The 103014-nt window shown below is 33.4% G+C and overlaps 1 protein-coding gene and 1 long non-coding RNA gene across 7 annotated transcripts; one reads left to right on the forward strand and one right to left on the reverse strand.

Annotated features, from left to right (window-relative positions):
* The first annotated feature begins 893 nt into the window (after window positions 1-893).
* On the forward strand, window positions 894-74708 carry LOC143240036 (serine/threonine-protein kinase 26-like). 6 transcript variants are annotated; one of them, XM_076481815.1, is made up of 11 exons: window positions 922-1389; window positions 28370-28601; window positions 62388-62612; window positions 63865-64030; window positions 64609-64766; window positions 65274-65459; window positions 66881-67026; window positions 69462-69696; window positions 70359-70820; window positions 73231-73433; window positions 73996-74708. In XM_076481815.1, exons 2-11 carry the CDS (start codon window positions 28563-28565, stop codon window positions 74006-74008), a joined length of 1833 nt encoding a protein of 610 aa, XP_076337930.1. In that variant the 5' UTR covers window positions 922-1389; window positions 28370-28562; the 3' UTR covers window positions 74009-74708. The 6 variants fall into 6 exon arrangements, with proteins under 6 accessions (XP_076337929.1, XP_076337930.1, XP_076337933.1 ...); XM_076481814.1 differs by lacking the exon at window positions 28370-28601 and having other exon boundaries at window positions 894-1389; XM_076481818.1 differs by lacking the exons at window positions 922-1389; window positions 28370-28601 and adding an exon at window positions 12628-12669.
* LOC143240038 (uncharacterized) lies at window positions 42086-99395 on the reverse strand. The gene is made up of 3 exons (XR_013021529.1): window positions 99245-99395; window positions 45273-45370; window positions 42086-44116 (listed from the first exon to the last, which is right to left on the reverse strand). It is a non-coding gene; the product is annotated as an uncharacterized LOC143240038 (long non-coding RNA).
* Between the last annotated feature and the right edge of the window lie 3619 nt (window positions 99396-103014).

Here is a 103014-nt window from a genome sequence, read left to right on the forward strand (position 1 = left end):
AGAGGCAAGGCAGCTAGTCATCACCACCCACCGCCAACTCTTGGGCTACTCTTTTATCAACGAATAGTGGGATTGACCGTCACATTATAACGCCCCCACGGCTGGGAGATGAAGTTTTGTACTGCTAATTTCGGTTTGTGTTATGGTGAACGCTCATGCAGAAGCTGTAAAGCGAAACGTTAAGTTTATACTTAATTAGAACAACATTTTGGTGTTATAAGACCATCTTTGAATGCTGGTCAAAACCATGCTCATATTAAAATAACTTATTTAAAAAAAAGTGTTTTTCTCACATTTCACAACATTTGTCTTTCGGCTAAATTTACTATTGTTCTTATTCCCCAACAAGTGTAAAAGTGATTACTCTTGTGAAAGCTTGTAAAACCTATAATCATATATTCAAAGAACAATTAACAAACATATATGATTTTAAAAAAATTAGAACTTAATTCGAAACTTAAAAAACAATTTGCAAATCAATAATATAAAACATGTTTCAATGCACAACAGTATTTTTAATTATCGCCTTTGTTATTCGAGACTGTGCTTTCCTAGATTTGATGTCATGTTTTGTACATTCAAGTTAATCCTTTTGCAGAAGTAATTTAAGTTAATTAACCTTTAAGTACAAAATGCATGTTTACTACATGTTACAAGGTATTCAGTTACAAATTATTGTGTTTTGCTCGTTTATTATTATTATTCAGAATCTGACACTATTCTCTCATTTTATATAATGAATTCAATATTATTATTATTATCACGCATGTATCCAAATATTGAGAGTAAGACCTCAAAGTCTAACTGAAAATTATTTTACCAGAATACTTATTAATTGAAAATATAATATTACGCATTTCCTCACTCTGCGACTATATTTCCATCGGCAGATGGCAGAATTAGGAACCTCCGATTGTAAGTAATGTCTGCGACGCAAATGTTTCGAATGTGTATGCAATGTTGAGGCAAAAATGTTTTTTAAAAGTTTAGTAAAAAATAAAAATGGTACGCTTACGCATCTGGTTTGATGAAGTAAATCGTATCAAGTCTTAATAAATGTTAATTTACTGAATCTGTAGTTTTACCATTAATCTTTATTTTTATAACATAGATGTAGCCTTATCTTAGAAAGTCGGATACTGTTCGTGTTTCAACAGTTTCAAGTGATTGAAACTAAAAGAAATTTTGAAACTTGTTGCCTAACTCGTGCAATATTGACTATTGAATTAGGCTTAGAGCTAACGATAAAACTGCTGACGATATTACTGTTATTAGTATTAGTTACTGCAAGAAATACCCTCTGGTCCTTATAAGTTATTGCATTGAAGTTAGAATGAAAACCAAGTAATGGAAAAAGTGGTTGTAGGAATCAATATGGCATCGCAGGAGGTATGTTGAAAACACTTAATTTTTGATTAACTTTTATTTCTGTTGTGATCCTGGTTCAATATATAATTTGGATATTTATTTAACTACTGCTATAAAGATATTACTTTGGTTTGATATTTATTAGTAACAGATTAATTCAATGCAACTGTGTGAAAAATGTTATGTTGTTGAAGCAATAACTATTAAATGTCACTATGTTTGTGGAACTTAAGCACATTTTACCGTTTGAAACGGTGTGTGTGTGTGTTTTCTTATAGCAAAGCCATAACGGGCTGTCTGCTGAGTCCACTGAGGGGAATCAAACCCTGATTTTAGCATTGTAAATCTGTAGACTTACTGCTGTACTAGTGGGGGACTAGAAACTGTGAACAAGTAATTCATGAAATGAATTTTCTAGATCACCTGTAATTAGAAACATTCTATTCATTAGGAAGTAAAATAAATACACACATGATATCTAGTTGACAAATGTCAGTACCACCAATTGGTTTAGTGTTATTATCTTCCTAGATAGCTTGACCAGTATTTGAAAAAAAAAAAAAAAACTAAAACCCAATTCATTCATAAACTTTGTCAAAACAGTATTCCATCCAAAATAGTTGTAGTTATCACTATTGGTGCAAATTATGTTTTGAGTCAAGTGTTTCACAAGTCGTATTCAAATAAAAAAGAATATATATATATATTGATATTCAAAATGCATAACTTTAAATTGTAGACTTTATTTCTCATGACACTTGATTCTTTACTTTTAGGCCCAGCATGTTCAAGTGGTTAGGGTGCTCTACTTGTAATATGAGGGTTGCAGGTTTGAATCCATGTCACACCAAACATGCTCACCCTTTCAGCTGTGGGGTCAATATAATGTCATGGTCTGTCCCATTATTGGTTGGTAAAAGAGTAGCGCAAGAGTTGGTGGTGGGTGGTAATGACTAGCTGCCTTCTCTGTTGTCTTATGCTACTAGGAACAGCTAGCACAGATAGCTCTTGTGTGGCTTTGCATGAAATTCAAAACAAATCAAACAAACAAATTCTTTATTTTTAAATTATTAGATTCAATACTAATATATACGATAATTTCCCAAAATCAGTATGATCAAATTTTTAACTATTTTGAAGTCAAATTCTTTGTGGTATTTGGTTATTTTAAATTGAGGAAGAAAGTGTTTTTATAATTGTAGTCCATCTTGTTGACAACTTAATCCTTCAATTATTGTGTATCTCTATTAATTTAAAAAAATAACAGTAAATGATATTCAGTTATATTTATTTAATAAACCTTTTTATGCAAACTTTGTATCACTAAAATGTATGAAATTTTCATGAATTGAGTAATCATAGTTAATGTGTATTTTCACACCATGGAAGTAGAAAACTTGCATGGTGAAATAAGTAAACATGTACTTACATTTTGAACAGTTGCTTATGTTAGTGCATCATGCTATTGCAATAATTCGTTAGTAATAGGCTGATAATTAGATTGCAAGTCTTCAGTGTTGGGACATTTGTACATGCCATACAGTCTAAAGAATCAATTGAAGTTTACTACAAGACAGTTTTTCTTCTACATAATAATGTATATTATGCCATCTCATGACATTGGCCACTTGCATATTTTAATAATGAATATTTTCATATTAGTCATCATGTAATTACATAATATCTATTTTTTCAGCACTATAACAATATATTCAGTTATAAATGTCTTTCTCTCTGGTATTATTCTATTATCTCTTGTAAAATGAATTCAATCTGTTTAGGTAAGAGTAATATTCCGATACTTGGAGGTTGTACCACTTATTTCAGAATCAAGTTTGTGAAACTGTTGAGTACTAAATTTCAAACAGTCTTGTTTATTAATATTATGAGGCTTAAGATATATATATCTTTCTTGTTAAACTACTTATGGAAGTGTATGTTACTTGTTAGCCTAACTTTTGTTTTTCTTTGCATTTATTACTGTGATAACACTTGGCACATACATACTGAAGTATACCCTGGGTCTTCTTTGTCAAAAGTTTGAGTATTCTATATTGATTTATAATTAATAAAAATAATTTGTAATTTAAAATTAGATTCATAACCATTTTCAATGAAAAATTAAAATATTTTTATTTCAGTTGTTTTTATTTATTTTGTAATGTTTAATGAACTTCCAACACTTTGCTGTTGTAGACAGTTTTTCAAACTATATATATGGCCCGGCATAGCCAGGTGGTTGAGGCACTCGATCTGTAATCTGAAGGTCGTGATTTCAAAACCCTATCACACCAAGCATGCTTGCCCTTTCAGCTGTGGGGGCATTATAATGTGATGGTCAATCCCACTATTTGTTGGTAAAAGAGTTGGGAGTGGATGGTGATGACTAGCTGCCATCCCTGTTGTCTTACACTGCTAAATTAGGGATGGATAGCACAGATAGCCCTTGTGTAGCTTTGCAAAAAATTCAGAAACAAACAAACAAACTACATATAAGTTTTAACAGGTATTTTTGACAGTCCTAACAAGAGAATACAGCTGAGTAATAAGCTACGTGATTAGTTAAATTCATTAATTGACAACTCATGAGGCAAACTAAATAATTGCATTAAACTGATTATTCTCACATCAGACTTAGGTCGTTAGTATAATGAAACAGTAATAATTGAAAACATTAATTTTTATCAGTTGATTGTTTTTGCAACATTACTTAATTGAAATATGATTTTATTAGTCAGTTATTTTGCATATTAGTAATAAATGTGAATGATATTCGTAGGTGATCAACTGTATTGAATTGCTCACCTATGTATATTATATATATACATGTGTGGGGTTGTTGTTTGAGGCATTACAAACACTATTTACACTTTGATTGTTTTTTTAAAATTTTATTTACTGTCTTTCCATTCTTCATTTGTAAGTTTCATAATATCAATGAAAAATGTATTTTATTTGTAGACCATATATGTATATAACATTTACCAGAATATAATCCTTAGATTTCTAAAGAGAAAAGGAAGATTGTTTTAAGTTACATAATGTACAGTGCATCATAAACCTCTGTAAAGTCTATAATTTTAACAACAATCCCCCATCAAATTTCCAGACATAAATGTCTTTTGGATTTTTGCTACAGCTTGTAAAGTAAACTGGTGGAAGTAGTTTAAATTATTTTTCACAGCCATTATTGTTTATTGTAGAAATAAATGTATTTCTAAACTTTACTACATCTGTTAAAGTAGAACAAACTGAATGATATTATTTGTATGTTCAAAGACTGTAACTGATTCTGAAAATGTTCAACTAAAACTGGCAAAATATTGTTTCAGGCTTGCAAAATTTTGTATTGTTGTGTACATAGCTTCTGAGTTCAATGTCTAAATCAAACCATCAGTTAAATTCATGTTGGTCTAAATGTGTAGCAGTTTTTGACAGTAATATGTAAATGTGAAAATGTTAAGGGTCAGTTTTTTAGTTTCTTACCTTTTAAATGATTTCAAAAATTTTATGTGGAATAATCTATGTAATTATCAGTGACAAAATGGTTAAAATGATTGGCATGCTATGATGCACATGTCCCAAGATTGATTTTTAGGTATTTCTAAGAAGTCACAGTATATTAGCTATTTTACATTAAAAGTAACTAAATAAATTTTGTAAGTAATAGATTCATGCAACTATGAAAACAAGCAAAGTTTAATTCAAAATAGAAAGAATTGTAATGATAAAGAATATTTTGTTTTTTATCATTGAAGTTGCATCTTTTTAGTTAAAAGGGCTAAAACTGAACTTTTCTTCTTCCTATATAATTCGTCTAACATCACTGTGTGTAATTTTGCAGTGATGATGTCAGTTATTTTGGAGTAGCTATATAGGGGGTTCTGCAAACATTACCTTGCATTTATTTTGCTGTCACCTTTTTTAGGTTTTGTTTAGTGTGAAAATCATCTGCTGGTGATTGAACTGTGAATAAATCATGTTAAGTCTGAAGCATTAAATTGAAGATCTAGTTTCATGTTACTGGTTTAGTGACAGACAAACATTCAGTTCGAATAAAAAGTGTGCAATTATATTACTGGTAAGGTTGACTTGTTGATGTTCCACATTTCTTGTGATGGAGGAGGCTTGCATAATAATGGGAAATATGGACTTATCCAAATTTCTGGTTTAGAACCATATAAGTGAGACTTTCATGTAATTTTCATATTTTAAAGATGTCAGGTAAAAAGCTGTAGAGTGCTGTAATTGTAAGTAACTGTCTATGTTGTTTTCATTGTCACTTGGTATAAGCGACTTACACCTGAGTATTAAGACAAATGTAAAACCATATATATTACAGAATAGTTTACTGTAATTTAGTAAGATGTACAGTGTTGACAAGATAAATGTTCTGGTGAGTAAGTTATTCAAGTGAACAGAAAACTTTATACTCTTATAAGCTTGTGCAACTGAATCCTGGTTGGTTATTTGTAAAATATAACAGGTTTTCAATATTGGTATAATTGTTTGATAATTATGATTTAAAAAAAACTATATTTATAAAATAGGAAGTTGATGATGAAAGTTAATTTTTTTTTTTAAATGTTTCAGTTGTACAAGTTGTAGCTTGTTGTAAACTGTAAGTTGGACTATTATGAAACTAAAGTTTGGATAATTTACTAAACTGAATTGCCTTGTTCTTTATTTCTCATTGATAACTTGGAATTATCATTTGTGATGCTGATATAAATTCAGTGTTGCTATGTTATCAAGGACTAGTTTAGTAATTTTGATGGTTGGGATAAAAACATACATTTAGTAAGAAACAACTGATATATAGTACTTTATTGTGTTTGGCAACTCACTTTCTGAGTTTCTCTTTTTGTTTTTTTGTACTTCTGAGTTGATTTAGGTGTTCAGAGTGAAGTATGTGCCATAAGCCAAAGTCTTGAAACATTTGGCCATTTTCTTTCAATAATGCTTCAAGTTTAGCTAGTTAGTCACATTAGAAAATATTTTATTAATGAAATTTTAAGTAAGTTCATCTCCAATTAATTTAATTTTAACAATGCTGTTTCATGCTGATTTCACCCAGTCTTAGAATCATAATTCTACAAAGAATATGTATATGTTTTTATTATTATTATTATTATTTTAATTATTCTGTTATTACTGTAAATGCTGCCCTGTTGAACAGTAATAAAATTGTAATTGACATGTAAAGAAGAATGGTGAATTTTGTATATAGTGAAACAAAATTTCAAAACTATCCTAAAGGAAATCCTGTTACAGGAACTATCACATGTACTTGTATCTATTTGTAGGCGTGAAATGTGGCTTAGCAAAAACAATAACTTGCACCTAATTATTGAAAGGCACAAGCTGTAATTTATGGTAGCAAATACATGGAGTGTATTATTAAAGTTTTTATTGTTATTGGTACAAGTCTTGAAGAGTTGGATGCTGATGCTATACTGAACAATTTCAGTAGTCATATGTATGGTGATAAATTATCAGTACAGAATTTCCTAAGAAAGTGATCATGATTCATCATAGATTCAATTAATTGAATATGTGTAAAATGTGCCCTGTTTACATTTTTTTTGATACTAATGCAAAAGTACCACATTTATTTATTGATTTATCATGTTTTTAAAATCTGTTTCAAATATCTTTGAATATTACAAGAACAGAATGTGCAAAAATATATCCTAACATTGTAGAATTGTTAGGTGAAATGCCTGGCTTTTTTTTTTTTTTTTTTTTTTCAAATATGAGTATTCTATTATAGTATTTATTTGATTATTGAAAATGTTTACAGATTGAAGATTTTCTCATGCAACTGAGTCTAGCTTGTATGGCATAAATCACATTTGCTGTAACATTTTAGACAGGTAAAGGAAAACCTGACCTGAAACAAGATAGAAAGACCTTTTAAAACAGCTTTTGATTGTACCATGTGTATATCATCCTGGGCTCTGTTCTTTGCCAACTTTCAGTCTGTGAATTTTCTGTGTTTGTGAATCATTTAAATCCATTTTAAGGTTTTTTAAAGACAAATTTATAGGAAGAACTTGACAAACTAAATGTTTTCATTTATTTATAGATAGACAAATGAATGCATTTATAAAAGACTTTCAAATATGTTATCTGTAAATATAAAAAAATAAGATGTATTGTTTCTAATACTAAAGGTTTCTGTTTATTGTTAAAAATTGGTGACAATAATTTAGTAAAATATAAACATTGTGTATTTTGAGTATTATTTATCTTAACTACTAAGGAAGATATTTAATGTTAGAAGGTGTTTTATGAGAAACAAACATTTTCAGTTCTTTCATAAGAAAATGGAACCATCCAAAGGTAATGTAATTTTACTGTTGTACGAGAACACCAGAATTGGCAGTTGTTGTGAGATAAATAAGTTCTGAGATACTTAACTTTACAAATTTATTTCTCTCTCATTTGAAAATACAATAACATACATTATATCGTAACATACATTTTAAGGACAACAAGAGACCTCTTGCTCCATCTAGTCTGTCCAATCCACTAAACTATTAAAAATAATAGAATGTTTGAAATGAAATCCATCTGCAAGTGTTTTAAATTTTATGTTATTCAGTGCTCAAATAATCAATTTTTTGACCTAATTATTCATGGATGATTTATAAGATTTTCAGTTTTCAAACAGTAAAAATATTTATTAAAAATAGTAGTCTGTATAAAACTTGTTCCCACATTAATGGTTATATTTGTGTTACTATTGTTGTGTCCTGTTTAATGTAATAGAGAAGCAATGTTTTATACACAGATATTTTGTAAAACACAAAATGTATTTCTAGTTTATAGTGTAATTAAATATGCATTCATTATAATTTTATACACAGGAAAACAGTAAATTAAAAGATTTGAAATCAGACTTGCATCAGTATAATTTAATGAATACAAATTCTGTTTAAGAACAGCACTGGAGTGTTTATAAGAACATAAAACTTTTTAAAACATTTTTGTATATAAAAGTTTGTATGTAATAAAGTACAGTAGTTTTTAAGCTATAATTTATAGATTCCCCTTTTTATTATGCATTTTGAAACATTTAGTGTAAGACAAATACCAGTTTAGGCTTATCCATGAGTACATTTACTTATAAGTAGATATCCTCTGTTAGACTAATTGAAAACTAAATTTTTCAACAAAGTTTTCACTCTTTTCCCATCTCAGACATGACAAGTCTAACATTGAAAACTACCGAATAATAGATTCAGCAACAAATAAATAGATATTAAGGAATAAGGAAAAGTTCCTAATTCAAAACATAAAACCAAAGCTGAACAACCAATAAACTAACAACAACAGCTGAAACTGAAATAAACTTATCATGGTCAAAGAGTGAAAACTTCATCAAATAATTTTTTTTTCCAAATTTACAAATGCTTATGAAGTGTGTACTTTTAAGTAACCATTAAAAGTTTTAAAAATAGCATTTTGAATAATGTTCGTTTGATTTAAATTATGCTAATATATGGAACAACAAATCGTAGAAATACTGTGTACACTTTTGAAAAGATTCAAACTTTAGCTTTTCTTTTACCATTTTGTTTTACTCAAAATGTTTCAAGGATAGTCTGGAATTTACATATTGTAGAATGCAAATGTAATGAAATGATTGACATAATCTTAGAAACATGCAATTCATTCTAAAGAAAACTGGCATGCATGAATCAGTGAATTTAGGGAAATCAAATCATCATCTTCACGTACATTTGACTGATTTTCTATGAGATAGAGAGAAGGAAGTCATAATCATCATCTTGACATACATTTGACTGATTTTCTGTGAGGTAGAGAGAAAGAAATCATAATCTGGCTCACTGCTTCTCCATGAAGTAAAGAGATGTTTATAAAAAAAATGTCATGAAAAGAAGGAAACAGGTATGCCAGTATACTAATCTAATTGTTAATGCATTGCAAGAGAAAGGAAACATAAAACTGGCATTCTAATGATAATGTAGCATTGGATGTTTTTTGTTGGATTTTTGCAATTGTATATTGAATTTCTAAGAACTTGGTTTTAGTAAATCATTATCAGGAAAAGGATATATAATAAATAACACTGCACAACAAACTTTTTGCTTCTTGAATACTGTTGGGTGTTCCTTATAGATTTTTGGCTGCTGGTCGTGAAAATCACATCCAAATTTGCCCATCACATACCGTTTCATCAAAATCTTCAGTTTTGCTACAATGGAAAAACGATATCAGGGCAACTGGTATCCGTCAATGCTTGCTGACTACTGTTGAACACTGCAACGTGATGCACCGGACATTCAATACAAACGAACATCAAGAGCAAAACACTTTTAATTATGTTGAACTTAATATCGTATTAGAAACATAAATGCAGTTAAATACATTATTGCCAGTATACAGTTAACTGTCTATTTTTCAGAGTTCCTACGTGATGAAGCAAAACCAAAACTATTTGTGCATACCCTGCAGGTACCTGTCACAATCAGCAAAAACTTTTCAAAAAAAATTGTTGTGCAGTGTTAGCAGTCTAGTGAGAGTTGAATTTGGGATTGGCTTATTGCATGTTCACAAATACTTGTTGATTATTCAAGAACTTTACCATGTTTTTTTAGTAATTCAATTATGAATAGCTTTTTTTTTTTTAAATAGACGTTGCTTTTTAATCCTCAAGTCATTGAATTGTTTTTGTGTGATTTGTTGCTGGGGGTTCTCATTGCATCATATTAAGTAGTAGAATGTTTTTTCCTATTACAACTCTAGGAATAAAATACTGACCAAACAAACTGAGGAAAGTTCTAATTTTCTGTATAATATACACAGGAGACTGTATATTACACACAGTTTTAACTAGTTTTTAAAATGTTGTTGTGTGTCCCACAAACACTTTGGTGCATCATGTATTTAAAAAAATCATCAGAGTCCATATGAATTTCATCAGCAAATCTAGAGTTAGAGAAAGTGCTAAAAGAAAGTTTGCTGTATCAATACACTTTATCTTCCATGGCTTGGTGGTTAGGATACTTGACTTGTAATATGTGGGTTTGAATTCAGTCCCTTTAGTTCATTTACCACCATAATGTCATTTTTAGTTATTAGTTAGTTTGTTTTAGAGACTGTTTATGAATTGTATATCTTTAGAGGAAATTTTGTTTGTAAAATAGTTCTGACATAATTTTTAAATTACAATTCAAATAGTGTTGTGAAGTTCTAATATTATAATATTTAATTTTAACTTCAAGAATTCCACAGTATTAAAATTAATGGATATGCGGAATACTCATACTTGACTAGTATACCCTGCATAAAGGTAATATTGTATATTTGCATGTTAAAATTAATTGACAGAATATTCATACATAAGTGTAAACGTAACCTGTGTGTTTCTGTATGTAGTGAGGTACCATCTCCAATGATTCTAGGTGTTTGCATATTTTACCCAGTTTTGTAGGTGTAAATTTAGATTTATAAAAATCACTAGTGAAATCTTTATTATAATTTTCATAAGGTATACAAATATAAGTGTTATTTCTTTCTCTCTCTCTTTATTTTTTGTCTTTTCATGGTAACCATGGAACTTAGTGAAACTAGATCACTATATGGTCAGTTTGTTCACGTTGGGATAAGTGTGCCATCTTATAAAGTACACAAAGTATATGTTGAATGCTATCTTGATCAGGCTAGATTAGCAGCTGTGTAGAGGCTTTCTTTGTTATCTTTGTACAAGTCTGATCAGAAATCCTTTATGTGAGTTTTAGAAATAGAACTTAGAAGAAGATACATATGTATATAGTGTTAAGTTTTTTTTTCAAACTGAAATGTGGTTTCTCTCCAGCATAAAGACACCCTACTGAGAACTCTTTGAACTGAAAACAGGTTCTGTTGATTAAATGTGTTACTTTTAATGAATTGGATTTGAATTAGTTTACACAGTATCATATGTTTGCAGTTGGAGTTGCAGTACTTCTGATTTGTTTTATATATTTACCTTCTAGTAATATGTCACCTGTTTTTAGAACTATGCAACTTGCAAGATTGTAGGTCTGAATAGTGGCAGTGAAAAAAACCAAATATTTTATGTATATATATACATGTGTGTGTGTGTTGTACAACCCTTAAAAGCTGAAACAGCAGTAAACTTTTACATAAGTTGTGAAAAAATTACAATTACTCTTATAATAGACTATTATATTTTGTAAATTAGAATAATTCATGCCAACATGTTTATGAAAAACATTGCATACAGTTTGAGGACTCATGAGAAATTCATACATCCAGATATGTGATTCAAGTTATTTAATTCAAGTGACTACAGATTTTTTTTTTTTGTATAAATGTTTATTTATATATATTTTTGTTGGAGATTTTTACTCTTATCATTTAGCATCTGTTTTAAAATTGTATTTAAGGTTATGGTTTTACAATAACATGGATTTGCCATTTTAAAGACATTCTTAGTTCACAGTCTAGTTGTATAATTCGCATGTGTGTACCCCCCGCTAGTACAGCGGCAAGTCTTAGGATTTACAACGCTAAAATCAGAGGTTCGATCCTCCTCGCTGGACTCAGCATATAGCCTGATGTGGCTTTGCTATAAGAAAAACATGCACACGTGTGTGTGTGTGATGTATAATATGTAGTAACAAGACAAATATTTGTGTGTGATTTCTCCAAAAGGGAACCAAAGGTTGCCTGGAGAAGTGACCTATTTTAACTATTCGCACTACTATGCTGTATTGTCAGTCAGTCAGTAGACACAAAATGATGTCATATAGGGACGCTTAACATTGTAGTTTGTAGTGTCAATAAAAGATACATATGCAATAAATCACAGAAATAATCGTGCACTGTTGGATATAACACAGTATGATGTTTGAACTTCAAAGCAAGAAATAAAAATATTTTTCACTTTTAATTTTGTTTTTATTTACTTTTGAAACAGAATACCTTCAGTGACCCTGTACGTGTGTGTATAAATTCTAATCTCGTTAAGTTACTACCTCTGCTGATGACTCACTCCACAGCACAATGTAAACCTGACCAATATAGCTGCACTTTTTAAACATGAAGCTTCGCGTGAAGTAAGTTGTGGGCTAATAAGAAAATACATTTCATAAAATTCCTTCAGTTATTTTTCCTACCAATAGAATCAGATTCTCATCGTTTGCCGTATGTCTTTTTATTTGAGTGGGAAAAAATTAGGGGGGGGTATCAAAAATCATTCAACCGGTAGTCAATTCATCTATAATGCACGTGCAGTGAATGCCACTGATGAAGGAGAATAAGCAGGTAAATCGTTTACAACATGTACATAAATACTGAGGACCTCTGCAGCACCGTTTAGATAATCCTTATATTGATTGTAAAATATTCGGAATGAATGAGGAAAAAAAACACGTCCACAGACAAACAGAAGTAACAGCTAGTGAGACAGTTAATCACCAGACGAAACAGAAGTTAGAGATGGAAAAAGCTATGAAACTTTACAATCACTACTTGGTTTAATAGACTGATGTTCGTATTTTAAAATAACCACTAAAATTTAAGAGCAAGACAAAAGTTTTCGTTACAGAAATCTGTGTGTGACTTCAAAATTCATTGTTTTTTGTTGTTTTTTTTTTACATTTATGAAATGCAAAAAACAACATTTTTGTAAGATAATTATAGAATTTTGAAAATATCAGTTTCTATCGTTAGAAATAGATTTGGTGTAATTAATAAGTTTCCTTCTGTTTGGACAAGTTTTAAAATTTATGCAAGTTTTTTTTTGGTTTATTGCAAATGGCATTTAAATGTAAAACTTATATACTATAAAACAGAACATAAACGTAAAACTCTCGTACAGCGTTAGTAAGATGTTCTGATTCTTTATTTAAAGGTTCTTAAGTTATATTATAAGGTTTCCAAACGCTACTAAGTGCATTTGCAATGTACTGGTGTGAGTTAGGGTAGATCTTTTACCGTGACTAGTTGCTTATAAAGTAGTACATCGTCTCTCCACCTGACTAGACCACATCTACTTCGCAAGGTAAGTGACGTACACGTCTTTGGCGCGCGCAAACACATTTTTATGACGCTTCTTGTGTGTTGGTGATGTTAAGATTGTAACTGTGTATGGGAGAACCTTTATGAACAACAGTATTAACATGTGGCATCACTGGAGTACCGGAGTATTCCGGTTCATTGTTTCCTTTCATTGTTAATTTGTTTTATAAAGTGTTCTGTTCAGTTAGAGAGTTTTGTTATACTGCAGTGAGAAAATGCTGTCCTGAGAATGTGAAGTTAGTAACACAGGTTATTTCAGGTACTTCTGAATTATGTGGCTCTGCCGTAGGTGCTGCATGTATAAAGCTCGTGACACGCCTGCTTAAGAACATTTACGTTTAAACTTACTCCTACGAATGATTGTGAAAGCTATTTGGTTGACATTTTGTGATGCTTTCCGATTATTCTCTCGAGTACCATTATAAAAAAAAACAACAACTCAGTTTTATGAGAGAAACAAAACAAAAAACACTACGATAAGCGAGCCAATATGTTCACTTTGTTACCGTAATAAGTTCAAATTGATACACAAATTACCTATTAGTCTAAGAATCCTCGAACTTGGACAATCACCAGCGAATAAACTCGACGGTCGTTGACCGCCATTGTTGTGGCCTTGACCCGTGGAAAACTATCTCTGGACTGCTGCCCTGTTCTTCATTATCGAAATTGTTACGTGGGTAGAACCGTGAGGTAAAACACTACTCCCAGTTTTTACAGGGGCGATTGGAGGTTGGTTTGTTGTCTGTATCGGCGGACATTGAACGGGATATTATACTTTGATGTAGAAATTCAACCCTTCTGTTTCTTTTAATGTCGTTATCGCGTTCATTGATTGGTGGGTATAATGATTAATTCTAACCTATTTCGTGTAGATTACTAAACATTTGAAGAGGAAAAAATAGCAGAATTTTTGTTTTAAGAGTTGGACGAAATGATGTAGTATTATCGGACTGTTTTTGAAGAAGAAAACGGTTACTTTTATATCTAATGAAATCGCATTAAAATTTTATTATACGCTGAAGTACTGGTGAACTTTTGAAATTGAATTTGATCAAAAAAGTTGGACACTAATTATTGAATATACGTTTTAAATTAAACTTCTGTCCAGTTGTTTCGCATCAGCGGCTCCAGATATGGTAATACTAGTCGACTGTTTCCGACAGCGACATGTAACCGAACATCGATGCTCAGGCGATGACTTGACACGTGCCTACTGGTATTCAGCCATGTCTTCAGTTGTAAGTGTCATTTTATTTGTTTACTCGGGTGTGTGTGTGTGTTGCGTATTTTTACATTGTTTAGCAAATGGTTGCGCTGTTGAAAAGTTTGTTATTGAAGCTTTATTTAAAGTGAATTTAGGCATTAAATATTTTTGAAGCGTGACTTTTCTGTGGACCTCTCCTTCCATTTTCTTGATTTTGAGACGATGTTTTGGACTTCGTGTTGACGAAGGAACTCGAAACATTGTCCACAAAACACTCAGTCCTTATACTGAACTCAGTGTTCGATAATCAATTTTAGATAAATTAATATAAGACTGTGAACCTCCCAGCTCAAGGCTCAGGTTTAAAACACTCAAAACTTAGTTTCAATATTCGTGGTGGGCACAGAACGAATAGCCCATTGTGCAGCTTTGTGTTTAACAACTATAAACAGGCTGTAGCAGAAGATTAAATGATAATTGTTAATTTTTTCACCAGAGGTAAACTTGAAAAAATAATTTGTGACGTTAATCCGCTATATAATATCGAATAATGAATGGCATTACGTTATTCAAATAATAAAATAAATCCGGTTACTATACGGTAAAGTCGTTTCACTTAACACCCATAGAATTTAAATATTGGTTTCAGATTGTTCTAACACCTGTACAGCAGCAGTCAGTCAAGGTCGTGCTTTAGGTCAGGTGCAACATTAGCATTGTTACGCTAGTAAAGTATTAGAATAATAGTTTTAATGGAAAATTTGTTCAAAATATAAAATAGCTGTTTAAAATTGCAGTGAACTATTTTTTATGTTCTTACATTAAATATGAGCCCTATGTTTTAACTTATATTTGAAACTGTAGACTTTTAAGCATATTTACTTAGTATTCCAGAAGTTAGATTTTGAGTATGTCGTTTTTTTCTTCTGTTGGTCAGTAAAACAAGTGAAATAAAAGATCTATAATTTCGTTGTTTGACAACTTCAGTAGAGTCTAGATTTTGATGTATAAAACGAGCAGTTTGCACTTTAATTCCAATTTAATGCGTGTCAGTTTAAGTTAAATGTTTCATTATACTATATAAAGAATAAATAATTCTGTTAAAAACTTATTTTGTTAGAGTACTGTACACAATTACAATCACTTATTTTTAGTAAATCACAGAGCCGCTGTTTATTTCTAATTTTTAATAGTGTAGGACTATATTATTCTAACAGATTGAGATGTAACATATATATGCAGTTCTCCAAATCTGTTCACGGTGCAGGAATCTGTAGCACGTCGTCTTCCAAATTATGTGTGTAATAACAGTCTATTGTTCGTTGCTAAATCACGCACCATTACCTGTTTCTCTCACTGTAATTACTTAGCTGTGCTAACGTCAATGTTCTCATTATTTGTTTACAAAGTTTAGTATGTAGAAACGGGAAGTCTTATTTGGCTTAGTTGATTACAAGAGGATAGTATTTTGGTGTAATCACATGTCATTTACTTTCGTGATTTTGTCCTCCCACAATAACCTGCAATACTATAAAACTATAAACACTTGCCATATATCGTTGTCCCATATTGTACCTCATCCTTTCAACGAATAGAAGTAAACATCCAGCGTATATGTGAAACATCTCAAGAACCAGAGACAACAACAACAAAATAGAACGTGAAATGGCCATTCTCGTTTATAAACTGTTACAGTGACTTATTAGACCGAACTATTGGGTTGAGGAATAATTCGTGAGCGTTTTTTCAAGTTAAAAAAATATATTCATAAATGAAACGCTTTCGCAAAATATTTCATGTCATTTGGTAGATAATTTTTTGCTGTAATAGATGGTGTGTTTGATTTTCATATGTCTTTAATTTTTGCTTTCATTTTCAGCTCATTAAATGGAATGTCAAGTGGACAAAATCGAGCGTTTTCGACACCATCTGCTTTTCGAATTTAATTTCTTGCAATTTCGTTTACAACAATGCATACTATATACCTAGGTATTACATGAAATAAAGTATCATAATAAATGTTTTGGGTGTAATGTGTTCATGCATTGAAGTATTGTATGTAATGCTTGAATGAAATTATTTAAAAACGCTCACGAATTATTCCTCAACCTAATACTATCAACAAATAAATGTAATAAATATCCATTGCATTACCGTATGCGTTGGTAACAGGCTATTTTTAATCACTTACAGTAAATATTCAAGTAGTAAAGCAAGACCTCGATACTCCCAACCGTACAGGTGTAGATGCTAACTGTTCATATAGCGAAAATTATCTTAATATCTGTTCTTTCTTCTAATTGTGATACAAATGGCACCTGAGTGGTAGAATTCGTTATGGTAACGCATTGATTCGTGAAATATTCAAACTCATTAAGCTCTTGTAAGCTTCTTAGTTACAATATGTATAAAAATACGAACATGAAGTTTAAGATATTGTCAAAAACATTGTTCAATTCTGAGGAAAATGCACGTTGGATTTTTTTTTCAGAACTACTATGATCTCAATCCGTTATCCTCGTTTTTGTCTTTATAGTCAAATTGTTAATTTTAGGTCTGTTCAAGTATTTACGTTTTTAGTTTGTTTAATTTCTGATTGATATATACCTATTTGATCTGGGGAACTAATAAGGAAATTATTAGTATGCACTGCCAATGAAGCGTATGCCTTTTTCGCATATAGTTGTTATATTCTCAGTTACGCTGATTTCCACGAGGCAGGGTCTACAGAATAACGGGAGGTTCAACAGAAAATCTATAATGGAGCAAATTTTTTAAACTAGGTTAGAGACTTGGCACAGTGTGTAAGAAAATGAAAATTTTTTTATTCAGTTCACAAAAACAATAAAAAAAGAGTGCGTCTACTAGGGAAAGTTCTCTGTAATAGCTCTGAGAAAACTTTTTCTCGTATTATATCTGTTCTAAACTTGGAAAATACGGCATTATATACATAAAATAAGGCCACTCTTCCCAATTCGCGTTCATTCCCTATATAACTGTTGATAATTCTCATCGGAAAATGGAAGTTGTATCCTCTAAGGGGTTGTCTGACCCACTGATAAAAACCATAATGTTTGCTTTCACACAGTATATTTGGCTTTACAGAACTCTTTCTCTCAAGAAGGTGAATAACCAAGAACAACAAGTAACTAAGGTGAAAGAAATTTAGCTACTTTATTATTTCACCAACATTTTATGTTGAATTACAGATATATTTACATATGTGAATATTTTGAAAAATTTGTGTTAAATAAAGAATAGAAAACATTGGTATGCCAGCGTTTCACTTAATAACTGAAACAGGCAAGTTTCAGTGATGTATTTAAAAAGGGAGAAAAATAAATACTCTTCCGCCACTCAGGTTGTGTAATTCCTATCTTTATCACTTGAGTTTCTGACGCACAGCATAAATACAGACATGTTCATTATATATTTACCACTACACCTATAAAAAGCAAAAAAAAAAAAAAAACAGTCTGTAATGTATGTCTTTTCATTTACCGGTTTGTCGAGCGTATCCTTGTATTTAGCGTGCTTGATCCGTAACTTTGAGGCTCATGGTTCGTGGCCCGTTACCGCAGAAACGTGCTTCTCACTTTGGGTTAGTGAGTGCACCATAAAAACAATGCTGAAATCTATTTGGTTGGTTTACAGTTGGCGGCGAGTGCTGTTGACTACCTTCCTTCCCTCTGGGCCCTCGGCTCAAACTGAAGGATGGCCTTAAGTCACCTTTTGTGTATCTTCATGTGAAAGTTCTTAAACCAATTTACCTTGTATCTAAGAAATGACCGATAAAGACAAAACCGTTAAAATGGGTTTTTTTTAATTGTTTAACTTGAAGACATTTTGATGGTCTACTTATTTTGAATATAATTATGACAACGTGAACATTACTGTTCTGTAACACGCTTGTTGATGTCATGAGTGCGTCTTTTAAGTATGTTCTTTTCATATTCAGTGCTTCTGGAACATGAATGTGATAACCATATCTTTCTGTATAGGTTTTACTATTTGATTTGATAGTTTCAAGACTCAACTCTAAGGACTTAACTGTATTGTATATCTTTTTTTTTTCGAAGCTGTTTTGTTGTGGTGATGAACAATGTAAAATGTTTATGAAACACTTTAATTACAGAAACGAACTTTCAAGGCTATGTGTTGTATCTAACAGACCTTTGAGGTCTGCAAACGTACAGAGCTTAACGGAGTGGCGGTGGTACGAATATGAAGTTCTTTCAAAGAAAATTCAACACGTGTTGAAGCCACAAATGTTTCATTTTGTTTTTACAGCGTATAGAAATGAGCAAGTATAATGAAGCATAACTTTCATAAACCTTGCATTAAAGATAGACAGGCATGTATAGAAAGCAAGGGCGAGTTTGGGATATCCAGAATATTATACTTCAGAATACAAATATGTCGTTCTGTTGAAACTTTTAAATGACAGAACTCTCTTAGCGAATCTGGGAGATTGATGTGGGAAGCATAATGCTTACATTATAAAACTTCTACAGAAACATTTAACAAAACTTCGATAACGTTAAAGGTAAGGTAGATGTTTTTTTCGTCCTGATTGAACATCCATCTTTCTTTTTGCTGTGATTTAGTAACTGCGTTATCAGCAGATTCCGTCTGCAGTGTCATACAGTGTGATGTGAAAATCACCCGTCCCCAGTTGGGTCAGCAGAGAGTTTAAGGACTTGCAACGCCGAAGTCCGGAGTTCTGTACCCACAGTAGACAGAGCGCTGATAACTCATTGTGTAGCTTTGTATTAAAGCAAGCGAAAACGTGGCATGAAAGTTACATATTCATTTCTAAAAGCATGTATGTATTTCATTGTCTGTTTTTGTTAATTAAAAATGAACGTTATCATTTTGGAAAAAAAAAAATCCTCTGTTAAAACAAACATTAATTGGCAAAACCACGTTTTATACGTTCAGGAGATAATGTCAAGTACAACGTAAACAGTTTTAGTATAGTTTACACGGTTTCAGTTCATCATCATTGTTTATTATAATATTCAAAATCATTGTATAATAAACTAGACTTTCTTAGAAGTATTCAAACCCTTTCTCTCAAACAACTAACTACAAGCCTACAGATTTACAACGCTAAAATAATGGGTTCGATTTCCCTCGGTAGACACAGCAGATAACTTGGTGTGGTTTTGCTGTGAAACACATGTACACAACTGTAGTGCGTTATCCCCTCTAGGATTAGCAGGCTTGTAGAAATACTTGTCTACCACTGGTACGTTATTATACCATCTTGCAACAGAACAGCGAATACTGGTGAAATATGTGCGCGTTCCGTAATCAATCATGTTATTTTGGTTTTAGTCATTGTTACCGCATTATGGGTGGTCGGACATTTTCTATTATTGGTAAGAATAATACACAATAACTAGTTCACATTCATCAAACGTTTCAAAGTACGTATTTAAACATGCGAGTGCAAGGTATAAAACGTCCATCAAACCCATGTATAAGCATTGATGGAGTGGGAGGTTTTAGACTGTGTAATATGTATGCGTAATCGATTACATTAAAAGAATATTAACGTATTAAAAACGTGAACAAATAGACGTTGATGTAAAGTAACTAATATGTAAATTTGTTAACTGTAAGTTCTGCTGAATGGGTACGTACTTTTTTGATAGATATTTGTTTCAGTTTGTCTTTTAACCGAGGGCCTTGCGTGTCTAGCGTTATCAGAAGACCCATTTCTTGTCCTGTTAATGCCGTGAATGCATTATAGGAGTGACGATCAAATACTAATTTTCTAAATGTGAATGATTGGCACTTGTGTATTATCTATACCTTAGAAGATGATTAAAATGAACGTCTCGTGCTTACACAATTTTAAAGACTTAATTGAAGCCGTCAGTGACTTCCACTTTAAAAATGCACTGCATATACAGTATTTCGACGCCCTTTATATCACCTTCAGGAGTTATATGAAACATAGAATGTGAACGTGGGAGTATTTATGTTGGTTACAGGAACATAAAGTTTAGGTAAAGAATGATTGCAGAACATGTAAAAACCCAATAGAAAATTTCATTGGGAAGAAACTACAATGTTAGCTCAACATCACAACGCTACAGCTTTACATGTCAGAGAATTAGTAGAAATAATAAATTTTAAAAAAAAGTAATATTGAACAGTTGAAGGGTCATCAGTCAAAGCATTGATACTTGACGTAGTGTAATATAAAAGTTGTTTTAGGTATTATGTAAATATAAAAAGTAGTGTAATATCACGTGGCAGTAAAAGAAAAAAAAAAAGATACAAATTAGTATATCTTGTGAATAACTCCTGAAGGTGACGTAGAGGATGTAGAAACATGGAACACTAGTTTTAATTATATATTATTTTACCACTTTTCTGTTAAGAGTACGTCAAAAGTTGGCCGAGATGCTGTTGACTATCTGCCGTCCCTCTAGTGTTTTATTTCAAAGTAGGAACAATTGACGCAGATAGCTCTTGCGTAACCTTGTGCCTGCCCAAACAAATTATTAATATGTACAATGTTGGAGTTATGGAAAATAGGTTAATATATATAAGTAATAAACTGACTCTACTGGCAAACGTTGCAAATAACTCTCGGATACTTCTATTGTAGATGCGCCATCAGTGTGTACAAAATCGTGTAAGTTTTAACCATGCATACTGAAAATTCAGCGTTTTAGTGCATTTTTCGAGTATATCGATTAATATTTATTTATGTGGATTTGTGAGTATTGACATACTATCCATGTACTTTTTATTTGATATGATATTACTAGGTGTGTACTAATAGTTATCATACCGGCTGACGGACAGGAAGTCCTAAGTTCGAACCACTATATACTGCTAAACATGGTCACAGTATTAGCTATCGGCAGCGTTAAAACCTTAACAGTAAATTCCACTCTTTAGTTAAGAGTAGCCACGTAGACGACGAATGCTGTTGTCCTTCTGATCAGCGGTTCTAAATTAGAAATGTCCAAATCTCTCTCTGATCCGTATATCACATAGGGTCCAACATACCAAATACTTAAACCATTTACAAATATTTTACTTTGAAGAACTTGTACATTTAGGTAGGACACTCTGTATTAGTCATTTTATGTATAAAAATGTTATAATTCTCCAAAGTGTTCCTGTAAAATTATACTAAATGGCTCTGCTGAAATAGATTAATGGCATATGGTGACGCCCCCTGTAACGTACCAGCAACTCATTGTTTGCTTTTCATTTTAAGGTCTTACCACAGTAAAACTAAAATTCAATTCAACTAGTATTACAGAGAAATTAAATGCCATTTTGATCCAAGCCAGCTGGTATGAATAAGTTTGTTTTTCTTTGTAATGGATATCAAAATTACAGCGATAAAAAGACTATTTCACTACTGCTCCAGGACCGTTTTTAACAGGAAATATGTCAACTGTGAAATTTCGCAAAGAAATGTTTAAATTAAACAGTAATTGATTTGGTGATACGACATGAACGTTAAATCTTGTCTCAGGTTTCTTAACAACACTGCGGATTTTACCATCCTATTCTGATTTACCTTTCTCTAATTTTTCTAACCACACACAACCCCCTTGAATGTCGTTTAATTTTAACGTGGGAGGCATAATGCTTACATTACTTCTACAGAAATGGCCCGGCATGGCCAAGCGTGTTAAGGCGTGCGACTCGTAATCTGAGAGTCGCGGGTTCGCATCCCCGTCGCGCCAAACATGCTCGTCCTCCCAGCCGTGGGAGCGTTGTAATGTGACGGTCAATCCCACTATTCGTTGGTAAAAGAGTAGTCCAAGAGTTAGCGGCGGGTGGTGATGACTAGTTGCCTTCCCTCTAGTCTTACACTGCTAAATTAGGGACGGCTAGCACAGATAGCCCTTGAGTAGCTTTGTGCGAAATTCAAAATAAACCAAACCAAACTTCTACAGAAACTTTTAACAATTTGGCAGTTGCACAGTTTTCATACTTAGGCTTAGTTCCTTATTTGATTTTAGGGACGATAGGTTTACGTAAAAACTGTGAAGGATTTAGGTTGAAGCCCGCTACTAAACAAATCCGTCCTTTCAGCCATGGGAGCGTTATAATTCAACAATTAATTCCAGTATTCATTAGCAAGGAATATCCAAAGCGTTGGCTGTGGATGGTGTTAAGTAGTGACTTTTTTATAGTTTATTATTTGATACTTAGGAACAGTTAGTACAGGCAACCATCGAATAGCCTTGCGCGAAATTTAACAAAGAATATAGGTGCTTCGTCCTTAATAATATCTGAAGTAAAAAAATAGTGTGTTGAACAAACGTATTTTATTCACACGTTTTTTTAATTAATACACATGATGTGTAGCAGTATGTGTTTAGACCAGCACCCTTATATTCTAAATGATCCTAACAGCTGCAACCATAATCTCATATTCGCATCACCTTAACGCATGTTATTGAGAACAACCACACTGGTTGTAATGGTATATAATAAATGTTTTTGGTTTGAATAAGAACTTATTTTATAGCAAATGGGTTAAGTTGTACATTTATTAATGTTTATGTAACGTTACTACCAGATTCCATAGCAGTCAGTTCATAAAATATTAGTGGCCTGTTAGGGGAAATACTGCCATCTGCTGGTTACAAGTAATATCACTAACCAGCCAAATTTAATATCGTTAAAATTTAAACACATTATAACTGCGGTAGTATACCAACAATTTAATCTAAATTTTTAACCAAGGCCTAGAGGCTCATAGAAAGATGCTTTTTTTTTGTGTGCGTTTTGTTTTTGTTTGTCATATACAAAGTTATTGGTTATAGCCCCGTCATCTTTTGACCGATTTGAGATCTAATTACAGTTTTGAACTGAGGAGGTCAAACCCTTTCAATTGATGTATTTTACAACACCCAAGATCTCATAGATTAATTTACTGTAATCCCGCCTAAAAGAGGTTCGATTTGAAGATAAGTTGGTAAAAATTCTGATGACGAGTAATAAAATTGAATTGGGTATTTCTGGCGCACAAAAATATAGCTAATAAAAAAGGGAGGGAAAAAAAAGGTTTTGTAGATTAATTTACTCTAATTCTGCCTAAAAGAATTTCAAGTGCTTCAGCTGTTGAAAATTCCCTCATGTTTTATACAAATATTTAACGTTGGTAATCTTCAGTGGTTGTGCGTCTTACAAAACGCAGTTTCATGAGGTTAAGTTCAGTAATTAATTTTGATATTCGAATTTCTTTATAACTTGTAGTAAAAAATTAATAACTTTGTAAAAAAAAAAGTGTTGATCATCGTAAGAAAGCTTTACATTTTGAAGCTACTGCTGAACGGTTTCAGGAATATGAACTCCGTGTTCTAGTCCATGATAGATATCCCATTTTTAATGCTATAAAATTTAAAATAATCCGTTTTGTGTGATTTGCATTCAAACGCAGCAAAGTTCTTGATAAGTCTTGTAGCTGACATTCTCAACATCTGCTTTCCGCTAAAATCAGAGGTTTGATTCCCCTTGATGGACTCAGCAGATAACCTGATGTGGCTTTGCTGAAAGAAAACACACTCCTCAATATCTTTTGTTTTCCTTGAGGGGGGAGTCATATTTAGATGGAACGTCCCATTTATATTATTTGCATATTTCTTGATTATTTGTAATACGATGTTTTATTGTTGTTTTCTTTTTCGTTTCCTTTGTAAATCGTTAACATGGCGAGTACCAAGAGTGGCTTGATCTACTGAGCCAACTTTGTTCATGATTTCCCATTTATTTTATATAGACCAACGAGGTCTCACATACTCGATGAAGAAGAATTAGTGAGATAAGTAACCAAGTAATACGTCGTGGGATAAGCATAAACAACCAAGTTAGATTCCGTGGGATAACCTTCGAGGGTCAAGCTGCTGTCAAAAGCTTATCTACTTAGCTTTTCGTATACTATGAAATATGTTATTTTTATTATAATTTGCACTACTGGTGAATGTGCAAAAAAAAAGGTTAAAATTGATGTTTAGTAAATCAGAGCTATAAAGTAAAGATAAACGACTTCCATTGTGATGAATCAACACGGAAGATTCTGGTAATAACTCGTAAACTGTAAAAATAAGATGGTACTTCCAGACGTTTTTATATGTTTCAGTTCATTGTACAAAAACGTGGTCATTGTACAATGAACTGTACACGTATGAACATTAGTGCATTATTAGTTCAAGCTTAAGAGTAAGTTTATTTGGCAAGGAGTTTGTTGTTGTAATCGAAAGGTTGTTTTGAAATTCGTTATACGTTACTCATTACATGATTTTAGAACATCGTCACGGTTGGGTGTAAACTTGTTGTTTTCCATTGTCTGTTTATTTTATGAGGTGCCTTGTTCGAATTATATGCACTAGCCGATTACCTGTGGCGCCAGTGCATTACATCCGAGTGTGACGTATTCCTGACGTCATATCTGCACCTTGAGAATGGAGAAAAATAAAGTTTTCCGTGACGAGGAACGGGAAAATCGTGACCCCTATTGCAAGTCTGCATGCATACAGGATAAACATTTCACGAAGCTGGGGGTTGCACATGGCGTAATAAAAAGTTTGTTTCCAGTATGATATAAGCAAGAATTACATTATAGTATGTTATAAAGCCAGAAGTGGGATGAGAAGTCTATAAGTGATTTCCAGTTAGAGACTTGATGGTGCTATAACTGCTGTAGTAAATATTCAAATTAAAGAACAAACTCTTTTATCACTTAGTATAAATGAGATTTCATTCACGCATGTTTTAATCTAGCTTTTACAAGGTTGATGCTGAGAGAGGTTGTTCGAAATATATTTAACCCTAAATGTGTTGCAGTGACGTTTCAGAAAGAGCACCTTGTTCGTGTGGTAAGAAACCGTAATCTACCATTCCTTTATCAACTTTATGCTACCCCAAAAATATCTCTTGATCCCCTTATATCTTTTACATTTGTGATTAATAGCATTATTATCGTAATGTATTTATACAAAAACAACAACAAACCAAACACTAAATATTTTCCGAAATTTAGCGTGTTTTAGAGCAAAGACCCATTGCTGTACCCACCACATTGAATCGAATCACGGATTTTAGCGTTGTAAGTTCGTAGACTTACCGCTGTCCCATTGGGGGACTCCGAAATATAGTAAGTTCTTATGTTAAGTGGTCATCGTGTTGGTTTCTCTAGTGTACCATACTTCTAAATAAAGCTATAAACCACTGTTCAAATTTCAAGAAGGGGGGGTGTTACTAACAGGAAAAAAAAATATTGAAACTGCTGCTGTAAAGACATGTATGTGTGAGTAGATTTCAGGAGTTTCCCTTGTTAACTTTTTTCCTCTCTTTACTACATGAGTGGTGGCTATAAATATATCACTGCTCTATTTCTATTCCGAAAATATAATATACTCCATATAATCGCCAACAAGGCATCTCACTTTAAGCATGACGTACATGAGCATACAACAAGGTTATATCGTAAAAACGTGTAATTATATACATAGGTTCATGTAAGTGTATGTAATTCCTGTGTATTGCTTCAGGCTTTGTGTAAGTTTTCACAAATTATTCCTATGTAAGTTCACACAAGTTGCTCTGTATTATTATAGTCCTTATGAAACAGTATTTCGTTACAGTATAGCTTTGTTGTTGTCTATTACTGTAGTTTTTATGTAAATTTACACAAATTGCTATGTATTATTAGTCCCTGTGTAAGCTTACACTAGCTACTGATATTATTACAGTGTTTATGTGAGCTTACGTAAGTTGCTGCGTATTATTAGTATTTATGCAAGTTTAACAAATTGTTCTGTATTATTACAGTCCTTGCGCAATTTTACACAAATTGCTGTACATTATTACAGTCTTTATGTATTTTTACACAAATCGTAAGGAAAATTCAGACAATCTATAACGACACGTTTGTTGAACCTTTGCTACTTGGGAAAGTAAAGGTTATCGCTTTTCGATTTAGTCTGAAAGAACAGGCACCCTGTTTTCATTCTAAGTACCACTTTCTTTGTTTCCAAAGTTCCTCCTGGTTATTTTCGTTCTAGCAATTTGATTTTAGTGTCTTAAAAGAAATCTTCTTTTTTTGATTTTAAATGTGTCGTTTCGTAAGTTGCCTCTTGTTACTTGGTAAAGATAACTTAATAATATGAAGCGGTGTTGGTAATTCGAGGTGAAGAGCAACACTAGATAGTACTTGGTTCTTTCTAGTGGTACAATGCAATATCCAGTGAAATTAGAGCTGTTAGCTGCTGTCTTTTTGCACGTACCAATTACTTGTGTAAATAGAGTACATGTGCTAGTAGAACACACGAATAGTTAAGATTTTTGAACAGGAATACATTTTAGCTTATATTCAGTCGTAGCAACAGTCGATTCATGAATTATTGTGTATTGCAAGTAAATTGGAAATGTTGAATATTTCTATTGATTGTCTGTAAAATGTTTGTTTGTTCTAAAATGTTAATTCTAATTTGGTGACTAAACCAGCGACTCAGCAGATTTGTCTTCAGGCTTACGACACTAAAAGTCGAGTTTCGAAACCAATTGTAGGCATAGCAAATATATCCCATTATATAGCTTTGTGTTTAAAATAACCAACCTAAACACTATTGAAAATTATATTGGTCGTCCTACCTGTAGAGGAATGTAACATCATTCAATAATTTTCATAGGAATCGATTATATTAAGATTTGTTCGGTAAATATTTAAGGGAAAAGATGATAAAACCAATTTTAAGTAAGTAAACAGGTCAGCGTCCGTTGTCAAGGTGAGCAGTTACTCTGCTCACGAACGTAGAATGGCGTACTTAGTACTTAGGTTAAGATATTGATTTTAAAAAAAGTTGTGATTTTTGTAAGGAAACAAGAAGCACTCTGAGTTAAAAGTAACGGCCTTTCGAATCGGTTCTGAAATCTGAATCTTTATAGAAAACTTGTAATTTCATTAGATTAAAAGTCACTAGGTGGCGCGCCTGTGTGTGGAAAAGTGTTTAAACTTGGTAGTCAATAAAACTAGATTTATATTTATATTCTTTCATTCTACCTATTGGAAAACTACATTTGCCACAACACAACTTTAAATAAAGCAAATACATTTCTTAGAAACGCATCTTAAATGTACTATACACGTTCAGAAGTTTCAACACAGTTGTTTTTTAATACGATTCAGTTAAAATAGTGTTAAGTTTTCTTATTCATTAAAGATAATTTAATGAAACACGATTTTTTGTATCCGTTAGTTTTGTTCTTTATTCATTTATTTAAATCTTGTGACTACGAAATAAAAATTCGTCCAAGTATGAATCCAATACAATTATAATGCATCACATGTTACAAGGTTTATTAAAAACGTAATAAATGTAGAAAAAGTAGCAGAGTAAACGCCTTTATATTACTGATATGATATTTTCTTACAGTGGGTTCGAAATTGCGACGAAAAACAGGACAACATCTGGTTACTCAGAAGGAATATTACATTGAGTACTTAGAGTAAATTGAATCGCATCTTTCTATGTTGTTCACTAGAATATCAAAACTATGTGGCACGTGTGAATTTGTATAGAATGATTGGCTCCTGTAGAAAACGATTGTTGTGTAACCGTTCTATTATTCTATTAAAGTTATCTTTTTCATACTATTACGTAATTTTTATTATCAGAACTATTTAGCAAGTAGATAAAAATATTTGTGTTATAAATTGTGATTAACCGTGGTGTTGTATAATTTCAGTTGTTTGTATTGAATTTTCGCGCAAGTCTACGCGAGGAATATCTGCGGTAGCCGTCCAAGATTTAGCAGTGTAAGACAAGAGGGAAGGCAGCTAGCCATCACCACCCACTGCCAACACTTGAGCTACTCTTTTACCAACGAATAGTGGGATTTACCGTAAAATCATAACCCCCTCACGGCTGAAAGGGCAAGCATGTTTGGTGTGACGGGAGTACGAACCGGCGACCCTCAGGTTAGGAGTCAAGCGCCCGAACCATCTGGCCATGACGAATCGTATCATTTTAAATTTCCCTGCCAATGGTCAAACAGTAATCGTGAGGCTTATAAAGCTACAAATCAGATTTCGATACCTGCTGTTGGCAGAGCACAGATAGCCCATTGATCAGCTTTGTACTTAAAAACATTGTTGATACTCATCGTTGATGGGTCTTAAACTTCGTTATTAAACTAACAAATCAGCCATCATCGATTTTTTCTTCCTTATATCTATTTTATCAGAAAATATTGCATGTAAGCCATTAAAAATTGTCCGTCAGTCATCTGTAAATTCTTCTGAACATCAGACATCTGTTATAGTTTTATGTAGTATAACAGTAACATTTTCTTATAGCGAAGCTTTGGTATCAGTGTTCGTAGATGAAAGACCATACTGTTTGGGGTTTTAAGTTAAGAAAGATTAATAAACTCTATACATAACAAATGCAATTACGGTATATTTAATATCTGGAAAAATAATAATAATTGCACCACTCTTGGGTGGAGAGAGCGTGTGTGTACTCCATTTCTCAATCAAACAGCTTTTTCTTTTGATACACAATAACTCCCGTTGTCATCTAGAAAAAAAATAAAAAATAGAAAAAACAAAAACTTTGTTTTTTGTTGTTGTTACTATATAAATATGTTTGTATATTCTCGCGCGCTTTATGTGATACGTCAACCTGTAGTCGTCTCCTTCGCCTCTGGTTTTCTTTATTTATGGCGTGACATACGGATCTTAGTGATTCAGCCAATTCTTCCTTGCCAGTTTCTGTAACATCCGGGAAGTTATGCATCGCAACTTGTGGTTTGGATTCTTATACTTCAACATTTAATTTCTCACTTTATTTGTTATGATTAATTCGGAAGACATTGTTTTGGTACGTACAACCATCATGTTAATGTTGTTGTTTTTCTTGAAGGTTTTTCACAAAGGTTATTACTTTGTTGATATTGTATTCGCATTCCCTGATTTAAAATTTTGAAGCGATTAAAAATTCAGATACTTTTAGGACATTATGCATTCTATGATATATAATAATACATTTTTAAACATTTGAGGTTGCCGAGCCATGAATTCTAATGAAAATTTTCAGCAGTAACAGGGAATTTTGTATAGGAACTACGCATGCTCGTTAAAAATGCATTGGAATTAATAAATACAGATGTTTTTATACACGTATTCTTATTTTCACTGTGCCTACAACTGTTTAGCAGAATTAATAATTCCCTTTCTCTGATAAGCTTCAAGATTCAACCATAAGAAAACAATAGAATTACAAGTCGGAACCACTGTATTTGAAATTCTAACGTCTCTTTGTCAAGTATTAGCAAAGATCACATATTTCATTGTCCGGTATTGGCATTTGGTTTAAAGACTTTCAAAATAATACTAGCGAATACTAAAGATTTGTTCATAGATAAAACTGTTAAAAACGAGTTTCGTTAACTTGACCTAATATCAGTGGATACAATTGTATGAAATGTTTAATACATTAACGATACTTAAGTTTTAATGTGGCAAGTTCCCCTTTTAATTTAATACAAAGATAGTTGAGTTACATGCCAGTTATTTCCGTGAAATGAAGAACAAGCTTTAGATTTTCAAGAAAAGGATGTGGACGGAATAAGTGAGTTATGTGGAAAACAGAGAGAGAGTGACATTTCCGTCACAACAAGGTCGAGCTCTCCACAAACAGTGTTGCCAACTGTTTACTAAACCCTAAAATATAGCTGTTGCGCACGAAAGGCCTAATTGTGACGAAGGTAGATGAAGTTTTGCGCACTGACTTTAAGCAAAATGCTTTAAAAAGAAGCCAGAAATCTTAGAAATTAGTTCGGTAAGGCTTCTTGATCCTGGTGTGTGCACTAAGTAGCACCTTGTTTGTGCACGTAGAACCTACTACTAGATTTCAAAACAACCTCGTGTAGTTTTGGTATTAGGAAAAGAGACTTAATTAATTTTTTCAGTTTGCGATTTTTGTGGTGATTCAGCAGCGAATCGAGTCATTGGTGCCAGAGAGAAAGCTCTAGAATGTGACTATAAAAGAAAAGAAATGTGTAGAAACAAAAATACTGTCCCCAAGATTTGCAGCTACTATGTACCAGAGTCTACGGATTTGTTCTAGTCAGACGATGAGTAGGAAGAAACGTACCAGAATATGAATACATTTATACCAAAGCCTGCAGGTTTGTTTTCATGTGGGACAGTGGGTAGCATCATGACAGAATATGAATCCGTTTGATAGAATGTAGCTCGTATGAAACGGTTGAAAACAGACAGCAATGACGCCTGCAACCAATGGTTTATTAGAGTTCATTAGATGTAACTGTAAAACAGACTGCTTGAATCTGAGATGTTAGCTGTAAAAAGCTCCCCAACTCATCGAAGGTGTCAAAGCTCGGTCCAGCCAGAATGAAATTATATTAAAAATGACTAAATGCAGAAGAAATAATAGTTGTATGTGGTTGGTTTTTTGCGATATTGGAAAAATATTCACACCCCAATATGACGTATGCAGCTTAAGTTTAGTGGAGACAAACGTGGTTCTTCGTTTCACACTTCACTCAAATAATATTATTCATACTGTTACGTTTATACGCCGTTACCAGTTGTTCAGAATTTTTTTAAAGAAAAAGTAATGATTTCCATTCTGAACAGAGATGCCCAGTTTCAAGTACTTCATTTGTTTGTATATGAATCAGGGCTATTAAAAATAAAAACCTTTTATATCTTTAAATTAGTTAAAGGGTGTCGTATTAATAATCAGTTCATTTTTCTTTCTTCTGGATATTAGCTAAAACAACAAAATTTAATTTATTACCATAATGTGGAATCCAGTTTCTAATGGTACTTATATATTATTTAATAAACTCGTAAACTGACAGACTTCAAACTAGTTTGAGGCCTGGCATGGCCAAGCGTGTTAAGGCGTGTGACTCGTAATATGAGGGTCGCGGGTTTGCATCCCTGTCGCGCCAAAGATGCTCGCCCTCCCAGCCATGGGGGCGTTATAATGTTACGGTCAATCCCACTATTCGTTGGTAAAGAGTAGCCCAAGAGTTGACGGTGGGTGGTGATGACTAGCTGCCTTCCCTCTAGTTTTACACTGCTAAATTAAGGACGGCCAGCACAGATAGCCCTCGAGTAGCTTTGTGCGAAATTAAAAAAAACAAACAAACTAGTTTACAGTTTGTCCAAGGTTAGGCCTACAGTCATATCGGTTAAATGGAAATGTTTAGTTTTACATGATTGTTAAACAAAAGCATCTTTCGACCACAACTAAAGATGTTTTAGTTTATTGTGTTAAATATATTTTAATGTGTTGTAAAACACGTAAAATAAACTTGGTTTTAATCAAATCCGACAATTAATAGTGAAATTATGGTTTCTCGTAATTTTTCATTAAAAACAAAACAAGAAACATTTCCCCTTAAAGTGAGAATAATCCAGTATTTATTAGAACTTTCGGTAAAGTAAAAGGAGCGTTTAAACGAGCACAATGCATCAAGTTTTGTTACTATTGTATTTTTCTGGATATTATTAATATAAAAAGAAACACCTAATAAAAACTAAGAATCTGAATATATAAAAAAATAATCAAATTGGAATTTAACATAAAAATAATCGAATTAATCCCATCGTTGTCATATTGTGGCTCTTGTTACACCAAGAGTTCATGAAAATACGTCAAACGCTAACTGTACCATATATCCTACAGCCAATGCCGACGAGGCTTTTAGTATAATACCAAATCTCGTCAGGTCACCTGGAATACGACATCATTACTCTTTTAATGAAAAACAACTGTTAAGGTGTTATAATCAAGTTATTTATTATCAATGTTATTGAAATTATTTACAAACCATATTTTCGTTAGGCATTAACACACACTATTTTGTATTTGAATTGTTTTTACACTCGTTCACAAGAATTGGAAGTGAACCAGCAAGCTAATCCGGTACCAGTGCTGTTCAAACAACTACAGCGTAAACGGAAGAAAACTACAATGGTATATCTTAAGAACCCATCAGTAAAAGCTGAAGATAATACCGAATTGCCTCTAATTATCGTCCTTTCTGGTTTTTGTTTTATAAAGCTTACCTTGTGTGACAGCAAAAGTAATCGAACATGTAATTCACTTCTATTACCATAATTTTAATTTGAAATAAAAGTAAATCACACACACACTTATTAGGATTAAAATCAACATATTGCATGTGAAAAATCGAACCTGGAATTGCACAGAAACTGTAATTAGTGCCCTCCCTTACAGTTTGCAGCGCCCCAGTGGACGTTAAATAGGGGCATCATAGTATGTCAACCACCCTACATTCGTTATATCCAATATCGACGAGATATGTTTTGTTCTTGTCGTTCAAGTTTCGGTTTCTAACGTATGGTGTCGTGTGAGAATCGCTCACCAGTCATGATATTTCTAAGCCATATTTTTGTATGTCTTTTCCTTTTTGTTGTTACAGTAAATAATTGGGGTGTAATTTACCTTGGGATAAGTTATTGAAGTGATACTGTCGCAACGCTATGTCGTGATATCAACGGCAGCTGTGATGGCAGGTCTTTAGAAAAATCTTGTTGCTGTGCGACTTTTGTATCACCCTGTATTGTTTGGTAGTCATCAGATGTTGTTCGTATCATATAGAAATGATGCAAACATAGATATGTACATATATGAAATAAAAAGTGCCCCGTGTCTGTCGGCAAACCTAGGTGTTAAAAATGACTTCTATTACGTATTCAGGAAGTAACAAATTTTGGAAAGGCTTAAAGATAGTATCTGAATACGTTTGTACAAATGCTGTCTGTGTTTATTTTGGTATAGATAAAACAGTAGTGCATACGGTACCAATGATTTACGTGTTTAAAACTCAGAGAACAGTCATGGTTTTTGTGTTGCGAAGACTGTTACAAGTGCTTCACCTTTTTCTAATTTTTATTTAATCAAAATTGAAAAAGTTATGAGGACAGTTGGAAAGTGTTGACGAAAGTAATGGTGAAGATGTAAAAACTCAGGTCACTGCATAGTGTAATTTTCATGCCTCGTCAAACCACTTACAAAAAAAGTAATTTCTGTCACGTTGCTCTTTTAATCTCGATACCAGGCCACAAGCATCTGTTGCTCTTGAGTGGCTAGTTGAATTGGGGAATGACGTAACTGCCACCTGTTTGACGGCGTGACTAGTTCGTTAGTTTAGTTTAGCTCTGAGTCAACTTAAACTGTAACTAGCCAGCTAGTTGTTACGTTCAGTGAGGAACGTGTTTCGTTTTACTGTTATTAAAAGTGCATAGGGTTAGTCTTGTTTAGCAAGCATTACGAGTTTTGACAAAGAATAACGGGTACCTTATGATTCAACTATAATTCAGATAGAGGTGGTTTCCTTATTTAGATAATAACTTGTCGCCACTTTAATATGGCGTTCTGTTAGTAATACATCATCTTGCACAAGTACAGAAAAAATGCCGACCAAGTTCGAGGTACCGTCCCGAAGTCTTCACGTGGCAGGACCTGTATGGGGGTACCACCCTCAGTTCCTAAAGTGGAAGACGTGGGCACAGCCCGCCAGGCCTATACATACCCTGGTATGTATAAATTGTAGTATTTTAAACTGTGACTTAGGGTCCATAACCTCTCTAAGACATTTCTGTTGACAGAACCATCGTTTAAAATCAACCCGTGACTGATTTATCCCAGTCAATACAGTAACTTAGGGTTTTGTTTTGTGTGGGATAAAACTTAAAATTCGACAAAACATACAAAAACTAAATAAATGTTACTATAAGAAAACACACACTCGTCTACAGATTCATCTATCATTGCAGTAGTAACATTTAAAAACTACTTCTTTCTAAACAATCGGTTTAATCATTTTACTCAATATTCATGTCTGCCATAGCCTATCATTTTAAATATCAGTCGGGGATTCCTTAAATGGTATTTCCAACGGACTGTTTATCGTACCTGATGAGTCTTAGTATTGATTAAAGGCCTAGTTGGTGCTGGATATAACAGGTGTGGTTAACATTATTCACCTTTGCTTTCACTCATGGGTTCTTAGAATTACTTATTGTTTTAACTTTCATCAGTTGTTCTCATCAATAAAGAAAAATTCGAATACTGACAGCAACTTTATAAACTCGGAATAATTGTTTTTCAGTGATACAAAGCTACTAAGGCAACATATTTGAAACGGAAGGAACTGTCAATAATAGTAGTAGTAATTTCACGACACCTGATTTTTTGCGACATATTTTTCTTTTAAAAAAAAAAGATAATTTACTAATGATTAAAATAAATTATTTTCAAGGCGTATTCAAACAGTTAAATTTATGTTAGTGAAATGGATATTTTTAAACAATAAATGGATTATTATATGACCAACCAATATTTTTGTTAGAAGTGGCGAGTAAGGACGATTAAAACTGACTCTCATAAGTATTTTATAGACATAGAGGGAACTGAGAGGTATGTTTGTTTTATAGACATAGAGGGAACTGAGAGGTATGTTTGTTTTTATGCCTACTAGTCGTACGTGTGCCAACAGCTGTCAAGTGAATTAACATGCACTAAGATTGGAATTCAATAAATTTGGAGTATGCATGTGCAATACTTTTGCACGCAGTTGAACTGTTTTAGATTGCTGAAAAGTGTGAAGCAATAAACCAAAGCTTTGTTGTTGTATTAATCTATGAGATGAAAGTTTCCATATGCTAACCACCGACTTTTTTTCTTAGTGCCTCATTTCCCTACTGCTCCATATTACACGATGTTGAACTTACAGTACTAGATACCAAAAAAATACAATTAACTTTTGTTAAAATGATTATTATAATTGTCATAGGTGTTGTATTCTTGCTAGTGGTTTTTAGGTATGTTTGTTTTACATTATCAATACTGTATTGGGAAACATGCGTCATGAGGCTTTTTAAAACTACTAGGAAATGTTTTGAATACGTTTAGCTTAAAGCTCAGGTACGATGTAGTGAAATTGTGAAACGAACTTGTATTACAGCTGTAATATTACATCAAAACTGTGTTATTAAAGCTTATTAACCATTTGTAATTGATGCAAAAAATTCTACGCTTGACTAATCATGTGCTTATCGCAGTTGGCCTCCAAATTGTGGGAAATATTTCCTGTTGTAATGTCAGGTTTTCAACTGATTTATTTCTACTTGCAGGACCTTAACAGATGAAACACATGAAAGCTAATCTGTACTATAGTTACATCGATGTTTTGAAGGTTAACCCTGCACCATAGTAACATCGATGTTTTGAAGGTTAACCCTGCACCATAGTAACATCGATATTTGAAGAGTTAACCTTGTACCATAGGTTACATCGATATTTTGGAGATACATGTGGACAGTAATTAATAATGGACGGGGTGGGAGTGTCAGAAAGAGATTTAGCGGATGATAAATTAGACATACCATTTCCCAGTGGGTTAGAGATAAGTTAACAATTATAACGCTAAAATCCAGATTTCGATTCTCGACGATGGAAAAAGCGCGCAAATACCCATTGTGTAGCTTTGTACTTAAAATCAAAGACGCACTTCATTTTCTTAGATTTACTAACAACTTTTATTCATGAACCACTGAATAAATAAATTACCATTACGTCAAGGAGTCAGTACTGAAATTGTACGCCTATATCGTGCTAGTTTGTGCTACACATCCATGACATCATTGGTTTTCTAACAGTTATTGCCCAAATTATTTTTCATATAAAACTTGTTTTTTGTAAAGCAAGGAAGTATATCTATTTTGTCCTATTCTACATTTTCACTGGAACTATGCTATAAGTAAGGTCTGAAATACATTTGGCTAGGCCTGGCTTATTATTTATCGTGCTGGGTTGTGTACCAAAAGGACAAAAGATGATATCGCGCTATGCCATTAAACTCACGTTCCACATTTTCAAGCGAGGATTGCGTTATAACTACGACAGTCAGTCGTGCTGTATGTTAGGCATATATTCTAATAATAGGTCGTGAGTGCTGTTTACTTATTGGCCGAGTCAAAGGCTGTGTGTGTGTTTTCTTATAGCAAAGCCACATTGGTCTATCTGATCTGTCCATCAAGGGGAACGAATTTCTGATTGTAGCGTCATAAATCCGAAGATTTAACAGCTGTCCCACCGGGACTCCAAAGGAACTCTGGACGTTGTCTTTGGTCTTGCTTGACCTAGTAGTTATAGTGCTCGATTCGCAATCGAAACTCGTTGCCAAACATGCTTACCTTTGCAGTCATGTGGTCTTTATAATACACTGTTAATCCCACTGTTCGTTGGCAATGAATAGCACAAAGTTGGCGTTGCTGTCAAACTGTCTACCCTCCAATCTGTCAATAAAAATTATGGATGGTTGCTCATGTCGCCCTCGAGTAGCTCTGCATGAAAGTCAACAACCAAGCAAACTTTGTTTTCATTTAACCCACGTGTCACATAAAGCGCCATTCCGATTGAAAATACAAAATAGTTATGGTATTAAAGTTTTAGACATTAAGGACTGGTGTAGTGAAACAGAGAAAATACTCAAGTTTCTGTTTTCAATAATTAAACATTGAGCTCTTATCACACTTGTAAAAGATATCTATATATAATGTATACTTCGTAAAAATATTACTGTTCCTTTAACACGCTTCTTGATGACGATAAATCTACTTGAAATAAAAATTTATCTCAGAACGGCTGGTGTGGGTATTAATTCTTTTATTGATAAGGAGAGAACAACGTTTTGACCTTCCTGGGTCATTTTCAGGTTAAGAAAGAGAGGATTTGAATGTGACTGTTGCCGGACACACGTCTTTATTGATAAGGAGAGAACAACGTTTTGACCTTCTTGGGTCATTTTCAGGTTAAGAAAGAGAGGATTTGAATGTGACTGTTGCCGGACACACGTCTTAGAGACGAGAGTATAAACGGGTACGGGATTGTAGGGGGCGTTGCAGGTGGATGTTAGGGCATTAACTAGTATAGGTATAAAGGTGTTCCTTTATATTGGTTTAATTTTGGTTTTAGTTGCTGTATAAGTAGGGCTTCTTTGCTTTTGTGTTTGTTTATATTTGTTTCCTTACTTAATATCTGGGTGTTTTCTGTGGTTTTTTTTGAGTTGCAGTGTTCGAAAATGTGTGAAGGTGTTTTTTTGTGTTCTTTGAATTCAGTTTCCATTTTTCTGCTTGTTTCTCCAATATAGAAGTTGTGGCAGTTGTTGCATTGTATATTATAAATAATGTTGGTGTTGTGTTTGTCAGTGTAGTTTTTACACAGTATAGACTTTAGTTTTGTACCTGGTTTTGAGTACATTTGGTGTTTACTGGAATCTTGTGTTTTGTTAAGTTTTTTCCAAGTGTTGGTTATTTTTTCGCTGATATCGGGAACATATGGTATGCAGCAGTATAAGTTTTTGTAGTTTGTTGTATCTTGGGATTTATTGCTGTTTGTTTGTTGTTGGTCTGGGTGTGTGCATATAATTTTTTCCACGTTTTTTTGAAGAAATTTATTGATGTTGATGAAGTATTGTTTTATTTTATCGTTAATTTTATAGGGTGAACATAGTTTTGTGGCTGTGTTTGTTTGGTTTCTTAATATGTTGTTTTTGTTTTGTTTTGTTTTATGTGCTGAATCTAATAGAATGTGTAATCCAGTATCGGTGAACACTGCAAATCAAATAAATAAAACATAACCATAGAAAACACCCAGATACTAACTAGGGAAACAAATATAAACAAACGCAAAATCAAAGAAGCCCTCCTTACACAGCAACTAAAAACAAATTTAAACCAATACAAAGAAACACCTTTATACCTATATTAATTAATAACCTAACATCCACCTACAACGTCCCCTGCAATCTCGTACCTATTTATACTCTCGTTTCTAAGACGTGTGTCCGGCAACGGTTAGTTGCAAGCTCTCTGTCAACCTGAAGATGACCTAGGAAGGTCGAAACGTTTTCTGCTTATCAGTAAAAGTGTTAATACCCATACCAGCCGTTCTGAGATAATTTTTTGTTCCTTTAAGAAATGAGTGTTCTTGTACGAGAGCTTAAGTAATTACTGTGATTTATATATACTCAGTTTTGTGTATTTATCTTATTAACAGATTGGCGATTTTAGACGTAACCATTAGGAGTATATTATAATCAATAATTTTGTTTGTGTAACGTCATACTCAACAAATATAATGGAAATGTTTTAATCCCCGTAAAGTAATTTTTATGTAGGAGTGTGAAACTAAAGAAGAATCTAATGTTAACCACATTATTTGCGGTGCCGACGAGGCCCTTTGTCATAGATATTTCGAATATGCACATAGTAGCTATACCATTATTGTATCAAATCATAAAATAACACGATATCGTGTGTAGCACTTTGCGATAAGTTTTTCACTGTCCAAACCTTTTATTTTACTGAAAGAAAAAGGAAACGAACTTTCTAATTTCAACGTAAATTTAAATTAAACTAATATTTTATGAAATCTGAGAAAAATCAAATTAATCGCTGTAGAGGAACAGTCAATTGTGCAACTTCTGCTAACATTACAATATAACCTACAGCATGTGTGTTTTTTTGTCCTCGCGATTTAGTTTTGCGAAACTTTGTTGTTTTATATCTGATCAATAGTTTTTGGTTACTTAAAATTAAGTATACGTCAACAGAGTATATGTACCCTTCAATATAAATGTTCCATATTAGCGTATATTGTTCATTGTACTTTATCTTCCACGAACTTCCTGGTGTGCTTGGCACTTACAGGCTTGATTTATCACACCCGTGCCATGTTAAAGAGACAGTAATAATTATATAATGCAGAACAATGTCAATGTTAATTATAGAAAGGATTGTTAAAGAGACGTGAAAACACGGAAGGAAGTTTTGGTTTTTTACAGTGAACATGGCAACCCATTGACCAAAGCAATTGTTTCGTCTGTATTACAGGGCTGGAGGTATGCTCAGCAGTAGGCTTATTCTCTTGTTAAAGTTTAGTTATTGCAGGTCGTGACTGCTGTATGTGTCTATGTATACACGCACACACATCTCTTGGAAATTCGTGCGCTGTCCACTTCCGTGATTATTGCAAAGCAATCAAAATATTGCGTTATTAAAGGCATACAACACTTGGCTGGTGTAATGTGTATAATTATTACAAAGCAACCAATATATTACGTTAATAACAGCACACAACTCAACTGGTGAAATGTGTATAATTATTGTATCAATACCAAAGGTCTCATGTTAAAACACTGCTGTTTTTTTTATTTGTTAATCGCGTAATACACGTACATTTAACACACGTTTTATAGACGAACAAGTGTGCTAACAAACATATGATAAAATTAAAGTTGTGGATATAAATAGCCGAATCTATCAAATTAAGGGGATATTGAGTCGTGAACAAACTTTGATATGACAATTATGACATGTCAAGCTTCATTCTTCAGTGATTATATCTCAAATGTTACCTCGAAGCAGTGAACAATTACATCTTGTGTGCCCCAAAAACTCTTACGCCACTCTTGAGGTTTTTTTTTTTTTTTTTTGTATGAATAAGTCCTGTATATCTTATTCCATTGAGTTTAGTTATAATTAGCAGAAAGTACCATTCAATACAGTTTAAACCAGTACCGTGTGACTGACTGCAAGGTCAGTACTATTTTGTCAAACAGTAGTATACGGCTGGACCGTTTAACGATGCGGTTAGCGAGATTTGTGTTTATTATGTAGTTTTACATGTTTGGGGTATTTTGGTTTGAAATACTCCTAAGCACCTACAAAACAAGAACACTTAAATACAAACCCAGAATATTACTTATTTGTCATATCACAAGGTTTTCTTGTAGTTTTGTAGGCCAAACAAAAGTACATTTTCAAGAGTTCTCTTTTATCATTGATGAAGAATTACTAGGCAAATAAATTGCTTTGAATTCGTGACAAGGCGTGGTTCTCTGAAACCGGTCAAACCTACTGTTGAAGGACATGCCATCTCAGACAAGTTTATATATATGCCTTCAGTAATTGAAAACGATATAAAACATTCACGCAGTGACCGTTCGTTTTCAAGTAATTTATTTATGATATAAAAACTGTAAAATATAAGATGAAAGATTGACTCAATGTAATGTTTTCGTGGACAACTAGTGTTTGTAAGAAATTAACCTCGCTTTAAAGTGATCAAACATTCGTATTTAAGTACACTCGTGCTATTAGTTTTATAAAATTGTATTTTCTGTTTCAGTGGTTTTCTTAACAGTGAAAATTTAATGGAACTTTCTTGAACCCGATGTTAATTCATGCTGTGCATTTGTTTGTTCGCAAACTTCTCCCACAATTTTGGAGCTAGAAAAATTAAACTTGTTGGCGAACTCTGGGTAGCCTGGGAATAAGTAGTGTCTATCTGTATAGGCTAGAACGAGTCCAGAACGTCATTCATACAGATGAAGATTTTTGGGAAGGATTTCATAGTTCGTAAATCCTAATCTAGCATTATATATTTTGTAAATCCCCACCCACTTCCACCTGTCGAGGTGATGTGTTTTATATGTTTGAAACTTTGTTCATACTCCCATTCACAAGCTAGAGCATTTTGGTGTAGATAGCCTAGCTGCTTTGTGCCATGAAACACCAAACCAACCAACTAACCAAGCTAGAGAACCAAGCATGGCGCACTTTATCAGGTATCACCTACTAGTGTCTTCATTTAACGACTTTGTTTTTTTCAGGTTCGACCCCTTCTCCTTGGAATAGCTATAAAAGTAATTGGGGATATTAAAGGGACTTGATAAAGATGAACAAAGTTTTCATAATATCCCTGGCTGTTTCTGAACCCTATCGTGAATTAGGGTAAAGAAATTCGAAACAAACTACTTACCACGTTAAAGGGAAGTCGAGAAGTTTGATCAGTACATTGAGGTCTGTGAACGAAGGGAAGGGGTTTTGTTTAGGGTTTCTTTTATACTAGTTGTTATAACATGCCATCATTCTAATTGTTGAGTTAATCAGTTACAGTCGAAATGTTTATTGTATAATTATTTCACCAATACAAAACAGTTAGATCGATCTTGTCACAACAGTCTGTTTTTATTTGATACTTATGTGAGTTTTTGTACTCAGATCAGCTAAGTATTACTACAAGACGTAAGCAACAAGAAAAAAGTACTGTTATGAAGTTGGGCCTAGCACGACCTAGTTATTAACGTGTCGAACTGTGGATTTGAGGTATTGTGCTTCATGTCACGTTACCCCCCCTTCTCAATAAAAAAAAAAAAAAAGAGAGAGAGAGAAGCACAACTGATCCGCAATTTTTGATCTTGGCTGGGTTGTACAAGATACCATGAAATCTCACTTTTTGGTTTGACAAGAGTAGCCCAAAATTTGGCGGTGGATGGTGTTATCTAACTTTTTTTTTTTTCTAATCTGTCACATTAACATCAGGGACGACTAGCGTAGATAGCTCTCGAATATCTTTTATAGTTCGTTTTTCTCAGAATTATTACATAGTTATTTTTAAATCGATAATTACTCATAACAAGAGAACCGCAGAAAATTATAAAGCTGCTCTCGCTGTAAAACCTCTTGAGACAATACCGCATGTAGAAGACTTCATTAAACTATGCGTAATTAACCTCTACCCATCACGCTTACAACAGATGATGTGGTTAGTCTTCATGATAAATAAATTTGAAATGATTAACAACTGCCTATTGCACATTGAAACATGAATATAATCTGAGAGGAATAACCTATAAAAGTATCTGAATAGAAAATAAGGTGTTTTGTTTTTTAATTAATTCAATATTTTTTTAGAAACTGTTGCCCTTTTGAACTCTTTTCACCTAATAAACTATTATAACTGTCATTCCAAGAGCAAATACATGACTGTTCAGAGACGATATACCAATAACGTTTACAATATTGATACAATAAACATGCCAAAATACTACTATACATCTTAATATGTTTAGGAGTGATATATCAACAACGTTTAGAACATTGGTACAATAAACTACTACTATACAGCTTAACAAGCACATTTTGTATTGTATATACAGAAGCGCATGCCAGGATAATAATTAAATAACATCTTTTGTGTAGTTTTGTAATTATATGTCTTGCTTACTTTGTATTCGACTAGTGACCCAATTTATTTTAACAAGACATTTGTTAATTATGAAAGGGTATAAAAAAAACTTGATGTTCAGAGTTCCTCTTATGATTTACAGATTATTTTGAGCGCATTTTGCTTTTGTTAACTGTACAATATAACCAGCCTCGAGTTTTTCGATACTACTCGAAACCTGATTTCAAATGAAATTGGACAGCTTTATTTCAGTGGAGGAGGGGGGGGGTTGTTGTATGTGAAATGACGTTGTTGAATAGGCTTCGCAATATCGAAAGTTTACTCCGTCTTTTGGAAGTAATTTGTTTTAAAATCTCTTGATCATCTTACATAAAATATGTATATTTATGTCAGTAGTTCTAGTTTCGAATTTAAAATTATTTTTAATAAATTCAGCTTGAAACAAATACTAACATTATGGCGGCTTGGCAAAGAAAAAAGACATTAAGATATAGGACATATCAATACTACATTGTTTGTCAAAAGTTCGTACTAATGATTGCATTAACAGATGATCCACATTCTGTTTTATTCTAAATTGAAAATTCAATTTCATATACAAGTGTGGTATGTAAATAAATCACGAAGAATGTTACTATAGCATGATTTTGGTTTAAAAAGAGAGACAGAGAGGGAGGGAGAAGTATAAATGAATATATAATGTTAATCAGTGAAATTTAAGTTCCGCTAAGATAATTTTGATTCAACAGGTTGGTTACCACGAGAAAAAAAAAAAAAAAAAACCTGTATGAAACCCAGTGTGTGTGTCACGTCACGGTTGATTTCTCGAAGTAGGAAGAGTCATAAAAGCCAAAATACATTTATTCAAATAGAATAGTTCGATTACTGTCTGCCCATTACGATTTTTGACAGGGTGAAACCTTGTAAGTGTGGTGGTATAACAAGATTAAAGACATAGTGTGGGATCATCTAAGCTAGAGCCAAGTACATACAATTTATCATTAATCTTATTAAAGCTACCAGGAAATTGCCGTTTCTCTCGTTTAAAATCCTTGTTTCATCCTATTCACACTACCAGGAGATATGACCACTTGCGTTGTTTGAAATCCTTTTATCTTATTAACACTACCAGGATACATGCCTAGTTTCGTAAAGGCGTTGCTTCAGATTGGCTTGGGATGTTTCTTGGAGTCCACTTCTGTTCTGAAAGCTCTGCTACAGAAGGTTTTCCACTTCTGTGAAAAATAATGAAGTCTTCCTTATTTTGAAATGTTGTCCAAAGGCATTGGATTGGTTACCTTTATCTTGCTATATGGAACGGAATGTGAAATAAATGTCTAGGTATTAAGTTACTCTTGACTGTATTAAACTATCAAATGGCCGGAAAGTTGCTCTGAAAGAAAGATAGATATTAAGCATTAATACTCGGAACAGACGATCCCATAACACCGAAATGTTTTTATTTAATTAGACACGCAACGTTTCACTTTGCCGCTTCTTCAGGAGCATTAACTAGAACGCAAACCGAAACTGACATTACAAGCTTCAAATTGTTTGTACTGTCCGTTTCGGTTTTTGTTTTAGTGAACGCTTCTGAAGAAACTGTAAAGCGAAACGTTGTGCGTTTAATTAAATAAAAACATTTTGACGGTGTAAGGTTCTTTATTTCTGGTATTAATATGCCTTCTATATACCACTACAAAAATTAAAAACAAATATTAAACGTATTGCGCATAAAACTAAAGCTTGTACACCTAAGACCACATGCTTTACTGCATATAGTGTGTGTGTGTGTGTGTGTATCACATCGTTTTTATAAAGTGTAACTGTCTCAGGGGAAAACCAGAGCTGAAAAAATCCCGATTGAACATGGCAACTGTTGATACTGCAGACACAGGGACAAGCTGAAAGGATGAACTTCTTTGACGTCTGTAGCAACCTGAAAAAAAGCACTCTAAAACATCGCGTTCTGCATGGCTTTAAGTTTACACTGGTATTCTTAAGAGTTATCTTTCAATGTCCAACAGACTTAGCTGTACAATTGGACATGTATATATATTTTGCAAAGTAACATCCTTCCAAAAAGTGAAGTTAAAACTGAGTCTAGTGGCAGTTAACACGTTGTAACTTGCATTTTCAGTTATACCTTACTATATGATTTTTAACTGCTACAGTTTGGTCAAAGGTTTTTTGTTTCTTTTTTTTTTTGTCACGTCGATATTTTTGCTTATTTCTTTCAGACGTATCATAACATCTGTTTCAATAATTGTGAGTGAACCTACATTTCCTCATACCCAGGAATCTGGGGTACGTGGGGTGTGTCTCTTAAGATAGGAATAAAAAAAAAAGTCGCAAATGAGTAACCATTAAGTAACCCTTATTACAAGTTTGGTCTTAAATAACAAAAAAAAATTAACAAAAGGTTTAATATTCAGTATATTTTTACTGTCAATAAAAATAGATTGATCTACAGGCAAGCTTACGTGTATTAAATTAATGTACATTATAATTTATCCAAACAGTAAAGCCACTATAAGCCGAAAACTTACCCAAGCATGTTATGACTGCATTTACTTTCTTCAATGACTTTTATGTTTCCAGGAAGCTCGTTAGATATTCTTCAGTTTGGTTTTTATGGTTGTAAACTCTGACAAATAGATACAACAAATTGAGATGTGGCTAATAATATTTCTGACATTTGGTGCGCGGGCACTTTAATGATACAAGAGGTTTAACGTGTGCTTTGTAAGCGTAACATCAAGTTAAACCTGAATTGTTGAATTCGAGCTGACAAGACATGTAACGTGTTATTATTTTGAACCTAGTTTCCTTATTGTTAGTCTGTTTCCACTATAATGTTATCATAAAAGCATAATTATGCAAATATTTCTCAAACGTAGTTATTATTTTTGTATTTTCTTTAAAAAAATATATATAACTGGAAATATATTTTTCCCCTTTAATTTGGGTCTATTGCACATCTGAAAACTTTAACTGCTGTATCAGAGCAACTCATGCTAAAGTGGGCCAAATGCGGCTTAGTGTTTATCTTTCGGGACTAAATCAGAGGTTTGGTAGTTGGTGTCCCATTACTGTCAATTCAAAAATCCTTCATATGTGTTATAATAGTGACGGTCACATCCCATTATTCGGTCTGACAATAACAGGCCAGGAGTTGGGTCTAGCTGCTTTTGATCTAATTTATCAGTTTAAAAATAGGAATGGCCAACGCAGTGGCTTTGCGCGAAATTAAACAACAAAAAGACAGAAGAAAAGCGTGCCAAAGTGTTACCTTCTTTTCCAAAATATTGTATGGTTATATCAAGACTTAATACCAACATGAAACTATCATATAACTACAATTTAAAATCTAAAGTATTTATAACAGAACATTCAAAAAGGTATACAAGAGGAAGCCTAACGGTTTGATTTTGAAAAGAGCAGATAAATTGGTATTGGTATCGTATTAAAAAAAATTAAGAAATCTTGTCCTCGGGTAGGACAGCAGTAAGTTTTCGGCATTCGATTCCCCTTGGTGGATACAGCAGATAATCCGACGTGGCTTTGCTTTAAAAAAAAACGCAGGAAGAAATCTTATAATAGCATGACTGTTTTATCCATTTAAAAATCAATTGAAATCAATGTTATACTTTATGATTAAGACACTTGGGGTTCCTGTAGTGATTTTAAGTGGATATTCGGGATATTTATTCTCAGCTTTCAGGATTCAACTTGATAGCTTGAGGTATAGTTAAGAGCATAGAAGACAAAATAACTTCGTAGAAAAATTTAAACCTACAAGGTTTAAAAGCAACCGAGAAACTGTTGACTTCAGTAAAAACAAGCTTCTTTATGGTGTCATCTCTATCCTGTAGTTATAATTTAGATACAAGTGTATTCGTGTACCGCTACACCTCATTTCTAAAGTAATCTCCACACGTTATACACAGGTATGGTTACGCAAACTTTCTATAAATAAATACGTACAATACCAGTGCAGTATTCAAGGCTTACTGTTGAGCTACTGAAACAATTTTTTTTATACAGTAAAGAAATGTGGCGTTCGTTAGTATATCTGGATACATAATATAACGTGAATTTTGTGGTTTGTTTTGAATTTCGCGCAAAGCTACGCGAGGGCTTATTGCGCTAGCCATCCCTAATTTAGCAGTGTGAAACTAGAGGGAAGGCAGATAGACATCACCACCCACCGTCAATTCTTGGGCTACTCTTTTACCAACGTATAGTAGGACTAACCGTCACATGTATAACACCTCCATGGCTGAAAGGGCGAGCATGTTTGTTACGACGGAGATTTAAACCCGTGACCCTCAGACTACGACTGAAACGCCTTAACCACTTGGCCGTGCAGGGTAGGATTTTCGTAAAATTGAACCATCGCAGTTTTGATTAGCATTTTATCATGTTCTGCCTAATCTGAATGCAACCATTGGTACAGATGGGATGCCACTTGAAGCACTGTACTTTACGTCACAATTACTTTGAGAGTTCTTCAGTATGGGTTCAGCAATCTCCCTCTTATTGATATATAAGTATATTTTATGTTTTATTTACATCTAGTGTTGTTTACAAGTTATATGCATTACATGCTGAAATTAGTCACAAATAACATTTTAAATGTTTAAGTGTTCTGTTGCTTATTACAGTTTAAAATAGCATAAACTGAGATAAATTATAATTTAAATTTAGATGTTAAATATTTGTTTATGTAACCAATTTACGATACAAGATTGATACACATGGTTTCTTTTTTAATATAAATATATTTTGATATACAAACAATAGAACTTAAAATAACGGTTATTACAAATAACGGTCTATGTACAAATATTTTATAAACTTGTAAATAATAACGATCCTTCTTTCTGGTGTGGAACTGTTGTGATGTCTTATCTGAGCGGGTTAATTTCGAGTTGAGGTAAGTACAATTCACTTATCAGGGAGCTAGCTGGCTCTGCATTTTTCTCTGATTACAGACCGAGTTTTCACCACTGAAGTTGTATTATGTCTTTGGAAAAATACTGATGTCGTATGTGAACCCACTGAAGTTGAACGGTTTGTGATGTAAGATATTTACAAACGTTCATGGTCAAATATCTGAGGTTCCCTATTAATAAGCGTTAATTACAGTTCTAGTTTTTGAACAAACCAATAATATATGGTGTCTCGGCACGTTGTGTGAGGAGAGTTTCTAGAAATTTCAGCCTACCCAACAATACTGGCAGTACACTAGTATTTATGTACACAATATTGTTGATTTTTACACTCGAGGATCTTTTACAATTTTAGTGAATAGGCTGGAATTTTGCAATACAAATTTAGCAGTGCAAGCTACATGCGTTTCTAAATATATATTTAACTGAAACAAACAAACAAATATTAAAATAGATATGTAATAGTAAATCCGTCACATGTCTAGTAGGTGCTAAATGTGACACTTTTATAACAATCCCTAGCTTCAATTTAGCCTCAGAGTTCTTTTGTTCGTTATTGTAAATCTCAGGTTCTATTTGTTCGTGATACAACGATCTACATCTCTGGTCTGTTAGGTCGGAACTAAGGTTTCTTGTAATCTGTAAACCTAAACATCCCTTTGCGTTTCATATGTTGAATTAGATTAAACTTTGAGAAGCATTTGCCACTTTGTTGCTAACATTATGTAAAGTCACGGGAGTAACTAAGAGTTTTATCTGTATGTTAAGTTCTTATTTAAAGTATAATAATGTATATGTCAACCACGTGGTATCTGTTAAATATAGCGTCCAGTACTAGTAATGTGTATTGTAACAGTCAGTGGCCCTAAAAGGTTGAATGAAGCCTGAAGTGGGCTTAGTAACATTTTATCTAATGTCTAAAAATAAACTAATTATTCTTGTGACCACCTCTTTAATGGAGCTTGTCGTGAGTTATATACTTACATCATAAAAACTGGTGTGAGCTCGTACACTAGTTAAATAATAATCTAAGAGAATACCCAGATAATGATTCAGACCTTTTGATCGTTTTGAACAACTTGCTCTGTAATGTTAAGTATAAACCTAGAACGGCTGTGCAGTAAAACACCTGAATGTTACAGGTACAATTAAGAGTACGGGTACTGTTGATGTAGGTTGGATGTAGCAGAGAAGTAGGTCAGTTTGCATACACTTCTCTTTAAGGTATGTAGCCCTTGTCGTCAAGGTCTATTGAACGTGGTTATAAAGCGAAAAGATTCGGTACTTTGCATTAAAGCAATTAAATATATAAAGGATCTGTGTAAGTTACAAGAAGAACATGAAATGGTCCTGTTTAGAACCATATTTACGGAATGTTTTTGGCTTTTTTTCAAAAACGGATAAGTGATGTTGGAAAGTATTCAATACATGGAAACTTTATATTCTCTGTATAACATTAAAAATATACTTGCTTAATTGTTCAGTAGTTTATTGCTTTGAGCTCGGGATGGCCAGGTGGTTAAGGCACTCGACTCGTAATCCGAGGTTCACGGGTTCGAATCCCCGTCACACCAAACATGCTCGCCCTTTCAGACGTCACATTGTGACGGTAATTCCAACTATTCGTTGGTAAAAGTATGTGTTTGTGTCTGTTTTCTTATAGCAAAGCCACATCGAGCTATCTGCTGAGTCCACCAAGGTGAATCGAACCCCTGATTTAAATCTATAGACTTACCGCTGTACCAGCGGGGGACGTTGGTAAAAGAGTAGCCCAAGAGTTGGCAGTGGCTGGTGATGACAAGCTGCCTTCCTTCTAGTTTTACACTGCTAAATTAGGGACGGCTAACGCAGATAGCCCTCGTGTAGTTTTGCGCCAAATTCAAAAATCAAACCAAAACCAATTTATTGCTTTGAGAGTTTCTAGGTATTTAACACATACCATAATCCCAGTCTCTTGCATGTTAAACCTGAATATTTTCTTAATGAAATGATTTAGATATGGATTTTGTATGGAGGAAAAGTCGTTGTATCTGAGGAGAGTTGAAAGCAATCACCAGCTTGTATGTGCTAGTCAAGGGTATTTCGAGGATTGTGTGCATAGGGTGATTTTATGCTGTTGTGTTCTCTCATGACTATAACATTTGTTTATGAGAGTCTAGAACTAAACAACCTGTAATATATGTAACTTGTGAATTTGGAAACAGTTGTAAATGATAACTTTAGGTGAGAAATGTCTTGTAATCTTTCCTATTGTTGAAAAACCCCACCACATGAGGTTCAAATCACATTTTGTTAAATGATCTCTTAAGCCATCATGAGAATTATAAACATGCTTACGTATGTACAGTTGCAATCGAAATTAAGTTTCAACTAGTAAATGAGTTCTGAATTCCTGGTTTTCATTTCAACATTATTCAAACCCCTTCTTAATTTCTACAACTGTTTATATCTCCACCCCCTTTTTTGCGTATTTACCTTTTTATTTCCCATTGCTGTGTATCATACGGATATTAGGGTGGGAACTGTTGTATAACATCGATTCAAGTAACATTTCAATAAATTAATGAGTTTCATAAACGTAGTTGAAACAAGATGTACCGAGCTGTGTCCCATGGTTTGGGTTAATATAAGTGTCTATCTATTCCTGACGCCCACGGTTGAGACTGGTACGAGTGTCTGTATATTTCTGGCTCGTGTTTGGGATTAGTGCAGATGCCTGTATGCCGACAGTCTTCGATTAGTAATTTATGACACTTAACATAATGGACATACATATAAATAGAGACACAAGTCCCAGAATTCCCTTTTTTTTTTTTTGTTTTAATGAGACAGGTCTCCTCATGTAGACATATTGCTCTAAACATAGTTAGCTAGTTTGTTTTTCTGGTAATTATTGTGTATAGAGGTACCTTAGCTGGTTTCATTGCATACTGAAAAGGTAGCCATTTTTAAACAAAATTTGAGATCGGTCATCTGTGCAGAAGTGTTAGGAGAAGAGAGTATTTTGTCATTCTTTCCATTTTGTGAAGCAAATTCTTCCCATGCCATAACAGAATGGAAATTTCAACACTATGGTAATGCTTCACTGATCCCTGTTGGCAGTTGAATGAGGCAGGGTGGGAATACTTATCAACCTTTAGAATTCCCATCTACTTATACCAAGAGCATGTGATAAGAGTTCTGCTTGAATGAACATACTGATCAAACCTAGGGTCTGGAATAACTCCTGGTACCTCATGCAGTGTCTTTACAATATAGAAAGAAGCTAGCATATGGTATCAGTATAGGATAAAAGGAATGAATTTAAAAGCACTCCACAAATAAACGTTGGTAAAAAAAAAAAACGTTTAACTTTATATATAAAGTTGTTTGTTGTCATGTCACAGTCCAAAAAACGTAAAGCATTGTCAGTAGAGCAAGAAATTTTGCAAAAAACTTTGTGATGCTGGTTGGAGTCTCCTTCAAATTACTGCAGACATGAAATGCTCCCCAAACACTGCCAAGTACACCCTAGATCGTGAGACCTAGACAGGTAAATTGGAAAGGAAGGGGCAGAAAACTTTATGATACTGATGTGAAATATCTTCGTTTATGCAGCTTTCGGGACAGAAGGAAGAGTGACACTGATCTGAAATATGAGATTAACGACGATGTACCAAATGACAGAAAAGTGTCCAGATCTACAGTATCAAGACTACTTAACTAGATTGGAATATTTAAAGTGTCCAGATCTACAGTATGAAGACTACTTAACTAGATTGGAATATTTAAAGTGTCCAGATCTACAGTATCAAGACTACTTAACTAGATTGGAATATTTAAAGTGTCCAGATCTACAGTATCAAGACTACTTAACTAGATTGGAATATTTAAAGTGTCCAGATCTACAGTATCAAGACTACTTAACTAGATTGGAATATTTAAAGTGTCCAGATCTACAGTATCAAGACCACTTAACTAGATTGGAATATTTAAAGTGTCCAGATCTACAGTATCAAGACTACTTAACTAGATTGGAATATTTAAAGTGTCCAGATCTGCAGTATCAAGACTACTTAACTAGATTGGAATATTTAGTCATGTAGTAGTTAGAAAAAAAACATTTACTTCAATCTCCAAATATTGTCAAGAGAATGAAATTTGCTAAAAACTGAACTGTCGATGATTGGACAGGAATGTTATGGACGGATGAGTCCAAGTTTGAAATATATGGTTCAAAGCGTAGGTTGTACATCCGGTGGAATAAAGATGAAAGAGATACTTACCTTAATGCATAGCACCTACCATGAAGCATGGGGGAGGCAGTGTGATGGTTTGGGGGTGTTTTTCTGCTGAGGCGATAAGAAATATTTCCAAGATAGATGGAATAATAGACTAGCGCAAGTACTATAAGATAATGAACCGTTGTGGTATACCCAGTAGTTTGCGTATTATTGATAAATAATTCTATTACCAGGAAGGTAATGACCCCAAACACTCATCCAACCTACACAAAAATGACTTACCTGAGAAAGAAGCTGCTGGAGTCATTCAAATGATGCAATGTCACCCACCGAACCTTGATGTCAACTCTGTTGAGCTGATTTGGGATTTTAGAGATCAAAAACTTAACAAATCAAAAGTGATTCCCCAAAGAAACTATGGGGCGTATAAGAGACATTAGGAGTAAAATCCCAGAGGACACTCTGATTAAATAAGTTACTACAATGGTTGAAAGACCTTCTGCAGCTATTAAAGCAAAAGAGGAATACACAAAATATTAACTATTTGCTGAACTCAAGCACTTCCACTGAGTTTCTGTTGTACTAAATATGAAGATCAGTAAAATTTTGACGTTTTACCTGTGACTATCCTTAGTGTTCTTTGAAAATAGCCTGAAATATAATTAACTTTTTTTGGTTTGTTTTGAATTTTGCGCAAAGCTACTCAAGGGTTGTCTGCGCTAGCCGTCCCTAATTTAGCAGTGTAAGACTTGAGGGAAGGTAGCTAGTCATCACCACCCACCGCCAACTCTTGGGCTATTCTTTTACCAACGAATAGTGAAACTGACCTTCACATTATAACGCCCCCACGGCTGAAAGGGCGAACATGTTTAGTGCGACGGGGAATCGAACCCGCGACCCTCAGATTACTAGTCGAACGCCTTAACCCATCTGGCCATGCCAAACCCCAGAATATAGTCTTCATATGATTTGTTGTAAACTTCAGTTTCTTGCATCGCAGTAGACAATACATCAAGGTATATATAAATTATATCTGAAAGCGTGGGTTTAAAAAACGAATGTGGCTTATAAAAAGCCATGCAACTACCAATGGTGAGTGCCTTAACTAGCTGGCCTGCCGGGTTATTTTTTGACTTTGTCCTAATACGTTCGCACAACATATTTTCAAAGTAAAAAAATCTGTATCGTTCTTTTTTTTTTCATGCTCCACCTATAAACTTCCCGATGTGACATGCATTTTAGGTGTTTCAGATAACTTATGATAAGCTTAAGTAATTCAGCACTTCTGTGGTTCATATGTGAGCTAAAAATTTATGAAGTTTTACTAACTGAAACAGACTGCTTCGTGACACGATCTCTCTAGTAAAGTAAGGAAATTGAAAGATTCAGTTGAATAAATACACATGAGGTTTGTAATTAGGTCGTGACCATTTTTTTTAACCTGAAATTTAGATAATGTGAAGCTTGAAAGTAAAGAATACATTATTTTCTGTTGTGTCCGTCGTTTTATACAGAAGTTTTCTTTAGGCTTAGAGTTTTATAACCAGTACAACAGGTATATTTTGTGTGATAATGCCAAGTTATTACTGGTGCAGTTAAAAACTAACAAGTGTATTGTACGTTACTGTTGACTAGGAATATTTCACGTTAAAAGACTACGATAAAGTGTTTTCGTTTTCCAACAGAAACTGACATAAGAAAAACTAGCCAGAAATTCGGCCACAATATGTTAGGTGTAAACTTTTGCAAAATATTTCAGTATATAAGGCGGTTTTAATATATTGGCAAGTTTTAAGGCCTATTTCGAATTTATAAACGTGATTTTTACGCCACTGACTATTCTGTTTTACATCTCGTAAGTGAAATCTCGAGTAAAGTCTGGAGTGTTAACACACGTATATAGTTTTGTTGTTTGTTTTTTATAACAGAAACATTTTAATTAAGGTTAGTTTTCTTACAGCAGGTGTCGCGATGTGCTGTGGCGTTATGAATGCTTAGGCACGAAGTACTTGCACAAGTTTTAGGAATTACTCAAGTTAAAGCTTTTTGCGAAAGAGAATTTTTTATATTATATGAAATGTTATATGTATATGTAACATAAACTGTCCAGGTGAATTACTGGCGTGGTGTGACGCACGATGGATCCGAGAGTCCAGAGTTTGAGTCCCGTTGCAACAAATTTGTGCTTCGCAATTTGAGCCTCTGAGAGGGTTTTCGAGTAACGATAAAATTATTTGATTACGGTTGGCGGTGGTTGCTGATGGCTAATTACACCTCGTATCAATTCGAAGTTGGAGAGAGACAGTATTGATAGCACTTTTTTAGCTTTGCGAGACTATCGGAAACATTTATATAATATACACATTAAAGTATAAGCTGTTTCTCAGTGGCTTAGTAATTAGGTCTCTGGACTTGTAACTCTCTCTGATTTCGATACTCGTAGTGGGCATTGTGTAGCATTGTATTTTATGAACGAAACGCAAGTTATCCCGAGTGCTATCCAGGTTTTATACTAAGAACGTTTCATAATTTCATAACTGGCCTCGCTTAAAATGATAGAGACGTGTTTGATATTCATTAGGTAGTTTCAAAGACTTGCTCATCGACTTGTTAAAAGTTCAAAAAACGTGTGAAAAGCTACTCATTAATTGAAGCCCTAGGTAAAATAAATCCTGTAATTTCTCAAACACTCGTAGATTATTTCAATCTTGGCATAGAAATATTGATAAGAAACTGGATGCTATCAATATTAATTGACATGTAATGCGCGAGGTATATTCGGGGAAGAAAAAAAAAAACAGATTTTTTCTCTTCGTAATTTTCTCTTTCAGATGAAAGTATTTATGAGCCTGGCAAATATTTGAGCCAGCGCAATATGTTGTATAACCTACTGTTTGATGCGTACTTCAGTGTTGTATCTACCAATGGCGGCTCGTCAGAGGAGGAGAAGGAGGCCATGTCTCCTCGAAATCTTTGAACAGATAAATTATTGCAAAAACTGCATTTTTTCGAAGCAGAGCGCTCGAGAAGCTCCTTATCTCGCTCTACGTCTTTTATTGAGGTGATATCTCGTGGTGTAAGGCATAGAGCGGGAGTGCCTGTCAGTTTTAATACTGTACAGTTCCTCTATGCGCGACGGAAACAGCCGAGAGTAGCCGAGCATTCATACGGAGTTTAACAGGGATTTGAGGTCGGCCATACAGCTAATTGGAGCCATTCAAAATCTAGGTGTTAAAAACAATCAAGAAATAATTTTAGAGTTTACATAGCGTGGTCGAGGTGATAAAGGGCTTATATTAGTTAAATGTATATTTCAGTATCTTACAACAATATAAACAATTAAGAGAGTTGCATTAAATAATGTGAGATGATCTATCTTGATTTGGAGGTTCAGTTTTAGAGGTCGAACAATATTTGCCTTTTGTTACTAACGTGTTTGGAGCTATAATTCATGAATGACCGATTACTAAAAATTTGGAATTCACATATATAGAATAAATAAGATAGAACCTGTTTTACTGTTCTTTTTAAGGGGAGGTTAAAATATGCCTGCATCCTCCTCGGTATTAAGTGCGAGCAGACACCGGTATATACTAATGGTACTTATTTTCAACATAGTGCGTACGATACATATCTATCTATATATTGATGTCGCGATATATCAACGGTTTGTTAGAAAGTTTGACACTCTTGTCTTTAATTTATTATCTATATTACTAATAATGTCCTATTTAAATACTTCACACTTGACAGTGTTTTTTTCAAACCCTTAGGTTGACCAATTAAATGGCAGCTGGCGAGAGAAGTGAACATCAATATCTATTTATTTGTTACTTTTCATGTAATGTTTTTAATAAAATAAATATAACATGTACTCAATATTCGGCTTCCTTTAACTAAATTATTCATTTTTAATAAAAATTCTTTATTAGAAATTCTGAAAGCTTGTAAAATTTCGTGAACTGTTTAAATTGTATTGTATCGGACAATATATCCACACAGTCGTATCAAGGCTTCACGATACGAGTATCGTGTGGTCTTATCACGACACCTTTAGTACTTACCGACATCACCTTATGTGTTTTTTTCACAGTATGTTGTATCATCTTCCTAGTTGATAGTGATACGTTTATTGATGATGTATTTACCGTAATTGGATCGTTTTTTTCATCTTATGTATGTATACGCCTGTGATTTCTATCAGTCATTTCTCAGCAAATGTACGATTTAAATTTGTAAATAACCTTTTGAGGTGTTTATTTCACAATCTAATTTATGTTTCGAATTTTTTTTGTCACTATACTAAACATTTATGTGAAACAAACTGATTTGTTGAAATGAATATAAACAATGATGTACACAGCAGATCTAGCGATGTTTTGAAACGAGATATTAATTCGTAATTAACATGTGACCCATTTTAAACTAAGTTTTTTTTTTATTAATGTCGTCATATCCACCTGATCATGTTGTTGCTCAGTTTACGTTTTAAACTTTTGTTTTTTTCTTATTCACTCTCTCGGCTTTGATCGTAATTTTTTAGAGAAAGAGACGTCAAGTTTTCTTCTGTATGTATAACTATAAATCGCAAGAAAACGCAGTAAATGTTTAGATTGCTTGGAAATTTTGCCTATTTGAATGGCCTTCGTTTCTTTAGTCACGGGAATGTACAGAGTTGACGCCTGACTTTCTCTAATTAAAAAAGAAACCAGTCAAACATGCAGCCAAGCAAATAGTTTTCTCTTTGTGTTAACTTTCTCTCTTTATGTAGCCCCACCCTAAGTATTGTATCTACAGTTTTGGCCTGTAAGGTTGGCCACTTTGATGTGGCCTTTTTTTTTTTTTTTCTGGATACAGGAACTGCTGCATTCTCCTTGAGATTACACCTAAGTGGGTCAGTTCCAAAAGTAGTCATTGTAACAATTAATGATGAATCATTTCACAAGATTTGAATTACTTCTTTTTTAATTAGAAATTAATGGCATGGTTTAAATTTATATATCTAAATATATACATGTTTCATTCAGTGTACTCCCCCACCCCATAAAATATTAATATTAGTTTTATTCTAGTAGAAAGCTGTGACAGTGTGGTAGTTTCAGATTAAAGCAATTTCCTCCCAAGTATCAGACAAGTTAGCCCATGATGGTAGCAAATTCTCTTAGGAAATAAGGAGAGTTCTGTGATGGATAACTTAATTTTGCTCTCCTACTGTGTGTGTGTGTGAAATAGATATTGAACAATGTTTATAGAAGTTAAAGCAATTATTTATTTAACAGACACAAAGAAAAACAATGTACACACTGAAAGAAGAGTTACTTGTACTAGACTGTTCTTAGTTTCACAGCTTTCTCTCTCTGAAGAAAACCTTACATCAAATTAAACACTGTAAGCCTGAATGAAATTACAAGGTTATACAATGGTTCAAGTTTGCAGAACTGCTAAAGGAGCAAACAAAGTAACTGGTCCTCGTCATGTAGACTGAATTTCCAGTTATTTTTACCAGATAACTTAAAATGAACCTAACAACAAAAGAACGTTACTACAGTAATTTTATATGCATTTGGTCTTTTGTTTAAGTTCATATGTTATGACCTTTAATCTGTCCTTAACTAGCAGGTACTGTGATTGGAAACTTTTTTTCTATACTAGTTTGAAATGTTTGAAGAGATGAGTACAACAAGAGATTTTTCTCGCGCAAGTTTTCATACTGTGTTGCTATAGCATTTTAAGAAAGGTGTGTGTTTGTAGGGAAGTACTAAAATTCTGTTAAAAAAAACTACTGCATAAGCACATTTAACTTGTGCACATCATTATTTAACACACAAATGCACACCTATGTTATAGTGAAAGTTTTCATAATAGAATTATATATTAATTTTTGGAGTTAATGATATGTTTTTTTTTTTAGTTTTTTATCATGTTATAATGTTAGGACTTGTCCCAGGTATTGGGCCATATTGACTACATGCCTTCAACAACTTATCTAACAGGTACATTATAAATGTAAGGCTTTTTTATTCTAGTCATCAAGAAGTACAAATTCCACATCTCCAACTAATTACTGAGCAAGCAAACTATGACAGTTAAGTTTATTGTTCCAGGCATTTGGCTACATGAATTCAACACTCCTGGCACATCTGCTATCACTTGTTTAAGTTTTACATTTAGCTCTCTCTGAATAGTAAATTTACAGAAAAGAACTTGCTCATGGGCTTTTGAAGAAGTTCTTGTATATTTTATATTGTTATGGCAATATACTAAGGCTACATGTCAAGGTCACTAATTTGGAACTTCTGACCTTACGGAAGGCAACTGGCTAGCAGCACTCAGCTATAATGGCATAAACTGTGATTTTAAACTTAAAATGAACTTATAATAATAATAATAACAAAAGTACTTGTTTCTATTAGCAAATAGTTTATACTAAGATGAGTGTTCTGGATAACCATCAAACAAAACATTTTTCTCTATTTCAGTCAATAAGTCAGAATACACTGGTAATTAATGTAACTGCATAATCTATCTTAATTTTTAAACTTATGACACAACATGATGTTTGAATATCTGTTTTTGTGTGTTATAAACATTACTATCTTAAAACTGTATTTCTATTAGTGACAAGTTCATTTGATTAAGGAAATTTACATCGTGTCCTATAGCATTATAATTCTATATGTGAGATTAGTATTTGTGTAAAAATGTAAAGACTCGGTTCAGTTATCATGTAGTTTTAATGAAACTCCTAACAGTAAAGTTTACATTTTTTTAAAGCCTGTTCATATTCTGTTGGTTTTGTGGTTAAAAAAAAGTAAGAAATAAATCTGTGAAAAGTGAAATTCATTTTTGTAATTAACATAATAAATTTTTTATAGACAAAACAATTTTTATACATATGGATTGTTGTTTGATGCCAAAAAGCATATTTGACACTAACTCGTTTGAAGTATTAATTCCTGAAGCATAAAAACCATTTTAAGTTCCATAACATAAACAAATATTATCAACATAATTTTAAGGCTTTATTTGTGGACTAGATTCATTATAGTAGGTAGTTGTGACTTGTTGGTCATACATTTCGACAATAAACAACACAGTCCACTTGTTTTCAAATAATATATTAAAATAAGTAAAACATCTATACAAATGTTCATTATATTGTTAGTTAGCATAAGTGTATCCAGAGCTTTAAATAATGCTCATTTTATGTTAAAGTGCACAGAGTGGTTCAATTACTGTTGGACACAATTTGACAAGATAAGTTATTTTTTTCTGCTCTGTTATTACAATACAATCTTGTGACAACTTCATTTTTAAAATTGCCACTATATGCTCTTTATGTCTAAACTTGCAACCACATAGTCTAGATCTAACTATCGAATTACATTTTCAGTGTGTATTTATACCCTGATATGGCCTAGAACATACCACACAGTACTAAATATTATGATGCATTAGTATTTAATTATAACTGTTAGAAAAACTCTGAAGGTTCTACTAAAATTTTCAATAATATAAGTCTCCAATTCAAAAATATTGAACTGCACAGTGTGTGATTTGCAAATGATTATGTAAACAAGCCTGAAATATATTGTTATTTCTAAAAATAACCAAATTTAACACCCATACTATATAAACTATCAAAATGGTAATACTTGTATTAAACTTATCAAAATAGTTGTGTATATCAATGTTTGCTCAAATTTGTCATTTAAAATTAGACAAGAATGATCTTATACCTAAATGTGTATAATAGTTTCTATTACTGTTTTAGTGCAACATGTTAATCTGATTAATCAGAGCTACTCTAAAGTGATCTTTACTTTTATATTCATTATTTTATCCTTAAATCCTCATCTTTTCCACTGACTGGTGGTGGGCAAAAATAACTGATGTTTGTTATATAATTAATTATTCATTAAAATATTTTGAGAAGTTCCATGACTTGTGTAACTGAGGTAGATATTTAATTTTTTTAGTAGTTTATCCGTAAAAAATGTGTTGCAACCTATTAAAAGGTAAATGATGTCAAACCTTTAACAGTACTAAAACTGACATCTTGATTGGTACCAACTTTTCACCATGCATGTCGTTTTACCTGTACTATAGATCATTCATGAATTTGCATGTGGTTTTACAGTTATTTACTTAGAAGTTCAATGTCTATCTTTATTACCCTCATAAGCTATTTCTTATGGAGAAATTATAGTTAACTTTTAAGGGAGTTATTAAACATTGATATTTAAATTAATGGGTTCCCAAAAAACTTTCTCAGCACAAGACTCTGAGAACATTTCACATCTTAATTGATGCCCTCCAGCCAATAAATCTGTAGAAACTGAGTGTTTTACTTCCATTGTAAGCAACATGTTTAAGGAATGATATTTTAAGATTTGTTGATGTAACTTTTTTTCTTAGATTTTCAATATTTCACATGCTATTTTTTTTGGTAAACATGTTTGTGTATTTGATATGTCTACCACTTTGGATTCACGTGATTTATATTACATAATCATTAGTATCACTTTGTTTAATGTTGTGTGTATGTATATAATGTTCCACAAATCAAAACTATGTTTTACTTCACTGATAATTTTAGAAATGAGTTTGAATTTCATTTGCTGTTTGTATTTATAAGTTGAGCTGTGCCATTTATTGTTGTTTTCAGTTATGGAGGTGGTGACTGTATTGTTGTGATTTATTTGTGTAGTTCAACAGAACTTGACTATACTTAGAGCAACAACTAGACAGCAAACTTTTTTTATTAAATAATTTTAAATGTTTAAGTATATTGCTTTGGAATGGCATATACTCATGGGCCCCATGACTGATTATTAATATCAGTCTTTGAGAGTCTTTGTTGCTGGTGAACTTTAATCAAGTAGCACAAGTTAACTGTGCTGTTATCATAATAAGCTGCAGTCTGCCTGTATACATTGTACTAGATCTTCAACAGTAGAGCACAAGAACTACTTGTATACAATGTGTTAGAACTTCAACAGTTGAGTATCACATGTAGGATACTGTAGTGGAGAAGAAAGTAGGCCATTTGTAATCAGATACAGGTATGCTTCTACTCAGACCTGTTCAATGGAACACTAAGGTATGTATGAAAAAATAGCTTCAGATGACTGAATTACTTGAACTAATTTTCCATGAGATTGAAATTTGCTTTGAGGATGACATTGTTCCATGAGTTAAATCTAACTATAATAGGAAATAAGAACAGTTGTAGCTATGCCATAATTGGGCTCCATTTCATTAAAGAAAAAAAGCCCACATGACTGTTTTGACCAGAAGTTTTATAATAGTTTTTTGTTTGTATATTTTATTTTATCGGAGATTAAACAGTTTTCATGTAATCTTAGATGGATGTGTTTAAATTGGATAACACTGTTTATAAAGCTGAAATCTTAGATGGATGTGTTTAGATTGGATAACACTGTGTTTATAAAGCTGATTTAATTACTTCTACCAAATGGTGTTGTAAAAAAAAGAATTTGTCAATAATTTGTGTGAATGACACAAATTCTAGTGTTTAAAATCTGTGTAAGCAAGCACTATAGTATTTGTTTTCCAAGACAAAATTAATCTACGACATAAGTAGTTACAGAACGATAGGTATCAAAGAAATTTCACTCCATTTTTTTAATACATGTTTGTTTAGATTGCTTCATCAACACTTCATTTATAATCACAGTTCACTGTTATTGGGAATAAATTTATAACTCACAACTTACAAATATGTTAAGGTTGAATATCTTAAGAAGAACTGTTTATGCAGAAATTAGAATGTTCAAGACTCAAAAATATTTTTAGAAAAGCCACCCTGGCATTAGAATGTTCAAAGTAGTGAACATTTAATGAAACTTAAGAATCTGTTGAAAAGATATCTTGAACAACCTTAAACCAGAATAATTTCACATAATACTTATTTAAATTTTATTAGTGAAGGCTCAAATATTAGTGCCAATCAGAATATTTTTATTTATAAATTGAAGTACAGATATTTAACTAGTGTTTAAATAATATTTATGTAGTAAGAATGGCAGTAGTGAGGAAGCTAGAATAATCAATTATAAACCCAGTCTTATATACTTCAGTAAAACGTAGCTATATTGTATGAAAGGTCATTTAGGATGCAGAAGGTTAATGGGTTGCTGACCACTGAAGTAGGGAATGAATTCCAAGATTCCGTTCAAACTGTGATGTGTTGTATGCATCAGATGTTTGGTTTAAATATTTACTGGAAAAACTTCTATCATGTTAAATATGTTAACAGTACAAATCCAACTACGGTGTAGTAAGTGGCTGAAAAGAGATTTTGATCAAAGACTTGTGACTGAAGAGCAGCATTGTGGACATATGTTATATTTCTTTTCTTTGCAATATTTTTTTTTAACTACTGTCTTTTCTTATGTATATAAGAACAAACATAATTTATTTACAAGATATGTAGTGTCCATTACATGTTCTATAATTTCAGAAAGTGGATCCAGAATTAATATTTACAAAACAAGAGAAAATAGGAAAGGGGTCTTTTGGAGAAGTCTTTAAAGGAGTAGATAATAGAAGCCAGCAAATTGTTGCCATAAAGATTATAGACCTGGAAGAGGCTGAAGATGAAATTGAAGACATTCAACAAGAAATTATGGTTTTATCACAGTGTGATAGTCCCTTTGTTACAAAATATTTTGGATCATTTCTCAAGGTAAAAGTGGAGTGTAATATATCCCAACATGATTATTACTGTATATCATTATAGATATCACTTGCATCGTTAGCTTAATACTCCTACAGTAACATTATTTGTATTGTAGATTTTCAAAGTTACTAATTTAATTTTAATAATAGGTTTGTTGCATTTATTCTTAGCAGTACAGTAACCTGTATTATAATAAAGAAAGGTTGATTCCACGGAAGTGATTGTGTGTAGAGACAGATGAATTTTATTGGTCTTTGACTTTAAGTATTAGTTTAGAATTGAAAATAAATGTCTTTGTTTACAGATGCATCTTTTGTCTACTTTAGATTATTGTTCAGAAGTCCTTATATTTAGTGTTAAAATTCGTATCCTAGGCCTACAGCAGCCTATTGTCTATATAAGGAACTGAGCAGCACAAAGTTCTTTCTTATGATATAAAATATCTCAGATGGTGGAGGAAGAAAGGGCCTTCAGCATAACTAATGTTATGAAGATCAGACATGATGATGATTGTTTTTGTCATTTATATATATATATATCAATGTAGCAAAAATTACCATGGTCAAACAAGATTTTGTTAGTGTTTATTTGGTCTATAGGATTCCAAGATGGTCTTCAGTCAGCACAGCTAAACTTCAACACATTGTATTGATTGGAATAAATGTTGTGTCTAGTCTATTCTACTTTTTGTCAAGCTTGTGTTATTCATATTCCATATGTAGATTTTCCAAACCCCATTAAATTGTGATCTTGGTAGTGAAAATTAATGACTTTATTTCTACAACTTGCATGAGAATTTATTCTTTTACATTTTATCTACATTATTCTCCCTGTTTCTCTGTGCTGCATTAATTACCTCTAAATACAGTGGTATAAATAGTTATTAAGGGATGATAGAGCTTGATTATGTTGAATCAAAAAGATAATTTTGGACTTTATATTAAATCAGCAGTAGATAAAAATCTAAATGATAATTGGTGTAGTTTATACTTGTTTGAAGCACAATTTCTGCACCATTTCTGATGTATTTTTATTGTATAATTATAAAAATCACTTAAGTTTGAATTAATTTTGTATAATGAAAAAGTGAATACATTAATTTACTTAAAGTAGATTTTATTGCTATACTTATATTTTTTGTTTAAGATTGTTGTATAGAATATGCGTATTCTAAGTTAAATTACATATAAATGGTGTGAGCCAGTATATGAGAAGAGATACATGATCCAACTAATAAATTGGGTACTCATGTAAACAGGGTACAAAGCTGTGGATTATCATGGAGTACCTAGGAGGAGGATCAGCCCTTGATCTCATGAAAGCTGGGCAATTTGAAGAACTCCATATTGCAGTTATCTTAAGAGAAGTCTTAAAAGGTTTAGACTACCTGCACTGTGAACGCAAGCTACATCGAGATATTAAAGGTTTTGTGGATATGATTTTCATTGAAAATTGTATTTGTCATTGACATCACATACATGTTTTTTCCTTATTTCAAACACAGATAAGATTCGTTCTTGGGAAGGTTTTAAGTTTCATTAAGGTGTGATGCAAATATTGAATTTGGTTTTTGTGATTTCCAACTTCTAGAATGTTCTTTGTTCAGCGTGTTATATTTTGTGAGGTTTTCCAGTGTAGTGTCTCTTAAGCCATTCCTTTTTGTTTATTTGTTGTTTGACACAGGATGTGAGTATATTGATTTTAAGTTTTTGGCTTTTAATTCTTGACCAATTAGATGTATGGAATCTTTATGTATATAAAAAATCTTTCTGGTTTCATGTCATTATTTACTTATATGATAGATTTTACATTTATTATATTTAGTATCACCTGTTTCTCTTGACCATGTGCTGTGTCATCCTATTTCCTTTGTAAATAAAATAGGATTCTGAATCACTAGTTATAAAATCCAAAATAATTTTTAATCATGCCTAATCTTTGAAGGTGTGTATAATTTATGTACTTTTAACTATTTCTAGACTTGTATAAATTCGTTTTTTAGCTGCCAATGTATTGCTATCAGAAATGGGGGATGTGAAGTTAGCAGATTTTGGTGTAGCTGGACAACTGACCAATACAACAAGTAAACGAAACACTTTTGTAGGGACTCCATTCTGGATGGCACCAGAAGTTATCAAACAAGCAGCTTATGACTCTAAGGTTTGTCACAGATGTAGTAATTTGATAAGAATACTATCAATAACTCAACCTTTAGGAACATTTTACTTCTTTGAAATAAGTATCAAACTTATTGATTAATGATAGCAGATGCAGCAACATGAAAAATAATTAAAGTAGTGGTTATAGGTTTTTAGTAAAGCTGTAGATTATTTCATTAGACCTGTATTGTAGAATAATTGTTTGAATGAATTTCCATCACGTCTGATGTCAATTTTGACTACTAACGTAGTCACTATTGGATTAGCCTGTGTTTTTCTTATAATAGTTTAATTTTTTTTCATCATGAAAGGAGTAGTAACAATGTTTAAAACATTCTTCCTTATCATTTCCAATACTTGTAATGAGATACAAATTCTTCATAAGTTTTAGTATTTGTGTAGAATATAGCATCATTCGCATTTTCTTAAATAGAACCTACTTCATTCAGGATTAACTGAAAACAAAGTTAGTAATTACTATGCAATATATTTTTCTCTTTACAAACAGGCAGATATCTGGAGCTTAGGGATAACTGCCATTGAGCTAGCTAAAGGTGAGCCACCTAATTCAGATCTCCACCCCATGAGAGTCCTGTTCCTTATTCCAAAAAACAATCCACCTCAATTAACTGGGAATTATAGCAAGCAATTTAAAGAATTTGTGGAGGCTTGTTTAAATAAGGACCCAGAAAATGTAAGTTGTACTATTCTGTCAAAACATATTTCAGATACTTCAAGAAATTATCTTCTTAATTAATTGCACTAGAGATTTCTTGTGTGTGTGTGTAATATCAAGGGAAAGGTTGCATTTTGAGGCATGATGTAGTTTAATATGACAGTATAATTGTGGGCATTATTAAAGTTGAACTTCCTCCTTCATTGTTATATGGTTCTCTCTGCATGAAATTTAGTGTAGTATTGTCAAAATATTACAGAAGGAAATTTAGCTGGTAGTTTTGACACTATCTTCAGATTCAGTTTTAAACTAGCCTCTGATAATATTGGTTGTTCAGCTATCAATATTGCTTTTACTATAATAAAACAAAGTGGAACAATGTTATATGCTAGAAATAGTGCTTAGTTTTATTAACTAATTGCCACCCACATAACGCTACAAGAAACATCAGGGATGCTTTGTAAGTCTCATAGTGAAGTGTTGGTGCAGCATGATTAGTGTATTTTCCCTAGTTATTTTTTTTAAAGTTGTATGAGACAGGTTGTATTACATTGAAGCATAGTGACCTTTTGTAATACTAAAAAATGCATTTGTTTATTGCTTAAGAATAAATTGATTATGTAAATATGTATGCCTTATGCTCATAATTCAAAAGCTTTAACATTCAAAATATTTCAAGTACTCAGTAGAAAAATAAAAATATAACTTGGGCTTGTTGTAACTTGTTTGATATCTAGGTAACATTATTGTCATATGTGGCTAAAATAGTTATTTTATTTCTGTAAAGTTTAAGCACCTGTTGAATTTTTTTTTTATAAATTAGAAATACTTGTTAGATTAAATATGATTTAATCTGCCTATTATAATTTAGTAACATAATTTATGATATTTTCATTGCTAGTTCATTTTCATAACACAAAAAATTCTATTTTTTTATTACAAAAATTCAGTAAAATAACTGTCATAAATGTGTATATGAGTTTTGAATCAGGTAGAAAGGCTTCATTTCTGGCTTGCCAGGAAGTCATTATTAAAATCTAATAACATAGAAATTAATCCATCACAAGAAGTGAATGTAAAAAAAAAAAGCATTTTAAATAAGTTTTCAGTGTGTTTACTACAGTGTTAGAATTTAATCCAACAAGTTATCTAGGATAATTTCCAACTCAAATTACATTCGAAAGCTTTTTTTTTTTGTTAAGTTCCCTTCTTTAGGACTGGCAGTGTAAGTCTATGCAAGGCTGTAATTATTTTTCTGGGAGTACAGATATTATAGCTTACCTTCCTGAAAATAATGTATATTTGAGAGAGAAATTCTGCTCCATTCATTGTCTTTATCACTTATCTCACACCTATTTTTATACTCATAATATGCGTAAAAGTGTTTGTAATTGTATTTCTTAATGCCTTCAATCACTGGAATTCTTTAAACAATCCAGAGGCCTACAGCGAAAGAGCTTCTTAAGTTTCCTTTCATAAGAAAAGCCAAGAAGAATTCTTATCTAATGGACCTAATTGAAAGATACAAAAGATGGAAGGCTTCTGGTGGTGGACAGAGTGATAGCGACTCTGAAGCCTCAGACTCGTAAGTGTTTGAGTTATCCATAAACATATGTGAATCACTCTTCTGATCTACATGCCACACACTCCACAGAGGTTTAGAACTAAAATCAATAAAATAATCTCCTTGTTTGTTTTTCAACCAAGATCACAATTATATTTGGATTCCCGGGCCTTTTATAGCCATAGTTGGAGCTTTCTTATTGCAACAGAATAAGCAACTGTGTAGTCAGTTCAGGGATGCAGCTCAAACATTGTTTTTAGGTTCTACTTTATTGTTTTATCATAATTTTTATTTAAAGTAATTGATTATATAAAAATAAAATATTGTTTAACTTTCTTACATACAAATGAAATATATCGTACTGAACATGCTTCATTCGTGTTTTTTATTAAAACACTATTTTTCTTGTTAAGTTTTTTTCCAAATCTTCCTTTTTATTTTTTAAAAAATATTATAACTGAGACACTTTTGTTTCTTATTTAGAGCTACATATTAAAAATAAGCTACAATTTAGTTTCATACGAACAGAGATGTTTCAGATATCAAAGAATACATTCAAGTCTACTAAAAAAATAATGGATTAAAACTGTTTTCTTAACTTTTATTTTTTTGTATGACTTTGCTTCCTTTGAAGTAAAACACTTTTCTTTTGATGTTCATGAAACCTACTTAAATTTTAGAAGGGGTAGAAAATAACTTCTATTTATAAACACACCTTCTGAATCATCTCTTTTTATTACTGATAACCAGCTGTAATTTATGAAAAATGTATTCACACTAGTTTGAAAAATCATGGAAAATTATGAAAAACTGAAAGAACATTTCAGTTTTATAATAGGGTTCATAAATATTTTTTTACAATGCTTAGGAACTTTTAAATTTTAAAGTTTATGCCTAAACGTGATGTTCAGGGTTTGTTACAGATTTCAAAATAACTAGTTGTACTAAAACAAAAGTTCAAAATATGTGTTACATTATTGAACTGGTATGTGATTTGAGTAGATGTGTTACATTGTTAAACTGGTATGCGATTTGAGTAGACGTGCGTTACATTGTTAAACTGGTGTGCTATTTGAGTAGACGTGCGTTACATTGTTAAACTGGTGTGTGATTTGAGTAGACGTGCATTACATTGTTAAACTGGTGTGTGATTTGAGTAGACGTGCATTACATTGTTAAACTGGTGTGTGATTTGAGTAGACGTGCATTACATTGTTAAACTGGTGTGTGATTTGAGTAGACGTGCATTACATTGTTAAACTGGTATGCGATTTGAGTAGACGTGCATTACATTGTTAAACTGGTATGCGATTTGAGTAGACGTGCATTACATTGTTAAACTTGTATGTCATATTACATTTGCTACTGGAAATCCCTATGAGAGTTTATTTGACTTCTCAGAAGAATTTTTGTTCAGAGTAGACGTGCATTACATTGTTAAACTGGTATGCAATTTGAGTAGACGTGCATTACATTGTTAAACTGGTATGCAATTTGAGTAGACGTGCATTACATTGTTAAACTGGTATGCAATTTGAGTAGACGTGCATTACATTGTTAAACTGGTATGCAATTTGAGTAGACGTGCATTACATTGTTAAACTGGTATGCGATTTGAGTAGACATGCATTACATTGTTAAACTTGTATGCTACTGGAAATCCCTATGAGAGTTTATTTGACTTCTCAGAATAATTTTTGTTTAGCTGTGAGATTTCATCTTTAAAATGTTCCAATGTCTTAGTTGTAAAGAAACAATAATATCCTTAATCTGCACAAACCAAGGAACATTTTTCAGTTTATACTCTCTTGCCCTTTGTAGTCATTTTCTCATTCAGAAGGCATCATGAATGTTAAAACATTGAATAATTATTTTATTGTTTACCAGCAAATCGGTAATAATAGCAGATTATTTAAATAATTTTTTCTTTACTGTTGGAAACCTAGTAAGTCAGTACACAAAGGTGTTGAAGTATCATTCAACTGAAACACTGTGGAAGTTCTCCAGAGATGTTCCTTTACAATTTCAACATTACAAACTGTTGGTAAAGCTTAATTTATTTTGTGTGTGTGACTCTGGTAGGCTTGTACTCATGATTGCAAACCTTTAATGTACTTAAAAATTTGCTATTTATGAATATATAACATCTGACACATTCAGGAACAAAAGATAATATTTTAGTGTGCTCAATAACAATTAAACATTATAGTTTATTTTTATTCTACTTTACATATTGTCAGTTTTCATACTGATAATATTTTGGTGGTCAAAGTAATGTTATCTAATATTCTACTTTAATGTTTTTGTTTTCATTATTAAATATTGACCCTGAATGCAGAAAGTAATAAAAAAAAAACATTCAAATTTAAGAAAAATGAACAACTCCAACAGTTGTTTTAATTTATACTTCTGTAGTGGTTTAATAAAATTTAGTATGTAATGTATTTCTTTGTTAGAGATGAATCTAAAGCCAATGATACATGGAAGAGCTGGAGGTGGGACCTAGGAACAGTCGAGGGCCCAAATAACCAAATAGAGCTTCAGTCAAACCCTTTTGCTATGGAAGAAGAGATGAAAGGGTTGCTGGCAAAAAGCCAACAAAATGGAGAATCTTCTCCAGTTTCACCAAACTTCCAAAAAGACATCTCTATCTACTTACGGCAGTCAAATGAAAAGTCTTCAGTGTCTCCAGTAAGTGATCCCGTTAGTTGAAATATTAAAAATAGTATCACTTAAAGAAGTTTTGGATTCTGAAATTGATAGTTGATTTATATGTTTAATCAATTTAGTGTGCTAAAAGGCTTTAAATTTTCAAATTTAAATGCAATATGTTGATATTTCTAAATAAAGAGGTTATTATCTCTCGTACACTACCAGCTGCCATACCAAGTCACAGAAAGACATATGGATCTGGAAGAAGATTAAATCTAAACACTGAACTCCCATCCCATTCTTTGGGGTTTGTTCTAAGAGTACAGACTAGTAGTATGATCGTTATAAGCACACACACACACACACACACACACACACACACTTTTCTCAGATAATGGTTTAAATAATGAAGTGTAAGTTATGTGCATTTATCACTTCTTTTCACTTATAGATGCATCTCAAAATTTGCCTTTCAAGTGCAACTAACATTTATATGATTCTACTTTTCTAGGGTTGTATTGTGCATAATTTGCCCAGATTTATTACATGTATCAAGGAAATAGATATCAACTACAATGTTGAAACTTTATTTCATCAAATGTTATTGTTATGGAAATCTTGTGGTCTTTGCAGTACTTGAGTGACTGTAGTTGTTAATATGGTCCATATAATTAATTGACGATACATTTGTAATGTTACAGCCACGAACACTGAATGATCCAGCTTCTCACCATAAAGGAAAAGAACATGAATTTAAAAAAACATATCTTCAGAAACCAGAACGAAATAGTAAAGATGGTTTTGAACAAAGGCACAGAGATTTAAAAGATGGAATTGACCACAAACATCGAGAAGGAAAAGAAGGGTTTGATCACAAACATAGAGACATGAAAGATGGATTTGACCATAAACATCGAGAAATGAAGAGTGGATCTGAACCAAAACATAGAGAAATGAAAGATGGAATTGACCACAAACATCGAGAACGTATCAGTGACCTTTCTTCTCGAGATTATGAAGCCAAAGAACTCGGAGACAATAGAGATCGGGAAAAAGATTTACACTTTCAGAAGTCTCCTGTATCACCTATTTCTCCAACAAAAATAAATGTAATGAAAAGAACCCTTGCTGTTTCAACTGTTTTACATTCTCTCACTCTAGAGGTAAGGCAAGGCAAAACAAAATTTTTATGCATGTTTCTGTGTTGTTGTTTTTTACATTATCTAAATCTGTACATCTTAAAAAGATCCAAAGAATATATCATCATGGATTAAAAAACTATTTCCATGGCAATAAAAAAAGTACCCTAAAAATTTAAACATCAAGTTCTGCTGATTTAAATAAAATCCAAAAAAAACCTTAAGACTTTGCAAAAACAAAGCATATAAACTATATCAAGATCTACATCAGCATCTAGTGTGTGAATTTTATTATGCATCAGCCAAGATGTTGTAAGTAACACCATTTATAAGAACTGGTAGTTCTTAAGCCAAATTACAGTTTACCAGAACTTTACTGGAGGAAATAATACCGAGTGAAATCTAACATAAAGGATTTTAAACTTCCATCTGTCATCTAAACTTTCTGTTCAGTTTTGTACCATACATTCATTTAGTCCATTTGACCAAAACCAAAATCATTGCAAATAAATCATAAAACATTGTGTAATTTCATAGCTTGAGGATAATTTTTCATTAAAGAATCTTTTTTTATGGCAGAGATTGCTTTTTAGAATTAATTCAGATATGTTCAAAACTGTTGGTTAAGTGTCAGGTGATGCATTTTAGTGTGTCATAAAGATGCTTGGCATCAACTTTGGCCATGCGGGCAAAGTATTTTGAGCTCCTTCCAACAGGGAGCATAAGGAAGAGCACCCTAACCCAAATATAATTTTCAGAGGATTCTGCTTCTAAGGATCATGTGTTTATTTTAGTTTTCTCTTGTGTACAATGGTGAAGAAAACTTTCTTTTAAAAGGGAATAATTAAATACTAAATCATTGTCACATTATTAAACAATGCTCTTTGCTGCTTCCTTTGTAAACATGGCTCTATTCATCAGTTAGATATCCTTTACCATACTTTTTGGCACATGGATAATTTTAGGTATATGTTTCTATTTTTGTGAGATTTTATTAGTGTTACAACTGCAAATATTGATTTTCAACTTGAGTATCACACTGCTGATTGAATGCACACTTGAGTATCACACTGCTGATTGAATGCACACTTGAGTATCACACTGCTGATTGAATGCACTTTATGCAATACACATTCTAATTTTCTTCTGAATTGGTTTACAACAATATTTTGTAAAGTTAACAACTGTTGGACTCCTGACAAAGTAAGTGATTGTATGACTGTTAACAAGTACACTTGAATTTCTAACAAATTAAGGGTGCAATTTAATACATTGTTGTTCTAAACACTTTAGTATAAACAAGTTGAATCCACAAAGTATATCAAGATGCCATGGGTAGATGTTAATAGCTCTTACCTCTTCTTTTTAAATAACATTAAATTTTAAACCAGACAAGATGAGAAAGTGTCTTTACAGTTACTTTTTGTGAGGAATCAAGATTTTTACAAAATTTTAAAAAAAGTTAAAATTCATTGACAATTAACTCTGTACTAGCTTTAAGGGCTATTGAATTAATATGTGGTTAAAACATTACTCGCATGCACATTGCAACTTAATTGGTTGCTTTTAACCATTACTTTCACCAGTGATTTTCTATGGATTTCTTGTTGCATAGGTATAAATTAATTTAAACGTTTCAAGATATAACCAATAAAACTAAACATTGTGCATAACATGTTGCTCCTGTTGCTCTTTATTCTCTATGAAAACCATACGTGCTATTCTAAACCAGGGAAAATGAAAGTTTATCTCAGTTTTTAATAAATAGACATACTTCTGATTTGTAGGCCAAAAAGTATTGTTAAAAATTTTGTCATTAAAAGCAGCATTTGTGTTCTTGTCAAAAAAGAAATGTATTCATTATTTCTGACTGTTTTAAAGTATGAAATACTAAACAATGATAGTTTTAAAGAAACAAAGTATGTTTGAAATTTTTCAATAGGTAAAATTATAAACTCTTTCACTAATTTTACTGGAATAGCTTTCTCCAGTTGCAATGGAACTGTGTCTTCCATATAAAACCAAGAGAAGTTATCGAAACTATTTAAAGCAACTTATCAGTCTGGCCTTACTTTTATACCATTAGGTGGGTGCTAACAAAATATTTTTCCAAATATGGAGAGATTTTTTTTTGCAACAAGCCATTGATGAATCTTATGTGTCTATCTAGAAATCTATAATTGGTATACATCAGGGTTTATATAAATTTTGAGATTCAACCTTCTGAATTCAAAAATTAATTGTAAAATTAAAATAAAATGTCACACAAAAAAGATTCACTGCATTATTGTTTGTTTTTTAAAATTATTTTACCTCTTTAATTTTTACTTGTCAAAATAACTTTTCTAATATATTTGATATGGAGTTTTAGTTGAAATGTAATATAAGTTATGCTTAAAGAAAGAGCATATTCTAATTTCTACCATTTCTACAGCTCCAGCGGAAACATAAGAGCAGTCTAAAACCTGCTGATGGGATTAGGGGAGCTGATAGTGTTGAAAAACTACACAATGCCTTTGATATAGCAGAAAGATCATGTCCTGGATTTAGTGAGCTTTTTGTGCAGGAGATTTTCCATCGATTGTTGCCAACTGTTAGCTCTACAAGAGTTCAAGATGCCATCGATAGACTTGCCAAGTAAATATAAACCAGTTCAAATTGTTTTACATAATATATACTGAGTTGGGAAGTTTTTATGGCAGGAAACTGTTCTAACTAAAAACAAATAAGTTTTTACAATTTTCCAGTTTATTTTAGACCATATTTTGACTCAAGTTCTTAACACAATGTTTTTCTAAGCTTAAAATAACTACCACATTGTATATTTATTCAACATAAGTTGGTAGATAATGCCTCTAATTACATGTAAATTATTATATTAATATTGATCTATAAACATACATTATGGTGATTTATGTCAAGTAATGAAAAGTATTGAAAGTAAGTTTTACAAGAAGACTTGTATTTCTGTCTGCTTTCTGCTAATACTGTATAGATATTTTGAGCAATTTCTGAGTAAGTTCAGTCTAAACTATGTAGTTTTGATGTTTGTTTCTAGAAATCTGCAGATATTAGTACACTTAAGTTAAAGCTAATTCATTCACAAAACCTTATGTTTTGCCAAAGTAACAAGATGAAAAAAACAAGCAGATATTTTATTTGGAAAAAAATTCTGAAATTCATTTTCTTTTCCTTCTAGGGATGGAACCTAGGTTAACCATGACAGGTCTGTGTGACAGTTGCCTGTGAGAAACCTTCACTTCTTTGCCGAAGGTGCCTGATTACTGTATGTTAAACCCCATCATTCCACCCACACTGCTAGGGACTATGTTTTGTATCAGATACAAATACAGATTCTAATTTTTTTAGAAATTTCCTGGCAGATAAAGTTGTTTTCTATAATGTGAGAACCACCTAGAGATTGAAGGTGGGGTACACTGGTAAAGTCAACACCTCCCGTGGAGATTTTAAAATATGGTATATTCCATGTTCCTATTCCCTCAAACAATGGAATAACTTAGAGCTCCATCTAGTTTCCATAATCACACAAATTCTGTGAGCATATTTGAAGGATGCATTATCCTTTTTCATCCTATCCTTATAGTGTTAATAATAAATTCCATTTGGAAATAACTACAGGATCAACTGTGTAACTTGTTTAACTGGTGAAGAAAATCGTCTTAGATATTGATGTGTACAGTTAATATTTACTATAAAACAAAATTCTGTAAAAAGAGTTTTTATTCCAGTTTTCAGGGACTCAAAAGTCTGCCTTTTACATGTAAATTATTTTAACATTTGCCACGTTTTTGTGTTAGTATGGAATTTGTGAGTAAAGTGTTTTAGATTTCCAGTAAAGTTGTCAAGTGTAAATAAGATAGACATGAAATAAAATCCTGTTTGTTCCTTTAATCTTTTTTCTGTGTTGCCATATTTTATGAAAATATTTCCCAAGTTTTTATAGTGTTATGTTAAAATTTGGTAGTGTTACATGTCCAGTGCATTTTGTTAATATGTACTAGAGTTTCACATACAGTTCTAATGATTAAATGACAAGTTAAACATAATACTTTGAACACGAGTTAGTAACACCTTTTTGGCTAAATTCATGATACTAAGAAATTATGTGAGATTTGATATTAGATTAGCCACAAAATTAATAATCTGAAGACCAGAATAATAGACTTTTTTTTTTTGGGGGTTCTTCTCCCCTTAGGCATATTAAACAAAATTGGGGCTGTTTGTCAATGCCAAGTTGTTGTTCATTGTGAGAGAAGGTTTGTGATGGAATAACTTTGTTGTCTAAAATGAAAGTTTACCATTTGGTTGTATATCATTTTCTGAATCTGGCTGGTGTTTAGTGTCTTATTGAAAAGTTTGGTAACAAAAGTATAAAGCAGGAATCCTTTTATAATTTCTGAAAACTGTATGCCAGTGGTTCTCAAGACTGAGTTCTGCAGGTCCTTCAATATAAGCAAAGGCCTCCTGTACGGTTTTGATCAGATGGTTTCTCCATATGTGGTAGAATGATTTCAGTACTATTCTGGTGAAAACAATAGATTGCGTATTTGAAACTGTTGTACTCCCGAGGACCCCTTCTAGAGTTATTTGTGAACATCTGCATAGTTCTCTTCACAGGCAAAAAATTTAAGTAGATACATGATGTGCTAAAAACATGCAAGTCCAAGAAGTCTTGAAAAAATTGAAACAGGAACCCTTATAACCCAAGGGCTTTCGAAAGGTGGGCCTTTCGAGAGTGCTCGGGTTATAAGCATTTCTATTTCAATTTTATTAAGTAGATACACTGTATAAATGAAATTCTCATTGATTTGATGTAAATGCTTAAACATAGTGAATACACGTATATAAAAACTAAAACGTGTTCTGAGTTAATATAAAAATTTTAATCACCCTCATGGGAACACACACTCAAAATTTTGAGTATGGTGTGTAAACTGTAGCTAATTTGACCTATACAGACATGCAATAAATGTTGAAATGAAAGTGTTACAATACCTGTGGAGAAGAAACAATCAAACCAAACTAATTTTTCTTGGCACTAGGACATCAGTGTGGATGACAAGAGATTAAATAGTTTGTGTAAGTTAAACCTGGAGCACAGCTGTTTTGGTGACAGCAAAAACTTAGTGTTTATGTAACTAACATTTGTTTAAACACAGGAAGCAAAAAATTTAGAAATTATATGCTTTTATTTTGTTGTGTTTTCTCAAGTTAAACAAACAAACAAATAGTGAAGTTTAGAAATTCCATTTCTGAACGTAAGAGGGCTACAACATTTGGGAATACATTGAAATGTTCCTGCAAACAAAAGTAGAATGTGGAAATCATGAAGCCTAAGTGTGGGTGTATATCTGATACTATCCATGTGTAAGTGTTAAATATTTATACTGCAGAGTTAAGCTGTGTTTGTACATACAAAACTGAAACAGTTACAAACTTCATAAAATGTATTTGAAATCTATGAACGACTTGTGATATAGTGAATAAGTTACTCATTTAGAATGTTTGTTTTGTTGTATAAATATTTCAAAATCCCTTAAATGGAATATTTAGTTTTAGAAAAAAACAGATTCTTAATCTTATAACTGCATATAACCTGTAGTAACATTCATGTGCAACATTCAGAGTAGAAAATTCCTTGGACAACATATTGTGGATTTATTACGACACTTTCATACGAATCCCACTTGACTTCCCAGTTGCTGAGCAACATTCAGTTAAGTTACCAAATTTCACTGATTAATTCATTTAATTAATTAAAATGGAAAACATTCATTGGATAGTTACTAAATTACCTTAGCTGAGTGGATATTGGAAAATCTCGATTAATTAAATACACTCACTTCGCATTGGTTAATTAACTTATAGCTTGGTCTGCAATTTTGAGGTCTATGACTGATCTACATTAAACTGAGGTTACAATATAATTTGTAGTTTCAGAGCTTTTATAAATGCACATACAAAATGTACCTGTATAGTGAGCCATCAAATATCAGATTCCTCTGTCAAATGTTGATTATGCTCATTTTTACAGAAAGAATCACATTTGGATTTCTATACCCTATTCAGGAAGGAACAAATCTCTTAATGCTTTAACCAAACAGACATGTCATGTATTTACATGCATATACAGTTGTTTTCTTCATAATTTTGTCACCCGCTAAAACAGCTGTAACTCTTCTGATTTACAATGCTAAAATCAGAGGTTCTGTTTCCCTCGGTGGACACAGTAGATGCCTAGCTCGGCATAGCCAGGTGGTCAGGGTGCTCGACTCGCAATCTGAGGGCCATGGGTTCGAATACCTGTCGCACTAATCCTGCTCTCCTTTCAGCAGTGGAGGCATTATAACGTGACGGTTAATAATCTCATTATTCGTTGGTAAAAGAGTAGCCCAAAAGTTGGCGTTGGGTGGTGATGACTTCCCTCTAGTCATACACTGCTAAACTAGGGACAGCTAGCGCAGATAGCCCTGGTGTAGCTTTGCGCGAAAATTCAAAACAAACAAACCATAATTTTTAAATATGACAATACCTACATAGCTAATTTGCCATCAGCAAGATACGGACTAATGGTTGACAGTGGGATACAGCAATTAGTGAATTGATATGTATACTGTAACTTTACTTCTAGAATACATGTACATTTTTCTATAAATATGTAGTATTAATCTAGATTATAAATCTATTGTATAGTTCTGAATATGTACAAGTAAACACAACGTGATTCTAAAGTCTGTGAAGGTTTTTGCCAAATCAAATTCCTCTGCGACTGTCATTCACTCTCCAGGCCCATCAAAGAGTTATTGGCCCTTCAACGAGTCTGTTGGTTGAAACGTATCAACAAATGTCGAGTTTGTTTGTTTTAATTTCGCACAAAGCTACTTGAGGGCTATCTGTGCTAACTGTCCCCAATTTAGCAGTGTAAGACTAGAAGGAAGGCAGCTAGTCATCACCACCCACCGCCACCGCTTCTCTTTTACCACCGAATAGTGGGATTGACTGTCACATTATAACGCCCCCATGGCTGAAAGGGCGAGCATGTTTGGTGCGACAGGGGTTCGAACCAGCGACCCTCAGATTACGAGTCGAACACCTTAATCCACCTGGCCATGCCGGGCCAAATGTCGAGAGAGTGGCCATTTTATGTAGTTTTTTTGGGTTTGTTTTTATACAGTAATTACCTCACAGATCAAAACTGACATGGAAGCGAGATCATTTGCCCACGTAACTGAACTTTGGAGACGTATTTAAAACAATGTAAATTAAAAAAAACTGAAGACAAACAAAATGGATTCTGAAAACAAGGTAGTCATTGAAATAAAATATCTTAGTGAATTTAAAGGCGGACATAAACAACAGCCTCCAGGTGGCACAGCGGTATGTCTGCGGACTCGCACCTCTCGAAACTTGAGCAGAACACAGATATCCCATTGTGTAGTCGTATGCTTAACTACAAACAAACAAGCCAACGGAATAGTGTAGGAAATGAAATACACGTTTATAAATTCATTACGTCAGAGAATGCACTATTGTGGTGTCAGTACTTGCCATGATCAATTGGAAATCCTGTATTCAGTCTCATCTCGCATTCAGAAGTCTTCTGGAGACGGAATGCTTTTTACTGGGAACAGCAGAACTGAATCAATACACAGCATCAATAACATGTAGGTGCGAGAAAAATTATTTTGGTGTATTAAACGCAAAAGGAAATGTTTGCTGAACCTTGTATTTGTTCCTATTGGTCGTTTCAGAATCTTACACAAATCCGTTTTTAATTTTGAGCTAATACACCACAAGGAGAGCAACTAGTCAATAGCATCCACCGCCAACTCTTGGACTGTTCTTATTTGATAAAATAAAGGGATTGGAGTGTCATTTCTATAGTATGTTCTTGGCTCCAAAATATAGAATGTTTTTTCTGGGACAACGGATCGCGAACCATGAATTCTCGGATTAATAGCTCAGATATGCTAACTACTAGACGACGGTATACCCATATTGTAATATCAATGAAGATTAAACCTTTGTATTCATATATCCATTATATAAAATAAATGAGTGTCATTGTGTTTATGTTTTTGTCTTAAGCATATCTATACAATAGGGTACTTGCTCGGTGTTCACTGTGGGAATTGAAGCTATTACTGAGCATCAGAAGATAAAATAGAATCTCATAACCTACGGATAAAAAATAAATAAAAATAGACGCAAACTAAGTTTAAAGACTAGGACTGAAAAAAGTCTTAAATTTTTGACAGAAAATTTCAGAGCAAGAATATTTATGCAAGTTATAAATTATCACCCCGAAAAATATGTTTAAATTGTTATAATGTTCCGCATCGTTGTACAATATACTTTATGCAGACTTGGATTATAGTTTGTTTACTGAGTTTTACATAAATATATACGAAATCTGTCTGGACAGTCCTTTTAATTTTAAAGTGAGAGGCTCGTAAACGTCAGCCATCATTATCTGTTGGGTTGTTCTTGTCAGATCAAGATTTAGATATTGACCGCCATTCTTACAAAATTCCCACGGCCGCGGACTTTTGTGCAGATCTGTGAATGAATAGAAATACTGATCACCGTTGCTTGAACTTTGAAATCAAATTAGATTAATATCATAAAGACGAGCGCAAGATACAACCTTAACTCCAGACTTTACAGTAAACGTCATTTAACTGTGTTTGTCGTTAAGTGCAAAGCTACACAGTAGAAAATACATGCTCTGTCCACCACGGGTATCGAAACCCGATTATTAACGTTGCAAGCACTGAGGACAAGATATCTTATTCCAGAGATTGTAGAACGAGTGAAAATTAAAATATAATTACTTTCATATCCTTAATTTAAGCTAAGTTGGATAAGGCATGGTTTGTATATCCACCAAGGGTATCGAAACCCGATTATTAACGTTGCAAGCACTGAGGACAAGATATCTTATTCCCGAGATTGTAGAACGAGTGAAAATTAAAATATAATTACTTTCATATCCTTAATTTAAGCTAAGTTGGATAAGGCATGGTTTGTATATCCAGACTAAATTCAAGGATTCGTCGTTCGCTACTGGTTGCCACGAGAACGCGATCTGATTTTATGGTTGTGGGTCTGCTTACTGAGTGACAGTCAGCTCTTACTATTCGATCAGAGAAGGTATTACATACCGAATTTTACTATTTGTTCTGACAAGAATAACCGAATAGCTGGCAGTGGGTGATTCTCCATCGCTTCCTCTTTTCTAGTCTTATCACTTCAAAGTTAGAGACGACTATGTGGAGGTAGAGGTTTTTTAACTTCACGCACAAATTCTAAACAAAAACAAGCAGACAATAAAATTAATCTCAAACTATTAACAGCAAGAGAAACAAACATGTGTATATACTTCAACGTAAAAATATATTTCATTCGTCACACGTTTTTCCTAAAAAAATTAAGAACCACCAATAAAAAATTCAATTGTCAAAAAAGGGAAAACTTAAATTACTGTTCTGAATATTCTTATATTTACTGTTCACATTCGTCAATCTTCATCAAAGATTAATGTGAAATGTTCATCCTAAAGTGTTCAATATAATTTCCAGTATCAGCCCCGTTTTTTTTCTGTCGGTCACGTTTTATCTGAACGGTACAATAAAAGTACAACCACATGACGGGAAATGGCTTAAAAACTACTTATATTATACAAGTGTTTGTTTGGAATTATGCACAAAACTAGACAATGGACTATCTGTGCTTTGCCTATCACCGGTATCGAAACCCAATTTCTCGGGGTGTTACTGGGGCCGTATTAAACGAAGGCAAAGGGTTGAACGCTATCTGTATAAATCAGTGACACATCGTGTTTAATCGTTCTATTGCTTATTTGTTCAAAGTAAATTGCCTTGAGGAAAGTATCTGGACATGAGTCATAGATGGCTAGGTGGATAAGGCACTCGACTCGTAATCTGAGGGTCGCGGGTTCGAATCCCCGTCATACCACACATGCTCGCCCTTTCAGCCTTGGGTGCGTTATAATGTTACGGTCAAACCCACTATTCGTTGGTAAAAGAGAAGTCCAAGAGTTGGCCATGGGTGGTGATGACTAGCTGCCTTCCCTCTAGTCTTACACTGCTGAATTAGGGATGGCTAGCGCAGATAGCACTCGTGTAGCTTTGCACGAAATTTAAAACAAACCAAAACCCTGAGTCCTAGAGACTTGAATTATTTAGTATGATGTATCGCCTCATTCGGCCTGAACAATTGCTACCAATATGCGAGACGCATTCTCTGACAGATGTCTGATACAAATATATCAGTTACTGTACTGAATATTTGTGTAACTTTACCAAATAACCCACCAGATGATCTCAGAAGTGTTGTATAGGGTTAAACATTGAGCTCTAATTAGGTCACTCCACAAATATATTTTCTTAATTCAAGACCAAGCACAATATCCTACAAGTTCTGTGACAAAGTGATTTATTATGTTTGTAATAACTCATTGGCCTACTACTGACTAAAATATTCATTTCTGGATCATGAACTTGTCGATTTAACATTTCTTGATCTACGTAGAGAATGAGGTATACAATAACTTAAATGATAGATCCGGTTTCCAACACACAATATGGAAATATACCATAACACTCTCTTTACAACGGAAACATCGGGGAATTATTCTTCTGTCTCCCCTCTGAAAAATACTTTGAAATCACTCTATTATCAGTTACCAATATTTCAACATCAAAACGAAGTAGAGATTACTTGTGTTTGAAACACAGTGTGATGACCTACCTCTTTGTCACCCGCTAGTACAGCAGTAAGTCTACGGATTTACAACGCTAAAATTCCCCTCGGTGGGCTCAGCAGATAGCCCGATGTGGCTTTGCTCTAAGAAAAACACAAACACCTACCTGATCCAACATCCAGAGAGAAAACGTTCCACAAACCTTTTAGATTATGTCATTCACTGTGGGCACATTTAATCTGTACATTTTTATAAAGACGACTTCTAGGACTTTTTAAAAATTCAAACAAGAGAACAGTTATTACATTTGGGAGGAACCTTCTGTCATCTTAATAGTTTGTGAAATGTCACGTTCCCATAACGTTGTAATCCATAATTTCCCCCTTACTAGAAACTTGTTTTTCTTTTTTCGCTTTCTGCATACTGTAAAAAACCGTTAAGCCACTACCAATTGTGTGCGTGTTTCCGTATTGGTACCTACTAAGCCTATTTGTTAGGCATGATGAATGGACTCTTTCCCTGCTGCCTCCTTGTGGCTTAGCGGTATGTCTGTGGACTTACAACGCTAAAAACCGGGTTTTGATACCCGTGGTGGGCAGAGCACAGATAGCCCATTGTGTAGCTTTGTGCTTAATTCAAAACAGCAACTTTCCTTGCTAAAATTGAACGTAGTCGATCCTACGGCTCTGTGTCATTTGCGACTATAGTTTAATGTTTAGTGTCTTATTTATTAAACAGATAGCAGCACTTTACGGGCAAATGCAAAACTTCCACTTAATATTCATAAGCCTTAGATGTTTATATTGGACTATTTACATATTCATGAATCTGATCACGTGATTAGTATTGTTTCCGGGAAGCGGGAAAAGGGAAGAATTTTGTCAACAAAGTTTCCAAGATGGCTTTGCGCAGGCGCTCATCATTCATTGCAGCTCAGGTTTTGGAAATAATTCAGCAAGATTCGGACTCAGGATGTGACTGTTTTCAGTATGAAAGCTCAGAAGAAGACTTGCACGACATGGTGGAGAAAGTAAACAAAGCAAATTGGAAGCAACCAAGGGAATAGACATAGTTAAAACCACGAGGAGGCGTGGTTCCACCACCAGGGGAAGGTCACCGAAATCAGAGGGAAGAGCGACCGCGGTTTAAGGAAGGGCCCGAGGAAGCAGTTCAGGAATTCCACTCCAAGTACAGTCCCCATCTCCACCAGAACCAGAACCATCGACAAGTTCAGAAAATAATGCCCAGTGGCAATGGGAAACTTTGGAAGACATGGAGGTGCTTGAACAGGACTAGCTACCTGACTATGTATGTTCCAAGCAAACTGAAAATTTAGTGCTTATATGTCCATTTGCAGTGAAGTTATAAACTGTTTATGTCATACATACCTATTCGGTTCTAACAGGCAAAATTAATGTGGCATTCAGCATTACTTAAAAATAATAATTTGGCAGCGAAATAGTTAAGGAAAGTGGAATGATGCTTTTAGTTGAGAAAAGTATTTGACTGCGTGTGTATTTAGGATACCGATTTGTACTGTTGAAAGTTTCCAGATGTTTCTAGTAAATAAAACACTTCGTAAATGTTTCTTAAGGTTTCATATCACTTGTTTAATTTTAACTTTCGTTTCCGTATTAGAAACAATTCAACAAGCTTCTGTTTCACTAAAAACCCAACAAAACTTATGTTTGGATAATAAAGAAAAATAACTAGGATAAAATTAGTGCCTTTTTCTGTTCTATCAATGTTGTGAATTTCTTTGTTTGTATAATAAAGAACTGTCTCGTTTTCAAAGCGCAGATAACCTACGTGTAGCTTTGCACAAAAATTCAAAACAAACAAACTCATTTTAAAATGTAAATATATTATTATTATTATTATTATTAGTGAAAACACATTTTGATAAAGTTAAGTAAACAAAATCACAAGGAAGGACTGCATTAAAAACATCAAGTCCAAACCTCTGACTAATTATATTAGTTTGTTATAACTTAACTAATTATAATAGTTTGTTATAATTTAAAAAACAAACCGAAGCAAAAATAAAATACACAAAAAAAAAGCCGCGTTAATTGAAAAGATCGCAGGGTACAAGTTATGATGTGGGATTATAAAATGTATCTCAGGGTTTGGAGGTGACTGAGGTAGTAGGACCCACATTGCAGTGAGGATACACCGTCTATCAGTCTTAACCTCCATTCGCTAGTCTCACACAAGAAAATTAGAAATTAGAAGAGCGAGATGTGGGTGCTCAAGCCCACAACGTCCCACATCTATATCACCCTTTACTGCCTGCAGACAGTTGTGGCAAGGTGACTGATCTCCCAAATTCAAATAAGAAAAAGATAAACATAAAAAGATGAAAAATAAATAAATAAAGTGAAGGGTGATATAGATGTGGGACCCACATCTCGCCCTTCTAATTTCTATTTCTATATCTACTGGTACTCTTTTATTTCACATTGTTCGTATTGCTGTCTTTTTTCGATATCTGGAAAGGTTGTTTTTTTAACCGACAGGTGTCTTTGCTAACTTTTGGTATGTAATAAAAATCGCATTCCTTCCGCGTTAATGCAGTATTTTCATTTGTTAATTAAAATCGCTGATTACGTACTTTATTTTATATAACGAATGCCTTGTTTGGTGTTATTACGAACCAGATGTGGTCCAGTGGTTATAGTGCCCGGGCAGTGAACCGGGGGAATCATGGTTAGCGACTTTACGGGCAAATGCAAAACTTCCACTTAATATTCATAAGCCTTAGATGTTTATCTTGGACTATTTTCATATTCACTTTTATGGGCTGTGCATGCATTATAAAGGTAACAGTCGCATCCTATTTCCTCATTATTGAGTATTGGCATTATTGAATAGCTGCCTTACCTTTAGTCTATGAGTTCAAAATTAGGGACAGCTAAGCGCAAATTAATATTTTTGTAGTTGTGCGCAAACATTCTGAAATAAACAAGCAAAAATCTCTGGTGAATACGACCTGGTAAAACTGGAACTAGTATTAAGAATGTAATATGACAGTTTGTTTTTACCTTTATGACCATGAGGCAGTATGAAGGGAGTTAATCTAGTAGTCTTCATGTCGAGGAAGCTCCATATATTAATAGCTTCTAAGCGGTAAAATCAATGCCGTTTTGTTCAGTAGTACATGTAGTGGCATTATATTTCAACTTACTAGGCACTACATTACTGAACAAAACAACATTGATGCCACAAAGAGCAAGAATAGATCACATGTAAATTTATCATTAACAATTATAAAGTTTAAGTTTTATATTACATATAATGCGTTTATTGTTGCTGTTTACTGATCCTAGAACAAAAACTTTCAATCTTATTTTATTTGGAAATTCGTATGGATTAGAGTAAATTAACCTATGTGACTTTTTCTTCTCTTTCATTAGTTGTATTTTTGTACGCCAACAATACCAAGTTTAGGGCGCACGTATACCTGATACTATTTTATTACAAATTAGGATCTCTATCAGACTACTCTCAAACTGAAATTACTTTAAGCAATATTAAAGTAAATCAATCTACGAAACCCTGGGCTTGGTCAAATACACTAGTGGAAATGGCATCACCTTCTCAGTCCAAAACTGTGATAAGATCTGAAATCGGTCAAGAGATGACGGAGCTGCGAGTTAAAAGTTTGTACTTAGAAATAAAAAATAAAAAACTCAGAGCCGTTCTTTGAGCTGCTATTTCGCGGCTGAAAAAGAAAGACTGCTCTTTGGTGAAAAATATTTTTTTATTTATAAAAATTTTATGTGAAAATTTTGTTGTTTTTAAAAACAATAATTGTCATTTAGTTTTCTGTATTTTATTATATTTTCATATGTAGTCATCTATATGAGAGACAGTGATATTCAGAGAATATAAACAGAAAATTCTTACCTGTAATAAAAAATGTTTTTCAAAATTCTTGTTTCGAAGGAAAATATTATATATTTTTAAATATTTTGAATGATTACTTAAAGTGATAATGGCTAGAAATATTTTTATTGAAATAAAATATTTTAAAGGTTTTCCCAACCTAAACTGCTCAATAAATATATGTTTAATTAATTATTAAGTCAATAAAATAAATTCTTCTTAAATGATATTCGCGTATTCAAAAATTGATGTACACTAGTTGTAAATATTAAAATTTGATGTTTAAATTTGATTTTTCGATTACTTTCAAAAAAGAAAACAGAAATTGCTCACATTTATTATATGAAAGCCTATTTACAACAACATTTTAAAAATATTTTATATAACTTGTTTCATTTTATATTTATTGACATATGTTGACGTAATGTTGTTTTACATTCTGCTCTTAAAGATTTTTTTCCCGTATAATGGAAGACGAAGCGCATCTCACAGCTGCAAAAATCTTGAAAGACTAGAACAGAACCGATTTAGAAGATTTACACCGAACTACAAAAGTATCAAAAAACGCCTCTTCTCCGAGAGAAGTTACTTCAAAAAACACCACCAGAAACATTTCATAATATAGATTAAACCTTTGGCTGCTAGATAACACTTCGATATGAAAATACATGTACAGAAATCTTACATTTAAAATATTTAGTATTTGTATAATAGATATCCGAAAGGAATTGCGTAGAAATAAATAACATTATCAGAAATGTGGAAGTTGAAGCATTTAATTCAGATTAGCTCCTTGGAGTACGCTTACTGTTAACTGTAAACAACTCTAAGGCAAAATACAATTTGGTAGAGTTTATCAACAGCGGCATCTAGTGCAAAAATATTGAACTATACAATTGTCCTAATACAGTATTTTTCGTTGATATTTCTTTCAAATTCATTGATTTTGATCTTGTTTATTATACACATCAACAACAATCCTTACGTAGCTATTCTTCCTAAATTTGGAAAGATATTCATAGGATAAAATTCTTATTGGTATTGTTTCTTTTTAGATTGTCATGTTGACCTTATCCATTTTTGGCATTAATCCTTTACGAAATATGCTTTACTCTTTGAATTTATTCGTTGTCATTATAGCACATAAAATCCTGTTCGAAAAAGACTGCTCTCTCTTGTTCAATAAAATTAGTACTAGTTTTCGGTTCTTCTAATAAACGTTTTCGAATGATTACTTTTGCTTTGTTTGTTTGTTTTGAAATTCACACGAAGACTAGAGGGAAGGCAGCTAGTCAACCACTCATCGCCAACTCTTGGGCACTCTTTTACCAACAAATAGTGGGATTGCCCTAACATTTAACGTCCCTACGGCTGAAAGGGCGAGCAAGTTTGGTGCAAAGGGGATTCGAACCTGTGACCCTCGGATTCTGAGTCGAGTGTCTTAACCACCTGGTCATGCAGGACCTCGGAGGGAAGAAGGGCAATCGTTTTGCTTTGACTCTTTCCCACACACTCTTTCTAAACTATGATTTTTTTTCAATATATTTGTTATTATTACAGCGCACCTTAACGAAGTGACAATGGCGAATGATAATTTCATTTTTCTGCAAAAGTAGAACATAAATCCTGTTGAGAAGTTGATTAAAGTGAGCTTAATCTGTGAACCAAACTAAGACAAATTTTAATGAAGAATCCTTATACGATAATTCAGGTTCTACAGCTGCTATTTCTTGTTTATATATGAAGTGTTTTGTTGAGGTAAAAAATAAAAATGTACGAATGCAAAAGCTTTATTAAGGAACAACATGTGGGAATGCAATTAGAAAACATCATAATAAAGCCATTATCCAAGTTTGCTAATACACAGGTAAAAGTATCGGCCTAAATCAGGCATTACAACCTTCTTCAAGTATAAATCACAGATAGGCAGACACGCACCTCTCTGCGTGCACGCAGGCAAGTGTGCACGTGCGTGTCTGTACATATGTGACCGTCATAGCTCCAAGAGAAAAGAAGCAAATAACCTAAAATTTTACACCCATACTAAGTAGACCCTAAGGGTGTGCAGCTGGGTATTCTTAATTATCCACTGCATGCGAATCTTCTTAGTGAGGGAAGATATCGAAAAAAAGTTTTGAAAAGAAGTATTTCCCATATTACAACTTGTAATATATATAAAAGCCAATACACTTTGGTAACAATGCGTTCCAACAGTGTCTTTTGTGTCATGTCGCTTAGAAATGAAAGTATATAGGTCATACTTCTATGGTACAATGTTTCAGGATACACACTATCAACCTAATAATCTGAGCGAAGCCGATTACTTTCGACAGTATATTTATAAATCTCTACGCTATGGTTCTGTTTCACCTCTAAATTGAAACTTATAAAAATAGAAAGGGACTGTAACACAAACATCAGAGAATAAACTGTTTCTTGTCATTCCGCCTTCCATTAGCAAAGCGGTATGTCTGTGGAGTTACAACGTAGGGAAACCGGTTTTTGATACCCATAGTAGACAGAGCACAGATAGCCATTGTAACTTTGTGCTTAACTTCAAACAAACAGAACTTATCCACCCTAGCAGTATTTCTTCCGTTAGATAAGCGAAGGAGATTAATCCCTTTCACATGGTATATCCCCACTCTTAAGTGGGACCTGCTACCGAAGACACTTCTAAAACCCACATACGTTTTGTATTTATTTCTCCACAATGTATTTAATACCCTAGAGTTATACCATTCTGTTCTTACATGTTTTTTTTAATTTAAAAGAGAAAAAGGTTTTATGCTTTCACTTGATTTTTTATATTATGAAAGGTTTTGTTTGTTTTGTTTTTGAAATTTCGCGCAAAGCTACACAACGGTTATCTGCGCTAGCCGTCCCTACTTTAGCAGTGTAAGACTAGAGGGAAGGCGGCTAGTCATCACCACCTACCGCCAACACTTGGTCTACTGTTTTACCAACGAATAGTGGGATTGACCGTCACATTATAACGTCCCCATAGTTGAAAGAGTGAGTGTAGTTTGGTGTGACAGGGATTGGAACCCACGACTCTTACATTACGAGTCGAGTGCCCTTTACCAACTGGCTATGCCGGGCCTGAGGTTTTGTCACTCTATTTTTAATGCTTATCTCCCTTGTTATGTAAACTTTCACTTAACTGTATCTTTTGTTTTATATTTGCTAATATATAGTACATAGTTTATCCTATAACTTTATTATTATACAAAGATAACACTTACATACGTATATATATATATATATATTCTTTAACTTGTCATCTGACGAAAATGTTAATGAATGTTTTAGTGAAACACCTGTCGCCGATAAAGTTTTGAACATGTTTCACTGAAGATTGTCAAATTATTTGCATATATATGTTAATAAAAAAGTGAAGAATTATTTGTAATTAATTTTTAATCGTAGCTTAAATAATTAACCTGCTTAAAATACTTTTTGTAATTTAAAGTTTTATTTATCTATTTTCTAATTTTACATAAATTAATTATAGTACAAAATAACGTAATGATTAAAATTATAGTGAAATAAAAAGATGTTCTTATGTAGAGCTCCCCAGTGGCTCAGCCGCATGTCTACGGACTTACAACGCTAAAATTCGGGTTTCGATACCCGTGGCGGGCAGAGCACAGATAACCCATTGAGTAGCTCTGTACTTAATTCAAAACAACGACATTTAATGTAGAATGTTCGACAAGAATCAACTCTTACAGAAAATGTACTAAAACATTTCTATCATTTCATTCTCTGTCGTTAGTAATAAAATGTTTTAACCCTAATCCACACACATTTTTGTAACCAGTTTTTACATAATTAGGCACACAGTCTTCAACATGAGTAATGCAGCAGCCAGTTTGGATTCATTCTTTCATATTTTATTCAGCCATCTTTTTCTCCTCAATCCATGTTATAGTATTTTTAAAAACGATACAGTTTCACTACCAAACTACAAAACTACAACCACTGGCTAAATATCCACCTAGGTTTCCGCTAAAACATATTGTTTGCAAAACGTTTCGAATGTAATATCAAAAATAAATAGTCAACCAGCCAGGAGGACGGGTAAATGAATGGATAAGCAGATCAATTAGAAATAAATAAAATTATCAAAATTAACATGGAGGAAGCACTTTTCTCTGTGTTGAAAAAAGTAGCTATTAGTTTTCGTATTGTTTAATTGCACAGAATTAAAATATAAATTATTTACTCTATGTTGCGGTTTGTCCGGCATGGCCAGGTGGGTTAAGGCGTTCGATCAATTCCACTATTCGCTGGTAAAAGAGTAGCCCAAGAGTTGGCGGTGGGTGATGATGACTAGCTGCGTTCTCTGTAGTCTTGCACTGCTATATAATAACCCTCGGGTAGCTTTGTGAGAAATTAAAAAAAAACAACACAAAAAACAACAACAATGTTACTGTTTCAATGAAGGGCCAAAAATGGTTGATTCTACATTGTAGAAAAGTATTGGAATATAGTAATTTATGAAATTCTTTACTTGTATAACAAACCTTTCCAGAAAACCTGATCTTTGTATTGTTACAAACACACGGACCAAACAACGGTTTAAATAGAAATTAATATTCTTAATTTCTAACTTCACATTTCTGTCAAACACTGACCATATGAAACTTAGCACACGAAGACAGTTTTCGTGAAAAGTCTTAGTTAAGTCAATATTTATGGTTGGAGAAGAGAAATTGTGTTCTACAAGTAACAGTTTTACTTCAAAAACCAGTTTTTGAATCTGTAAAAAATTGTTTTATACAAGTTAATAAAATAAAAGAGCTTGCCTTTTCACTGTTGCCGTTTTATTGAAATTAAATAACGGGCTTAAAACATATTATAAAGTTTTAATATTCACCATACCATGTTTGAATTTACGGTTTAAAAATGACGTTTGTTGTTTAACTCGAAAATGTGTTACTTTACCGACTAGTAACAATACACCAATATTTACAAAAGGTTAAAATCAAACCCACTGATAATGTTAGTTTATCTTTTAATTTTAATTTTACTTTGAAATGACCGTGTAATGTTGATAATATAAGCTCCGTCACAAATGTTTGTAGTCTAAATCGAATCAAAAACCAATCGGGATTTCTTGCTTAGCTCATGCTAAATTCCCCATATCTAGGCAACACGCTATTAAATTGGGATTCATTTGTATTGTGGAGTAAGTGTAGGGTTAACAATCCAATATAAAACCCCACAAAGTGTGCATTTTAGCTCATTACATTTCCTAAACGAACCATTAAAGATTGGTTCAAGTACTTACTAACTTCCTATCTTGCAGAGGTCTTCACAACACACTTTTAATTTTCGGGTTCGCCTTATATTTGCTTGCGTTACATTTCAATCAATGTTTGGTTGTCAAGGAAACACAACGTATTATTAGTATAATCATGTGTTTTTGGGCGTGGAGCCTTTATGCCTTTTATAGTTATATCTTTTGTCATTTTGTTTTAAAACTAGTTAAATAACATTGAAGCTGGAAACTGGTTTGCGGAGCTGCTCGTGAGAGTGTTGGCATTTTATCAAGTTATGCATGTATAAGCGTCCAGAGATGTCTACTTTTCTGTTTTCTCTACTGTAATAACTATATTTCAGACAGTCGGGTTTATTGTGCTTCTCTGCTTTCTTTAGTCTAGTAACTATATTTCTGGCAGTCAAACTGTAGTTGGCCTGGCACGGCCAGAGGATTAGGACGTTTTACTCGTAACATTAGGGTCGCGGGTTCGAATCTACGTCACAGCAAACGTGCTCCTCTTTCATCAGTGGGGGCGTTATAACGTAATGGTCAGTCCCATTATTCGTTGATAAAAGAGTATCCCAAGAGTTGGTGGTGGGTGGTGGTGACTAGCTGCTTTCCCTCTCGTCTTACACAGCTAAATTAGGGACAGCTAGCACAGATAGCTGTCGTGTAGCCTTACGCGAAATTCAAAAACAAACTGTAGTTCAGGTTTATTGTGTTTCTCCGTTTTCTTTAGTATCATAACTATCTTTCCGGTATTCAGACTGTAGTCCAACTGTAATCTATTGCTTCATTATCTCTACTCTATCGACTATTTCTTTGGCAACTAAACTGTAGTTCTACCTGTTTCCTCTTTGTTTCTAGTCCATCGACTGACAGTCTACAGATCAGACTTTAATTCAGCTTGATTTTCGTTTTAAATAACGAGAAAACAGGAATAGTTTATTTGTTTGTTTTTTAATTTCGCGCAAAGCCACACGAAGGCTATCTGCGCTAGCCGTCTTTAATTTAGCAGTGTAAGACCAGAGGGAAGGCAGCCAGTCATTAACACCCACCGCCAACTCTTGGGCTACTCTTTTACCAACTAATAGTGGGATTGACCGTCACATCATAACACCCTCACGACTGAAAGTGCGAGCATATTTGGTGTGACGGGGATTCGAACCCTCGACCCTGGAATTACGAGTCGAGCGCCTTAATCACCTGGCTATGCTGGGTCCCAGGAAGAGTTATTAGTAGTTAAGCCTTTATCTCAGTTGGTTCAGAACTTGCATGCAAGAGGTCTCTGTTTGAAAACTTTGATGAGGTATTAGAAAGGAAGGAAAAAAAAGATTATGCCAGAACACTTGCTATAGTTTGAACCCTTGCAGTAAACGCTGGTTTGGGTATAATAAACTGTATATAAAGTAAAAAATCCAAGATTTCTGGATTTATTTTGAATTTTTTTAGAATGATATTGTCTGCTTGTAGTTAATCACACAACTACACAAATGGCTATATGTGCCTTCCCCTCTTCCCCCAGGGGTATCGAAACTCCGTTTCTAAAGTTGCGGGTCCGTAGACATACCACTGTGTCACTGGGGGCTTTCTAATATGAAATGGGTAGTAGAAAATATTGTTGCTTTGTGTGTTTTATAGGGAAAAATATTGTTGTTATGTGTGTTTTATAGGAAAAAATATTGTTGTTATGTGTGTTTTTAGGCTGTAGCAGAATTATCAACAAACATTCTCGGGGCGCAAACGCTATAAAAATAGTATATATACAACCCGATTCTGAAACTCGAAGAGGTTCTCTAGAAAAGAACTAAAGAAAACACGGTTAGTTAGCTTTGTAATTGAAACATTACTGCACGATATATCCCTAACGTTGCAGAGGTCTTACCAGAATACAAACATTATTGACTTTTGTTCCTTCTGTCTTCTTGTAGAAATCATCTTTTCTCGTATTTTCGATGCTTTCTTGTCATGTTTCATCGGTCAGTTACAAAAGTTTAGAACACACGCATTCATACCAGGATTTTTTTTATATTTTTGTATGTCCTTAGCAGAGTTGAGAACCTGAGACCTCTCGCATGTGAATGCTCTACCAACTGAGCTAAAAGGCTTAATTCTGATACCAATAGTAAATAACCAAACCTACTTATTTTGTTTTTCACTTTAAACAGTAAAATACCTCATTTTAGCATTATAGCCTGTGATTTAACTTTGTATACTTCTCAAAAGTAAAAACATAATTATTACACAGTTGCTAGAATGAGATAGAAAAATAACACGTGTGTCACACTCGGATATACATCTGCTGTAAAAATAAAATCAGTATTTTTTTACTTCTTATCAGTCAGTAGCAGTTGGTGGTCTCTTTCATAGGTGAGACATACGCTATATATAGCTACGTTTTCAACCATCTGAAATGAACAGACGTCACGTCTCACAACTCGTTTTTGCAAAGTCTGTTTCTCAGTTTCTCGTAAGGCAGTTGTACTTAAATTTTGACCATCTTACGTTCACATGGTAACGGGAATTTCTATAGTATTCTGTTATCAGAACGCTGTTATTGTTTCCTTATGTAGAAATAGTGAACGATAATTGAAGATTTAGAGGCAATTGATTAATATTTTATTAACATCTTAAGGATTATTACAACTAAAACGTACCTGACGAGACGCTACTGAACTACCAGATAAAGTGATATTCATACAACCAATAGTTACGTGTTATATCAATATGTACATACACACACTTTTCATTTTACTTTGTATATCGTGGGACATGTTCGTGGGCAAGACTACACTAAAGACTATCTGCACTCTGTCACTCACGGGAAATCGAACCCCGTAATTCAGCGTTGTAAGTCCATAATCGTACACATAGAAGGACTAACGGGTCCGGCAGAGAAAACTTTCCGCATATGTTATGTAGCGAAATAACTCTGTTATATTTAACACAAATTACGGGAAACCTTTGCTTCTATCATTGGATTTTTCTGTTAAAATATTGAAAGTATTGTATGAACTCTTAAGTCGAGCTTGTTGTTAAGCTAGTGGCGTGCAGATGTATCTTATAATGCTTAATGAAACCCATTCTTTAGAGGAGGTATACAAAAAAGTTGTATTTCTTATATTTTCGAAACTTTTGGCTAATTTTAGTTTCAAGCCTTGTAGTCATATCGAGATAATGTCCTGTACTATGATAATCCAGCTTTCGATTTGTCTCATATCTGGAAAAACTAGAATAACTTTGTGTAGACAGTAATTGTCAAAAGTGTAAAGTAACAATATCCCACACCTGGTAAACCTGATGCATAAAGTTTACGAGGTTTCCGCCTGAACAAGGAATATTCACACAAACACAAATCTGTATCTAAACCCTTTGTTTAATTTAATTGTCTTAGCAAGACAGACTCCCCAGTTACTCTGTATCTAAACCCTTTGTTTAATTTAATTATCTTAGCAAGACAGACTCCCCAGTTACTCTATATCTAAACCCTTTGTTTAATTTAATTGTCTTAGCAAGACAGACTCCCCAGTTACTCTGTATCTAAACCCTTTGTTTAATTTAATTGTCTTAGCAAGACAGACTCCCCAGTTACTCTGTATCTAAACCCTTTGTTTAATTTAATTGTCTTAGCAAGATAGACTTCCCAGTTACTATGTATCTAAACCCTTTGTTTAATTTAATTGTCTTAGCAAGACAGACTCCCCAGTTACTCTGTATCTAAACCCTTTGTTTAATTTAATTGTCTTAGCAAGACAGACTCCCCAGTTACTCTATATCTAAACCATTTGTTTAATTTAATTGTCTTAGCAAGACAGACTCCCCAGTTACTCTATATCTAAACCCTTTGTTTAATTTAATTGTCTTAGCAAGACAGTTACTCAGTCAAACCCTTTACTGCTGTATCTAAACCCTTTGTTTAATTTAATTGTCTTAGCAAGACAGACTTCCCAGTTACTCTGTATCTAAACCCTTTGTTTAATTTAATTGTCTTAGCAAGACAGACTCCCCAGTTACTCTGTATCTAAACCCTTTGTTTAATTTAATTGTCTTAGCAAGACAGACTCCCTAGTTACTCTGTATCTAAACCCTTTGTTTAATTTAATTGTCTTAGCAAGACAGACTCCCCAGTTACTCTGTATCTAAACCCTTTGTTTAATTTCACTGCGATATTCCTAAGAGTTTATGACTGAAATAAAGGAAGAATATATAAGAATGATACATAGTTATATATTCTTATACATTTACCATATTCAGTGCCGACGAGGATTTTCACCCAATACCAAGACTCGTTAGCCGGCTGAGATATGACAAAATATTAGCGATTGAAGAACTATTTATGTCATCAGTTTTCAGGAACAACGACTATTATGATAACTATGACAAATGATAATAATTATAATTATAGATTTTATTTAAGTAATTTACTTGTACGATTTGCTTGTACGTTATTCATCTTTACGCGTGTATTTTAGTTATCTTACAGAATTCTGTAGGTTATATATCACATTCGTATTCGTTTTGTTCAAACTACAAAGCAACTTTAAACAGAACTTGTTCGTACACCCGGTTTTTCCTTTCAACCTGACCTACTTTATATGAAAGCTAGAGATGGTGGTCGTAGTTTGCTGTAAACCTGTGTACGGGTTGTAAATATTGCAGAAAAAAATGTGTCACGCTACATTTTGAGCTGTGTTGAGTTTCATCATGTTTGATGATCATACTTTTTGTGAGCTACTTTTCCCATATAAATGATTCATTGTATTAAATTATGATGCGTTTTCAAAAACTGACTAAGTAAAATGTCCTGATTCACTCGAATATTGTGAATAATAATATTTTAGAAACATTTATTGACATCATGACATCTCAGATGATGATATTCAATACACATATACTTCACGACAGATTGTTTATCTCTCATGAGACGGTCCTCCGGATTTACAGCGCTAAAATAAGGGGTTAGATTTCCCTCGGTGGACACAGCAGATAGCCCGATACGGCTTTGCTACAAAAAAAAATCACAAACAAACACACACACTCATGAGACTATACAACACATCAAACTAAGCAACACATTTTGACGTTAACTACAGACTGGTTTTCTCTTCCACGACTCATAACACGTCAAATTAATTGGCATATTTCAATGTCAGTTATAAACTGTTTATTTCCGATAAGACTGTACAATAGACCAAACTAAGCAACGCTTGTCGACGCTAACTACAGACTGGTTTTTCTCTTACACGGGACTGCACAACACATCACACTGACTGGCATATTTCTACCTCAAGTATAGACTGTTTACTTCCAATAAAACTGTACAATACATCAAAGTAACACGTTTCGACGTTAACTACAGACTGATTTTCTCTTACACGAGACTGCACAACACATCAAATTAAATGGCATATTTCTATATGAATTATAGACTGTATTTACCATAAGATTGTGCAACACGCCAAACCAAGCAACACGTTTCAACCTTAATTACAGGTTGGTTTTCTTTTCCACGAGACTGCACAATGCATCAAACTAACTGGCATATTTCTACACGAAGTATAGACTGTTTATTTCCCGTAAGACTGTACAATACACCAAACTAAGCAACACGTGTCGACGTTAACTGCAGACTGTTTTTCTCTTACAGGAGATTTCACAACACATAAAACTAACTGGCATATTTCTGTATCAATTATAGAGTGTTTACTTCCCATAAGATTGTACAACACATTAAACTAAGTAACATATTTCAACATTTTGTTTCATTTGAGGATCGCGCAACACAAACTATTTATGTAAGCGAGAAGTCAGAGACGGTGTCACGCTGTATCACGGCTCCTTTCGTGATAAGTAACAACTAGTTAAGCTATGGGTACACAAAGACGGTTATTTGCCCTAGAGAGAACAATTCTTTGACCAGATTTGGAACGGAAATCCTATATATAAATATATCTTTAATTTTTATTAACTTTGATGTGGAACGAACCTCTTCCAAATAAGAAAAACAAAGAATCAGACAATTAACCATGTAACGACGAATGATCATAGTGACACGAAATTCACACTAAAAACTTCCTCTGAAACTTTATTCCGGTTTCAATAACTTCTTAGAACATGATTATATAACTTTACTCCGGTTTCGGCCATTTCTTATAGCATAATTATAGCCCACAGTAGCAGAAAAGTATTTCTACAGACTTAAAAATGCTGGAAACCGTGGAGGGCAGAACACAGGTAGCCCATTGTGTAGCTTTGTGCTTAACTTTAAAAACCAAACAAATAAAACATGATTATAAAACTTCAGTTCAGTGATGTCTTTTCACAGAAGTATAATCATATCATTCATTTATTACAGCGAAAGGATTTGTAGCAACGTTGGCTTTATTGTTTACTGTGTCTTTTTGTGGGTTTACGGAATTATTGACTATCGGCTACACATCAGCGATGTACAACCTTCTCCACACACTGTTTTCCGAAGGTTCAGATTTATAAAAACAAACATAAATATTCTTCGAGTTCGGTGCATCAGAGTGTTTCAGTTTGTACTTCGTCAGGCTACAAGTAAAGAGTGCTTCAAGAACAGAAAAAAAAAAGATATTTCTAAAAAAAAGGGGAAAGTACAACTACTACAGTGTCACGTGAGTGACCTTCTGACCTTCAAGGAAAAACTACAGAGTCACGTGTTTAGTGCGATGAGCTAGTGGACAAATACTGGTGTTCCAGAACTAAACGATAGAGCCATTACGAGAATATTACTGTCATATAAATGTTTCAACTACTAATTTAAAGAACTGCTAAAGCAGCTACTGTTATATGCCAGATTAACTTCTGCAGAGTATCACGTGACTAACGTGATGAGATTCTTGCCGGAAAATGCTAATGTCCCAAAACTATCTGATAAGCTTCGAAAAAATTACAAAAACAAACTACGGTGCTCATTGACGACTTGGCTCTGAGAAAATCCCTTTCCAATACTATTCTTATGATATCCTAAAACAACTGAATGTCACACGCCTGTGTGGATAGTGTGGATAGATTTTAGAAAAATTAACGCCACATGACTGATCTGGCAAGATTACATAAAAACTAATATCAACAACTTGTCTGGCAAGACTAAAGAAAAAAATAATGTCACATGATTGACCTAGCGGGATTTTAGAAACACTAATGACACGAGGCTGATCTGGTGAGGTTTTAAAAAAAAATAATGTTAAACGACTGATCTGGCGAGATTGTAGAAAATTTAATGTCAAGCGACTAGTCCGGCAAGCTTTTAAAAAATTAATATCAAATGACTGATCTGACGAGATTATAGAAAAACTAGTGTCAAACAACTAGTCTGGAAAGATTTAGAAAAAAATTAGTCACGACTGACTTGGCGAGAGTTTAGAAACACCAATGTCACACGACTCGTCTGGCGAGATTTTAGAAATACTAGTGTCACATGAAAAACGGGCTATTAAAAAACCTGGTGGCACATAACAGATGAACTTTTAAAACATCTTATTTCACATGGCTGATATGCTTAGATTCTAGTTTAGAAAAACGTAAAATGTCACACAACTGACTTGATGAATTTCTATAAACGTAATACAGCGATTTGCGAACATCTTAAATATGAAGTAGCAGAAAAAAATAATTTTAAATAAAAATTATTATTTAAAAAGATATAGCTCAGTAAATTCTCCACTTGAAAAAAAATGAAGTTGTAGAAATTTGTAGAGAAATCTGAATAGAACAAACATGTATATATAGCGCCTTACTGAAACACAAGACGATCGGCATCAAAATACGCCCCAAAAATAAATCTGAATTCAAATGTAATCAAAAGCTAATCATCTTTGCATACAATATTTCTTCCTAAACGAAGCATTGCAAAAATACAAAATTTGCAAGGTGTTATGACCCTAAATATCCATCTAAATACCTACTAAAGTTACAGTCTAACAAATATTAAGCATTTACAAAAATACTGTCAACTTTGTTTTCACCAAGGACACAGAAATCAAACTACAACCGGTACTTCTGCGTGAACAGAAGAATCATGGTTTGGTTTGAATTTTGCGCAAAGCTACACAAGGGCTGGCTATCTGCGCTAGCCGTCTCTAATTTAGCAGTGTAAGACTAAAGGGAAAGCAGCTAGTCATCACAACCCACCGCCAATTCTTGGGCTACTCTTTTCCCAACGAATAGTAGGATCAACCGTAACATTATAACGCCCCCACGGCTGAAAGGGCGAGCATGTTTGGTGAACAGAAGTATAACCACGTTGGTTTTACAAAATACGGTCAGTAACCGTCATTAATAAACATACAAACTTCGTTATTTCTACAAAATATACGGTTAACAACAATGTTCAATGAAAATATTATATACATTGTTTTCACAAAATACGGTCAGTGATCATTTATAAAAATGTTTAACTAAAGCTCTTGCAAAATACAAAAGTATTAACCATTTAAAAATAAAATACGTTGAGCAAAGCAATCACAAAACTATAATCAGTAACTATTACGAAAAGTGACAACTGGCATAATTACTTACCAAGCAGAAGCAGAGGAAATGCTACACGCACTTGTCAGTAACAGACACATAAAAAGTCTGACCCATAAAGCACATTGGCCAGGCATGGCCTAGTCTTTAGCGTGTCGGAATGTCAATCCGAGTCTCTTGTAAGCGTCTGCTGCTCCACACTGTGGAGCGTAAGTGGATCAGAAAATAGTCGGATCATACTATATTAAAGTAGACCAAGAGTTAGCAGTGCGTTCTATGGACTAGCTGTCTCCCCTCTAGTCTATCGGCTCAACGTTAGGGGAAATTATGCGTAAATAACCCTCATGTAGGTATGCGCAAGTTGCTACAGATGAACAACCGTTGTGTGGCGTTAGTACCTGTGTTCGAACGTTGAGTTTTTTCAGTATGTGAATGTGTGTTTTCTTATCGCAAAGCCACATCGGACTATCTTCTGAGCCCACCAAGGGGAATCGAATCCCTAATTTTAGCGTTGCAAATCTTATAGACTTACCGCTGTACTAACTGGGAACTTTTTGTTTTCGGTAAAGATGTTTGATCGTTTCTCACAACTTATATAATATCATAATAATAATTTGTATCATTTACTGTGGAGAAAGAACACACAGAAAATCAAAAGTTTATTTCTTTATTCTTTTGTTTTATAACGCGGGTATCACCTAATTAGTCTGTTTTCGGGTTGAGGTCGGTCTGTGCAACGCTACACACCGCCTGCGTGCTGTAATAATAATTTGCTTGTATAGTATGTGAATTTGGTAGGTAAGTTATACAAACCTTTAAATACGACATTTATTGGAAAATATGTGTTCAGAGCACTAAGTAAATATACGCATTAATCTAATATTCTATATGGATTATGATATTACTGTCCGTTGTGTGTGCACGTAACTACTGTATTGGCGTTTTTAAACCGCCACATTGTCCCCTCTAGATGGATCTTCGCCAAATTTGGTATGGAGGTTCATCTGGATCCATGAGAAGATATGCACAAATCTTCAGTTTTGCATTTTGCGGATTTTATGGACGTTTTTACGTTGGTTTTTTTTCTTTCTTTTTACCATTAATTCACCCCATGTTGTTGGCTCTTAACCAAATTTAGCATAAAGGTATGTTGGATCCATAGGGAGAAACAAAGAAAATGTTAATTGTACATTTTGTGTTTTGTAATATTTATGGGCGTTTTCTTTCAACAATTACATATAAGGGAACAACTTTTCATGTCCTGAATTTTCATAACTTCCGTCCAGCTAGTTCATAATACAGCACCAATTCAAGTGGACATGCTTAACCTGCGTCGTTGGTACTTGTTGTTAAAGAGACAGTGTGCCTGAAGGCATGAAGAACATTGCACCTGTTCATAAACGGACTACCGTTAACATGGAGTTAAAAACACTGAAGCCATATTCATGTCGCTGCTGTTGTTACAACAACAACAAAAATATTGGTTCGGTTGATGACAAGACCTTCTATGGTCAATGTTATATTAACAACAATCATAAAGGCATAGTAACAAATTCGTTTTGCTAATAGCGGTCTAAGGGGTAGGCGACTTGGGCAGCCACGTAGAACGACATATTGTGGGGACGGAAACTTGAATGGCAGAAGGAGAGCGGATGTACGGGGGGGAGTTTGCAGTAAAAAGAAGTAGTGGGGAGAATAACAGTTTCTCTATAGATTGCTTGACTGACTGTTTGAAATTAAGCACAAAGCTATCTGAACTCTGCCCACCACAGGTATCGAAACCCGATTTATAGCAGTTTGAGTCCGCAGACATACCGTTGTGTCACTGGGGGATTTTCCATAGAGAAAGGCATACAAACAGTGTGTTTTTTTCTTAGAGCAAAACAACATCGGGCTATCTGCTGAGCCCACCAAGGGGAATAAAACCCCTGATTTTAGCGTTGTAAATCCGAAGACATACCGCTGTAGTAGCGGGGGCATACAAACAGAATAACACAGAATTAACTGGGGGATTTTCCATAGAGAAGGGCATACAAACAGAATAACACAGAACCAACTCTCCTTTTACGGGGAAAAGAAAATAACATGAACAATTAATCCTTGTTTTTTGTAATACTACTACTGGTAAAATGTTGACAGTTATGGTATATAACTAAAGAAAATAAGACTTTTAAAAATATAAACATTTTATGCGTGTTAGAGGGTTTCATTTTAAATGTTTGCCCATTTCTGAGAATCTTCTTTGCCTGACTCCTATTCTCAAATCTGGTACAAGTGACTACGTATGCAATGTTTAAGGCAATTCGTTCATTTTCTGAGTGGAGGGCTCATGCTGGTTCAATACTTATGTTAGGAAATTCACTTTAAGGAGTAGTTCAGGTAAGTTTGCTTGTTTGTTTTGGGGATTTCGCGAAAAGTTAGACGACAGTAATTTGCGCTAGCCGTCCCTAAATTAGCAGTGTAAGATTAGAAGAAAGGCAGCTCTTCATCATCACCAACCGCCAACTCTTGGGTTACTCTTTTACTAACGAATAATGGGATTGACCGTCACTTTATAACGCCCCCACAAACGAAAGGGCGAGCATGTTTGGTGTAACGGAGATTCGAACACGCGACCCTCAGATCATGACTTGAGCACCTTAACCACCTGGCCATGTCGGGCCATTTCAGGTAAGTAAAACCTTACAGGAATATCCATAATAAATGTTTAATATAATTTAATAGTTGCTGGTAAACCAGAGCTGTGAACTGTGAATTGTCAATGTTGCAATAACAAATAACAAAAAGTTATATTTTCCTTTCTTTTTTTTTCACTTTGTCATAGGTTGAGCACTTGGCGTCACCAGTAGACATAATATTTAGAACGAATACTATTGGTTCTTTCCTCCGAATCTCTAAAACAGAGTATGAATAAATTAAAAAAAACAAACAACTGTCAACCGCGGGGATATTCGTCTTAAATAGTGAAATGCGAATTTAAAAAGTTATTAGAATATTCACAAGGAAGATAATTGGAACTGATCTCAGAAATCAGTATACGCGTCAATCACGTGCTCTGATTCTAACAACGAAGTTATTTGCCGAGATCAAAATCCAGGATAGTTTTAGGCTACTAAACAAGAAGCCAAGTGTAAAAAAATAATATTTTGGTCCTGTTAGATATTTTACTTTGAAACCTTTGAATGTACTGTGTTTACTAAATCGATACCAATATGGTGAAAAACAAACGCACCGAAATTCAATCCAACCTTAATAACTATGTTGAAAGGGTAGATTTCTAGAATTATGGATTTTATGTCACAAATTATTCAGTTTTATGGTGATGGAGAGGAATTACATAGAAACAGACAGTGAATATTAAACCAGGTTATAGTACAGAGGCATCGCTGGGCACTGGGATACGGAAACTGTGCCCCTATTTTGTTTGACAGTGCCCCAAATACCCAGTTGGTGTCTTGAGAAATCAGAATAGAAAACCATGTTTGATATCATATCGAAACGCCACCGCAAATTCTTTTGCCCGTGGGCTCGAATCCCGAATCTTTAATAACTCAGCAACGTCTCTGTTATGTAAGTAGAAAAGATACCTGGTAACCTTTATCAGGGGTAGATGGCAAGTTATCATAATAATTACGATAATCTGTTATGTGGTCGTTGTACCGGAAGTGACACGTTTCGCTTTTTTAAAGATACGACCTAATTAGTAAAAGCGTTGCGTACGTACGTTTATGTGTGTGACGTGGAAAAGATGGAAAGTAAAAGAGAAATAGTAGATTTGAAATAAGAAAGCTCACAAAGATATGGGTTTGTGCAAGTAGCGT

This window comes from Tachypleus tridentatus, chromosome 13 (genome assembly GCF_004210375.1).
Source record: "Tachypleus tridentatus isolate NWPU-2018 chromosome 13, ASM421037v1, whole genome shotgun sequence".
NCBI classification, from domain to species: Eukaryota; Metazoa; Arthropoda; class Merostomata; order Xiphosura; family Limulidae; genus Tachypleus; species Tachypleus tridentatus.

What these genes read in the sequence shown, in the direction of transcription:
- LOC143240036 (XM_076481812.1), top strand. Translation starts at nt 34,101, where the DNA reads ATGCCGACCAAGTTCGAGGTACCGTCCCGAAGTCTTCACGTGGCAGGA. An exon ending in ATTTTGGATCATTTCTCAAG is followed by an intron (nt 62,613 to 63,864) that starts GTAAAAGTGGAG and finishes TCATGTAAACAG; the next exon opens with GGTACAAAGCTGTGGATTAT. An exon ending in TAAATAAGGACCCAGAAAAT is followed by an intron (nt 65,460 to 66,880) that starts GTAAGTTGTACT and finishes TAAACAATCCAG; the next exon opens with AGGCCTACAGCGAAAGAGCT.